This window comes from Patella vulgata, chromosome 2 (assembly GCF_932274485.2).
Source record: "Patella vulgata chromosome 2, xgPatVulg1.2, whole genome shotgun sequence".
In the NCBI taxonomy this organism is placed as follows: domain Eukaryota; kingdom Metazoa; phylum Mollusca; class Gastropoda; family Patellidae; genus Patella; species Patella vulgata.
In genome coordinates, this window is record NC_065880.2 from 68582689 (window position 1) to 68726867 (window position 144179).

Below are 144179 nucleotides of genomic sequence, written 5' to 3' on the forward strand. Positions count from 1 at the left end.
GAAAATTTCATCTTTGTTTTGTTGTTGTGTAAAAGGCGTTTCCACTGACAATTAAATTTAAAGAAAATTTCTCTTCATTTTGTGGGAAACATCAACCATTTATTGTTTTATATAAAGTGCAATAATTTTATTTATTTATTTTTATTTAAATTATTATTAATGTGTAATTGTATAGGAAATAAACAGAGAAACCATATCAATTAAGAATAGTTTTATTTAACAAGCGAAACTTAGTGAAATTTATTAGTAATCCTTTATCTCATATTATGTATAGAATATATAGATATCTTTCTACAAAAGTAAAGGAAGGTGGAGCCCATATTTAACAGTTGAACAGTTGAAAGGAAAGTAAGGAAACGATATGGGTTACGTTATTGAAATATTAAAGGAATGGATTTATTTGAGTCATTATTAGATTAATATACGGTATTTCTTATTGATAAGGTGATGATGATAGTGGCTTGGGGACTAACGTACGGTTAATTTGTCTATGAGCACGGGTTGATCGTGGTTTTTCACGTCACACGAAGGACACATACCTCGCCAGTCACCAGACTTGAACTGGGCATGAGAAATTACAAGGTTTATCTCGCGCGGTACCCTTACCACTCAACTACTATTTCCAGAAGTCTAAAGACTTACGGGTAGATGTGTGTGTGTGTGTGTGTGGGGGGGGGGGGGGTGGTTGTTGAGGCCATTTTGGTATGTCTTTGAGTCAAGTGACGTGGTTTCGATGCCTAGCTCATACATGACAAGGATTATCGCCTGTCCAATCTCTAGGGTTTCTCCGGCTCCAACGGTTTTCGCCCACTGCTAAAGACCCCAACGGACAAGCGAATTATTGAAATTAAATTTAACCGCATGCTAATTCCGAATATTAGCGAGTGGGCGTTAAACTCTCTCTCAATCTCTCGCTACACAAGCTAAAAGTCGAAAAGTATAATTCACGACAAAACGAGGGGAGCTATTATCGCTGTGTTTATTTATGTTTTTCCTATTATTGAATCGATTTTGGCTTGTATAGCGTGCTGTCGCCTTACATTATGTCCTAACTTCTACTTTTCGACTTTTGCGTTTTGCGTAAAGTAGAAATTACGAATGGTAGTTATATGCTTCCATATGATCATTATTAACTAGTTGTGTACATTATAGTTTTATATAGCAAATTTATTTCTGTACGTGTATAGTGAAGGAGCAGTCCTAATAACTTTTAAGATGTTCCCCTTCTATTATCTACAGATTTGCACAACTAATTAAATCCCTCCCTTTAATTTATCGTACTCTCGAATCGCGTACCAGCTAATATTGTATGTTAATATGTTTGGACTTTGCACGATTTAAACCTGTCTGTAGTTATTCCGTAACACATACTACACGAAGCCACGAAGGTTGTTGTTTTCCATTCCAGCAAACGTTTTTGTTATTAAAAAGAGGGGGGGGGGCTGACTGGTTAGCACGTGCGCGCTGCGCTGTATCATACGGTCTGTCATTGAGTCAACTAGCGGGGTTTCGATTCCCCGGTTGTACGTGACAAGGAGTAGGATCGCCTGTCCAACCTCGTGGGTTTTCTCCGGGTCCGCCGGTTTCCTCCCACTGCTAAAGACTCCTACGCGCAAACGAATTATTGAAATAAAATTGAACCATGTGTTGGTCCCGAAATGACCTAGTTCGTGTCAAGTGGACGTTAAACCCATCTCTCTCTCTCTCTCTCTCTCTCTCTCTCTTAAAAAGAGATTGAAAACTTCATCATTTAATGGGAAGGTCTGGGCATTTGTTTCAAGCAGTTGTGACATTTTCTTTACAGAGAGGGCAGACGTTTCTTTTTAGATCATGCTGAGATGGATAAACTATATTATAGCAATTAATGACACCGTGACTATTTATTACCCTACAAGTTAATTACGTCCGATACGTAATAATAAATCATTTGCAGGCTGTCTGAGTGTTAATCTAATGCATCTTTTAGAAACTAGTTGGAAGTGTGTAGCTAGTATTAATATGTATGCGAAACTAAGGTTATTCGATGATTTATATTGTAATGGTCTATAGTCTATATTATAGCGAAAATCGTAATATATTCACTTTCAGTACACTACCCCAATTTTATTAAGGGCGGATCCTGACAGGTCGAATGTAGAAACAGACATACTTTCACAAATGTTCAGATATATAATATACAATCTAAAAAACGGGTCAATTTCATTAACAAAAATATAAGTTATCAATCAACAATTATTACCTTTTACACAATGCATGTTGATAAATACACGCTTACCTTTGATTTATGATCGAAATGGACTTTGAGAGAATATATCACTGACTTGTCAAAGTTGTATTTTACTTCTTTTAAGTCCATTATTCATTTTCCAGAGAGAGAGAGAGAGAGAGAGAGGGAGAGGTGTTAGAAATCGTTTCAAAATAAATTTGATGACAATGTCTCGACATTAGCGCTAGGGATAGAGAGAGAGGGGGGGGGGGGGTTAATGTGCACTCGACTCAAACTAGCTCATTCCGGGGCTAACCTAAGGTTCGATTATATATTCAATAATCCGCTTCTGCGTTAGGGTCTTTTGCAGATGGAGGAAACCGAATACCCGGAGAAATCCCGCGAAGTTTTAAAGTCAACCCTATACTTTCCCTCATAATGTACTGTTTGTTTTGACCTTGTTCTTTAATACAATTACCTTTTCGGGAGAGCAATTCGGGAATGGCATATTTCAAATATACCCCAGATTGAACGAAAAGAGCTTATTAACATACATTTAAAGAAAAATAAAATTCCCAGACTGACTGAATGAAATGAAATGAAATGGGGATTAACGCCCTTCTGTTATTCCCCGACTGGGCTGATGAAAACGGAAGACTGAATGAAAGAGGTTTATTAACAAATATACATGCATTTGAAGAAAAGTAATATTCCCTGCTGAATAAATCAACACGTATATTATCCTTCCAGTAAAATTTTATATTTTGATCTTATTTTATCAGAATTATTTTTAGTCTCAGATAGATAATCTCTCTCACATACTGACCACACGTGTTTATAATTTGTTAGAAAATAAACATTAGTCTACAGTATTGTAATAATTAATGGTCTATCTATATAATCTAATTATCATCATTATCTGTGATTACTCAATATAATATCTCTCCCATCTAAGAATACACTGTCCTTATACAGTAGTGCCTTACACGCATCTTGATTGGATCACGATTTTATCTTGTCCAATCAGAAGATGTGTTAGATAATGGCACAACGGGATGCGTTGCGGTAGACGAGTTTAAATACGACGGACCAATCTTGTAATATCACAACTGACTTGTCCAGCGTAAGTATACGTATGTTAGGTTCTCTTGTGCGACCGGTTTTACAATATCTATCCTTTAACATGTCTGAAAGAACGTTAAATTAAGTTGCTTATTCTGTATTGATGGAATAGTGTATTTAAAAGGCGCGTTGAATCCAAAAATGATATGTATATAAGTACTTTTGCTGAGTATGTTTCTATGGGTCTGCTATACTTCTTCTTAGTTAATTGTATTTTACGTCCGCTTCCACCGAGGTGATATCGCAGACAAGTCTGCTATACTCTGTAGTATGTTTTATATTGAAAAATAATGTGACTTTGAAGCAGGATTACCATTTAACATTCAAATGCTATTGTCTGTAATTTATGAAATATTTTTTTTTCTTTTTTTGCAGTGAGTTGGTTGTCAGTATAATAACTTTATCTGTTTGATTAATAACAACTAATCTAAACGTCATCATGTCTTCTTACGATCCCAATGATCCCGACTTCCAATATTTGGCTGTCGACCGTAAGAAGATGATGAAGGAACAGACTCAAGCTTTCGATGGTAAAAAAGCTTGTTGGGTTCCAGATGAAAAGGACATGTTTTTGCCTGCTGAGATCACCAGTTCAAAGGGCGATGACATCACAGTAAAGATAACTACCACCAATGAAGTAATTATTCTTTTTATTCCACCGTCTAATCACTTTCATCTTAATTGAATGATCACGTGTAAAAATGATCTTAATAAGTAATCGGTAAATAGATTTTTGTCGCTCAAAAGAAATTGGAATGAGAAATAAAATCTCTCTGATCAAATGTATAGCATTATTAAATATGGTCTCGTTTTAGTCAAGAACTGTGAAGAAGGACAGTATTCAACAAATGAATCCACCTAAATATGAGAAGATCGAAGATATGGCCAATATGACCTACCTTAACGAGGCGTCAGTTTTACATAACTTGAAATCACGTTATACCGCCGGTTTAATTTATGTAAGTTATATACCTATACGAGCATATTTTAAACATAAAAAAAAACAACAAAAAAAAAAGAAATAAAAAAAACAACCCAAAAAACCCACATAATAATAAATCAATTAATTGTTTTTCATATCAAAATCACAGGAATACATTTCCATCATGATGATTTCAGAAGAATTGCTTTTTAAACCATTTTCTAAAATAAAAACAACAACCCAGTAAATGCCATTTTGAACTATTCAATTTTAATATAGTAATATAAATATTCAATTGTATTATAGTGTTATGAACTTTATTTCTTCATTGTTATTTCTTTTTAATATAGACTTACTCTGGTCTGTTCTGTGTAGCTGTGAATCCCTACCGACGTCTACCTATTTACACTATGAGTGTTATCTCTAAATATAGAGGTAAACGAAAGATGGAAATGCCTCCCCATTTATTTGCTATTGCTGATAACGCCTACCAATCTATGGTACAAGAACGTGAAAACCAATCTGTTTTAATTACGTAAGTACAAATTAAATGGTTCAGTTATTTGGTCACAGTTTATTTTTGCAAGGTGAACCTTGTTTTACGAGGCTTATTCAGTTTGTAAATGAATGGTGTTAAAAATAGAGAATGAAATTGCACATAATGTCCTTTTTTCACCAAATACGAATAGTGAGAAATATGCATAAGGGAATCATATTTTAAGATTGATTTTTATATTGATCTTTATATTGATTGCGAATTTGTATTTCGAAGCAAAAATGGTATAAACTTCTTTTTCAGTGGTGAATCTGGTGCCGGTAAAACTGAAAACACAAAGAAAGTTATTATGTACTTCGCCCAAGTTGCTGCAATGGGTCACAAACCAACTGAAGAAGAAGAAGCTAAAGACAATAAAAAGGTAATATATTTTTGATTTTAAATATACCCATTAGTTTATACGTCAAACAGACAACTTTTAAAATTCTCGGATGGATTATTTATTTATTTATCATTCTGAGAAATAGATACATTCATGTCAATGAACCCCCGCCACCCCCCACCCCCCAAAAAACCAAACCCAAACAAGAATACGAACTCCTGTTGATAAGTATAATTCATTAGATCTTTTATGAAAAGCAACTGGATAAATTGACTATGTCGACCACAACATCTATTGCCATCTATTCTACACATCTTACTGTATTTGATACACAAATTTATTTTAATTTCAGGGTACATTGGAAGACCAGATTGTACAATGTAATCCAGTACTTGAGGCTTACGGTAACGCCAAGACAACCCGTAACAACAACTCTTCTAGATTCGTAAGTATACACAAATGAAATATATTAAAATTAAGTAAATGTTTTGTATGTTTGCCCTACCTACCCAAACAAAGCATTAGCTACTTGTATTGAAACATGTTATTTACTTTCATTTTAGGGTAAATTTATCCGTATCCATTTTGGTACTCAAGGTAAAATCTCTGGAGCTGATATTGAACAATGTAAGTAGCAGTAAATTGATTATAACTTTTAAAAAGTAAACCCCAGTTCAAATAATTCTGGATTATCTATTCATTTAATTCATTTTGACAATTTTATTTACAGATTTGTTGGAGAAATCTCGAGTCACCTTCCAGCAACCTGCTGAAAGAAACTATCATATTTTCTACCAGCTTCTGTCTAATGCTATTCCAGAATATAACGGTAAGGATACTGACAGAAAAACCCCAACAAATATCTAAACTCTCCCACTCCATTAAAAAAACATAATAAACGCTTTATAATTCTAAATGTTTTAAATCTTTTTATTAACAGAGAAACTATTGGTGAACCCTGACCCAGCTTTATACTCATTTATAAACCAGGGATGTCTGACTGTTGATAATATTGATGATGTCCAGGAAATGAAAGATACTGATGTAAGTATTTTACCCGATGCAGAGAAATTAATTACAAAATAAAAATCAAAACAGATTTACAATCAGACACTCAAAAGTAAACTAATCATTTTCACCCCTGTACTTATATTGATATGTTGCTTTTACTTATATTTACAGGTTTCCTTTACTTATATTTATAGGTTGCTTTTATTTATATCTATAGGTTGTCTTTACTTATATTTATAGGTTGCTTTCGATGTTTTGGGCTTTTCCACTGAAGAGAAACATGGTGTCTTTAAATGTACTGGTGCTATTCTCCATTTTGGTGAAATGAAATTCAAACAACGAGGAGAACAGGCGGAGTCCGACGGCAATGCTGGTAGATTTTTTTTTGTTATTCTGTTTACTGTCGTTTTTAAAGTACTGAGCAAGGTTATCACGGATAAAGATTTGAAGCAAGTAATAGACATTCATATCTACCCTATCAGCTAACAATCTTCATTTTTGTGTACATTTCATCAAATTAAACTTTTCAGAGGCTGAGAAGGTAGCTTTCTTATTGGGTATCAACTCGGGAGATATGATGAAAGGTTTGATCAAACCCAAGATCAAGGTCGGCACAGAATTTGTCACCCAAGGTAGAACCAAAGTTCAGGTCGTCAACTCTGTTGGTGCTTTGGCTAAATCTCTCTACGATCGTATGTTCAAGTGGATGGTTGTTCGACTCAACAAAACTCTGGATACAAAAGCAAAAAGACAGTTCTTCATTGGTGTACTAGATATTGCTGGTTTTGAGATCTTCGATGTAAGTGAAATCTGTATTTTCTTGTTTAAATTACGAATGTATAAACCAAAAAATGAACTTAAAACAAACCATTAACATTCAGACAACAATGAAAGAATTCTGGAAATTAATTTCAGTTCAACAGCTTTGAACAGTTGTGTATCAACTACACCAATGAACGGCTACAACAGTTCTTCAACCATCACATGTTTGTACTGGAACAAGAAGAATACAAAAAGGAAGGCATTGATTGGGAATTCATTGATTTTGGAATGGATTTACAAGCTTGTGTTGATCTTATTGAAAAGGTGGGTGATAAGAAAAAAATAAACTTAAATTAAGGGCGATGGAATAAAATGGATTTTAAGGTCAAACTTCTCTGCACCGATCGAGCTAATGGCGGCGGTCGTATGCCATATAGTGTCCTATGGTAAAATTATTACACAGGCAGTGACACTTCGGCCTACTCTTATATCGAATTCGAACTATCCCGGTTTCCTCTACGTGTACGACAATGGGTACACAGGATCTCGGTATTTTGTACCATCCGAACGACTAGACACTTTCCTTGCTTGTCCCGCCCCCGTGCAGCACCACTGACAAGGGGAAACTACATTGGCAAATTCCAGGGAAATTTCTCGACAATAGCCGGGATCTAACCCTGGAGCCCCAGTTTGGCGAGCCAGTGCTTTACTGGCTGCGTGATCGCGGCTCCAATCAACAAACAAATTTTCGTTATCAATATATGTCTATATAAAAGTACTTGATAAAAAACAAAACATCTGAATACTTTTATTCACAAGTCATGGATGCCTATTATATACGTTCGTCTAGCATATCCAATGTAAATTCGTGTATATAATTAAATATTACGCATATGTATATTATTTCCAGCCTATGGGTATCTTGTCCATCCTGGAAGAAGAATGCATGTTCCCAAAAGCCGATGATAAGTCTTTCATGGATAAATTATACAGCAATCATTTGGGCAAATCACCAAACTTTGGTAAACCAGTTGGTAAGAAAGTGAAAGGTGAAGCTCACTTTGAACTTCATCATTATGCTGGTACTGTGCCATACAGTATTACTTCCTGGTTAGAAAAGAACAAGGATCCCTTAAACGAAACCATCGTAGAACTCTTGACGCACTCCAAGGAAGCTCTTGTAGCTTCGCTGTTTGCTCCTGCGGGTAAGTCATTTTAATGCTATTTATATGATATTTGATAACAACTGCTCTGGCTCAATATTTATCAAATAATATGATACTATAATATATAGTGATAAGAATAACATTTATCATTTTACACTATAGATCCTGGAGCAGCAGCTGGAGGTGCTACCAAAAAGAAGAAGAGTTCTGCTTTCCAGACAATTTCTGCTACTCACAGAGTAAGATTTTTACTTCAGTTCTTCTTCCAATAGGCGAATATATAATCTTGTTAATCTGTTAATCTCACCTAACTGTAATGATACTTTTCGATTTGCAATTTTATGTCTCTACCATAATTTTCCCTTTAAAGTTTAATTTAAAATATATTTCAGGAATCTTTGAACAAATTGATGAAGAGTTTGTATACAACACATCCTCATTTCGTGCGATGTCTTATTCCCAATGAATTCAAACAGCCAGGCGAGGTTGATCCCCATTTGGTACTTCATCAGCTCCAGTGTAATGGTGTACTGGAAGGCATCCGTATTTGCCGAAAGGGATTTCCAAACAGAATCATCCACTCCGAATTTAAACAAAGATATTCTATCTTGGCTCCCAATGCTATCCCTGACGGATTCGTTGAAGGCAAGACTGTTGCCACGAAGATTCTCCAAGCATTGGAATTGGACACTAATGAATATAAATTGGGTTCTACTAAAGTTTTCTTCAAGGCTGGTGTTTTGGGTTATCTTGAAGATCTTCGTGATGAACGATTGAGTAGTATAATTTCCATGTTCCAAGCTCACATCCGAGGTTATCTTGTAAAGAAATCATACAAGAAACTATGTGATAGAAGGTAAATTATTTGAGGATACATAGCAAGATAGTACCAAATATCGTATAAAGTACCACAGTATCGAATATATCTACAGTAGGATATTGCCAAAACTATCTTATAAAGTCCTTAGTTGACAGTACCAAATATCGTATATCATTTTATACACTAATAACGAATATCAATAATTAAAACGTATATTTGAATTTGTGAATGGAATTACATACCCTTAATTTCTCTTTAATATTCAAGATATTATTCGACTTTTATTAGAATTAATAATTATGGTTTGGTCTTTTAACAGAGTTGGTCTCTCGGTCATCCAAAGGAATATCCGAAAATGGTTGGGCATGCGCAATTGGCTCTGGTGGAAGATGTACACCAAAGTCAAGCCTCTTTTGAATGTTGCCAGAGCTGAAGATGAGATAAAGCAGAAAGAAGAAATGTTTGAAAAAACTAAAATAGAACTGGAGAAAACAGAGAAGGTTAAAAAGGAGCTTGAAGAACAGAATACAGTTTTATTACAACAGAAAAACGATATGTTCATTCAACTCCAAGCTGAACAAGATAACGTTTCTGACTGCCAGGAAAAAATAGAAAAGCTTATCCTTCAGAAGATTGACTTTGAAACTCAACTTAAAGAATTTGAAGATCGCATTCTGGACGAGGAAAATGCTGTTGGTGGTCTTCAAGATAAAAAGAAAGAACTTGAAAAGGCCAATGATGATCTAAAAAATGATATTGGCGATCTCGAAACCTCTCTGGCTAAATCTGAACAAGAAAAAATAACGAAAGATAACCAGATTAGAACTCTGAACGATGAAATTGCCCAACAAGATGAAATGATCGGTAAACTCAATAAAGATAAGAAAAATATGGATGAAGCTAACAAGAAATTGACTGAAAGTCTACAAGCTGAAGAAGATAAAGTCAACCATCTTAGTAAACTGAAGACTAAACTTGAACAAACTCTTGATGAGGTAACTTTCTTTCTTTTAACTTTTATAAATAATATGTTTTATATTCTATATATTAAAACAGCCATTTATTAATGTTGTCCGATATGTTTTGTCGATATTTTAATTTCAGTAACAGATCACTATTCCCATTAGTTCTGAATTAAAAATGTGCCTATCGTCATTTAAGTTAAAAATAAAGACAATTTCAAATGTGACTATCATCGAACAACTTTTTGTATGTTTTGTTTCCGCTTTCAGTTGGAGAATAATTTAGAACGTGAAAAGAAGGTTCGAGGAGACGTAGATAAAGTAAAAAGAAAGTTAGATCAGGATTTGAAAATGAATCAAGAATGTGTTGAAGAATTAGAAAGAATCAAAAGAGAATTGGAAGAAGGTATGAGAAAGAAGGATGTTGAAATCAATTCTCTTCACTCAAGAGTTGAAGATGAGCAGACAACTGTCAGTCAACTTCAGAAGAAAATCAAAGAACTTCAGGTAAGGGGAATAACCCAAAGTTAAATCATTAACATATTTTGTAGAGGACCACATCAATTATTTATTCGAGTAAATACAATCATTGTATATATGTATAATACCGTCACATGTGTAAAAGACTATAAATCAACATGATGTATTTGTATTCTAGCTCACGATTGAGGATCTTGAAGAAGAACTTGCTGCCGAAAAGCAAGCAAGATCAAAGGTAAGATCCCCTAAATGCATTAAACCTTTCAGAATAAAGCGTATTATTTTAATTGAGGCGTAAAATACCAAATAACTCATTTTCAAATCCTCAAATGTAGTCAAAAATAGAATTCTACTTTAATTCATATACATCCAATTCATAAACATCCAATGCGAACAAAACACTGTCATCAATGGAATGTTTACTAATTTGAAGTTCTGTCATTTTTATGGATAGGTTGAGAAACAGCGAAATGAATTGGCCCACGAGATTGAAGATATCAGTGACCGACTGGATGAAGCTGGTGGTGCCACTTCTGCTCAGATTGAAATCAACAAGAAACGTGAACAGGAATTATTAAAACTTAGAAGAGATCTTGAAGAGAGTCAGCTACAACATGATGCCCAGGTTGCTAGTCTCAGAAAGAAACAACAAGATGCTGTTAATGAATTATCTGACCAGGTTGAGCAACTACAGAAGGTTAAAAGCAAGTGAGTATTTTCTCTATAACGAAATTATGTCATTTAATAATTCTAGTAATTTAATCCAGTTACTACGCAAAGTTTCTAATAATATGGGTTACTATTAAATACAATTTATATTTTAGAGTTGAAAAGGAAAAACAACATTTGAAGTCCGAGATCGATGATTTATCTGCCCAACTTCAGCATTCAAGCAAGAATAAGGTAAGAACATTTTACTTGCAACAAAGGTGATCTATTCCTTATGACGACACTAACTTGAATTACTTGGTTGTTCCCTGTTCACTTCGCGTGTAAGTATGGCTATAAGTTATCCAAAAATGATTAATTCAATTGAGTTCGTCAAAAATAAAACCAACATATTTGTCAACGCATTAATTCTCACCACAAACAAAACTTTCAGGGTATGTCCGAAAAGATGACGAAACAGGTAGAATCACAGATATCTGAATTTAATGCTAAAATTGAAGAAGGAACCAGAACTATCACCGAACTCCAATTTAGCAAGACTAAATTCCAGCAAGAAATTACTGAAATCACTCGACAACTTGAGGAGACTGAACATCGATTTAGTCAAATCAGTAAGGAGAAGACCAGCATCCAGTCTCAGTTTGAAGAAAGCAAGCGATCGCTTGAAGATGAAATTAGAATTCGTCAGAAACTGCAGAGTGAAATCCGTAACCTTACATCAGATTACGAGTCCATCCGTGATCAGTTTGAAGAAGAACAGGATATTAAGAGTAACATCCAGAGATTGTTGTCTAAAGCCACTACAGAGGCCCAGCAATGGAGATCTAAATACGAAAGTGAAGGAATTGCCCGAAGTGAAGAACTGGAGGAATCCAGGTTTGAAATAGATTATTATCAAATAACCGTTCAATCCATGACCCAAACTTTTAAGGAAATGTGGGATATTTCTTCTAGTTCTGTTTGACTATATTTCTGTGTTTTCTTCTTCCCCTGTTATTTAATCTTATTATATAATGTATAATATTATCTTTACAGACGTAAGCTTCAATGTAAACTTGCTGATGCTGAACAAAATGTTGATGCTGCCAATATTAAGATCAATAACTTATCTTTAATCTTATTATATAATGTATAATATTATCTTTACAGACGTAAGCTTCAATGTAAACTTGCTGATGCTGAACAATATTAAGATCAATAACTTATCTTTAATCTTATTATATAATGTATAATATTATCTTTACAGACGTAAGCTTCAATGTAAACTTGCTGATGCTGAACAAAATGTTGATGCTGCCAATATTAAGATCAATAACTTAGAGAAAACCAAATACAGAATGCAGACTGAGATGGAAGATCTTATGATTGAAGTCGAGAGAGTAAGTTAATGATAATAGAAATTTAATATTGTGCAGTTCCCTTTTTATATCATTCACAGATTTTCTTTGTAGTTTAAAAAAAACAGTATACGCAAAATCGTTAATTTGATTATTTCCAGGCCAACACCAGTGCCAATATACTGGAGAAGAAACAACGTAGTTTCGATAAAACTACGTCCGAATGGCAGTCAAAATTCACTGATATACAATATGAGTTGGAGAACTCACAGAAAGAATGCCGCGGACTGTCTGCCGAGCTATTCCGAACCAAAACCAAAGATGTTGAAACTTTGGATCGTGTCGAAGCCTTGAGACGGGAAAACAAAAACTTAGCTGGTGAGTTTTTCAGTTGTAATGTTTAAGTAAATTTGTAAAATCTAGGTTTGTGTATTGGCAAAAGTCAGCATTGTGTTAAAAAATTAAGATTTTATTTTTGTGTAATTGATTTCTGTCGATCAAGCATATCAATATGATTTAATTAACTTCTTAATGATAAAAAATATCACCATATATGATGCACAAACTTGTATATCTGATCATATTCCAATTTTTTCAACAAAGATGAAATCCGTGAATTGACTGATCAACTAAGTGAAGGAGGAAGAAGTGTCCACGATGTCGAGAAAGCTAGAAGACGAATTGAAATGGAGAAGGAGGAACTTCAAGCTGCTTTGGAAGAAGCCGAAGCTACCCTTGAACAAGAAGAAGCTAAAGTCATGAGAGCTCAATTGGAAATCTCCCAGGTCCGCCAAGAAATCGAGAGGCGTGTCAATGAGAAGGAAGAAGAGTTTGAAAATACCAGGTAAATTATATCATCAGCTTAGATGACAGATATATGCTTCACTAACAAAAGTCCATTCAATATTTTTATTCAGTGTCAAACCAGAAAAATCATTATAAATAACCACTACATTCTCTTTAATAAAGTGGCTTTTATTGTATTACAGACGAAACCACCAACGAGTTATTGAATCTATGCAAGCATCCCTAGAGGCTGAAACAAAGGGTAAAATTGAAGCCATGAAAATCAAGAAGCAATTGGAACATGACATCAATGGACTGGAAATCGCCCTTGATGGTGCCAACCGAAGCCGAGTAGATATTGAGAAGACTATTAAAAGATATCAATTGCAAATAACCGTAAGTACCATTCATGACTGCAACTTAGCTGTTATATTAAGTTTGAGGCTGAAGTTCCATTTCAACAAATACAATATATTTGAAGAAATTTATATATATATATTTTTTTTGACGTTTGCAGGAAATCGAATCTCGGTGCGAGGATGAAAAGCGACAGAGAGATGAAGCACGCGAGTCCTACAGTATGGCCGAACGACGATGTGCTGTTATCAGTGGCGAAGTCGAGGAATTCAGAACAGCCCTGGAACAGGTACTCATTTAAGAATAGCTGCTTTATGTCTTCTTTGAAATTATATTGATTGGTAAGACTTACTTATAATTTAATACTTATTATTTTCTACTTGAATTATTCAGGCTGAAAGAGCTAGAAAAACAGCTGACAGTGAAATCATGGATGCTAATATCCGTGTGAGTGAGATGACTGCTCAGATGAACTCTTTTAATGGTCAAAAGAGAAAATTGGAATGCGATGTCGCCACCATGCAGTCTGATTTGCATGATATGCATTCAGAACTTCGTGCTTGTGATGATCGATGCAAAAAGGCCGTATGTGACGCTGCACGTTTAACAGAGGAATTACGAAGCGAGCGGGAACACAGTATGCAGATTGAAAAGATCCGAAAGAACTTAGAATGTACCACCAAAGATCTCCAGATACGAATTGACGAAGCTGAAGCCCAGGGCTTGAAGGGAGGAAAGCGGCTTGTGCAAAAACTTGAACAAAAAGTACGAGAACTCCAAACTGAGCTGGAAACTGAACAACAACGTCATGGTGAAACTGAAAAGAATATGAGAAAAGCTGACCGACGTCTGAAGGAGCTTCTCTTCCAATCAGATGAAGACAAGAGAATCCAGGAACATCAACAGGCATTAGTTGAAAAACTGCAGGATAAGACAAAAACTTACAAAAAGCAAATTGAAGAAGTGGTACGTATTTCGTTACTATCAATTATACAACAACCTAAATGTTTCATTATTTCGTGCTTTCATAATATGGACCGTTTAAATTTGTCTGCATTTGTATTTTCAGGAGGAAATTGCTGCTATTAACTTAGCCAAATTCCGTAAAATCCAAAGTGAATTGGAAGATGCCGAAGAGAGAGCTGACGCTGCCGAAAGTGCCTCCAATAAACTTCGCGCCAAAAGCAGGAGTTCGGTGTCCCAGACTCGTTCAAGCTCTGTATCAAGAATCACATCTGTAAAATTTTCTTAAGGTACGCAACTGTTGTAAACTAGCATTTTGATCTAACTGCAGTCTAATTTCCCACATTCTGTCAACTGATACGAATTGTTTTATTGAAGTTTGGTGCGTGATGATAAATGCTACTTCTGTGATGTCTGTTTGCTATACGTTCGTCTTCCCAAGTATTAGTATTTAGGAGAACTGAATTCTTCTGAATTGATATTTTTGTAAATGAATTATAGGAGGTTATATTTAATCATGGTTATGGGTATCTGTTTATTTGTCCCCAAACTGCTAAATTGTCGCAGCGGATGCTTAAGTCACGGACACATAACAGATACCTCGAGATATTGATGAGTTCTCAGATACCTGCTTAACTCTAGTGAGTAAAGTCGCACCGGATTAATCGATTAGAATGTTTGTACTTTATCAACTTATTTTTTTCAGGCGATTTGGCCATTATGATGTATCCATTGATTTAACTACATGGTGGTAATATTGTGTGTTCGGCTGACTTTGCTAATAAATATAAACTCAGTTTCCTTGATGTTTCGGAAGTTCGAAAGCCAATTAAACAGCGTTCGTCACTTGATAAATATTAATGTATTTATATGTAATTGTATAAATAATTCCATAATTAACTTATTCCTATTTATTGTATACATGTCGTTGTTGATATGTTAATAAAATCTGCTTTACCTTAATAAATATTATGTTTGTTTCGAACATATACGCTTTAAATAAGATGACTTCTATAATGCGGGGTCAGAAGCAAGTGTATGCATTTCTAGCGGACCAAAATTATCAGCAAGAATGTTGTCCAGAATTCTTCAAATTTACTTGAAGATTAAAGATGACTAACTCTGTATCAGTCTTTACCCATACCCTGTTCAATTATGCAATTCTCGTTGGTGAATATGTCGGACAGATGCAAGCTTTGTTTTTTCCAGCGGAGATTCCCGTAACCCTCCAATGCAACACGTGTTGAAGGCGTCGAAATAAACATGTCTGCTTGGACACAGAGAGAGAGAAATAGGGTCTAACCTCCACTCGACACAAACTAGGTTATTTCGGGGTCTTTAGCAGTGGGAGGAAACCGGAGGACCCGGAGAAAACTCACGAGGTTGAACAGGCGATCCTACTCCCTGTCACGTACAACCGGGGAATCGAAACCACGCCAGTTGACTCAATGACAGACCTTATGATACAGCGCGCACGTGCTAACCATTCGGTCCCCCCCCCCCCTAACATGTCTGGGTGTTTGCCTATGCTATAAATAGTCTTCACAATTGTCAATTCGCTCGGGTAACTAAAGAATGAAAGTACCTAAGGAAACCCAGTGATTAGATTATTTTCATACATTTGGCATTTATATTTAAACTCACTGCCCAAAAATAATATATATTCAACAAGAACTACTTCAAAGTAGAAAAAGTAAATATTTTCTTTAAGACCATACAGAATATTCAGTTTGGTAAAATAATTATCATACACTGGTAGAATTCACTATGTTGCGTTATATTCAACTAACTGGGCTAATAAAGGCGTGCAAACACCATACCGTGTAATATGAGGGGAAATTTCCCGGACAGCGGCGCTACGTAAGGGTGCAAACCAGTGTGCACACGTGGCCTCGTTTTTTTCGTACAATCTGAACTTTCTCGGCCAAAACCCGGATCAAACATGGGACCTACAGGTTAGCACCCCAATGTCTTACTTATTGAGTAAGGTCCAGATCATTTTTTTCGTACATTCTGAACTTTCTCGGCCAAAACCCGGATCAAACATGGGACCTACAGGTTAGCACCCCAATGTCTTACTTATTGAGTAAGGTCCAGATCATTCATGATCTGTTGACGAGCAAGTTAGCACCTAGAATGAAGGCGACACGTTCTGATACAAAATGAAATGAAATGGGGTTTAACTTCAGACTGTTCAACACCGAATGCGCTAATGGGGGAAATTTTGCCCGGACAGCGACACTACGGCCTACTCTTATATCGATTTCCATCTATCAAGGGGTCTTCTACGTGCACGCTGATGTGTACACGGGACCTGGGGTATTCGTCCTTGCCACACCCTCGTCCTGTACCACTGACAAACGGGAACCATACCGGAAAATCCCAATGAACATGGGAGCGCCAAGTTAGCGAATTAACGTCTTATTCACTGAGCCACAGGGGCTCCCACGTTGTGATACAAAGATTGCATCATGTAATACAAGATCTATCCAAAAACCATTTAATATTCCTAACCTGTTAGATTTGTAAAATACGTCTTATACTCCTCGCAGCTTTCCATCTGAAGCGCTTTGTCATTAAATAAAACCTACCATTGCGGCCAACAGCTTGTTCAAATTTTCTATATAGTTAGCTATATTTAAACAGATCTCAGGATGGGATGGGGTATGGGATGGGGTATGGGATGAAACACAAAACCGGCTCCGATTCAGAAATCAGAATTTATTTGTATTTCATACAATTCTTACAAGCATATAATGAAATGGGGTTTAACGTCCTACTGGGCTAATGATGACGGGCATACGCCATATATTGTGCTATGAGAGAACTTTTGCCTGGGCAGCGGCACTACGACCTAACCTGATATCGAATTCAAACTCCCAAGGGATCTTTTAGGGGCATGCCAATGTGTACACATGACCTCGGTTTTTCGTCCCATCCGAACGACTAGACAGTTGTCCTTGTCAGGCACTCCCGTGTTTGACAGTTGAGCATTATGATTATGGAGCAGTTAAGATCAGAATCTGAACTGGGGATGGGGCGCAAAAACTCAAGCGGGGCTCAAAAGCTCTAAACCCATGAAGCAAAGCGTTTCATTGTGTCCCTTTAACTTACTCTCTTCACAGCTCACATAATATAGGCTACTAAAGGCATAATTACAAGTTAATGATGTCCACAATATTCCGACAAACACCAGTTTCTTGTGGGAATTTCTAAATATCAATTCAACAGTTAATGAAATAATTTATGTGCAACACTGGAGCCAGCTTTTTGAGCCCACCGAAAACTGTTTGTATAATTACTATCGTTTCTTTCACTTTACAATTTATGAATAAAACCTTTACAACTGATAATTAAAATCTTTACAACTGATGAATAAAACCTCCAAACTAGTATGATATATAAAAATTCTACTCCATCAAGTGGGGTCGGATGATGGAATTTTAGTTCCTAAAACAAACATTGTACGTAGCCAACGATTATCAAATACAACTGATGCCATGTTATTTTTGATTCATTACTCTGATTTTATAGAGCTGCTTGATCTGAAAATACATGGCCGAGCGAAGCTAAGAGCAAATGTTATTTTCTATCTTTTAAATGTTTGCCCCCCTCCCCCAACCCCGCGCTACCTTAACTGCACTAGTAATAGTAAACAAAGGAAGAGGATTTATAAAGCAAGGAAGCAAGAATATTTTATGTATGACTGTAGTTTTAAATACGAATGCCGTGGACGCATTAGAGGATATAAGGGCGGCTATATTTAATTTAATTACTGTGTTTCTGTGGATAACTGTAGTTGGAATTCATAGCTATCTAAACTAGGCAAATAAAAAAAGACTGAACTCCCTACCACCCACCCTAAAAACCAAACACATAAATTAACAAACAAAACAACATAAAACTGGATTAAAATCGGTTGTAAATAATTTAAATTCTACGAAAGTATATGTAATTAATTTTAATGAAAGTATAATTTTCAATAATGCCCTAGACTAACATAATTATCCCGCAAAACGAAACAAAAAACAACAACAAAAACAAACACACAAATTAACAAACAAAACAACAGGTTATAATTTGTAACGGCTGAATCAGCAAGTATGTCTCAAGATTTCTCCAGACCCATAAACCAAAATAAATAAATAAAATAAAAACAAACACACAATTAACAAACAAAACACCATAAAACTCAATTAAAATCGGTTTTAAATAAGTTCAAAGTCCTACGATAATATATGTAATTAATTTTATCAAACACACTAACATAATTATCGTAGACCCCCCCCCCCCCCCCAAAAAAAAAAGAGGAAAAAAGAAAAACAAATTATAATAAAATCACACACACAAATTAACAAACAAAACAACATAAAACAGGATAAAAATCGGTTTTAAATAATTTCAAAGGGCTACGAAAGTATATACAATCAATTTTATCAAATATAATTTTCACCAACACCCCAGACTAACATAATTATTGTAAACCAAAACAAAAAAATTAACATCAAACACACAAACTAACAAAAAAATATAACATAAAACTGAATTAAAATCAGCTTTAAAGAATTTTAAAATCCTACGAAAATAATGTAATAAATTTTATCAAATATAATTTTCAAAAATGCCCTAGACTTACATAATTATCGTAAAACAAAAACAAACACACAAATTAACGAACAAAACAACATAATACCAGTTATAATTTGTCTCAGATTTCTCAAGCCCCGTTCGATCTCGGCGTTGTCGAGAAAGTTAATCATCTGGGTTTTCCGGTGTGGCTTCCACTTATCAATTATGCAGGAAAGAAGGTCTAGCAAGGAATAACGTATAGTCGTTTGGATGGGACGAAAAAACCGAGGTCCTGTGTTCACATTGGCGGGCACGTTAAACAACCCTTGGCAGTTGGAATTCGATATAAGAGTAAGCCGCAGAACCGCTGTCCGGGCAAACTTCCCTCATAACACACTGTATGGCGCATAAATGTCTTCATTAGCCCAGTCAGTTGTAGGACGTTGGGGATGCTTTTTGGTCGTGCAATTAAGCATTTAGACTGGAGTCGCAGTGGCTCTTTGCGTATGGCGATGGCTCACTAACCAGGAGGTCCGGGATTCGATCCCGGTGTTAGTAGAGAAAGTTACCCGGAATTTACAGAACGGGGAGATTTGCAACGACAGGATCTAGTCTTTCGGATGGTTGCAAAAAACTGGGGTTCCGTGTACAAATTGGTGTCCACGTAAAAGACCAAATGACTGCTGAAATTAGAGATAAAATCAGTATGCAATAGCACTAGCGCCGCTGTCCGGCAAATTTGCCTCATATGCCGGTCTTCAATAGCAGAGTCGGTGCAGAAAAGTAGAGCATTAAATACCATTACATATCATTTCCAAACATGTGGCCACACATTGAACACAAACCAATGTATCGTCTTAACTAATGTGTTTAAAATTAAACAAATTACAGTGTTGTAACAATTAATGCTATCTTTCTCTCTATATAATTATATTGTATCTAATTACTATTATTATCTATAATTACACAACATATCTACTCTTCTACATGCAATCTCCTTATACAGTAGCTGCCTTATCTGTCTTTACACTCACCTTGATTGGTTCATGATCTTATCTTGTCCAATCAGAAGATGTGTTTAATAATAACACAGTGGGGTATGTTCAGGAAGATGCGCTTATATACCGAGAAGAAATCGTGTATCTTCACAACTGACTTGTCCAGCGTAAGTACACGTATGTTCTGTTGGGTTACAAAACAGAAAATGAATCTAACGTTCGGTTTTACTGTATGTTTCCTTTACCAGGTCTGAATGAACGTTCCATTAATTTAATAACAAAATTACTTTTGATTGTTTAAAACTTTTCTACATTTTCCAATGAAATTAGATTTAGTTGTAAAAAATAATATATATTCTTTGTAGTATTCTTAAACCAGGAACTGGTCTCATAGACATTATAATCTGGTTCCATAGACTTGGTAATCTTGGTGTGACGTTCTTTAGAAAATGCCCTTAGACTTCGCCAATCAGCGTTCGATCCACATGTTTGTTCTGTGAACAAATGTTCGTCGATTGACGGACTTCAGTTTTGATATTGTACGGTCGCACCTGGTATAATTACAACTTGAATTTCAAGTAGGATTATCATTTAACCAACAAATATAATAGTTAATAATTCATAAGTAACACTGAATCTGTTTTTATTATTATTTCAGTGAGTTGGTTGTCAGTATAATATCTTAATCCTTTTGATTAATAATAACTAATCTAAACGTCATCATGTCTTCTTACGATCCCAATGATCCCGACTTCCAATATTTGGCTGTCGACCGTAAGAAGATGATGAAGGAACAGACTCAAGCTTTCGATGGTAAAAAAGCTTGTTGGGTTCCAGATGAAAAGGACATGTTTTTGCCTGCTGAGATCACCAGTTCAAAGGGCGATGACATCACAGTCAAAATAACTACCACCAATGAAGTATGTATTCATTTTATTTCAATCTCTAATCACTTTGATCTTGATTGAATGACCGCGTGTAAAACTAATCTTAATTTTTAAAATATGAGTAGATATGTATCGCTCAAATGAAACTCGAATAAAAAAATGAAATCTCACTGATCAATTATAACTTTATAATAAGATGCACTATGTAAGATAATAGTTCCAAAATAGATCATGCAAAAGGAATATATTGAAAATTTCATTCAAATTACTATATTCTGAGCGAAGTTTTGACAGGTGAAATGAAATGGGGGTTATCGTCCTACTGTTCTGCTCCAACTGGGCTAATGAAGACGGCATGCGCCATACAGTGTGCTATGAGGGAAATTTTGCCTGAGTAGAGGCACTGACCTATTCTTATATCGAATTCCAACTGCCAAGGGATCTTTTACGTGTACGCCAATGTATAAACCTCGGTTTTTCGTCCATCTGAACGATTAGACACCTGTCCTTGTCAGGCCCTCCGCCCTGCACCACTGACAAGGAGAAACCACGTCGGAAAATCCTGATGAACTTTCTCGGTCAATGCAGGTATCGAACACTTGACGTCCGGGCTAGAGAGCCACCGTCTTACCCACTTAGCCACCGTGGCTCCTTTGACAATATGTGGCAAAGACTGGTTATTATCGTAGCAACGCCACTTGTTAATCGAGAATAAGCATCGATTCACCATTTTTAAATTAAATCATTAAATGGCGACCGTATTTTAATCCGTTTAAATCTCCGCCATCCGATGAACTAGAGAGCTGTTTAGGCTTACCATGTGAATAAATGTCTAAATAATAGTTTAAATAACATTTGAAACCAAAATAAATGGGAAGATTTAGCTCTTACATAATGCACCTTAAAATATGGTTTCCTTTCAGTCAAGAACTGTGAAGAAAGACAGTATTCAACAGATGAATCCTCCTAAATATGAGAAGATCGAAGATATGGCCAATATGACCTACCTGAACGAGGCTTCAGTTTTACATAATCTTAAATCTCGTTATACGGCCGGTCTAATATATGTAAGTTCTATTTCTATTAATGTATATTATCAACCCCCCCCCCCCCCCTCCCGACAAGAAATCCCTTATACGTTTTTCACATTGAAATCAACAAAGTTTTTCTGGAATACATTTTATCAACAACCCCGAAAAACGCCATTTTGAACTATTCTATTTTGATATAGTAATATAGATATTTAATTGTATTATAGTGTTATGTTATGAATTTTATTTCTTCTTTGTTATTTCTTTTTAATATAGACTTACTCTGGTCTGTTCTGTGTAGCTGTGAATCCCTACCGACGTCTACCTATTTACACCATGAGTGTTATCTCTAAATATAGAGGTAAACGAAAGATGGAAATGCCTCCCCATTTATTTGCTATTGCTGATAACGCCTACCAATCTATGGTACAAGAACGTGAAAACCAATCTGTTTTAATTACGTAAGTAAAAATTAATATGCCCGTTATTTGCTACAGTGGATTCTTGCAAGGTGGAACACTTTCACCAGTTTGATCAGTTTTTAAATCAATCGTTTTGAAAACAAAATTGCACATAATGTCGTTAAGGACTTTTAGCCGTTAATGATTTTTAGCAAATCCGAATAGTGAAAAATATGCATTATAAATCATTTTACATTAGTTAGCCTAATTATTACGTATTATCATTTCGACACAAAACTGTTATAAATTTATATTCCAGTGGTGAATCTGGTGCTGGTAAAACTGAAAATACAAAGAAAGTTATTATGTACTTCGCTCAAGTTGCCGCAATGGGTCACAAATCAGCTGAAGAGGAAGAGGCTAATAACAGTAAAAAGGTAATATGTTTTCGACATTTTAAATAGATCAAATTTGCATCTAATTTAATTCTTTCAATAGTCAAACAGACAATTTGTATATGTTTTAAAAACTCCCGGTTGGATTATAACTCATGTAATTATAAATTATCAGATCTTTTCTGAATAAAAACGTATGGTTGAATTGACAATATCAACCAAAACAACTCTTGTCATATATTCTACATATCTGACTTTATTTTAATAGAAAACTCTATGTTAAATTTAGGGAACATTGGAAGACCAGATTGTACAATGTAATCCAGTACTTGAGGCCTACGGTAACGCCAAGACAACCCGTAACAACAACTCTTCTAGATTCGTAAGTATACACAAATGAAATATATTAAAATTAAGTATAGGTTTTGTATGTTTGCCCTACCTACGCAATCAATGCATTCGCTACTTGTACTGAAACATGTTATTTACTTTCATTTTAGGGTAAATTTATCCGTATCCATTTTGGTACTCAAGGTAAAATCTCTGGTGCTGATATTGAACAATGTAAGTAGAAGTATAGAATTATATTTAACATCACGCCCTGTAAATGTAAATTGACTATATTTTGTTTTAAAAGCTCAACTCAAACAATTATTTGATTATCTAGTCATTTAATTCATTTCAATGATTTTATTTACAGATTTGTTGGAGAAATCTCGAGTCACCTTCCAGCAACCTGCTGAAAGAAACTATCATATTTTCTACCAGCTTCTGTCTAATGCTATTCCAGAATATAATGGTGAGGATAATACCAGATAACCCAAAAATAACAAAAAACTTTACATCAAAGGAAACCCATGATTAATGTTTTATGATTTTAAACATCTTAAATCTTTTTATTAACAGAGAAACTATTGGTGAACCCTGACCCAGCTTTATACTCATTTATAAACCAGGGATGTCTGACTGTTGATAATATTGATGATGTTCAGGAAATGAAAGATACTGATGTAAGTAATTTACCTGATGAATAGAAAGTAATTTCAAATAAAAAATTAGAACAAATTTACAATCAGAAACTCAACAGTACGCTAAACATTCTCGCCCCTGTGCTTATAATTATGGGTTGCTTTTACTTATATTTATAGGTTACCTTTACTTATATTCATAGGTTGCTTTTATTTATATCTATAGGTTGTCTTTACTTATATTTATAGGTTGCTTTCGATGTTTTGGGTTTTTCCACTGAAGAGAAACATGGTGTCTTTAAATGTACTGGTGCTATTCTCCATTTTGGTGAAATGAAATTCAAACAACGAGGAGAACAGGCTGAGTCCGATGGCAATGCTGGTAAATTTTTTGGTTATTCTGTTTATTGCCGTTTTTAAAGTACTGAGCAAGTTTTTTTTTTATAAACTGAGCAAGGTTATCACGGATAAAGTTTTGAAGCAAGTAATATCTACCCTATCAGTACCAATCTACATTTTTGTGTACATTTGATCAAATTAAACGTTTCAGAGGCTGAGAAGGTAGCTTTCTTATTGGGTATCAACTCAGGAGATATGATGAAAGGTTTGATCAAACCCAAGATCAAGGTCGGCACAGAATTTGTCACCCAAGGTAGAACCAAGGTTCAAGTCGTTAATTCTGTTGGTGCCTTGGCTAAATCTCTCTACGATCGTATGTTCAAGTGGATGGTTGTTCGACTCAACAAAACTCTGGATACAAAAGCAAAAAGGCAGTTCTTTATTGGTGTACTAGATATTGCTGGTTTTGAGATCTTCGATGTAAGTAAAATCTGTATTTTCTTGTTTAAATTACTAAGGTATAAACCAAAAAATGATCTTAAAACAAACCATTTATATTCAGACAACAATAAAAGAATTCTGGAAATTAATTTCAGTTCAACAGCTTTGAACAGTTGTGTATCAACTACACCAATGAACGTCTACAACAGTTCTTCAACCATCACATGTTTGTACTGGAACAAGAAGAATACAAAAAGGAAGGCATTGATTGGGAATTCATTGATTTTGGAATGGATTTACAAGCTTGTGTTGATCTTATTGAAAAGGTGGGTGTCAAGATAAAATGAATGGTGTTTAACGTCTCAATTCTCTGCAACGATTGAGCTAATAAAGAAGGGCGTACACCATATTGGTGAAATTTTGCACAGGCAGTGGCACCACGGCCTACTCTTATATCGAATTCCAAACTACACTGGATAATCCAGAGGAACTTTCTCGCCCAACACCTGGATCTAACCCCGGAGCCGCTGGTTAGCGAACCAGTGCATTTCTCACTGCGTGATACTTGATAAAAAATTCCATCCAAGTCATGGATGCCTATTATAGACTTTCATCTATCGAATCCAATGTAAAGTCGTGTATATAAATAAATACCACGCCTATGTATATTATTTTCAGCCAATGGGTATCTTGTCCATCCTAGAGGAAGAATGCATGTTCCCAAAAGCCGATGATAAGTCTTTCATGGATAAATTATACAGCAATCATTTGGGCAAATCACCAAACTTTGGTAAACCAGTTGGTAAGAAAGTGAAAGGCGAAGCTCACTTTGAACTTCATCATTATGCTGGCACTGTACCATACAGTATTACTTCCTGGTTAGAAAAGAACAAGGATCCCTTGAACGAAACCATCGTAGAACTCTTGGTTCACTCCAAGGAAGCTCTTGTAGCTTCTCTGTTTGCTCCTGCGGGTAAGACATTTTAATGCTATTTAAATAATGTTTGTTTAATTACAGCAACTGTGACTAAATATTTATCAAATAATATAATACTATAATAAAATGCGTAATAAGAATAACATTTGTCATCTATAGATCCTGGAGCAGCAGCTGGAGGTGCTACCAAAAAGAAGAAGAGTTCTGCTTTCCAGACAATTTCTGCTACTCACAGAGTAATATTTTTACTTCAATTCTTCTTCCAATAGGCGAATATATAATCTTGTTAATCTGTTAATCTCACATAACTGTAATGATACTTTTCGATTTGCAATTTTATGTCTCTACCATAATTTTCCCTTTAAAGTTTAATTTAAAATATATTTCAGGAATCTTTGAACAAACTGATGAAGAGTTTGTATACAACACATCCCCATTTCGTGCGATGTCTTATTCCCAATGAATTCAAACAGCCAGGCGAGGTTGATCCCCATTTGGTACTTCACCAGCTCCAGTGTAATGGTGTACTGGAAGGTATCCGTATTTGCCGAAAGGGATTTCCAAACAGAATCATCCACTCCGAATTTAAACAAAGATACTCTATCTTGGCTCCCAATGCTATACCTGATGGATTCGTTGACGGCAAGACTGTTGCCACGAAGATTCTCCAGGCATTGGAATTGGACACTAATGAATATAAATTGGGTTCTACTAAAGTTTTCTTCAAGGCTGGTGTTTTGGGATATCTTGAAGATCTTCGTGATGAACGATTGAGTAGTATAATTTCCATGTTCCAAGCTCACATTCGAGGTTATCTTGTAAAGAAATCTTACAAGAAACTCTGTGATAGAAGGTAAATCTTTTAAAGCTACATAGCAAGATAGTAAGAAATATCATCTAAAATCTACAGTACCACTATACCGAATATATCTACAGTAGGACATTGCCAAATCTATGTTTTAAAATCCTTAGTTGACAGTACCAACTATCGTATATCATTTTATACACTAATAACGAATATCAATAATTAAAACGTATATTTGAATTTGTGAATGGAATTACATACCCTTAATTTCTCTTTAATATTCAAGATGTCGTTCGACTTTTATTAGAATTAATAATTATGGTTTGGTCTTTTAACAGAGTTGGTCTCTCGGTCATCCAAAGAAATATCCGAAAATGGCTGGGCATGCGCAATTGGCTCTGGTGGAAGATGTACACCAAAGTCAAGCCTCTTTTGAATGTTGCCAGAGCTGAAGACGAGATAAAGCAGAAAGAAGAAATGTTTGAAAAAACTAAAATAGAACTGGAGAAAACAGAGAAGGTTAAAAAGGAGCTTGAAGAACAGAATACAGTTTTATTACAACAGAAAAACGATATGTTCATTCAACTCCAAGCTGAACAAGATAACGTTTCTGACTGCCAGGAGAAAATAGAAAAGCTTATCCTTCAAAAGATTGACTTTGAAACTCAAATTAAAGAATTTGAAGATCGCATTCTGGACGAGGAAAATGCTGTTGGTGGTCTTCAAAATAAAACGAAAGAACTTGAAAAGGCCAATGATGATCTACAAAATGATATTGGCGATCTCGAAACCTCTTTGGCTAAATCTGAACAAGAAAAAATAACCAAAGATAACCAGATTAAAACTCTGAATGATGAAATTGCTCAACAAGATGAAATGATCGGTAAACTCAATAAAGATAAGAAAAATATGGATGAAGCTAACAAGAAATTGACTGAAAGTCTACAAGCTGAAGAAGATAAAGTCAACCATTTTAGTAAGCTGAAGACTAAACTTGAACAAACTCTTGATGAGGTAATTTTCTTTGTTTTACACTTGATAAATAATATGCTTTATATTCTATATATTAATACAGCCATTTATTAATGTTGTCCGATATATTCTTTCTATGTTTTAATTTCAGCAACGGACCACTATTCCCATGTGACTATCGTCGAATGTTTTCTATGTGTTGTTTCCAATTTCAGTTACAAATCAGGACAATTTCAAATATGACTATCATCGAACAACTTTTGGTATATTTTTGTTTCCGCTTTCAGTTGGAGAATAATCTAGAACGTGAAAAGAAGGTTCGAGGAGACGTAGATAAAGTAAAAAGAAAGTTAGAACAGGATTTGAAAATGAATCAAGAATGTGTTGAAGAATTAGAAAGAATCAAAAGAGAATTGGAAGAAGGCATGAGAAAGAAGGATGTTGAAATCAATTCTCTTCACTCAAGAGTTGAAGATGAGCAGACAACTGTCAGTCAACTTCAGAAGAAAATCAAAGAACTTCAGGTAATGGGAATAACCAAAAGTCAAATCATTAACATATTTTGTAGAGTGCCACATCAATTATTTATTCGAGTAAATACAATCATAGTACATATGTATAATATCGTCACAGTTTTAGAAAACTATAAACCAACATGATGTATTTTTATTCTAGCTCACGATTGAGGAACTTGAAGAAGAACTTGCTGCCGAAAAGCAAGCAAGGTCAAAGGTAAGATCCCATCAAAGCATTAAACTTTTCAGAATAAATCGTATTATTATATTCTAATTGAGGCGTAAGATACAACATAACTCATTTTCAAATCATCGGATGTTGTCAAAAATAGAATTCTATATCAATTCATTTGCATCCAATTTTTAAAAAACTAAAATTTTTAACTCGAACAAAACACAGTAGTCTATGGAATAGTTTATAATTTGGATTTCTGTCATTTTGATGGATAGGTTGAGAAACAGCGAAATGAATTGGCCCACGAGATTGAAGATATCAGCGACCGACTGGATGAAGCCGGTGGTGCCACTTCTGCTCAGATTGAAATCAACAAGAAACGTGAACAGGAATTATTGAAACTTAGAAGAGATCTTGAAGAGAGTCAGTTACAACATGATACCCAGATTGCTAGTCTCAGAAAGAAACAACAAGATGCTGTTAATGAATTATCTGACCAGGTCGAGCAACTACAGAAGGTTAAGAGCAAGTGAGTATCTTCTATATAACGAAATTATGTCATTTAATAATTCTAGTAATTTAATCCAGTTACTACGCAAAGTTTCTAATAATATGGGTTACTATTAAATACAATTTATATTTTAGAGTTGAAAAGGAAAGACAACATTTGAAGTCCGAGATCGATGATTTATCTGCCCAACTTCAACATTCAAGCAAGAATAAGGTCAGAATATTTTATTTTGAAATGTACATCTGTAGTTGCAACAAAATTATCTATTCATTATGACGACACAATTTATAAATTTAATTGAGTTCGTCAGATTTTTTAACGCATTAATTCTCACCATACAACAAAACTTTCAGGGCATGTCCGAAAAGATGACGAAACAGGTAGAATCACAGATATCTGAATTTAATGCCAAAATTGAAGAAGGAACCAGAACTATCACCGAACTCCAATTCAGCAAGACTAAATTCCAGCAAGAAATTACTGAAATCACTCGACAACTTGAGGAGACTGAACATCGATTTAGTCAAATCAGTAAGGAGAAGACCAGCATCCAGTCTCAGTTTGAAGAAAGTAAGCGATCGCTTGAAGATGAAATTAGAATTCGTCAGAAACTGCAGAGTGAAATCCGTAACCTTACATCAGATTACGAGTCTATCCGTGATCAGTTTGAAGAAGAACAGGATATTAAGAGTAACATCCAGAGATTGTTGTCTAAAGCCACTACAGAGGCCCAGCAATGGAGATCTAAATACGAAAGTGAGGGAATTGCTCGAAGTGAAGAACTGGAAGAATCCAGGTTTGAAATAGATTATTACCAAATATCCGTTCAATTCATGACCCAATCTTTTAGGAAATTTGGGATATTTCTTGTAGTTCTGTTTGACTATATTTCTGTGTTTTCTTCTTCCCCTGTTATTTAATCTTATTATACAATGTATAATATTTTATTTTTTACAGACGTAAGCTTCAATGTAAACTTGCTGATGCTGAACAAAATGTTGATGCTGCCAATATTAAGATCAATAACTTAGAGAAAACCAAATACAGAATGCAGACTGAGATGGAAGATCTTATGATTGAAGTCGAGAGAGTAAGTTAATGATAATAGAAATTTAATATTGTGCAGTTCCCTTTTTATATCATTCACAGATTTTCTTTGTTGTTTAAAAAAAAACAATATACGCAAAATCTTTAATATTATGCAATTTGATTATTTCCAGGCCAACACCAGTGCCAATATACTGGAGAAGAAACAACGTAGTTTCGATAAAACTACGTCTGAATGGCAGTCAAAATTCACTGATATACAATATGAGCTGGAGAACTCACAGAAAGAATGCCGCGGACTGTCTGCCGAGCTATTCCGAACAAAGGCCAAAGATGTTGAAACTTTGGATCGTGTCGAAGCCTTGAGACGGGAAAATAAAAACTTAGCTGGTGAGTTTTTCAGTTGTAATGTATAAATAAATTTCTAAAATCGAGGTTTGTGTATTGGCAAAGGCAGCATTGTGTCAAAATATTAAGATTTTTGTGTAATCGATTCCTTTCGATTAAGCATATCAAGATGATTTAAATAACTAAATGATAAAACACATTCGCCATATATGCATGCACAAAGTTCTATATCTGATCATATTCAAATTTATTCAACAAAGATGAAATCCGTGAATTGACTGATCAACTAAGTGAAGGAGGAAGAAATGTCCACGATGTCGAGAAAGCTAGAAGACGAATTGAAATGGAGAAGGAGGAACTTCAAGCTGCTTTGGAAGAAGCCGAAACTACCCTTGAACAAGAAGAAGCTAAAGTTATGAGAGCCCAACTGGAAATCTCTCAGGTCAGGCAAGAAATCGAGAGGCGTGTCAATGAGAAGGAAGAAGAGTTTGAAAATACCAGGTAAATTATATCATCAGCTTAGATGACAGAAAAGTCCATACACCACTCAATATATTTATTCAGTATTTATTCATTTGCGTGTATTGTTTTACAGACGAAACCACCAACGAGTTATTGAATCTATGCAAGCATCCCTAGAGGCTGAAACAAAGGGTAAAATTGAAGCCATGAAAATCAAGAAGCAATTGGAACATGATATCAATGGACTGGAAATCGCCCTGGATGGTGCCAACCGAAGCCGAGTAGACATTGAGAAGACTATTAAAAGATATCAATTGCAAATAACCGTAAGTACCATTCATCCCTGCAACTTGGCTGTTACATTAATAGCCAGTTGCTTATTTGGCGTTTGCAATCTTAGCTATATACTATATACTTTTTTGACGTTTGCAGGAAATCGAATCTCGATGCGAGGATGAAAAGCGACAGAGAGATGAAGCACGTGAGTCCTACAGTATGGCTGAACGACGATGTAATGTTATCAGTGGTGAAGTCGAGGAACTCAGAACAGCCCTGGAACAGGTACCCATTTAAAAATAGTTGCTTTGTTTCTTTATTGAAATTATATTGATTGGTAAGACTTACCTATAATTTAATACTTAATATTTTCTACTTGAATTCTTTAGGCTGAAAGAGCTAGAAAAACAGCTGACAGTGAAATCATGGATGCTAATATCCGCGTGAGTGAGATGACTGCTCAGATGAACTCTTTTAATGGTCAAAAGAGAAAGTTGGAATGTGATGTCGCCACCATGCAGTCTGATTTACATGATATGCATTCAGAGCTTCGTGCTTGTGATGATCGATGCAAAAAGGCCGTATGTGACGCTGCACGTTTAACAGAGGAATTACGAAGCGAACAGGAGCACAGTATGCAGATAGAAAAGATCCGAAAGAACTTAGAATGTACCACCAAAGATCTCCAGATACGAATTGACGAAGCTGAAGCTCAGGGCTTGAAGGGAGGGAAGAGACTTGTGCAGAAACTTGAACAAAAAGTAAGAGAACTCCAATCTGAGCTGGAAACTGAACAACAACGTCATGGCGAAACTGAAAAGAATATGAGAAAAGCTGATCGACGTCTCAAGGAGCTTCTCTTCCAATCAGATGAAGACAAGAGAATCCAGGAACATCAACAAGCATTGGTTGAAAAACTGCAGGATAAGACAAAAACTTACAAGAAGCAAATTGAAGAAGTGGTACGTATTTGGTTACTATCAATTATTATTATTATTATAACACATTTCAAAAGCGCACAACTGCTACATACATGTGCTCCATTGCGCTCCATGGCGCTTCACAAAGGAATAGAGTGAGACAATATTACATGTACATAAGATAACGAGATAACAATATTACATGTACATAAAATACCGAGATAACAAAGGAAATAGTTGATAACATATAAATAAAAACTGTTATTTAGATAGAATTATATGTAATTAGAAATTAAAATAGATCTGGTTAATCTATATAAAAAGTGTCACTTGGTAAAAGCCTTTTTAAAATAAGTATGTTTTTAGTTTAGTTTGAAAAGTAGTAATAACGGTGACATTGGGAATTTGAATTGGTAATTGATTCCATAACAATGGTGCTTGTACATATGAATTATAAGAGCGCTGTTTTAATAATGACGTGTCAGTAGAGATCACCGATTTCTTGTGGGTTTATAGTATTCAAATAGGGCGGGGCCACAGTGTTAAGGCATTTAAACACAAGTAACAATATTTTGTGTCCTATTCTGCATGCTACTATACAACGGCCTTATGTTTTTTTCCCTACTTTCATAATATCGAAATTAGAACACAAATGGTTGGTTTAAATTTGTCTGCGTTTGAATTTTCAGGAGGAAATTGCTGCTATTAACTTAGCTAAATTCCGTAAAATCCAAAGTGAATTGGAAGATGCTGAAGAGAGAGCTGATGCAGCCGAAAGTGTCTCCAATAAACTTCGCGCCAAAAGCAGGAGTTCGGTCTCACAGACTCGCTCAAGCTCAGTATCAAGAATCACATCTGTAAGATTTTCTTAAGGTAGGCAACTTCAGTATACAAATTAAATACATGTACTAGCATTTTGATCGATCTGTTGTCTAATTCCCACATTCTGCCAACAGATACGAATTGTTCTATTGAAGTTCAGTGAGTGGTGATATATGTACATGTAGGGGTGCTGTGATTCCGGGGGATCAGTTTGCTATATATTAGTCTTCTCAAGTATTTATTTTTTATTATAAGAGGTTATATTTAATCATTTTTATGGGTATCTGTGCCTGTCATACTACAATGGCTTTACAGTCAAACCGCCGAATTTTCGCAATGGACACATAACAGATTCATCCAGATTTAGACTTTAACAAGTAAAGTTTCATGTTTGACTTTAACGAGTAAAGACGTACCGGATTAATCAAGATGGATGTTTAATACTTTATCAACTTATTTTTTCAGGCGATTTGGCTACGACGATCTGTCCATTGGTTTAATCATATGGTGGTAAAATCGTGTGCTCGGTTGACTTTGATTATAAATATAAACGCAGTTTCCTTGATGTTTCGAAAGTTCGAAAGCCGATTAAGCAGCTTTCGTCCATTGATAAACATTAATGTATTTATATCTAATTAATTATATATAATCAATTCCAATTAACTTATTCCTATTTATTGTATACATGTCTTTGTTGAAATGATAATAAAAACTGTTTTACCTTAGTAAATATTATGTGTATGTCGAACATATACGCTGTATATAATTGCGGGGTCTGAGGCAAGTGTATTTATCACAGACAGCAATCAGTAAGAATGTTGTCGTTCTCGTTCTGAAATGGGGGGGGGGGGGCGTGCGCGTGTGATCATAAGGTCGAGTGGTGTGGTTTCGATTCCCCGCTTGTACGTGACAAGGAGTAGGATAGCTTGTCCAATCCCGTGGGTTTCATCCCACTGTTAAAGACCCCTACGCGTTAGCGAATTATTGGAATAAAATTGGACCATATGTTAGCCCCGAAATGTCGAGTGGACGTTAAACCCCATTTCTCTCTCGCTGTTCAGAAATGTTCAAAGTATATCAGCTTAGCATGCGTGCTTTACATGCAAAGCATGAATATATATATATATAATAGCCATCAAACATTTGAAAAAGTTTACGCCAAAGCAAATTCATGATGACCTGATATACAAACATTACTTGACACTGGTCCTTCGTATAGTACAGTCAAACAATTGTTCTGAATTTACAAGGGGTGGGATCAGCACTGAGGAATAACCACGGTCTGGTCACCCATGTGAAATGACCATCAATAAATGACATAATAATACAGGACGGGCGATTAACTGTTAGACATTTTAGATAATGCACAGGATATTAGCAAAACGTCATTGGAACGAACATAAGTACATAAACAAGATGTCTGTCCGTTGGGTGCTCAGAATGTTGACTAAAGAACAAAAAGGTCATACAGATTCATAGTCAACAGAGATCCACGTGCTTTCTTTGGTCATATTGTTACTGGGTTCATCACTTCGACCTATAAAGACAAAAAGTCAAAGTATGCAGTGGAATTATATGGTGGGACTCTGAGGGTGTAATCATGATAGATTATCTAAAGAAGGGTTCCACCATAAACGGTGGATATTACGCAAATGAATTGTTCAAGTTGCTTGATCAAATCAAAGAAAAGTCCCAAGGCAAACTTTGCCACTACAATGCTCCAGTTCACACCGCCCTAGTAGCAGTTAGCCCAGCACAGTACTCTGGCTTCAAAGATCTCACTCATCCAGCCTATTCCCCAAATCTAGCTTCCTCTTTGATTTCTTCCCCAAACTCAAATCAAAGTATAGTCTCACATTTTGGCATTTGATTAACATACTTAATCTCATTGTTATCACTGTGTCTTGTGAAACCGGGATAAAACTATTTCTAGGTTGGTACATTCTCTTTAAATGTCACTAGGATTATATTAAATAAATAAATACAGAAATAACAGCAACAGTGTATATTAAATTTGATATTATTATTAAATATTTTAAAATATTTTTATATGCAGCAATATTATATAATTTATGTTCATGCATATCAACAATATAATATAACAAATATACTTAAAGCACTTTTCAAATAAACAATGGCAGAATATAATATTTATAATATTAATAGTATAGAATGTTTACATGTCAAATATCAAGGGAGTAGTTTTACATCCTTAAAGAATTGGATAAATGTACAATTCTGCCCTAAAGAAAAGATCTGGATGCTGGAAGAAGAGCAATTTACATAGAATTGGATTTGGATGCAATAACTTAAGTCCCTCATACTTTAAGAAAAGTTACTGATTCCCTGTCTACAGACCAAAATAGTAGCCACTCTTGAAGTCCCGAATTATTTTCATATCCAAAATATCTGCTAAAGTTCCATAATAAAGATTATTGGTAAATATATAAATCCATGACTAGATTCACACAATTTTATATAATGCCACATGATATACAATATTTATATTAAATATATCTATACTAGCAGGATACCCGGCTTCGCTCGGGGGTCATAACTCCGAAACCGGATGTGGTAGACTAACGCCACCTGGCCTATGTTACTCCCCGGTCCGAGCTACCTCTATACCCCAAATTTCAGACTCGGGGCAGACCTAGTGTAGCCGCCAACCCCGAACAGACCGGCTTCGCTCGGGGGTCATAACTCCGAAACCGGAAGTAGTAGACTAACGCCACCTGGCCTATGTTACTCCTCGGTCCGAGCTACCTCTATACCCCAAATTTCAGACTCGGGGCAGACTTAGTGTAGCCGCCAACCCCGAACAGACCGGCTTCGCTCGGGGGTCATAACTCCGAAACCGGAAGTGGTAGACTAACGCCACCTGGCCTATGTTACTCCCCGGTCCGAGCTACCCCTATACCCCAAATTTCAGACTCGGGGCAGACCTAGTGTAGCCGCCAACCCCGAACAGACCGGCTTCGGTCAGGGGGTCATAACTCCGAAACCGGAAGTGGTAGACTAACGCCACCTGGCCTATGTTACTCCCCGGTCCGAGCTACCCCTTTACCCCAAATTTCAGCCTCGGGGCAGACCTAGTGTAGCCGCCAACCCCGAACAGACAGACAGATACCCGGCTTCGCTCGGGGGTCATAACTCCGAAACCGGAAGTGGTAGACTAACGCCACCTGGCCTATGTTACTCCCCGGTCCGAGCTACCCCTATACCCCAAATTTCAGACTCGGGGCAGACCTAGTTTAGCCGCCAACCCCGAACAGACAGACAGACAGACAAACGACAGTCACAAATATATATATAGATAGATAATTATAAGATTTTAATTTTATAATATTATCAATATTTAATGTTACTCCTACTTTAAATATGACTTATATTTATTTCATGCTTGAACTCCTATTTACATATAACCATAATTAGAGAGAGAGAGAGAGAGAGAGAGAGAGAGAGATGGGGTTTTATGTCCACCTGACACAAACTAGGTTATTTTGGGACTAATATGGCTTGTTGATAGGGGTCTTTATCAGTGAGAATAGTAGGAAAACAATCTTTGTTGCTGAAAAGAACAACTCTTACCGCTTATGACTGGAAAATTCTATTCAATTTCAAATCTAACCAGCGGCTGCCAGGCAGGATACGCCCACATTTTGCAAAAGATGGATAGAGAACAAGCTAAAAACAAACGTGATTTTTTGTACGAGGGGCAATAATCCAGAAAGTTATGGTCTGAAATGTGCAAATATCAAAAGGGACAGAGATCTTTGGGATATAAAGATATCTTCTAAGTTTCATCAAAATCGGATAAAAATTGGGACCTCAAGAGGGTCCACAACCTTCGAATTACACACTTCTAAACAATTTGCGTACAAAGAGCGGCCATTTTGTCGAGCAGTTTCAGTTCGATTTTCCCGAAATAAGAATTCAACCTTCATTATGGTGGAATGGTGATGTATTTAAACGGTTTTTAAAATCGGAAAAAAATTGTGACCTCTAGAGAATCCGCAAGCTAAAAATGCGACTTTTCGAACAATCAAAAGGAACCAAGATCTTAGTGTGTAATGGTGATATATTCACACGTTTTTTTTTAAATTGGATAAAAATAGTGACCTCTACAGGGACCACAAGCTAAAAACGTGATTTTTTGTTCAATCAAGGGCCATAATTCAGGAAGTTATGATCCGATATAGACGAATATCGAAAGGAACCAATATCTTTTGGTTATAAACATGTATTTCAAGTTTCATTGAAATCGGATTAAAATTCGTCAATAGGCAGACGAAGTGACTTATCTTCCTACCGTAACCTATTGACGATAAGTCACTTCGTCTGCCTATTGACGAATTGTGACCCTCTAGAGTGTCCACAACCTTGATTTACCAGATGTTTACACTATTTGCATACGAGGGGCGGCCTTTTTGTCCGGCAGTTTTGGCCTGATTTTCACGAAATCTGAACTCAACAAACATTACGGAGTAACAGTGATATATTTGAATGTTTTTTTTTAAATCGAATAATAATTGTGACCTCTAGAGGGACCACAAGCTGAAAACGCGATTTTGCGTACAATCAGAGGACATAATTCAGGAAGTTGCAATCCGATATGCGCGAATATTGAAAGGAACCGAGATCTGTGGGTTATAAACATTCATTTCAAGTTTCATCAAAATCAGATGAAAATTGTGACCTCCAGAGGGTCCACAACCCTGATACACAATATTTTGACACTAATTGAGAACGAGGGGGCAGCCATTTTGTCCGTCAGTTTCGGTCCGATTTTTATGAAATTCGAACTCAACCACCCTTAGGGTGTAACGGTGATATATTGTAACGTTTTTTTTTTTTAAATCGGATAAAAATTGTGACCTCTATGGGGTCCACAAGCTAAAAACGCCATTTTTCGTACAATCAGGGGCCATAATTCATTAAGTTATGGTACGATATGTGCGAATATCGAAAGGAACCGATATCTGTGGGTTATAACCATACATTAAACCAAATCGGATAAAAACTGTGACCTCTACAGTGTTCACAAGCTAAAAACATGATTTTTCGTACAATCAAGGACCATAATCCACGAAGTTATAGTCTGATACATGCCAATATCGAAAGGAACCGAGAACTTAGGGTGATAAACCTATAACATTTTAAGTTTCATTGAAATCAGATAAAAATTGTGACCTGTAGAGTGTTCACAAACAATTGTGGACGGACGGACAGGGGGGATGACAATATACGTCCAGATGAAAATTGTGGGCGTATAAAAATACTGCAATTATAAGTAATAGATATAATAATGATAAAAGTGAAGAGTGTTGTGGTCTGCAGTTGTACCTACACTACACAAACTATAGCCCATTCCTTTTAATGATCAGTCATCTGCCAAACTTGCAGTAAACATGATAGAAGCTTTTTGCCATTTTATTTATTGTGAGCTGACTAATTACTATTAGTCCAAATATTGTTTGAATTGGTTGCATTATACAACTAATTGGGAACATACATGTATGTTTTAAGCACAAATTAATACACTCTCCAAGATACATGAAATTACAGACTTGTTATAAACAGCAAACTCTCAACAGATATACACATATTCATTTACTAATAAAATATTACAATAAGAAGGACAATCGCTTTTAAACACCAAGACACATTCTTATTGAGTATTACTTTATGAGAACTGTATTTCTGATACAAATAAAACAGGACACAACATTAATAGCACTATCATTAAATAGGTAAAACTAAAAACAAGTCATTGATCAGTGTGTTATATCAAGCTGTATATAAATTTTAGAGTAAAGCGATGGTTCACTAACCTGGATGCCCGTATTTCGATCCGGTTGTTTGCAGACAATGTTCCTCTGAAATTTTTGTGTGGTTTCTCCTTGTCAGAGGGACATGATAGAGGGCCAGGCAAGGAACAATGTTTAGTTGTTTGGAATGGGCAGAAAATTTTCGGCCATGTACATGCTGGTGGGCAAAATTTTCCTTATGCATGTGTAAATGTTTCTTTCATTAGTGGAGCCTGATATATGAATTCTGGGACTGCATCTTTAAACAGTGAATACTGATATTATGTTTAGTAAGTGTTGGATCTAGACTAGGTTCAGAATGTTACAGATCCGGCTGGTAAACAATTATTAACTAAGCGATAATATCTTACATCATTCACAAGTCTATGAACATTCTGGGTAAAAGTTGGTAAATCCTGAAAACAAAAATGAATAAGATAAAACTAGATTCAAAAACATAATTTTAGATGTCAAATTTCAATTGAAATAAATCTGTCACTAAATTACATTATATGGGTAAAATATTTTAATTTTGACATTCTAGTTATGGTGAGGATTTTAACTTGATGGGTATCATGCTCAGTGCAGAATAGGCTTACTAAATGTAAGAGATGAGGGAGAAATGGCACTTAACATCTACTTGACACCAATTAAGTCATTTTGGGACTAAATATGGTACCATTTTATTTCAATAATTTGATTATGTACAGCTGTCTTTGCACAATGGATGAACCTGGATTAAGTGCACAAGGTTAGGTAGGCGATCCTACTCTATGTTTTGTATAAACCCAGAATACACAAAAGCCCTTTTGATTTACACTTTACACCCCACTCTCTTATCAATCCTATAAAAAAAAAAAGATTGAAAGCGTCTTACCTTGTCTATCTTAAAGTTATGACTTAATATTGTTTTTTGATTAACATCTAGCCCATTACAAGTGTTTAAAAAGTGAGGCAGAAATCCTGTATAAAAGCCTTCAAAGTCGACAGAAGCCATATTATACACAGTTATAACTATTTCTTCTTGTAATAAATCGTGAGATTTAACAACTAATGTCTGTATTAACACATTTAAAAACTGGGATAACATCATCTCTTTAAATATTGACTGAAAAAAATAATAATTATAAAATAATAAATTTCAAACAGGGTTGGTGAGAGAGAGACATGGAGAGATTTCAATAATTCGCTTGCTAGGGGTCTTTAGCAGTGGGAGAAAACCCACGAGAAAGTACAACTGGCGAATCGAAACCCCGCCAGTTGACTCAATGACAGACCTCAAACAGGGTTTGTACTTAGTAGTAAATATAGTTACATTTGATAAAGGGTTGTATAACCAGAAACATTATAATGAATAAACCATCTGTTATTTCAACTTAAAATCTGTTTTATACTGTTGAGCAGGGATTTTTAAATATATATAATGTATTTTCCTTCAGCAGTGTTAGGTCATCTATTTACTGCTATAAAAGAGCATAGTCAGTATACTTATACCATTGTATCTATACATCAATAACATTATGACCAGGCACAATGGCCAGTCAGTTTTAATATCAATCAGGGTAGAAGCTAATTAGTTAAGTACTTAATCTATTATTGTTTATTTATGTTACTGTCTCTAGTGATAATCCTGAATAGTATATGTTTTGATGTCAACACTTGAGCTTATCTATTTATAGTTAGAATATAAAAAGGTTAATGTACATCAATAGGCAGTCATTAGGTCACCCGACTTAGTAGCAGCTACGTCGGTCATCCACTGTGCTGTAAGTGTACATTGTATGTATTGAATTATTGTCATTTGTAAGAGATAAGTTCCAGTAATTAAAAGATTGAAGAACGATTCCAGACTTATTAGTTATTGAAGACCTAGCGGTTATATATGGTGGAGATGCCGGGTAAGATCCTAGAAACCTTTCAACAAGCCAAGCGAGTAGCCAAACCCCAACCAAAGATGGAACCAGTGATCCCAAGTAAACTAGCGGAAATACTTAAGGTAATGGATTTATATTCAGAAGCACATCTGTGGAGATGTGAAAATGGAAATAATCATTTCTCAGTTACCTTGACATGGAAAAAAACAAATGCTCAAAAGGACAACCAAAAATCTTCTAGTAGAAAGACAAGAGATATTCTTAGATGCCAGAAGTTTAAAGAAAGATGTGCCTTACTCAATAAAGAGAATGCTTCAACTCACATTAATTCTCTGACTGTAGGTCCTGTTGAAAAAGGGACGTTGAATTCAACAAAAGACAGTGAGTCCCAAACGGAGCGCAGGAATACATCTGATAAAAATATTCAAGCAAAAACAATAGTGGCTGCAGCCACAACCCAGACCGTCATGAGGGGCATATTCAAACAAAATGGGAAACATGGACAGAAACAACACCACAACCTGATATGCTAATAGATCAAATTTTACAAAAAAGAAGAAGTAATCTATATGGTGAATTTGAGTATTTAATCAAATGGATAAATAAACCACATGCAGGAAATACATGGGTCTCAGAATATGATCTAGATGAGTATGGAAGATCATTGACTGAAGTAAACAAGCATAAGATTCCAGTACCGTTTCCAAAGCCAAAATGTGACACATATGAACTTTCAAAACCAGCTACCCAGACAGACATCAGAATGTGTGAATGTGATGAAAGTGTATATCCAAATGTAAAAGATACAGAGCACTTGCTCAATTTCAAGATCCAGAAACTTTTATACAGTATTTCCAGATTGAAAAACGTATATATAGAACTAGAACATTGATTGAGTGCTTCACTGAGTGGGAATGGATAGAGAAAGTAATTAAAGAAGATCCAGAATTTTATCAGAGAATGACACATTATAGAGTTCCGGTTCCAAGGATAGGTCTTAAGTTATGGAAACAAATTGCTAGATAATTGAACTGTAACAAGCCAACAGTGAGGCTGATGTCCCCCGCCGAAATAGGAAAATAATTAGAGGACACATATAAATTTATCACAAATTATCTTTTACAAAGTATTGAACAATCAAACAGTATATCTTTACTTATAGTCTAAGCATACAATGTTTTTGATGGAATAATTATAGCATATTAAGGGGAAAACATGCTCTATGCCTACAGATCTAGAGTTTGGTTGTATCAACGGGTCTATTTTCCATCTTGCTGCAAGTTGTGCAAAGTTCACTGTTTTCTTTCTGTCATTAAATGTCAATTCATTATTGCATACTACATATTTAATTAATTTATAATAGTTTCTTTTTCAATTTGTTTTTTCCATTTATTTGTTTATTTACCTTGCCTATATTCATTGTATTGGATTGTATTGGAATTGCTCAATTGATGCTTTTATCAATACCTGGTTATAATATTATGACATGTAATGTGGCAAGTTGAGTCGGGACATGTAGGCTATAATGTAACCTAAATGTATACATAAGTGGATTTCGTTTCATTTTTTTCGAAAATATTGTACAGATAAAAGAGGAGGAATTACAGGGGTAATACATTGGAAAGCTTCTTCAAGAACTAAAGCATAAACTATATAAACGAGCTTATAAAAAGGAAAAGTTTGTATAAAGACGTTTCGTTTGCACAACTGGGTGATGATAAATCACGTTTTGTCTTTCTAGCAGACGAGACAGACGGACGAACCCATTTTAATAGTTCCCTGCTTTCTTCGAAAGGCGGGGGACAATCAAAGTAGGAGAGTTATTGTTTTCCAAAGTCTCGACCAATCAAATTGCGTATCGCTCTGCTTACCCTGAGCAGAAAATGCTCATTATCAAACTTAGTCAAGGTATTACTGTAATGAAACTATACACCAAGTTTCATCAATCTCACTTAATTAGAACTAAAGTTATCGTGTCCCAAAGCATCAACCAATCAAATTGCTTATCTCTGCTTACCCTAAGCGGAAAATGCTCATCTTCGAACTCCATCAAGGCATTGACCTAATCAACACATACACCAAGTTTGAACATTCTAGCTCAATTAGGAAGAGAGTTATCGTGCCCCAAAGTAATCAACCAATCAAATTGCTTATCTCTGCTTACCCTAAGCGGAAAATGCTCATCTTCGAACTCCATCAAGGCATTGATCTAATAAACACATACACCAAGTTTGAACATTCTAGCTCAATTAAAAGTTATCGTGTCCCAAAGCATCAACCAATCAAATTGCTTATCTCTGCTTACCCTAAGCGGAAAATGCTCATCTTCGAACTCCATCAAGGCATTGACCTAATCAACACATACACCAAGTTTGAACATTCTAGCCCAATTAGGAAGAGAGTTATCGTGTCCCAAAGCATCAACCAATCAAATTGCTTATCTCTGCTTACCCTAAGCGGAAAATGCTCATCTTCGAACTCCATCAAGGCATTGACCTAATAAACACATACACCAAGTTTGAACATTCTAGCTCAATTAGGAAGAGAGTTATTGTGTCCCAAAAAGTGTGACGGACAGACAGACGTCCTGACAGACGGACGGACAGACGGACAGACAGACGGACAGACGGACGGACAGACGGACAGACAAACGGACGAACCCATTTTAATAGTCCCCTGCTTTCTTCGAAAGGCGGGGGACAAATACATGCAAACATGAATAATAGGGAATATTCTTGTGTTTCATTGCAGCAGTAGAGGGAAAATTGAAAATAAACAGTTTATGATAGTCTCTAATATTTTGTACATAATAATTTATTTTTATGAGTGTCGAGGTCGACACATCGTGAAGGGGAGGCATATATGACCAGGTACAATGGCCAGTCAGTTTTAATATCAATCAGGGTAGAAGCTAATTAGTTAAGTACTTAATCTATTATTGTTTATTTATGTTACTGTCTCTAGTGATAATCCTGAATAGTATATGTTTTGATGTCAACACTTGAGCTTATCTATTTATAGTTAGAATATAAAAAGGTTAATGTACATCAATAGGCAGTCATTAGGTCACCCTACTTAGTAGCAGCTACGTCGGTCATCCACTGTGCTGTAAGTGTACATTGTATGTATTGAATTATTGTCATTTGTAAGAGATAAGTTCCAGTAATTAAAAGATTGAAGAACCATTCCAGACTTATTAGTTATTGAAGACCTAGCGGTTATACTATCACGTGTTTATGACAATAATATTTCTTTCTACTGCTCATACATTATGCAATAATATAGACTTTAATAATATAGAATATTATAAGAGTAAGATAATACAATAGCATGAATCACTCCCCTTTGTTTCAGTAAGCTTATTCGTGAGTTACTTTCTTTTTTAGAATTTTGTTTATAGTCGTCTTTTTAAATCAAGAAATTCCTTTGTCAATACAGGACTGTACTGCATAGCTGAAGCTAACTATCGGGCTCCAAATCGATACACTTTATTTGATAGTTATCTTAGGCCATATTAAAAAAATCGCTACAAAAATTATTTATTTTGTCAAAAGAAATGAAATGAAATGGGGTTTAACGTGCTGCTGTTCTACTCTGACTATGGGAAAAATTTTGCCCAGACAGTGGCACTATGGCCTACTCTTATATCGAATTTCAACTGCTAAGGGATTTGTACTGTGCATGCCAATGTGTACACAGAACCTTGGTTTTTCATATCATCCAAACAACTATACAGCTGTCCTTGCTGTCCTACACCACTGACAAGGGGAAACCACACTGGAAAAGCCTGATGAACTTTCTCGGCCAACACCTGGAGCGAACCCATGACCTCCAGACTAGCAAGCCAGCATCTTACTTGGGCACCGTGGCTCCCTTTTGTCAAAGGATCATGTAGCTAAACGACTGACTTATCACAAGCATCATATATATATTTCAAGGCACTTCATTTATCTCATCATGTTGTTTATAGTAATATATAATTATCTAGGATAATTTTTAATTGTCAGTAACATTTATCTCATCATGTTGTTTATATTAATGTATAATTATCTAGTATAGTTTATAATTGTCAGTAACATTTATCTCATCATGTTGTTTATAGAAATGTATAATTATCTGGTATAACTTATAACTGTCAGTTAACATTTATCTCATCATGTTGTTTATTATAATGTATAATTATCTAGTATAGTTTATAAATGTCAGTAACATTTATCTCATCATGTTGTTTATAGTAATGTATAATTATCTAGTATAGTTTATAATTGTCAGTAACATTCATCTCATCATGTTGTTTATTATAATGTATAATTATCTAGTATAGTTTATAAATGTCAGTAACATTTATCTCATCATGTCGTTTATAGTAATGTATAATTATCTAGTATAGTTTATAATTGTCAGTAACATTTATCTCATCATGTTGTTTATAGTAATGTATAATTATCTAGTATAGTTTATAATTGTCAGTAACATTTATCTCATCATGTCATATTTAGTAATAATAATTATCTAGTATAGTTTATAATTGTCAGTAACATTTATCTCATCATATTGTTTATAGTAATGTATAATTATCTAGTATAATTTATAATTGTCAGTAACATTTTTCTCATCATGTCGTTTATAGTAATGTATAATTATCTAGTATAATTTATAATTGTCAGTAACATTGTTCTCATCATGTTGTTTATAGTTATGTATAATTATCCAGTATGATTTATGATTGTCAGTAACATTTATCAGTGTTGTGTACTTGATAAATGAGTCTACGCCACATTTCTTCATTCACTCAAATCTTTTTATGGATATATTTCCATTTTTAAGTAACGCAGGATTGTCTGAGAACTAGAATATTTTTTTTATATTGCCTTATGGCAAACAATATCTGTGTTTTTATTCAGTTCTATAGATCCTTTTCTAGTCTCATCCAAAATAGTTACCTTGTTATACAGCTTCCATTTAGCATTAAGAATTTCTAGAGATTCTAAATTCTGTTTAAATATTGTTATATCTGGTTGTAAGAAAGATTGACCATAAGCCTGAAAATATATATAAACATATACGGTACTATTATAATGTGAAACAAGAACATTGTTTGTGCCTTAAATTATAATAGTGTAAATACAAATTAATGTAAATAAGGGCAAAGATTTAAACTGTCATGTTGAAAACAAGGTGTCATTATCAGTATTATATACATGTTTTAATGCCCATACCATGACATCACAATGGCTATCTTGGTGGTAGATGTTCTTTATAAATTAGTCTATATTATTCATTGCGGGCTTATTCAAAAATTCAAGTCTATAATTTGATTTTCCTAGCCATTACAAATATATACTTTCTTATAACAACTAAATTACCTGATTAAAACCCAGTCAATAATTCATAATTTCTGCTGAATTTTATAAACCATTATTATCAATGGATAGTCTGAACAGGATATTTTTATATAAGGGGGAGGGGGGCAGTTATGGCAAAGTGGTAGACAATTATTGACTAGAATGTCCCAGGTTTAAAGAACCGCTCTAACAAGCCCGACGTGGAATCTGCTGGGCTGACATGGAAAGTGTTCCAATAGGGTCTACCAGTGTACACATTGGCATGCATGTAAAAGAACAATTGGCCATTGAAGAATTGATGGATAGACCACTGTCCAGGCAAAATTCTTCTTTTCGTAACTAATAAAATGAAAATGTTAGTCTCAAAATGACATATTGTGTTGATGAGACTCTAAACCTCATTTTATTCATTCTTTCTAGTTGTTCGTATGGAATAAAACCTGAGGTCCTGTGTACACATTGGTGCACACGTAAAAAAACCTTGACAGTTGGAATTTGAAATAATAGTAGGCTGTAGCACTGGCTGCCTGGGAAAAATTTCCTTCATAGTACACTGCACGGCATATGCCTGTCTTTATATAAGCCAGAAGTTAAATCCCATTTCATATCATTTATTCATTCATTCATTCCATATATAGAAATGTAACATATCAAATCACCTGCATAATGTTAATAAATTTATCACCATTTTCTATTTCTTCTGATTGTTTTTGTAGTTTTGAGATAACAGATCCTTTAAAGAAGTAGCGCCAGTTGTTGGCAATAATTTCATGGAGTAAAGTATATAACACCAATTTTATATCTGGTGATGGCCTCTGAAATAACAAAGATTAATAATGCAATTAAAGGAAAACTCACAGATGTATTTTAGTGAATAAAACTGGAAAAAAACTATGTAGGATTGGTAAGATTTTGTCAATAGAGTTAAAATGATTGAAGAAACCAATTAGATCTGAGTAACAACATAAATATGAGGAAGATATGATAGTCCTCTCCGAACAGAAATACATGTACATCAAACATGGGTAGAATAAAACATGAGTTTATTGCATGACGTTTTGGGACGAGTGGCACTTTATCAAATGCGCGACATTATTAGGGTGCCCCACCATAAATACATATCTCCTAATATCTCCAAGTATATATATAACAAGTCTTAACTTACCACCTCACATTTATAGTCCCTAAATAAACGGTTGTGTTGTATTTAGCAAGTTATAAGCATTTCAAATAATTAAAAAAATTAGACTGAAATAGTTGTCAAGCCGCATCCATTAAATCCAGGCATTTTTTAGTGCAAAATAGATTATCTGCCCTTGATATGAAAATAGTCCCTCTTAACCAGTCTACCGACTGTTTTCCAGTTGACTGACAGGCCGGGATAATCAAAATTATTTTCTACGAAACGTTACAGAAAGCTAAATCAATAAATCTAAGTTAGAAGCATGCACGTTAGGCAATTCAATGATTGTTTTCAGAACCTTGTAAAAACGAAAGGAAGATACTACTAGTATGCTATTCTTGCCTAATGAAGGAGCTTCAGAGATACTAATTTTACTAAACCAAAAGATGGTGCTCCTAACAGTATAATTCATAATATAGCAAATTAAGAGCTGCTGTAACAACGAATCGTTATGGAGAATCGTTAACAATAGACTTTTTACGGCTTTAATAGTCAATATATGTGTTGAAAATTTCATGTGCGATGGCCATTTATAACATCATTGACAATACCGCCCAGTATTCTCACACAGCGTGACTAGCCAGAAATCAGTTCGGGACTAGTCACTAAAGCATGCACATTCGCTGTGACTGTATCTTCAGTGGGGACTATATATATATCTTCAACATTAGATTTCTTTGGAGAGAGAGAGAGAGAGAGAGAGATATTTTTGTTTTTAATCCACTCAACACAAATTATGTCATTTTGGGACTTGTCACGTACAAGCGGCGAATTGAAACTGGTACTATCAGTGGATAGATCTGATCCATACATATAGTTATAATAACTTACTGGTACTATCAGTGGATAGATCTGATCCATACATATAGTTATAATAACTTACTGGTGCTATCAGTGGATAGATCTGATCCATACATATAGTTATAATCTGTGGAAGAAATGATTTAAACTGTGAACCTGGCTCTTGGACAATTAATGACAAAATCTTCAAAAATCTGCAAAAGATAAAATTGTTACATATCCCTTTTAGAGAAAGTCAATTGACTGTGAACATCTGTTGAGGTAGAATCCACTTTTATTAGCCGTGTGGGACACACCACAAATGTGTTTATTTAACTAATTAATATAGGTAGCTTTGTACATCATATAAGCAAACATTGATTGCAAATTGCCCTCTACAAAGAATCAGCTTTTCAATGTTAAACTATATAAATTTTTGAGTTCAAAATGTGACGAGCTGGCAAATGATCAACAGCATATGTTGGCATATATATATATATATATATATATATATATAAAGTGTCTTTTATATATACCTCTCTATAACACGAAATGCTGAAGAACTTTCTTGATTAATTGTCTGTGATAAATGTTCTCTGAAATCATAAAACATACAGCATTTATATTTAGTACTACAACTACTAATTTTTATATATTGTTTTCTTAATTATCCTTTAATTCACAAATTCTTACATGACTGTTAACTTGAAATCAATCCAAGCAAATGTTGTGTAACTATAAATGCACATTTTCTTTTAGAAATTGCCATGAAATATTTGCTATTTTCCAAAGATTTCATTATAATGTGTAAGAGACTTACTTAGTAAATAGATTGATAAATGTCTGTATAACTTGTTGTGTAAAGGGTACACCCATCTGTACACGAACACCTTGAAATAATGCTAGAAAAAAACTCATTATACTCTCTACCACACCTGTAATATAAAATCATTCAATATTAATTCTTCTAATATAGGCAATTTTATTACCAGCTTTCCAAACATTCCTTCTGGCATACAGAGGTACATAAGTCATTTTATTGTTTTTTTTTTTTAAAGCTAAATCAGATCAGATTTAATTGGACACCTAATGATTTGAATATTTTAGAAATGAATTATGTACACTTGCTCAGTACAGGGCTACATGTGTTACTGGTATTCAATATTGTACAGAAGAATTGACATTTGATCAGTCCAACAGCATAAAACAATTCTTGTTACTTACACAATATTATAATTTGTATGCATCGCGAGTTTCTGATATTTTACAAGACACTGACATCAATTTCATACAGATCAGATTATAATTTTGGTCATTTGAGCGTTCACAAGGGTTTTACAAACTGAAACAAGGGCAATAACTCCAGAAGTAATTTACATAAATTATTGAAATTAGAAAGGCTTCTCTGTTTTACCAATTTAAATAATACTATAAATGAATTTCATACAGATCTGATGATATCTTTTGTACAAAGTGAAACAAGGGCCATAACTCTAGAAGACATTACCAGAAATTGCATAAATTAAATAGGCTTCTTCGTTTCACTAATTTATATAATGCATATAAAATTCATACAGATCGGATGATAACTTTTGTTCTTAAGAGTGTTCACAACGTGCAACAAAGTGAAAAAGGGCCATTACTCCAGAAGATATTAACGGAAATTGACAAAATTTAAAGCTATTATGAATGTGTTTAATCAATTTATTCTGACACTGCACCCAGTTATTTAAAAGAACTCTTTGATTTCTATACTCCCCAGCGATCAAACCTTCATTCTTCAGGTGATCGTAGCATTTTAAGGATTCCTAAATATAATAAAATGTGGAATGATCTTCCAAAAACTCTTTGAGAGTCCTCTTTCATCCTGAGCTTTAAGACTAACTTAAAAACATATTCATTTCAAAAATGTTTTTGAACTGTTTTGTTGTGAATGCGCTTAGAAACACTCATGCGTAATGAAGCGCTATTTAAATCGAACAATAATAATTTAAATGATGCATATAAATTTTAAACATATGGTATCATAGGGCCTATAGTGAAACAAAGGTCATATAACTCTAGAAGTAATTAATGAAAATTACTGAAATTCAATAGAATTCTTTGTTTCACTAATTCAACTCATGAATATAAATTCCATACAGATCGGATGATAACTTGTGTCGTTAGAGCGTTCACATTTCCATGTGGGCGTATAAAAGATCAGATGCAGACAATAACTTTATAAATTATAGGCGATTAAATCAGAAAATAGCTTATATATGATAAAAATAAACTCTGCTTAGTATAATAAATCACTATGATATATACCTGTTTGTTGTATATAAACAGGAAATATAGTTAATGTTACATGTGTTACAGATTGTAACGACTGAAAACAGATCTTCTTACTCTTTACTACTTCACCAGCTATAGCTTCTATCCAATCTTCTAACATAGATAATGTCTGTTTTATCACTGGTACAGCTATACAATAAATATAAACAATTATAATCTTCTATCATAGATAATGTCTGTTTATTCACTGGTACAGCTATTTAAATAAATATAACTCTCATAGAAAATGTCTTGTTTTATCACTGTTAAATCTATACAATAAATATAAACAATTATAATCTTCTAACATTGAAAATATCTGTTTTATCATGGGTAAAGCTATACAAAAATATAAACCCAAACTAGGGATGAAACAGTCTTCAAAGAAGAATAATATGGGCGCTTCTACTTCTTTAATCCACACTCCCTGATAGATACTATTGATATTCAATTTCAATCCATCCTTTAGAGATAAAAATTCATCTATATTTGTCAAAGTGTAAAACAACGTAATATATCATACCTTTTTCTTGTAAAATCTTGTTTTCGGCTAATGTTCTAGTATCTTTAAGTTGTAGATATTCTAAAGTTAATTGATTAACTAAGTTTTGATGTATATTAGCTCTGTTATCCCAGTCTTGTTGAGAATCAGGTATATTTAACCAGGGTAATAATAAATAATGGGACAGTGATCTATATACTAATAACTGTACCTAAAATACAATACAAACCGATTACAATATACCTAAAATACAAATAGATTACAATGAACCTAAAATACAAATAGATTACATAACATACCATACAGATGTAGGTTACACTGCACTTTAAAAACAAATATATTACAATGTACCTAAAATAATATAGCTATGTTTTATTTAAAGAGAGATTCGTAACTTGACAACGGTTGGCTGTGATTTCTAAAATAATTTAACTATTTTTATTATGTAACATGACTGACAAAAGATGTGTATAGAAAGTTTCAGTTATCTCAAATGTTATCCAGTGTATATCCCAAGACTTCTTCTTCATGGAGTTTTATCAAATGGTTACATATGATGAATGCAATTAGTTATATGTAGTGACAGGTGTTATAAATATGACACATTATGTCAACTCCATCTTGAACAATCTGATTAAAATACAGATCTATATTTCGTTTCGTTTTTTTTATATACTTTGATGGACTTCACTACATGAAGATCTGTCCGTTTCTAGTGGAAGGTCGCGTCAGGTGTCATATGAGCAGCTTTGGACCCATCCTTGGTTACCCAGTGTACTCAATCCGTTCTACTCCACTATACCCTGGGTTAATCTATGGGGGAGACACGTTTTCAAGTTATCCGCCCTTGATGATTGTGCTATTTTTATCGACCAATCCCATAAATTGTTATTTGAAAAGGAAGTTTGCAAAGGGAAGTAACTCTAATCTGACAATGTTAGGAGTTGGCCTATTCAACCAATTACATATTATGTTAATGAAGACCAGACGTTCATATAATAACGTAGGGTCATTAGTTTTATTTAGAATCCTTCGTTCGTTACCGTAATTTTATGTCCACGTGATATCGTAGACGAGTTATTGTGAATCAAATAATTAGTATAAGTTCAATAATAATAAACATAACAGAATGACATATTTCAGACAAAAAACGAATAGTAATAATAATAACAAAAGTCAAACATATAGATGTTATACACATTTGAAATCAACAACACATACTACAGATTTTGATAATACTATTAAATATAAATAAATTATAAATATATACATTATTTACATAAATCATTCAGTAAAGGGACATGAATATGGTTATCTACTGTTATAAAAACGAAGGCGAAACGATCAGTTTGTAAACTGTTTTCTTATTGGTTCGTAGACTGTAGCTACATTCTACGCCAGGACAGATAATTTGAAATCGTGGAAACCCTATGGATTAACCCAGGGTAAAGTGGAGTAGAACGGAATGAGTACACTGGGTAACCGAGGATGCTTTTGACCCTATGACATCAGACATGTGATTAACCAATTAGTGTTGATGTTTTAAGTGGGTATTTGCTTTGCTTTGTTTTTGCTGCGAATGTCTACCCATAATTCTGTGAAACAACAGACAATTTGATTGGCTAATCCCTCACATTGTAGTGAAACGAAATTTTGAACTATAAAAAAAATGAAATAGGAGATCTTTTACCACTTTCGATTTGAGTTCACATCACTAACAAATGTTGTGTTATGCAAACTGCAACTATAATCATAGGAAGAAAACCAAATAGTTTCAGAGATAAAATAGTAAAAGAGATTTTTGAAAACAAAAATCTTTAAATAGAAAAATGCAGAAAATCATTACTTACGTCTTGTGAAAGTTGAGAAAAAGAACCTTGACCAGCAGCAGTATATAATGTTGTCATACAAGGTACTTGTAGTAAAAAACATGGACGGACAGTAGTTGTTATAGATAATAACAGATGGGCGGCAGAATGCACTATTTTCTCAGGTATCTAAAGAAATGTGTCAAAATCAATATTATTAGAAATGAAATGAAATGGGGATTAACTTCCTACTGTTCTGAGCCAAACTGGGCTAATGAAAACGGACATACGCCATACAGTGTGCTGTGAGGGACATTTTGCCCGGACAGCGGCAATACGACCTACTCTTACACTGAATTCCAACTGTCAAGGGATCTTTTTACGTGCATGCCAATGTGTACACAGGATCTCAGTTTTTCACCTCATCCGAATAACTAGACAGCTGTAGTTCTATGGCCCTCCGTTCTGCATCACTGACAAGGTGAAACCACGCCAGAAAATCAGGATGAAATTTCTCGGCCAATGCATGGATCGAACAACCGAGCTCCAGGCTAGCAAGCCAGCGTCTTACCAACTTAGCCACCGTGACCTCCCAAAATTATTAGAAACATGGCACTTAAATGTGAACAGGATAAGTTGAAAATAAGCATAAGTTAAATGAGCAGACATTAAATAACCTACCTGTTTATTAATCATAGAACAGACGGATGTCAGGATTGTATTTATCACATTATAAAATGGCTGATTACGCTCTTGCAGCTTCTGTGTTTGAACGTAAAATTGAACTAACCAATGGGAGTAGGCTTTAGTGGCTGCTAGTGCTTGAGCATGTCTGAAATAGAAAGTGCAAAGAAAAAACAATGAGAGTTACATTTAAAATGGTTTTAGACCATGATAACAATAATGAAAACAAAAATTGAGAATAGGACAACTAGGGATAGGGATCAAAACATTATAAGCATGTGAAAAAAAGTTTTAATTACAAAATCAGGGCAAAAGACCTCATTAGAATATTTTTACTACCTGTTGAACCACAGTTAAAAAAAAAACCAAACTGTTCTATTTGTATAATATATACATACACTTGTATAAAATCAGGTTGTAATACTGTCTGTGCTGTAGATTCCACATCAAATAGTTTATTATTACTACCTACAGCTGATGCTGATATTAATCTATGAAATACAATATTATACACATTAATAATCATAACTCTTGTTTAAATATCTAATACATGTATACTCATTCACAAATCATATCATTATCATATCATTATTAAAGGATATTATTATGCTTTTTAGGCTGTGATGCATTTGTATAACAATAATTATAGTATTTATATTACCTCTCTACTAAGCTTTGTGATATAGATGAACGTTCGGCAAATTTTTCTCCTATAAAATGTTCGGCAAGACGACCTGATGCTTGAAATAATGAGGAGAGATCTCGTAGGGTACAGTGTAAACGTCGACATTCATTCTCTCCAGTTATAGTTAATCTTCTACCTTGGTTACCATTGGTCACAAACTGACCTAATTCAGCGTAGATTGTTACAGCTTCATTAAATGGTTCCCACTGTAATCAAAAATAGGATCATATTAGTAAGTGCAGGGGGACCACACCACAAACAAACAATTGCACTAGAAAAATCTATGGACAGGACACAAATGTACATATCAGATCAAGTGAATGGATCCGGGGCTTAGCCGTAAACATCCACTGTGCTGTAGTGATAGTGTTTAGTGCAAGATTTAGCTTGCCATAGCTTTAAGTGAAGTTCTTTTAATAAACACCATAACTGTTACTACAGTACAAAGATTACTTACAATAAGTTGAAAAGTTTCTGCTGGAAGTAGTTCAGCCACTTTAGCTACAACTTCTAAGGAATGACGTAAAAACTGTTGCCACTCAGTTTCAGACTTGAAAAAGAAAATATTTATAAGTTTTGTTACAAAAGGATGGATATGAACCTATAAATAAATTAAAATATTATCAATTTTTTATAGAATCTGGAGGTAAATATATTAGAGGGGGATATGAGACACTACTGAGGATTGTAAAAATGCTGATTTTAACTATTAAGTGTATAAATCAACTTTATCTATTTTATCATAAATTGCGCAAAATACATACATTATCATCTAAAATATCATCATCTAATTCCTCTAATTGTGATTGGTTATAACGGAACTGTAATTTCTGTAATATATGGGACACTAGTGATGTCAGAGCTGCTTTGTATCTGTCAAATATAAATACAGATATGTTATGAATAGTTTTCTAGTGGACAATGTAGTCCAAACTGCCCAAAAAAACATAAAACAGAATAAACAATAGTAGACTACATTACTTGCAACAAAATTCCACATTGGCTTTTATTCAAAAGATAAGTTGCTAGGCAACGAAACATATGCCTGTCTCTTTGAATTCGCCCAAACATTCCTAATAGGTTTTCGTAAATTTGTTCTTTAGCAGTTAATGGAAACATTTACAAAATCAAGAGTAACAACCCATTAAGTCATTATCAGAAATAATTAAAATTTGATTGGTTTCCTGTTGCTAACATTTATTATACAAATTAATATGCTTCTTCGGTTCTTCCCTCTCATGAACATAATACTGTGTATAAATTACGTGTCAAGCGTCCACAAGGTTTTCAATTTGTAATTTTTGGAAATTGTTGAAAATTACTTGTAAGTGATGGCCTGACGGACAGACATGGGTAACAACAACATATCACATATCAATGAATTTGGGCATTATCATGATGAATATACATGAACGTACCTGCCTATAACAGATTCCTCGTCAGATGACCTTTCGCCTAATTTAGTTACTAGAAAGTCTAGAAATGTATTCCATATATCTAAACAATGATAATATCCTTCATGACTTGGCTGAAATAAAATATAAATACATGTAACTCAAGTTTACCTTATAATTCATACAATTGATAATACTTTAAGAATCAGTCAAAAAAATTAACATTTACTTGTTTTTCCATCTGTTTATTTCAGGAGGTCATCTATACCTTAAGCTTATTGAGCAAGAGTACACCAAAGCACAAGAAAGTGCTATATAATATATTTCAATTTTAAAACAATACATAAAATTTGGGTTGAATTTGGGGGCTTTCTTTGAGTAGAATATATTTTGGCTGTCAAAAAATAATGTAACATAATTAATATACCACTGATTTCTCTTCTTGAATTGATCACAACTAACTTACGACTATCCATTAAAATCAATATTTACTATATATAGCAACACTAGAATACAAAATTTCATACTAACCTGTCTAAAGGTATACTTAAATAGTAGGGATAGAAACTCAAGAATAGGAAACTTGGAATTGTTTTCAAACCTTCGTAAATGCACACTAACAAATAACTGCAAAAAATCGGTAAATTTTTCTACATAACTGAAACAAAAGGTAAAGAAAGATAAAATATGTTAGAACTGATAATGTAGACTGTAAAAAATTCACGACTTAATCTACCTCATGCTACATTGATAAAGCATGATTTAATCTACCGAATGCCAGATTAGTAAATTATGACAATCTACCGAATGCCAGTTAAACATGACTTAAACTACCTCTTGCCAGATTTTTAAATCATGTATTACTTCCTGAATATCATAGTTGTACTATACAATAACCAGCGGTTGCCAGGAAAGATACGCCCACATTTTGCAAGAGATGGATAGAGAACGAGCTAAAAACAAAAGCGATATTTCGTACAATCCGGGCCCATAATCCAGAAAGTTATGGTCTGAAGTGCACAAATAGGAAAAAGGACTGAGACCTTTGGGATATAAACATATATTTTAAGTTTCATCAAAATCAGATAAAATTGTGAACTCTAGAGGGTCCACAACCTTCGTATTACATACTTTTACACAATTTGAGTCAAAGAGCGGCCATTCAGTCGGGCAGTTTTGTTTCGATTTTCCTGAAATTCGAATTCAACCTTCATTGTGGTGGAATGATGATATATTTAAACGTTTTTTAAAATCGGATAAAAAATTGTAGCCTCTGGAGAATCCGCAAGCTAAAAAACATGATTTTTTGTACAATCAGGGGCCATAATCCAGGAAGTTACAGTCTGATATGCGCAAATAGTGAAAGGAACCAAGATCTTTGGGACATAAACATATATTTTAAGTTTCATCAAAATCTGATAACAATTTTGACTTCTAGCGGGTCCACAATCTTGGTATGACATACTTTTACACTATCTGCGTACAAGGAACCACCATTCTGTCAGGCTGTTTTGGACCGATTTTCACGAAATTGGAACTCAACCATCATTAGGGTGTAACGGTGATAAATTTAAACGTTTTTTAAGATTGGATAAAAATTGTGACCTCTAGAGGGTCCACAAGATAAAAGCGTGATTTTCCGTACAACCAGGGGCCATAATCCAGGAAGTTACGGTCCGATATGTGCAACTATCAAAAGGAACCACTAACTTGGGATTATAAACATACATTTCAAGTTTCATCACAATTGGATAGAAATTGTGACTTCTAGAGTGTCCACAACCTTGATATACCATAATACGTTTACATTATTTGCGTACGAGGGGCAGCCATTTTGTCCGGCAGTTTTGGTCCGATTTTCACGAAATTCGAACACAACCAACATTACAGTGTAACGGTGATCTATTTGAACGTTTGTTTAAATCGGATAATAATTGTGACCTCTAGAAAGACCACAAGCTTAAAATGTGATTTTTCTTACAATCAAGGAGCATAATTAAGGAAGCTACGATCCAAAATGCGTGAATATCGAAAAGAACCACGATGTTTGAGTTATAAACATGTATTTCAAGTTTCATCGGATCAAAATTGTGAGATCTAGAGGGTCCACAACCTTGACATACCATAATATGTTTTTTACTATTCGCATACGAGGGGGGGCCCCATTGTCCGTCCGTTATGGTCCAATTTTCACGGAATTCGAACACAATCGACATTACAGTGTAACAGTAATTTTTTTTTTTTTTTTTTTAAATTGGATAATAATTATGACCTCTAAAAGGACCACAAGCTTAAAATATGATTTTTTGTACAATCAGTGGATATAATTCAGGGAGTTACGATCCGATAAACGCTAATATCGAAAGGAACCAAGATCTTTGGGTTATAAACATGCATTTTACGTATCATAAAAATCAGATGAAAATTATGACCTATAGAGTGTCCAAAAGCTAAAAATGTGATTTTTCGTACAATCAGGGGCCATAATCCATGAAGTTATAAGGTCCGATACATGCCAATATCGAAAGAAACCAAGATCTTTGGGAAATAGACCTATATCTCAAGTTTCGTCAAAATCAGATAAAAAATGGGACCTGTAGTGTGTCCACAAACAAATGTTATGGTCCGATACATGCCAATATCGAAAGGAACCAAGATCTTTTGGAGATAGACCTATATTTTAAGTTTCGTCAAAATCGGATAAAAATTGTGACCTGTAGTGTGTCCTCAAACAAATGTGAATGGACACACAGGCGGATGGACGGGGGCGATCACAATATACGTCCATACATTGTATGAAAATGTGGGCATATAAATAATATGCATTTTATTCATTAAAACTTTACTAGTTCATATAGTTTGGAATTTTAATAGAATTAGAGAAATTATAATTAACCATACCTTTCATCCGATTCCTCTAATCGATTACCACTAGAATTACTTGTACTATCTTTTGTTAATTTCTGTAATAACGAAAATGTCTGCTGGAACATTTGCACTAGGAAATCCTCAAATTCTTGAGGTACACAGTTTTTGGCTAACAGTTCATTGATGCAGTTCATGGCCAATACACCTAAAAACTGGGTATTACCACTAAAGGAAGAATTGGGACTCGAGGCACGAACATTTCTCACTTCACATCCAAATCCCGCAAAATGGAAGATGGTGCTTAAAAGTTGTGGTGTGATGGTTGTGGATAGAGGAATCCAACTAAAAAAGTGAGCTAAACAGTTTAAAACTAGTGAACACAATTGTTTAGATTCGTCATCTAATGGTGGTAAGGCTTCAAGTTGTACACCTCTACCAGGACTTTTAAACATACTGGACATATCTAAAAATATTAAATACATTAAATTAAAGTAAAGCACAATCAATCCAAACCAGTAGTCAAATACATATCTACCAGATGAGAAAGTTACCTAGGGCTTTCCAGCGTAATTCACTCTTGTCAATGGTATACGAAGGGTAGGGCAGGATGGCAAGAAACTGTGTCTAGTTATTAGGATGGGGGAAAAAAACCCTAATGACGTTCTGTGTACACAGTGGCTTGCACATACAGTAAAAGAATGCTTTGAATGCCCACCGTATGCCTGTCTTCATTAGCCCAGTTTTTGCAGAAAAGTAGGATATTAAACATTTCAGTTTATTTTCTTCCTCAATACAATAATCAGAAGTGATATATAGATGATAGACAGAGAAGATTTTGATAACAGTGGTGTCATTTGTCTGGTAAATAGTGTCTTAAAAACCACCCATAATAGACAAGAGTAGGATACAGCATTAATTTTAATATGCATTTATGTGAATATCTACCAGGTCACATTAATTTTATACACATTTATTTAGATTCACTTCCAGGTGGCATCAATTTAAATACCCATTTACGTTCAACTCTAATATTACAATACATGTATCTTTATGATCATTTTTTTGTCAAATACCTACCAGATCTCGATGGAGATGTTGAAAATAATAAAAGTGAAGATTTACGATGAGAAGTACTTTCACCATGTGTGGGTGAGGGTGGTGGAGTTGCTGCTACCAAGTGACGATTTTTCTCAAGAACTGATTCTAAGATACCTGTAAAATATATCTCACAAAATAATCTTCTGCACAGGACAGTACTAACCAAACTGAGAAGCTTTATCAAAATTGACTTGCCTCGTTTTCAAAGTAATATAGATATTAACAATATTTTGAAATGTTTAAAATTAAAATGTTAGTAGAGGCCACATGAATCCTCTGGAATAATCATGTTGTTATATATAAGCAAACACAATAGATAACTCACTATTTAATAGACCAAGAACAGTTGGTACTTGTAATAATAACAGTCTATGTAATTCTTCCTTTCTAGCCATACTTAAATCTTCTCTTGGTGCTGCTAGTTCTTCTGATGATGTTTGTAATAATAATACACCTAATGTTACTGTTTCTGTTTGTTGTACTAACTATATATATATAATATAAACAATATGCTATCAACATAACTATACAGACTTATTTAACAAAAACAGTGTTACCTGGAGGATATATACCATAGACAGGTATGAAATTATTATGTTCATTTGCATAAGACATATAATTACCATTGACTTGTTGGATCATTAATATAATACCAGTATATCTATAAAACAATATTCTCTATGCAAGTTCCTGCTACTAAATTATTGCTTATCCATAATACAAACCATTACATGCTTTTTTCACTATTATCCGCTTTTATTCGTATTTCAAGTAATAATAAATTAAGTATTCAAACTGCTCAAAGGAATGATGTAGCTGCTAACCTGTAGTATGCTTGGGAAAAAATCAGGATAAAAATGAGGCCAGTCAATTCTACCAATATCAACAACTAGTTTTACAAGTTTATTCCTTATGTAAGAAGGAACAATTGAGTGTTGTTCTAACAAGAAACGGTTTAAAGTATTCCTTAGTTCCATTTTATCACTACCATCAAATCCCAACCATTGTCTGTTTACTGCATTCTGAAAAATAGATGTGCATCTTCACATTATATTTAATTATAACTAAATTACAATAATGTTTTGTTGAAGATACATCATGTAAGAGTTAGATAAAGAACTGGCCGTAATTGCTATAATAGTTAAACAAAAATAGATAATGCAAAATGAATAAATTAAAAATTTCATTCAAATTACTCTATTCTGAACAAAGTTATCAATATTTGTAGTTTTGACAAGATATGTGCATTGATTGTTTATTGTCGTAAACACGGTGGTGGTTATTTGGGGCTTACTCTCACTTCTCCATTTTTAAATTAAATCATTAAATGGCTGACCCATTTTATTCTACTTAAAATCGGAGCCATCCGATGGCATTGAGAGATGATTATGGTATTGTCGTGTTAATAAATGTCTAATTAATAATTCATATAACATTTAAGGCCTAAAGACAGACCTGAAATAATGCCTCTTTATGTGGATCGTTAAAAACTTTCATTCATGAACTGCAGCCTAGTACATACCTTTTGGTTTGTTAGGCAATAATTGTATTTAAAAGACTGTTGCTAATGGTAAGTCAGTATTATAGACTGACAGTTGGTCTGCCGATAGAAAAAAATCCTTGGTGTATTCCATCTTTTATCCCATATATTCATGTTTCAAATTAAATATCCAATGTGAGTGATATCATTAATATGATCTAAATGATTATTTAAAAACAGACAAATATTTTTCTACTGTGCTCTTTATCGAAAAATATTGATATACAGTTATCTTGTATTTTTGCAATACTAACCTCAAGTAAACTCAGACAAAACATGATAACATATTCATTCTGTGTTTTTGACATAAAATATAGACAATGCTTCCACGATTCCTTTGTCTGTCCGAAGTTATTCAACAAGGCTTCTGAAATACAAACAAACATTAAATTTCAAAAATATTAAAAAGTTAAATTAAAAAAAATTTCATAGAATCAAATCACATTCTAAACCATTCCATGTAGATTATGTATAGGCTAACCTAAAATATTTTTAAAATGTTTCTGAGAAAATAGGTAGCTGCCATGCCTGAGCCAATCAAAGCTCTCAAAGACTTTGGAATATAGAAGGCCCCCATACCTTATAATTCATTGTATGCTATATAAAAGATGTATATCTAAAGACATAATCAATTTACCAATTTCTCTCTTTCTTTCATTACTTGTTCTACCATCAAAGAATTCTGTCATTAATGCTTCTAAAGCTCTTAGTGAACTTTCATCTGATGCCTGAAATCATTTCATTAATTGTCATGATTTGATATATATACATGTATCAGAATAAAAAAGTAATTAACTAGACATATTTTTAACGTTTTATGTACAGACACCATTTGCTGATTTGAGTTTTGATATTTAAATGTTAATGTCTCATCAAACCCAATTCTTTTGAGACGAAAAAATCGTAAATTTCATTTATATGGTTAGGCCTTCTTTGCATTACTTCATACTTTTCTGTGATTTCATACTTTTACGTGCACACCAATGTATGGTGGGCCACAATTTTATATCTCAACTACAAGACATTAATAGGCCTACTTAAAAATTTTCATCTCTCCGTGGGTAGTCGTAACTTTCCATCAATAAACAATCTGTGATGTCCTTTTGTTCATAGAAATACAGACTAGAATATGAGTAGAAGGTCTAAAATGATGTCACAGATTGTTTATTGATGGAAAGTTAGGACTACTCACAGAGAAACTCAGAAAGGTGGAAATTACTAAAAAATCTGACTAAAGTTGAAATTTACATGTTGCAGCAGGTAATATTGAAATTCGGGTTCGTCGAAAGGATATGTTGACATAATTACTTGCATTATTTTAAAAAAAGTTTGAAGCTTTTCCGGTGACCTTTAGGTATCCAAAATGCTTCTCAACTTAATCATATCTGATATCGTCTCTCCCCACCCTTGAGTGTTGAGGCCTTGACAGTTGTCTGAGTTGACTCAAACCCATTATTTGTGTGAGCATTTCTTGTAAACAAGCCCAAATCAATCTAATTACGTTATTTTGGGATTGGTATAAAAAAAATGACAAATTGTGCAGATATCATAATACTAAATTACCATTATTCTGTTATTTTACTAAAGATATTGTGATTTTATAGATTTAGCAAAAGTCACATTTTCTCTGAACGGCCATAATGGAAATTGAATTGTGGGATGTTTTTCTCAAAATTCTGACAGGTGCTTTTGATGCTTGTCTAACTGTTCCTATTTGTTCCATGTATCCTATCCTTTTTATTATTATAATTATAGTTAGTATACTAAGTTTGAATTGTGACCATTCTTTGAATTTATACTCTTGCGGGAGACATCTTAAAGATTGAACCACGGCCGATTTATCTCCGTTGGCTAGGCGAAATGGCGGGCCGATTTTGACCAAAGACCCAAGTCGGACAGAGTTTACGTCATTTCCGCTGTGAGGAAATGGAAACCGAAACTAGGAAGCTGTACGACAGGTGACGCGACATTTGTATTGCGATTAATATTATGCTTATAGATCTGATAGGCCAACTCCGTTGCTTGACAATCTGTAAATGTTTAACGCTGATTTGTATTTTATCGCTCTGTTTAATTTTTACTCAAAATATCTATTACCCTAAAAAAGAACAAAGTAAATATACATCATCATCAAAAACGGGGAAAACGGCCAGCAAATCTGAGTCTATAAGTACTAGTACTACAACGGCAGGAAAGGGTAGTAACGGTAAGTATAAAACCCGAAGATGCAGAAGTTCAAGAAAACTCATGACAGTCTCCTTGTGTCAGTTCTATCACAGGAGTCTGACCTTCTATCCGTATATATATGCATACACCATGTCCAACCAGACAATCTTATCTATTTTGTTTTTCTTGTTTTGATATGGTACTTTAAGGCCCCCCGAGAATATATTTTTATGTTGCCTCCGTATTATAATGTACATTGTCTTGTACCCTGTAAAAGAGTATGACTATTTATAGTTGTGACAGTCTGTTATGTTTTCATGTCTGTAGCGGTGATTTGTATAGGTTTCAGCACATAATGATAATGCATATATATATGTCTTCATATCTGAGACAGTGAAGGAGTGAAGGAAATAATGCCCACTGGACTGGGCATTTACAAATAAACACTATCTCCAGACCCTAGTTAGTCAGCACATTTTTCACAAGAATTTCATAATCGTTGTTTTAATTCACCCCAGTCGTGTCCTATCAGTTAATAAAAGTGGCAAGATAAGTAATTCTTGTTACTGTGCATGTTTTAATTTCAGATATGTTACAACGTTATAAAGCTGCAATGGTGTTAAGTGGTGCAGGTGACGCCATTGGTTACAATAGAGGTAGATGGGAATTTTGTAAGGATGGTCTTCAGATACATGAAGAGTTAAAAAAAATGGGTGGTCTTAATAAAATCAATGTTGCAGGTAAACACATTATTCTTGCAGCTTTCTGAGAACTAAACACAAACATAGTTTGTGCTGTCTCTGTGAGTCTGGTGTTTACTCAAGAGATTCTTAATAAAAAACACAACACAGTTTATATGGAAAGACAATCACTGGTTTATAAGTACAGCACGATTTTTCGACAAGTATTCTCTTATCGTTATCAAGCACAAATACTTATAAACCAGTGATTGTATTTCCATATAAACAGGCATCGATATTTCCGCGCACATGCGCACGGTGTGCGCAGGCACATTTGCTTTAAAAAAAACTTTTTTGCAGGCACATTTTTAAAGATGTAGCCATTTTTTTGCCGCCCAGCACAAAGAAAAAATCGAAGAAAGCCGCCCAGTCGTATTTAAACCCCTTCGTCCTTCTCTGTACACAAACTCGGCGCTCGAAATTTACCACAGCAATTAAACGGCAAAGCCATGGTAAAAGCGGACGTACGTAAACCATGTCTGTCAGTGTCACGGCATAATTTATTTTTGTGTGCCGTAGTAGACCCTATCATCCCAAATTAGTTTAAAGAAAGATGTATTGGTATTTTGTTTATTTAGACTTAGAAGATGTGTAGGCCTCGGTCTATTCATTTTACAATTATTCTACGGTCTTTTTGTTTATTTGCCGTAAGTAGGTCACCCAGACCAATTTACGGCACTCCAATGTTAAAGGTTTGAATGTCGTAATTGTCCAACACGTGCCTGCAAATTTTCACGATGTTTCTTATTTTATTTCTTACCTGTGTTGACCGTGGATTTGCTATGGCCCGAGAGTAGGACTAGGAGGACGATGAGAGCTTTCTCAGTTTTTACCTGACCTGATTCTCATTCCACCGTAATAATAATAATATTCGCGAGACACGTACAACAACTTTACAAACAAGTCAAATAATACAACCTGTTGTCATAATTCGTTGTAATTGTCCAACACGTGCCTGCAAATTTTCACGATGTTTCTTATTTTATTTCTTACCTGTGTTGACCGTGGATTTGCTATGGCCCGAGAGTAGGACTAGGAGGACGATGAGAGCTTTCTCAGTTTCTGCCTGACCTGATTCTCATTCCACCGTAATAATAAAAATATTCGCGAGACACGTACAACAACTTTACAAACAAGTCAAATAATACAACCTGTTGTCATAATTCGTTGTACTCAAATAAAACACAAACACTGTTTTAAGAATCGTTTTAATTTTAATCTCAAAGTAATAAAATAATATTTGAAAAAAAACCCAACAAAACAAATACCGTAAGGTCCTCAACTTATCTATCCAGAGAAACAGAGTGGGGCGGGACAATTTTATGCTCGGTCGGGTGGTGTCAAATAGTTTTTAGATCCCTGTATTATTGATGAAAATTAAGTGATTTTGGTAAAATTTAAATATATATATGGAAATATGATTTGCACTGAATACAAAAGGCAGCAGATGCTCTGAAAATACACCAAGAAGGGTTTAATTTTCATAAAAGACCACGCCCCCCCACTCCCAAAAATTTGTTTGCCTCGCTCCGCTCGCCAAATATATTTTTACACCACTCAACTTTTATAGAGCCCAGCATATAAACTGTGTTATGTTTTTAATGTGTTCAATCGCTAAATGCCACTCAAGGATTAGATTCTTAATAATCATAATTGTAACTGCTTGTAAATACTGTGCTCAGAACCAGAGATGGCACCCACACAAAAAGCATGTGGATCAATAGAAAACACTGAGCAAACAGGAGCATTGTCCAACAACGAGAACATTCATAATAAATCTCTCAAAATAGTTTGACCTTTTTAATGAGTATTATTACTTTCGGGGAAGAAGTAATAAAATATTGCGTCACATAGCTATATTCACACACTATTAAAGATACTAAATTTTTCACAACGCCTATATTAAAATTGTTGCTGTTTGTTGGTTACTACTATTTTTATATTTACAGAACAAACAGAGGGAAATAGATATAAATGGTTGGTTAGTGATGATACAGTGATGCATCTAGCTACAGCTGAAGGTACAGTCTTAATGGAAACGGTTCATCTTTAGATCCAATATAACAAAACAAACCAAGCGTAAAATAAGCAATACATAGGACTAGTATCAAAAAAAATGTCGAAAGTTGCATCACAATTTTTTGCACAGCTTTTTCAAACTTTTAATTATCTGTAATTTTGTCAATTTTGGTTTCAATACTGTCTGTTCTTGTCGGTGATTATAATAGTACCCACTTTCATTAATTGAGTAATTCATTTAAAAATGACAATATTTCATTATGAGTAAATCTAAAATATATTTTCAATTTTATATTTTTATTTCAGCTCTATATGAAAATGGTGATTTGGAAAAAACATTGCGTAATATAGGTGATAATTACAAAAAATGTATGCAGGATATGTCCGGTAGAGCACCAGGTATTAAATTATTTGTACAACGGTAATTGATTAAATACTTTCATGTTAGTCCAACATGCATAGGGAAAAGAAATTTAAGACAGTTGGTATACTTAATATGATATTAAGATTTTAGAAATCCATGTGAATCTGTGGAATAAAATTTCTCATTAAAATGCTTATTTCTCAGACTCAATTTCATTTTAACATATTGTATTTAATGAGGGCCAAAATTCACATGCTGTTCGGCAATAAATCCAGGAAATAATCATATTAAACAGCATAGACCTCATTAAGAGGCATGAGTAACTACTCGTGTAAACGCTATACTTGCCTGAAATTTAATTTGCGAAAGAAAAGCATTACTCAGGCAAAAATTTCTTGAAACTTTTCATAGAAATCTACAATTCTTTAATAAAATTTTAAAACACTCTAATTTACAGACTGTACAGTTGTTTCGTATACAATGCGACATCTCGATTTATAAAATTATCTGTTATTAAACTGCATGTCTGTTCTGCTGTTGACATCGTTTATTATCTGATTATCAGGTCTCAAATCCCTTTCATCTTCTTTTCCACATAAAATTAAATTATATAGATACAGTACATCTAATATTTCTTTGTGATGTCGGATGATTATTTTATATTGATAATTTTGTTGGTATTTTGTGCTTTCTGAATTGTTTTTGATTGGGAGTGCGTAAATAAATTTGATATTTCATTTAAAATATCTAATGTGTATTGTGTGAGTGTCTTGATAAATGGGAACATGGGCTGGGACCGGAAGTTTGTTTCACGTCACGGTTGCTAGCTATCCAGCCAGAAGATTCATCAGGTTTCGTCCGAAATTCTAAGATTTTCAAATGTGCCAAATGTGCCAAAGGGCAGAGACGTATCCCTGAAAATCTTCTTATAAAGAGGAATATGACCCCTAACAACAAGAATTTTACATTAATCACGTATAGTCCATATACTATTATTTTCTCATTCAGCCAAAATATATTTGACAAAATATTCTTTTATTATTCTTTATTAATCTAATCTAGTCACCCACATAACTACTTTTTCTTTTAAGAATTAGTATGACTAAAAGTTCAAGTATTGAATTACTAATTGCGTGAGTAATTAAGTATTCACTCGGTGTTTCTTTGTGGCAAGCACTTCAGCAAATATATTAGGAAATGAAACAGGGTTTAAGATCTTACTTTCTGCTCTGACTGGGCTAATGAAGACAGGCATACGCCAGACAGAGTACTATGAGGTAAGTTCTGCCTGGACAGCGTCACTACAGTGTACTCGTATCCGAAAGACTATACGTTTTCTCTTTTTTCCCACTCAATTTTCAGTGTTTTGTTGCTTAAATATGGAAACTGGTCTTTCAAAGAAGTGTCAAACTTGATACTACTTTAACATTTTATTTAACTACAGGTCCAACTAGTATGACTGGAGCCCAGATATGGAATCCTAATAGTGAGAAAAGACGAGTTCTTGCATTTGATCCTAGGTATGATATTCTTGTTCACAATTTTTGTAAACACTCTACACATTACATTGATCATCTGATTGTTTTGAAATTGATATATGTTGTTTACACCAGCAAGATGAAGAATCCTATTGAATTTCAATAATTTTGGTTAATTTCTTCTGGAGTTATGGCCCTTGTTTCACTTTGTTGAACCAAGTGAATGCTCTAACGACAAAAGTTATCATCCGATCTGTATGGATTTTATATGCATCATTTAAATTAGTAAGACGAGGAAGCCAATTGAATTTCAACAGTTTCCGTTAATTACATCTAGAGTTATGGCCCTTGTTTCACTTTGTAAAAACTTGTGATTGCTCTAACAACAAAAGTTATCATCCGATCTTTATGAAATATATATGCATGATTTCGGTTAGTGAAACAGAGAAGCAATTTCTGTTAATTTCTTCTAGAGAATGAAGTTGATAAAGGGTAGCCTTAATAGAGCATATAAAGGATGTGTTTATAAAATTAAATTTAATTACTTTCATTATTAAAATTTACTAAAAATGCAAGAGAAATTTACAAGTTTCGTATAAAATAATGATATAACAAGATACTTGATGTCGCAATCGATCTATATTTAATAACTTATATATCATTTTTGTCCTTTAAAACTACCAGCAGCAGGCTAAAATACATTATTTTTATCCAATCGGACCTAGGCCTTGCGAGTTTCAACTATTATCTAATTAATCCTTATGTGAAATGGACATTTATCTTTTAAGATTTATGACATTGAATTGATGGATATTTTCAGGGGTGGTGGATGTGGTGCTGCTATGAGAGCTATGTGTATAGGATTACGTTATCCAAGGTACATTTCCATTAAAAAAACAATTAAACAATGCACCAGACTAAGAATAGATAAGCAGTCAGTTTGATAGCTGGATGCTTTTCAATAATAATAATACTGTTTTGCTCCGAACTGGGCTAATGAAGACGGGCATATGCCATACAGAGTGCTATGAGGGAAATTTTTCCCGGACAGCGGCACTATGGCCTGCTCTTATATCGAATTGCAACTGTCAAGGTATCTTTTACGTGCACGCCAATGTGTACACAGGACCTCGGTTTTTCGTCCCATCCGAGCGACTAGATAGGGGGGGGGGGGGTAGATGGCCGAATGGTTAGCATGTGCGCGCTGTATCATAAGGCCTGTCATTGAGTCAACTAGCTTTGTTTCGAATCCCCGGTTGTACGTGACAAGGAGTAGGGTTGCCTGTCCAATAGGGCTGGGTAAAATATCGATATAAATCGATAGTATCGATTGGACGGCCCAGAAAAGCACTATCGATAGCGGTGGGTTACTGTCGATTATCGCTCTTCGTCTATTTTTCTTGCTTCTGAAATGTCAATGTTTTCTTTCAGTTAATCATAATACACCGCTCACTTTAATTACTATCAAGTATCAATGTAACACATAACAAAATTGTGACTGCTTATTGAACAGCCATTTTCATAAATTCACTCTCATTGAAACGTTACTTTAGTTTTGAAGAAATTATTGTTGAATATCGCTAAATCGGAGATACCCGGATGTGTAAATAAAGTTAGAGTTATTTCCCTTTGCAAGCTTCAGAATTCGTCTGCCATATTGATATTTTCGCGCACACGTACGCAATGTTTTGAATCCGAACAAGTTCATTTTGGTTGGTCCCTTAACATAATTATTTACGATATTTCTTCATTCGGAACCACGTCTGCATTATTTTAATAATTTACGTATATATACGTGATATAACAAGTTTTATTAATGTTTTCCAAATAAATCTCCTTAGACAGGAGCAGATAAACGATCTTTCGCAACTTCGTATGGTTTTGAACTTTGAACTTACACTGTATCCAGTCTTGATGACGACCGTGAAAATAAGTTTGTTTTCGATACTATCGATTATCGACCGACATTTCATTGCCGATTATCGATAGTAAAAATCACTATCGATACCCAGCCCTACTGTCCAACCTAGTGGGTTTTCTCCAGTTCCTCCGGTTTCCTCCCACTGCTAAAGACCCCTACGTGCAAGTGAATTAAACCATATGTTAGTCCCGAAATGACCTGGTTTGTGTCGAGTGGACGTTAAACTCTATTTCTCTCTCTCTCACGACTAGACAACTGTCCTTGTCAGGCCTTCCGTCCTGCATCACTGACAAGGGGGAACCACGCCAGAAAATCTGGATGAACTTTCTCAGCCAATGCAGGGATCGAACACCCGACCTCCAGGCTAGCGAGCCAGCTCTTACCCACTTAGCCACTGTGATCCCCAATGTGTAATCAATATGTGCAATCTGTTTATTTTGGGATTGAAACAGGATTGTATTGTTTATAATAATTAGCTCATAACTATTTGAAGAGCTGTGTCTGCTGGCGGGTGTGTGTTCTGTTGCCTGTGTGCACAATAACAAACATTAAGAGCTAAATCTTCCAAATGCAGGTCTTTCTTTTGGCCTCAAATGTTATATAGATAATTAATTAGACATTTATTCACATGACAAGCCCATAATCAACTCTCTAGATAATCAGAAAGGGTGTTATTTTGAATGGATTGAAATACATTGAAATTTAATAATCTTATTTAAAAAGGGATAATTTCGACTTTGTTTATTATCATAACAATTTTAGTAAGGAAAATCAAGACTATGCAGTTCTTACCTTCAACATTCATAACTTCAGTAATTTGACTGAAATGTTCAATATATTCATTTTTTATGCGTCCACATGGAATTGTGGTCGTATATTACCGTCTGTACGTCCATATATGTACGTCCACAGTTTCTTGTGAACATTCTACAGGCTACATTTATAATCTGATTGTTTTGAAATTGATATATGTTATTTACATCAGTGAGACAAAGAAGTCTATATAATTTCAATATGACCTGGAGTTATGCCCTTGTTTCACTTTGTGAACCTTGTGAACGCTTTAATGACAAACGTTATCATCCAATATCTATGAAATTGATATGCATCATTTTTATTAGTGAAAAGAAGAATCCTATTGAATTTCAGCAATTCCCATTAATTATCTCTAGACTTATGGCCCTTGTTTCACTTTGTTGAACCTTGTGAATATTCGATTAACAAAAGTTATCATCTGATCTCTATGAAATTTCATTATTTAAATTAGTAAAACAAAAATGCCTTTCGAATTTCAACAATTTCTGTTCATTACTTCCAGAGTTAAGGCCTTTGTTTCAGTTTGTAGAACCTTGTGAATGCTCAACCGATGAAAATTATAATCTGAACTGTGTGAAATTATTTTGTAAATTGCCCCAATTACCTAGAAAAAAAATGAATATGCGACAACCCTTGTTGACCACTCTAGACGATTTAACTGCTGTGGGCGCATGTTTCGTTGCCTGGCAACCTATCTTCATTATCTATTTTTAAACTATTATTTCTAGAACTGGTAGCTCTGTATTTTTATCTTGCATAATGCATCTTTAAGCTACACCATTTAAAAGTGTTAGGTGTTGGACTCTAATGACACCGTAGCTGAACTGATTGGCTCAACCTGACATCTGCTTTCATTTTGCACCATAATGTTTTGATGTTAATAAGTTACTGCATTACTGCATTCATACAAACAATTAAAATATGCAATGTTTCTCCTCTTTTGTTAAATAATTTCTTTGATATTATTTATTTGCCAAAAACTGTTTGTCCAACCACAAAGATGTATGATATCAACTTTGGCTTCCATCAAAAGAAAGCATTCATTTTAATTGAGTTTAACTATTTTTTATGTTTAATCAAAGAATGTTATTTATAGAGTAGAAGATGAAAATAATTTAATAGCTATAAGTATTGAGAGTGGTAGAATGTCACATCATCATCCAACTGGTTATCTAGGAGCTTTAGCATCAGCTTTATTTACAGCTTATAGTGTCCGAGGTTTGTATTGTAACTTTATTTAATATTCCATACTCCTCTTTCTGTGTAGTTTGCCTGAAGGGAGAAATCATTGATATATTTCAAAGATATAACAGGAGAATTCTGTGTGGAATAACTGTCTGAATCTCACAGAGGTTAGAAACATGGATTAATGTCCTACTTTTCTGCTCCATATGGGCTAATAAAAATGGGCATATGCCCTTCAGTGTGCTATTAGGAGAATTTTGTCCAGAGAGCAACCCAGTAGCATATTGTTATTTCGATTTCCAATTGTCATGGGTTCTTTACCATTGGAAAGAGTAGTTGCTGTTCATTGTCAGGCCCTTTGTGCTGCACCACTGTCAAGGAGAAACTCTTTCAGAAAATCCCAAGGATCTTTCTTGGCCAGCACTGGGATTGAACCTGAGACATCCAGATTAGCAAGCCAGCACCTTACTCACTGAGACACCACAGCTTCACCAGAAATTCCCCTTCGAATGAATAGTACAAAGAAACTTAGTAAATATTTAATTGGAAATCTATAAGTAGTGGGTAGCTGTCCCAGATTTCTCTCATGAAACTACTAATTTCGTTCTTGTGGAAGTTAATATCCGATTGAGTTTAGATTTATACACGATGAAGCCTATTGATTTTCAACGATTTCTGATAATTACTGCCAGAGTTATGGCCCTTGGTCACTTTGAAATATCTTGTAGACGCTCTAGAGCCTGCAGTTAGTATCCGATTGACTTTAAATTTATACACAGTGTTTAACATCATGGGACAAAGAAGCCTATTGATTTCCGATGATTACTGCCAAAGTTATTGCTCTTGATCACTTTGAAATATTCTGTGGGTGCTCTAGAAGCTGAAGTTAATATCTGATTAGTGTGTTGTAAATGTTTTCATTACCAACAAAAGAAAAAATGTGTGAGGATGACTTTGCTGCTGTGGGTGTATGTTTTGTTGCCTTCCAACCAGTCTTTGTAATATTAGAAATCGTCGCGGGATGGACACAGCTAACATAAATTAGAACTTGTCCATACATTTAGTCAACCATCAGACTAAGTCTAAAACTGCTATTTCGCAAACTTTTGCTGTCGGGTTTTGTGATCGAAAAGTGATAAAAACTACTACCAATAGTTATCTTAATAAAGTTTTGAATTTGCCATATGTACATCACCTATCATAATGCGAAAAACTGGTTGTGGCTCTAGTTTGAGGAACAGATCGACTCATTGTAACAGGCTTCCTCATTGTTAATTTCAGAAAAGGAATAAGTCCTGACGATCTGTCACGTATATCCTCAGCTCATTTGCAAGTAATATCCCCGAAGTTTCACATCATTTGGAAGGAACTACTGTCTAAAAAGATTTGCTCACAAGAGCAAGCTGATCAACCCTATGCAGGGATCCGCAAACGAGTGGCGTGTTGGTCTCTTATTTATTCTAACAATTTGTCAAAAGAGACTGATACCTGCATCAAATTAGACCAAAATATATATTTCTTTATTTGTACAACTTAAAAGAAATCTCTGTCACCATGTTTCAAAATGCCAGAGTAGAAATATGGTCTACCTACTAGCTTTCTCCCTATGTTAAATATAACACGTGGGGGAGAAAGAAAACATGTTTTTTTTTTCAAAGTGAATAAAAGAACCAAAATCGGTTGAAAATTTCAACCATACGTTTTAATCTCAAAGGACAAATAATTGAGCTTATTAAAACTTATTATTATAGAGACAAAAATATGTCATTTGGAAAGTATTTGAACCAAACTGGATTCATACTTCAAGAACTATCCCTATGGATAGCTCAACAATAAGATTTAGTTCTGAAGGGTTCCTTTTCTCTTTGTTTACATCAGTAAATATTTAATTACTAATAGTTAATTTATATTAGGTAAAGAATTAAAGGAATGGGGACATGGTTTAATGGAGATGTTACCTAGAGCCTTAAAATATGTTCAAGAGGCTGGTCATAGCGTAAAAGAAAATGAACTTGCTTGGTATGTTGGTTCCTTATCTTATTTCTTAATCAGGTGAACTAATTCTGTACTGAATCATTTTTTCAGTAAACATAATCCATATACATGGTAATCTATTGAAAATATTTTAATTGGAACTTTATGATGTATAATGATTATATGCTTTGAAACTATGCCTTGTAACACAGTTTTTTTAAGCCTCCTCATGCCAGAATAGTCACAAAATCCAACCATTCTTCATGAAGGGTTTTTTTTTTGCTTGTATGTGCTTAATTTGTTGTGCCTTTAAGAAATGAAATGAAATGAATTGGGATTTAACATCCAACTGTTCTGCTACGAACTGGGCTAATGAAGACGGGCATATGCCATACAGTGTGCTATGAGGGAAATTTTTCCCAGACATCGGCACTACGGCCTACTCTTATATCAAATTCCAACTGTCAAGGGGTCTTTTACGTGCACGCCAATGTGTACATGGGTCCTTGGTTTTCCGTCCCATCCGAACGACTTAGACAGTTGTCCTTGTCCTGACCTCCATCCTGCATCTGTGACAAGGGGGAACCACGCCAGGAAATCTGGATGAACTTTCTCGGCCAGTGCAGGGATCGAACACCCGACCTTCAGACTAGCGAACCAGTGTCTTACCCACTCAGCCACCGTTATCCCCTGTGCCTTTTAGCAAAATTAGATAGCTATTTTTATGCTTGGTTGATTCGGCAGTCGAGTCAACCTTGAAACAAAGTTTTAATATTTAGGAAAATATTTTGACAATTCAGAAATTAAGCACAATTCTAGAACCAAATTATAGGAAATTTTAGAAACTTATATCATTACTCATCCTCTTGTAAAAATCTACTTGTCTAGCACATCTCTGACTCATAATATTTTCTTATTTTGTAATAACATGTAGCCCTACGACAGATCTCACTACCCATGTCGGTTTCAATTCGGAATGAGTTAGATACAGTGCGTCTGCTTCAAAATAACACAGTTTGGCTTCAAATATTTGCAGGAATGAAAATAAATCATTTGGAGATCGATGGAGGAATTATCTACGGGATCGTAAGATATTAGATGGTAAAAGTGAACCAGTATTTCCTGAGAATTATGATGTGAAACAGCGAGATGAATTTTACAGATCTGTTAGTTACAGTGGTTGGGGTGGAGCTAGCGGCCATGATGCTCCTCTTATAGCGTAAGTAAATGAAATTAAAGCTTTTGGAATTTAGCTCATAATTTGATACTAACAAATCATCAACTACTAAGATCATATCTAATGAATCATTCAATAAAGTGTGGAGAATTACACAATAGACAGTTCAAGCTAGTATGTATCAGATATTTGGTTAGTTATATTAGCTTAATTATATTCTTTCATGAAGAATGAGACCCCGTTATTATGCAGTCATGATGCATTAGAGCTGTAAAAATTTCTTTAATAATCTCTCATATAATAAGGAAATATTTTGAGTGCCCACGTTCAGATTTGTCATTGATTCCATGTATAGTCATTTTTTTTAACGTTTGAAACAGTGTAATTGAACATGGTGCCCAACGAAGTTAATATATTTAGGTACGGGTTAGTACCAAATAGTTTAAATCTATGACAGTTAAGATTTGGACTAAATGAATGGGAAATTGAAAGTTTGGGGGGCGACTTGTATGTGTCTCTCTTTTGTTGACCGAGTTGAGATAATTGTCCATTAAATTAACTGAACGAGTAGGCCTGTCATCGTTTGGTTATTTGTCTTTCTTGAGTGTGTGGCTTCTTTCAACCTTTCTGGACAGGTTTGACTCTATGGTATCTGTTGTGATTGAAAGAGTAAATGTTTTTTAGTTGAGAGAATATCTTTCATCAAAGTGGTGGTAGAATCCAAGGCAAAATGGGAACTGACCGATTTAATCACAAAATTAACTATAGTTGGCAGAGAGTGAGAGAATATAAGAGATAGGGATTGGCTATTAAGACCTTGTTATCCCGAGTGTTAGTGACTAGTTTCGTTCATATTGAACTCTTGAGACTGAGTAGGGTTTCCATGATCACAAATTGGCAGGGTTACTGGGGTTTACGAATTTATTACCGGGGTTGGTAGCTGGCTTATTGGAGTTGTACGGAGATTTAGATATACATGTATTTGAATTTTCTTTGATCTGTTTTTCAGATATGACAGTATTTTATTTGCTAAAGATGACTGGACTGAATTAGCGAATCGGTATGGATATATTTTAATGCTTTCTTTTCCAACCCATTCTCTCAGTAATTTTTTGGCAACACAAATATGTATTGATATATATCTCTACATGAAAATAACGGTAGCTCCACGTTATTTAATATAAAAAATACTCATAAGTTTGGTTTATAGTAAGCTGTTGATAGGGGTTGCATGCAGGGACGGACTTACTTTACTTATGGGTATTTTAGTTCGATAGTTTTCCATATAAGATATTCACTTACTATTTACTTGAATTTTATTTTCGTTTTATAGATTCATTGTTTACTCCTTAATATCTATATCTATAAATTGCAAAGTGTATTTTTTAACAGAGCGTTCTTTCATGGTGGTGATAGTGATAGTACTGCTGTAATGGCTGCCTGCTGGTTTGGAGCTCTTTATGGTTACAAAGGTGTACCAGAATCAAATTACAAGGTAAACAGAATTGGTACAATTTAGTGCCACTAGATTTAGATGTGCTGTATATTCAGGTGAGCTTTCTGGAATCCAGTTGTTAATAATCCCATTAAAGGGAGAAATAAATACCAGATCAGTGTGCAACAAAACATAAGAAAAGTAAATATATGATACATCAGCTACATTCATGACAGTATCTACATGATGTTTGATTTTAGCATATTACTATTGGGGCCGGATATCTGATCTTGCTTAACTACTATCATTTAATGCAATTTAGAATATTTGGAACTCACAATTGGTTATCCCTAAAATGTGAGAAAATGTTTCAAGGGAAACAACTGTAATTCTTTTCATAACAGACCTCCAAATATTTCACAGTATGTGCCAGTTTCTTGTTCTGATGCTTGTATGAGTTTGGCCATTTTGGGATACACAAATTGAAAGTACCAGTTACTACAAAACCACATTAACCGCTTATATTTCCTCCCCAATATTAAGAATATCCACCCAAACCTGGCAAAATATGAAGATCAATTATTCACCTTCTACAATACCAGACCAAATAGTCAAAAATAAAAAGAAGATGAAAATGGGGAGTGGGCGAGGAATGAAGAGATACTTTAAGCAACAGGAACTTAGTTGGTAAGCCATTGATGTGATTTCTGCAATGATTAACAAATCTAATGTTCTAGGTTTGGGTGAAAACATTTCCTTGTTCTTACTCCTTTTCAGGGTCTTGAATATCAGTCCAGATTAGAAAAAGCTGGGGAAATTCTGTACAAATTATCTCACCCTGAGCCTGCAGCAGCACCAGATTCACAATTATCTTACCCTGAGCCTATGGAAACACCAGATTCACTATCATCTCAGCCTAAGACTGCAGAATCACAAGATTCACAATCTGAGCCTGTAAAAGAACCCGAATCACAATTATCTCAGCCTGAGTCTGCAGCAAAACCAGATTCACAATCTGAGCCTGTAAAAGGTTCACAGTTATAATAATATCATTTACAGTGATAATATTATCATCTACAGTTATAATATTATCATCTACCTAGAAAATTATAATATTAGGCTACACAAAATAAATGTCTTGTTTCTCGGGCAACTGACAGCTGAAACTGTAGGGGGGGAGGGCGGTTTATTTTTTTTTTTATCTCATTTCTGGCTAGAGGATGGTGCAAAATAAAATTTGCCTATTGTTGAAAATTGTTGGGGCGGGAGGGCGGCCTTGTATTTTTTTTATTTTTTTAATGAGAAAGTCATTACTTGTCTACGGTTTTGCTTTCAGTTATATATTATACATACACACTGACTGAAAGGAAAATAATTTTCCATATTTAATTCACGTAATGTAGCTTACTAATGGTAATGGTGACAACCATAATTGAAATTGGTTTAAAATAAAATCCCGTACAACTATTAATAGCCGTCCATAATAACGACAATATTTTAAAGAGTAAGCCTCTGTCAGCATGTGTATCAAAAATAATCATCACGGTAAACGACACTTCGATCTAAATCTAGTATCGCTGGTTTATAATGATTGACCTAATTCCAACCAATGGATGTCACGTGTCATCGGGATTCGTGAAATGACTGTTTCTCAGGATATTTGGTGTGTTTCTCAGCATATTCGGTGTTCTATCTGGGGTTTATATCGAATGACTATTTAAATTTAACTAACAACTCGTCAGTAAAACCATCAAATGTGTAATCCAATTATTATTTTCCGGATTATCAAAACTACCGTTAAACGTGCTAATGACCCAGATTCTGACTAAGGTATGGTGACTATCATCGTATCGTATTCGTAGCCACAAGTTATAATAATTAACCTGTTCTACGATTCATTGTTTTATAAGTAGGATTTTTTCAAACATGGACCGACTGAAGCCGGCAATAATGAGCCGATTAAGATCGAATGATTGAAATACATTGCATTGTTGTCAATGACTTTCGGTGTTTAACACGAATCAAATTCTAGTTCACAAGGGGAGGTAATTAAAATCACGTGATACAAAAATAGAGGTTCTTTCGATATCAATAAAAAAAAGACCCGTAAATGAGCGTTTACATCTGAATCAGTTTCATACATTTGAATGGATATTCACGAATGGGGCATGTAGATACATGCGGCATATTTTTTTTATGACTTGCTTATCGATGTTCGGGCGGGCGTTACATATTTTTTATTTTTCATCAAGACTAATAAATAGGCCGCACGCGCAACCAATTTTGCGTGCGGGCGGTGCCCGAGAAACAACTTATTTTATTTGTGTTGCCTTATCATCTACCAAAAAGTTACAATATTATTATCATCTACCTGGACAGTTATAATATTATTATCTACCAAGAAAGATATAATAATCTACCAAGAAAGTTATAATTTTATTATCAAACAACAAAGTTATTCTAATAGTTTAAATATATTATTTACAAATAAACACTATCTCCAGACCCTAGTTAGTCAGCACATTTTTCACAAGAATTTCATAATCGTTGTTTTAATTCACCCCAGTCGTGTCCTATCAGTTAATAAAAGTGGCAAGATAAGTAATTCTTGTTACTGTGCATGTTTTAATTTCAGATATGTTACAACGTTATAAAGCTGCAATGGTGTTAAGTGGTGCAGGTGACGCCATTGGTTACAATAGAGGTAAATGGGAATTTTGTACGAATGGTCTTCAGATACATGCAGAGTTAAAACAAATGGGTGGTCTTAATAAAATCAATGTTGCAGGTAAACACATTATTCTTGCAGCTTTCTGAGAACTAAACACAAACATAGTTTGTGCTGTCTCTGTGAGTCTGGTGTTTACTCAAGAGATTCTTAATAAAAAACACAACACAGTTTATATGGAAATACAATCACTGGTTTATAAGTATAGCACGAAGTTTCGACAAGTATTCTCTTATCGTTATCAAGCACAAATACTTATAAACCAGTGATTGTATTTCCATATAAACAGGCATCGATATTTCCGCGCACATGCGCACGGTGTGCGCAGGCACATTTGCTTTAAAAAAACTTTTTTGCAGGCACATTTTAAAGATGTAGCCATTTTTTTGCCGCCCAGCACAAAGAAAAAATCGAAGAAAGCCGCCCAGTCGTATTTAAACCCCTTCGTCCTTCTCTGTACACAAACTCGGCGCTCGAAATTTACCACAGCAATTAAACGGCAAAGCCATGGTAAAAGCGGACGTACGCAAACCATGTCTGTCAGTGTCACGCATTAATTTATTTTTGTGTGCCGTAGTAGACCCTATCATCCCAAATTAGTTTAAAGAAAGATGTATTGGTATTTTGTTTATTTAGACTTAGAAGATGTGTAGGCCCCGGTCTATTCATTTTACAATTATTCTACGGTCTTTTTGTTTATTTGCCGTAAGTAGGTCACCCAGACCAATTTACGGCACTCCAATGTTAAAGGTTTGAATGTCGTAATTGTCCAACACGTGCCTGCAAATTTTCACGATGTTTCTTATTTTATTTCTTACCTGTGTTGACCGTGGATTTGCTATGGCCCGAGAGTAGGACTAGGAGGACGATGAGAGCTTTCTCAGTTTTTGCCTGACCTGATTCTCATTCCACCGTAATAATAATAATATTCGCGAGACACGTACAACAACTTTACAAACAAGTCAAATAATACAACCTGTTGTCATAATTCGTTGTACTCAAATAAAACACAAACACTTTTTTAAGAATCGTTTTAATTTTTAATCTCAAAGTAATAAAGTAATATTTGAAAAAAAAAACAACAAAACAAATACCGTAAGGTCCTCAACTTATCTATCCAGAGAAACAGAGTGGGGCGGGACAATTTTATGCTCGGTCGGGTGGTGTCAAAAAGTTTTTAGATCCCTGTATCATTGATGAAAATTAAGTGATTTTGGTAAAATTTAAATATATATATGGAAATATGATTTGCACTGAATACAAAAGGCAGCAGATGCTCTGAAAATACACCAAGAAGGGTTTAATTTTCATAAAAGACCACGCCCCCCCCGCCAAATATATTTTTACACCACTCAACTTTTATAGAGCCCTGCATATAAACTGTGTTAGGTTTTTAATGTGTTCAATCGCTAAATGCCACTCAAGGATTAGATTCTTAATAATCATAATTGTAACTGCTTGTAAATACTGTGCTCAGAACCAGAGATGGCACCCACACAAAAAGCATGTGGATCAATAGAAAACACTGAGCAAACAGGAGCATTGTCCAACAACGAGAACATTCATAATAAATCTCTCAAAATAGTTTGACCTTTTTAATGAGTATTATTACTTTCGGGGAAGAAGTAATAAAATATTGCGTCACATAGCTATATTCACACACTATTAAAGATACTAAATTTTTCACAACACCTATATTAAAATTGTTGCTGTTTGTTGGTTACTACTATTTTTTATATTTACAGAACAAACAGAGGGAAATAGATATAAATGGTTGGTTAGTGATGATACAGTGATGCATCTAGCTACAGCTGAAGGTACAGTCTTAATGGAAACTGTTCATCTTTAGATCCAATATAACAAAAAAAACCAAGCGTAAAATAAGCAATACATAGGACTAGTATCAAAAAAATGTCGAAAGTTGCATCACAATTTTTTGCACAGCTTTTTCAAACTTTTAATTATCTGTAATTTTGTCAATTTTGGTTTCAATACTGTCTGTTCTTGTCGGTGATTATAATAGTACCCACTTTCATTAATTGAGTAATTCATTTAAAAATGACAATATTTCATTATGAGTAAATCTAAAATATATTTTCAATTTTATATTTTTATTTCAGCTCTATATGAAAATGGTGATTTGGAAAAAACATTGCGTAATATAGGTGATAATTACAAAAAATGTATGCAGGATATGTCCGGTAGAGCACCAGGTATTAAATTATTTGTACAACGGTAATTGATTAAATACTTTCATGTTAGTCCAACATGCATAGGGAAAAGAAATTTAAGACAGTTGGTATACTTAATATGATATTAAGATTTTAGAAATCCATGTGAATCTGTGGAATAAAATTTCTCATTAAAATGCTTATTTCTCAGACTCAATTTCATTTTAACATATTGTATTTAATGAGGGCCAAAATTCACATGCTGTTCGGCAATAAATCCAGGAAATAATCATATTAAACAGCATAGACCTCATTAAGAGGCATGAGTAACTACTCGTGTAAACGCTATACTTGCCTGAAATTTAATTTGCGAAAGTAAAGCATTACTCAGGCAAAAATTTCTTGAAACTTTTCATAGAAATCTACAATTCTTTAATAAAATTTTAAAACACTCTAATTTACAGACTGTACAGTTGTTTCGTGTACAATGCGACATCTCGATTTATAAAATTATCTGTTATTAAACTGCATGTCTGTTCTGCTGTTGACATCGTTTATTATCTGATTATCAGGTCTCAAATCCCTTTCATCTTCTTTTCCACATAAAATTAAATTATATAGATACATACAGTAGATCTAATATTTCTTTGTGATGTCGGATGATTATTTTATATTGATAATTTTGTTGGTATTTTGTGCGTTCTGAATTGTTTTTGATTGGGAGTGCTAAAATAATTTGATATTTCATTTAAAATATCTAATGTGTATTGTGTGAGTGTCTTGATAAATGGGAACATGGGCTGGGACCGGAAGTTTGTTTCACGTCACGGTTGCTAGCTATCCAGCCAGAAGATTCATCAGGTTTCGTCCGAAATTCTAAGATTTTCAAATGTGCCAAATGTGCCAAAGGGCAGAGACGTATCCCTGAAAATCTTCTTATAAAGAGGAATATGACCCCTAACAACAAGAATTTTACATTAATCACGTATAGTCCATATACTATTATTTTCTCATTCAGCCAAAATATATTTGACAAAATATTCTTTTATTATTCTTTATTAATCTAATCTAGTCACCCACATAACTACTTTTTCTTTTAAGAATTAGTATGACTAAAAGTTCAAGTATTGAATTACTAATTGCGTGAGTAATTAAGTATTCACTCGGTGTTTCTTTGTGGCAAGCACTTCAGCAAATATATTAGGAAATGAAACAGGGTTTAAGATCTTACTTTCTGCTCTGACTGGGCTAATGAAGACAGGCATACGCCAGACAGAGTACTATGAGGTAAGTTCTGCCTGGACAGCGTCACTACAGTGTACTCGTATCCGAAAGACTATACGTTTTCTCTTTTTTCCCACTCAATTTTCAGTGTTTTGTTGCTTAAATATGGAAACTGGTCTTTCAAAGAAGTGTCAAACTTGATACTACTTTAACATTTTATTTAACTACAGGTCCAACTAGTATGACTGGAGCCCAGATATGGAATCCTAATAGTGAGAAAAGACAAGTTCTTGCATTTGATCCTAGGTATGATATTCTTGTTCACAATTTTTGTAAACACTCTACACATTACATTGATCATCTGATTGTTTTGAAATTGATATATGTTGTTTACACCAGCAAGATGAAGAATCCTATTGAATTTCAATAATTTTGGTTAATTTCTTCTGGAGTTATGGCCCTTGTTTCACTTTGTTGAACCAAGTGAATGCTCTAACGACAAAAGTTATCATCCGATCTGTATGGATTTTATATGCATCATTTAAATTAGTAAGACGAGGAAGCCAATTGAATTTCAACAGTTTCCGTTAATTACATCTAGAGTTATGGCCCTTGTTTCACTTTGTTAAAACTTGTGATTGCTCTAACAACAAAAGTTATCATCCGATCTTTATGAAATATATATGCATGATTTCGGTTAGTGAAACAGAGAAGCAATTTCTGTTAATTTCTTCTAGAGAATGAAGTTGATAAAGGGTAGCCTTAATAGAGCATATAAAGGATGTGTTTATAAAATTAAATTTAATTACTTTCATTATTAAAATTTACTAAAAATGCAAGAGAAATTTACAAGTTTCGTATAAAATAATGATATAACAAGATACTTGATGTCGCAATCGATCTATATTTAATAACTTATATATCATTTTTGTCCTTTAAAACTACCAGCAGCAGGCTAAAATACATTATTTTTATCCAATCGGACCTAGGCCTTGCGAGTTTCAACTATTATCTAATTAATCCTTATGTGAAATGGACATTTATCTTTTAAGTTTTATGACATTGAATTGATGGATATTTTCAGGGGTGGTGGATGTGGTGCTGCTATGAGAGCTATGTGTATAGGATTACGTTATCCAAGGTACATTTCCATTAAAAAAACAATTAAACACTGCACCAGACTAAGAATAGATAAGCAGTCAGTTTGATAGCTGGATGCTTTTCAATAATAATAATACTGTTTTGCTCCGAACTGGGCTAATGAAGACGGGCATATGCCATACAGAGTGCTATGAGGGAAATTTTGCCCGGACAGCGGCACTATGGCCTGCTCTTATATCGAATTGAAACTGTCAAGGTATCTTTTACGTGCACGCCAATGTGTACACAGGACCTCGGTTTTTCGTCCCATCCGAGCGACTAGATAGGGGGGGGGGTAGATGGCCGAATGGTTAGCATGTGCGCGCTGTATCATAAGGCCTGTCATTGAGTCAACTAGCGTGGTTTCGAATCCCCGGTTGTACGTGACAAGGAGTAGGGTTGCCTGTCCAATAGGGCTGGGTAAAATATCGATATAAATCGATAGTATCGATTGGACGGCCCAGAAAAGCACTATCGATAGCGGTGGGTTACTGTCGATTATCGCTCTTCGTCTATTTTTCTTGCGTCTGAAATGTCAATGTTTTCTTTCAGTTAATCATAATACACCGCTCACTTTAATTACTATCAAGTATCAATGTAACACATAACAAAATTGTGACTGCTTATTGAACAGCCGTTTTCATAAATTCACTCTCATTGAAACGTTACTTTAGTTTTGAAGAAATTATTGTTGAATATCGCTAAATCGGAGATACCCGGATGTGTAAATAAAGTTAGAGTTATTTCCCTTTGCAAGCTTCAGAATTCGTCTGCCATATTGATATTTTCGCGCACACGTACGCAATGTTTTGAATCCGAACAAGTTCATTTTGGTTGGTCCCTTAACATAATTATTTACGATATTTCTTCATTCGGAACCACGTCTGCATTATTTTAATAATAAACAACATCAGTTTACGTATATATACGTGATATAACAAGTTTTATTAATGTTTTCCAAATAAATCTCCTTAGACAGGAGCAGATAAACGATCAATCGCAACTTCGTATGGTTTTGAATTTTGAACTTACACTGTATCCAGTCTCGATGACGATCGTGAAAATAAGTTTGTTTTCGATACTATCGATTATCGACCGACATTTCATTGCCGATTATCGATAGTAAAAATCACTATCGATACCCAGCCCTACTGTCCAACCTAGTGGGTTTTCTCCAGTTCCTCCGGTTTCCTCCCACTGCTAAAGACCCCTACGTGCAAGTGAATTAAACCATATGTTAGTCCCGAAATGACCTGGTTTGTGTCGAGTGGACGTTAAACTCTATTTCTCTCTCTCTCACGACTAGACAACTGTCCTTGTCAGGCCTTTCGTCCTGCATCACTGACAAGGGGGAACCACGCCAGAAAATCTGGATGAACTTTCTCAGCCAATGCAGGGATCGAACACCCGACCTCCAGGCTAGCGAGCCAGCTCTTACCCACTTAGCCACTGTGATCCCCAATGTGTAATCTGTTTATTTTGGGATTGAAACAGGATTGTATTGTTTATAATAATTAGCTCATAACTATTTGAAGAGCTGTGTCTGCTGGCGGGTGTATGTTCTGTTGCCTGTGTGCACAATAACAAACATTAAGAGCTAAATCTTCCAAATGCAGGTCTTTCTTTTGGCCTCAAATGTTATATAGATAATTAATTAGACATTTATTCACATGACAAGCCCATAATCAACTCTCTAGATAATCAGAAAGGGTGTTATTTTGAATGGATTGAAATACATTGAAATTTAATAATCTTATTTAAAAAGGGATAATTTCGACTTTGTTTATTATCATAACAATTTTAGTAAGGAAAATCAAGACTATGCAGTTCTTACCTTCAACATTCATAACTTAAGTAATTTGACTGAAATGTTCAATATATTCATTTTTTATGCGTCCACATGGAATTGTGGTCGTATATTACCGTCTGTACGTCCATATATGTACGTCCACAGTTTCTTGTGAACATTCTACAGGCTACATTTATAATCTGATTGTTTTGAAATTGATATATGTTATTTACATCAGTGAGACAAAGAAGTCTATATAATTTCAATATGACCTGGAGTTATGCCCTTGTTTCACTTTGTGAACCTTGTGAACGCTTTAATGACAAACGTTATCATCCAATATCTATGAAATTGATATGCATCATTTTTATTAGTGAAAAGAAGAATCCTATTGAATTTCAGCAATTCCCATTAATTATCTCTAGACTTATGGCCCTTGTTTCACTTTGTTGAACCTTGTGAATATTCGATTAACAAAAGTTATCATCTGATCTCTATGAAATTTCATTATTTAAATTAGTAAAACAAAAATGCCTTTCGAATTTCAACAATTTCTGTACATTACTTCCAGAGTTAAGGCCTTTGTTTCAGTTTGTAGAACCTTGTGAATGCTCAACCGATGAAAATTATAATCTGAACTGTGTGAAATTATTTTGTAAATTGCCCCAATTACCTAGGAAAAAAAATGAATATGCGACAACCTTTGTTGACCACTCTAGACGATTTAACTGCTGTGGGCGCATGTTTCGTTGCCTGACAACCTATCTTCATTATCTATTTTTAAACTATTATTTCTAGAACTGGTAGCTCTGTATTTTTATCTTGCATAATGCATCTTTAAGCTACACCATTTAAAAGTGTTAGGTGTTGGACTCTAATGACACCGTAGCTGAACTGATTGGCTCAACCTGACATCTGCTTTCATTTTGCACCATAATGTTTTGATGTTAATAAGTTACTGCATTACTGCATTCATACAAACAATTAAAATATGCAATGTTTCTCCTCTTTTGTTAAATAATTTCTTTGTTATTAGTTATTTGCCAAAAACTGTTTGTCCAACCACAAAGATGTATGATATCAACTTTGGCTTCCTTCAAAAGAAAGCATTCATTTTAATTGAGTTTAACTGTTTTTTTTATGTTTAATCAAAGAATGTTATTTATAGAGTAGAAGATGAAAATAATTTAATAGCTATAAGTATTGAGAGTGGTAGGATGTCACATCATCATCCAACTGGTTATCTAGGAGCTTTAGCAACAGCTTTATTTACAGCTTACAGTGTCCGAGGTTTGTATTATAACTTTATTTAATATTCCATACTCCTCTTTCTGTGTAGTTTGCCTGAAGGGAGGAATCATTGATATATTTCAAAGATATAACAAGTGAATTCTGTATGGAATAACTGTCTGAATCTCACAGAGGTTAGAAACGGGGATTAATCTCCTTCTTTTCTGCTCCATATGGGCAAATAAAAATGGGCATATGCCCTTCAGTGTGCTATTAGGAGAATTTTGACCAGACAGCAACCCAGTGGCCTATTGTTATTTCGATTTCCAACTGTCATGGGTTCTTTACCATTGGAAAGAGTTGTTGCTATTCATTGTCAGGCCCTTTGTGCTGCACCACTGTCAAGGAGAAACCCTATCAGAAAATCACAAGGATCTTTCTTGGCCAGCACTGGGATTGAACCTGAGACATCCAGATTAGCAAGCCAGCACCTTACTCACTGAGACACCACAGCTTCACCAGAAATTCCCCTTCGAATGAATAGTACAAAGAAACTTAGTAAATATTTAATTGGAAATCTATAAGTAGTGGGTAGCTGTCCCAGATTTCTCTCATGAAACTACTAATTTCGTTCTTGTGGAAGTTAATATCCGATTGAGTTTAGGTTTATACACGATGAAGCCTATTGATTTTCAACGATTTCTGATAATTACTGCCAGAGTCATGGCCCTTGGTCACTTTGAAATATCTTGTAGACGCTCTAGAGCCTGCAGTTAGTATCCGATTGACTTTAAATTTATACACAGTGTTTAACATCATGGGACAAAGAAGCCTATTGATTTCCGATGATTACTGCCAAAGTTATTGCTCTTGATCACTTTGAAATATTCTGTGGGTGCTCTAGAAGCTGAAGTTAATATCTGATTAGTGTGTTGTAAATGTTTTCATTACCAACAAAAGAAAAAATGTGTGAGGATGACTTTGCTGCTGTGGGTGTATGTTTTGTTGCCTTCCAACCAGTCTTTGTAATATTAGAAATCGTCGCGGGATGGACACAGCTAACATAAATTAGAACTTGTCCATACATTTAGTCAACCATCAGACTAAGTCTAAAACTGCTATTTCGCAAACTTTTGCTGTCGGGTTTTGTGATCGAAAAGTGATAAAAACTACTACCAATAGTTATCTTAATAAAGTTTTGAATTTGCCATATGTACATCACCTATCATAATGCGAAAAACTGGTTGTGGCTCTAGTTTGAGGACCAGATCGACTCATTGTAACAGGCTTCATCATTGTTAATTTCAGAAAAGGAATAAGTCCTGACGATCTGTCACGTATATCCTCAGCTCATTTGCAAGTAATATCCCCGAAGTTTCACATCATTTGGAAGGAACTACTGTCTAAAAAGATTTGCTCACAAGAGCAAGCTGATCAACCCTATGCAGGGATCCGCAAACGAGTGGCGTGTTGGTCTCTTATTTATTCTAACAATTTGTCAAAAGAGACTGATACCTGCATCAAATTAGACCAAAATATATATTTCTTTATTTGTACAACTTAAAAGAAATCTCTGTCACCATGTTTCAAAATGCCAGAGTAGAAATATGGTCTACCTACTAGCTTTCTCCCTATGTTAAATATAACACGTGGGGGAGAAAGAAAACATGTTTTTTTTTTCAAAGTGAATAAAAGAACCAAAATCGGTTGAAAATTTCAACCATACGTTTTAATCTCAAAGGACAAATAATTGAGCTTATTAAAACTTATTATTATAGAGACAAAAATATGTCATTTGGAAAGTATTTGAACCAAACTGGATTCATACTTCAAGAACTATCCCTATGGATAGCTCAACAATAAGATTTAGTTCTGAAGGGTTCCTTTTCTCTTTGTTTACATCAGTAAATATTTAATTACTAATAGTTAATTTATATTAGGTAAAGAATTAAAGGAATGGGGACATGGTTTAAAGGAGATGTTACCTAGAGCCTTAAAATATGTTCAAGAGGCTGGTCATAGCGTAAAAGAAAATGAACTTGCTTGGTATGTTGGTTCCTTATCTTATTTCTTAATCAGGTGAACTAATTCTGTACTGAATCATTTTTTCAGTAAACATAATCCATATACATGGTAATCTATTGAAAATATTTTAATTGGAACTTTATGATGTATAATGATTATATGCTTTGAAACTATGCCTTGTAACACAGTTTTTTTAAGCCTCCTCATGCCAGAATAGTCACAAAATCCAACCATTCTTCATGAAGGGTTTTTTTTTTGCTTGTATGTGCTTAATTTGTTGTGCCTTTAAGAAATGAAATGAAATGAATTGGGATTTAACATCCAACTGTTCTGCTACGAACTGGGCTAATGAAGACGGGCATATGCCATACAGTGTGCTATGAGGGAAATTTTTCCCAGACATCGGCACTACGGCCTACTCTTATATCAAATTCCAACTGTCAAGGGGTCTTTTACGTGCACGCCAATGTGTACATGGGTCCTTGGTTTTCCGTCCCATCCGAATGACTTAGACAGTTGTCCTTGTCCTGACCTCCATCCTGCATCTGTGACAAGGGGGAACCACGCCAGGAAATCTGGATGAACTTTCTCGGCCAGTGCAGGGATCGAACACCCGACCTTCAGACTAGCGAACCAGTGTCTTACCCACTCAGCCACTGTTATCCCCTGTGCCTTTTAGCAAAATTAGATAGCTATTTTTATGCTTGGTTGATTCGGCAGTCGAGTCAACCTTGAAACAAAGTTTTAATATTTAGGAAAATATTTTGACAATTCAGAAATTAAGCACAATTCTAGAACCAAATTATAGGAAATTTTAGAAACTTGTATCATTACTCATCCTCTTGTAAAAATCTACTTGTCTAGCACATCTCTGACTCATAATATTTTCTTATTTTGTAATAACATGTAGCCCTATGACAGATCTCACTACCCATGTCGGTTTCAATTCGGAATGAGTTAGATACAGTGCGTCTGCTTCAAAATAACACAGTTTGGCTTCAAATATTTGCAGGAATGAAAATGAATCATTTGGAGATCGATGGAGGAATTATCTACGGGAACGTAACATATTAGATGGTAAAAGTGAACCAGTATTTCCTGAGAATTATGATGTGAAAAAGCGAGATGAATTTTACAGATCTGTTAGTTACAGTGGTTGGGGTGGAGCTAGCGGCCATGATGCTCCTCTTATAGCGTAAGTAAATGAAATTAAAGCTTTTGGAATTTAGCTCATAATTTGATACTAACAAATCATCAACTACTAAGATCATATCTAATGAATCATTCAATAAAGTGTGGAGAATTACACAATAGACAGTTCAAGCTAGTATGTATCAGATATTTGGTTAGTTATATTAGCTTAATTATATTCTTTCATGAAGAATGAGACCCCGTTATTATGCAGTCATGATGCATTAGAGCTGTAAAAATTTCTTTAATAATCTCTCATATAATAAGGAAATATTTTGAGTGCCCACGTTCAGATTTGTCATTGAGTCCATGTATAGTCATTTTTTTTAACGTTTGAAACAGTGTAATTGAACATGGTGCCCAACGAAGTTAATATATTTAGGTACGGGTTAGTACCAAATAGTTTAAATCTATGACAGTTAAGATTTGGACTAAATGAATGGGAAATTGAAAGTTTGGGGGGCGACTTGTATGTGTCTCTCTTTTGTTGACCGAGTTGAGATAATTGTCCATTAAATTAACTGAACGAGTAGGCCTGTCATCGTTTGGTTATTTGTCTTTCTTGAGTGTGTGGCTTCTTTCAACCTTTCTGGACAGGTTTGACTCTATGGTATCTGTTGTGATTGAAAGAGTAAATGTTTTTTAGTTGAGAGAATATCTTTCATCAAAGTGGTGGTAGAATCCAAGGCAAAATGGGAACTGACCGATTTAATCACAAAATTAACTATAGTTGGCAGAGAGTGAGAGAATATAAGAGATAGGGATTGGCTATTAAGACCTTGTTATTCCGAGTGTTAGTGACTAGTTTCGTTCATATTGAACTCTTGATACTGAGTAGGGTTTCCATGATCACAAATTGGCAGGGTTACTGGGGTTTACGAATTTATTACCGGGGTTGGTAGCTGGCTTATTGGAGTTGTACGGAGATTTAGATATACATGTATTTGAATTTTCTTTGATCTGTTTTTCAGATATGACAGTATTTTATTTGCTAAAGATGACTGGACTGAATTAGCGAATCGGTATGGATATATTTTAATGCTTTCTTTTCCAACCCATTCTCTCAGTAATTTTTTGGCAACACAAATATGTATTGATATATATCTCTACATGAAAATAACGGTAGCTCCACGTTATTTAATATAAAAAATACTCATAAGTTTGGTTTATAGTAAGCTGTTGATAGGGGTTGCATGCAGGGACGGACTTACTTTACTTATGGGTATTTTAGTTCGATAGTTTTCCATATAAGATATTCACTTACTATTTACTTGAATTTTATTTTCGTTTTATAGATTCATTGTTTACTCCTTAATATCTATATCTATAAATTGCAAAGTGTATTTTTTAACAGAGCGTTCTTTCATGGTGGTGATAGTGATAGTACTGCTGTAATGGCTGCCTGCTGGTTTGGAGCTCTTTATGGTTACAAAGGTGTACCAGAATCAAATTACAAGGTAAACAGAATTGGTACAATTTAGTGCCACTAGATTTAGATGTGGTGTATATTCAGGTGAGCTTTCTGGAATCCAGTTGTTAATAATCCCATTACAGGGACAAATAAATACCAGATCAGTGTGCAACAAAACATAAGAAAAGTAAATATATGAAACATCAGCTACATTCATGACAGTATCTACATGATGTTTGATTTTAGCATATTACTATTGGGGCCGGATATCTGATCTTGCTTAACTACTATCATTTAATGCAATTTAGAATATTTGGAACTCACAATTGGTTATCCCTAAAATGTGAGAAAATGTTTCAAGGGAAACAACTGTAATTCTTTTCATAACAGGCCTCCAAATATTTCACAGTATGTGCCAGTTTCTTGTTCTGATGCTTGTATGAGTTTGGCCATTTTGGGATACACAAATTGAAAGTACCAGTTACTACAAAACCACATTAACCGCTTATATTTCCTCCCCAATATTAAGAATATCCACCCAAACCTGGCAAAATATGAAGATCAATTATTTACCTTCTACAATACCAGACCAAATAGTCAAAAATAAAAAGAAGATGAAAATGGGGAGTGGGCGAGGAATGAAGAGATACTTTAAGTAACAGGAACTTAGTTGGTAAGCCATTGTTGTGATTTCTGCAATGATTAACAAATCTAATGTTCTAGGTTTGGGTGAAAACATTTCCTTGATCTTACTCCTTTTCAGGGTCTTGAATATCAGTCCAGATTAGAAAAAGCTGGGGAAATTCTGTACAAATTATCTCACCCTGAGCCTGCAGCAAAACCAGATTCACAATCTGAGCCTGTAAAAGATTCACAGTTATAATAATATCATTTACAGTGATAATATTATCATCTACAGTTATAATATTATCATCTACAGTTATAATATTATCATCTACCTAGAAAATTATAATATTATCATCTACCAAAAAGTTACAATATTATTATCATCTACCTGGACAGTTATAATATTATTATCTACCAAGAAAGATATAATAATCTACCAAGAAAGTTATAATTTTATTATCAAACAACAAAGTTATTCTAATAGTATAAATATATTTATGTATGGAATATATCTAACCTAATTAGTGTAGTAATGAACCCTTATTAAAATAGTATCATCTACCAACTTAATTATTCAAATAATAGGAATATATTTATGTATAATATACATCTATTATAATAGATCTATCTGAGCCTGTAAAAGGTTCACAGTTATAATAATATCATTTACAGTGATAATATTATCATCTACAGTTATAATATTATCATCTACAGTTATAATATTATCATCTACCTAGAAAATTATAATATTATCATCTACCAAAAAGTTACAATATTATTATCATCTACCTGGACAGTTATAATATTATTATCTACCAAGAAAGTTATAATATTATTATCTACCAAGAAAGTTATAATAATCTACCAAGAAAGTTATAATTTTATTATCAAACAACAAAGTTATTCTAATAGTATAAATATATTTATGTATGGAATATATCTAACCTAATTTGTGTAGTAATGAACCCTTATTAAAATAGTATCATCTACCAACTTAATTATTCAAATAATAGGAATATATTTATGTATAATATACATCTATCTTAATTTTACTCAAAATATAGAAACCATTTACTTTTATGAAATCAAGTTGATGCAAATAAAAGGTACACCTGTGTTGTTTGTAATACACAAACACCATCGACACGATTGTCTGTACATTCAGATATAAATACAGATTCATTGTTATAATCTTTGTTTACTGTCTATTGTGTGTTTTAATAAAATATTTTAACCATTTCATTTCTTTATGGTTTATGGTAATTCCCCAAAAGCATTGATAAAAACTGGCCATATTTACAAATCCTATGCAGAGGCAGATCCTTTCTAATTCTAAACCACTCAATGAAACACGAAATAAAATGAAATGAAGTTTAATGTCCTATTGTTTTGCTCCCACTGGTCTAATGAGGACGGGCATACGCCATACAGTGTATTATGAAAGAAATTTTGCCTGAACAGCAGTGCTTTGGCCTACTCTTATATCAAATTCCAACTGCAAAGGGGTCGTTTACATGCTCGCCAATGTGTAAACGGGATCTCGTTTTTTTTGTCTGATCTGAACTACTAAACAGCGAGCCAGTCTTACTCACTTAGCCACAGTGGCAGCCTCAATAAAAAACAACCATGTGGTAGATATATTATTGCATGGATTGTGATTATTCAGATTTGTTCACAGGAATTTGGTTGGCTCTAAAGTAGTGCTTTGCAAACTTCGTTTACCAGGAATTGAACTCAGTGTAATATCACATGGATTTCGTCTTTGGTACAATGAGTATAATAGTCCTCTAAATTTCTTTGGGTGAACTACTGCAATAATAATCGATGTCCGAAAAGTACCGCACAAAGTAGAGTGGGTCCAGACAATTTGTTTTTAATCCATAGCCAATTCAGTACAAAGTAAAATTAGTATTTTATTAGATTCCGGGCTGTTTATTTTGCCAACTAGCTGAAATAATAACTTTCTTTTTATTTTACCCGAAAAGTCAGATTGCTCGAAAGTTATGGGGCTTGTATGCCTATGGGTAAAAATAACAAGGGGGTATGAACATAGCTCTTATATTTAAAACAATCGCCACATCTTTGACATAAAATATACTTCAAAGCAGCTGTCAATCAATATAATCCTGATCGGTCCGTCGTTTACAATTTATTTTGAACACTCGGACCCTTTTAAAATTTATATACAATGTATACTGTTTACGTTAGTGGGACGACAAAATGAAATGGAGTTTAACGTCCTACTTTGCTGCACCAACCGCGCTAATGAGGACAGATATACCCCATACAGTGTGATATGGGGGAGATTTTGTCAGGACAAAGGCGTATCCGATTAACCTTCATCGAATTCCAATTGTAATAATAATAATAATAATTTATTGAACTTGTATAGCGCCAAAATCCAGCTTGTAAAGCTGCTCTTTGGCACTTGTACAAAAAATATATATGATTCTGAGTACACAATGTAAAAGGATAAAATATAAAATCATAAAAATATAAAATTAAACTAATTGGTAAAACAATATAATAGGATTTAAAAAAAACCCCAGATAAAATATAGATAGAAAATCATAACAAATTAAACTATTTGGTAAAACAATATAATATGATTTACATACCCCCAGATAAAATATAGATAGAAAATCATAACAAATTAAAATTAAACTATGTGGTAAAACAAATATATAACAGTGTACAGGTAAAATATAAAACATTAAAATAATTGGTAAAAGAGATAATTACGTGAAGGCTTTTCGGAACAATTCTGTTTTTAGGTTCTTTTTTAAAAACAGCAAAACTTAAACTGGTCCTAGTTTTAAAGCGGAAATTGCAAATTTTCAAGTTATATTTTTAAAATGTATTAAAATAAAGCCTTAAAATAGATGATATCCATAAACAGTCCTACCTTGTTAAAGAATAATCCTATTAATCCTATAATTCGCTATTGCCAGCTGAGAAATTGGCAAAAATATCATTTTTAACTTCAAATTCCAACGTTGGAAAATGGCTGCCCCATGTTGTCAATAGCAAAACAGGGGAGGTAATTGTGTTGTTATTTCCTGTGTCATAGATTTTTAAGGGTTGGAAATAATGCCCATGATTGTATAATAGTGATTTGATAACCCATTGAGCAAAAGACAGAAATAATTATGTTTTGACTTTCTTAGAAAATTTGAAATTCTCGCTTTATAGGATATATCGTCCAAAGTTTCGGTGCTGCTACCGAAAAGGAGCGTTGGGAGAGGAGTGTTTTACTTTTTGGCATCTCGAGGAGATGAAGATTTGAAGAACGAAGTTGGCGTAAGGGTTTATATTGGTTTAGAAGATCTTTGAGATATACAAGCGATTCAGGACAGTTGATTGACAGATATGTAAGACACAAATTTTGAAATCGATGCGAAAAGAAACTGGGAGCCAGTAAAGTTGTTTAAGGACAGGGGTGATGGGTGAACGATAAGGTGTTAGTGAAACAATACGGGCAGCTTTATTCTGAATTAGTTTGAGAGGGTATAAGCTTTTTGCGCGAACTCCAATAAGCAATGAGTTACAATAATCGAGTCTGGATGAAATAAAGGAGTTGACAAGTAGTTTACAGGTTTCAAAATTGATATAAGGACGGATTCTACGAATGTTGTACAAGTGAAAATTGCACGATTTACAAATAGATGAGATATGGGATTTATGCCCAGTGCAGAGTCGAAATTTACACCAAGAGTTCGTACAGACGTTGACACAGGGATATTGGCATCTTCAATTTTCATAGAATTATGTGTTAACTTAAGGTTTGTATTACATTTAGGTTTAAAAAATTGTATCACTTCAGTTTTATCATCGTTCAATTTTAAAAAATTTAGTTTCATCCAGGATCTTACAAGCCTCCAACTTTGTTATGTTTTCCGCCTCGTTACTCTTATTCAGCGCGATATACATTTGTGTATCGTCGGCGTAAAGTTGGTAGACAATTTTGTGTTTTCTTATGATGTCTCCTAAGGAGAGGTGTATGCTGTGAACAAGAGTGGTCCCAGGACATAACCTTGTGGCACACTATATTTCAGTCTTTGTGGAGGAGATTTATTGTTATGGATATTTACTACTTGTTCCCGACAATCCAGATAACTGGCAAACCATGATAGTGCACTGTCTTCGATCCCGAAACGATGTTTTAATCGGAATAACAATATCGAAGTGTCTATGGTGTCGAAAGCGACACTAAAGTCAAGCATAACCAAGAAAACACAGTCTTTGTTGTCCAGCCGACTGATGATGTCATTATGGACTCGTACATTGGCAGTCTCAGTGCTGTGACACGTCTTGTAGGCAGACTGGAATGACTCATCTAAGTTATTCTGTGCAATATGGTCCTTGAATCTGGAAGCTACGACCTTCTCTATGATTTTAGATAAAAACGACAGATTAGAGACTGGGCGGTAGTTTTGAAATAAGACTGGGTCTAAATTAACCTTTTTTAGTAATGGTGTCACAAGGGCACTTTTCAGTGATGGACACACCTTTCCAGATTTCAATGAACTATTGATAATGGAGGTAATAATAGGAGAAATCGACGATGAGCATGATTTTAATAACCATGTAGAAAGTGGGCCATGGTCACAAGATTTATTTGCAGATTTTCCAAGAATTTTGGAAATTTCAGTGTCTGATGTTAGCTCAAAGTCAGTTAATACAGGTCCTGTGTATAATTCACTGTCATGGGGAGTTGCTGTGCCAGAATCCCCTAATTGAAATCTAATATTAGCTACCTTTTCACAAAAAAACGACGAAAATTGTTTTGCTAGAGATGAAAATTTGATTTGGAATAATACTGTCAGTTATTTTAAAGATTTGCTTGGGATTTCCCTTGTTCGTCTCGATTTAATTTTAACATAAGATATTTTAGCCAGTTTATTTGCTTCAGTCCTTTGGTGGTCATATATCTCCCTGTGGATTTCCAAGTGGTAAACTACTTCTTATTTGGTCGAATAGTTAGAGTTTGCTCAGGGGAGAATCGTAAAGAGATATTTGTGTTTGAATATCATGTGAATTTACAATCTGGGTTTGTAAATTTAATGACAGAATGTCTTGAATGAACCGATTTACGTCAATGTCTTTAGTTTTACGTAAAATAATGGTTTCTTTACCAGCCCTGGGCTTTGCCAATGACAACGATCCGAAAATACTATAATGATCGGAGATTGAATGATCAAGGACTTCATGGGTGCGGAGAAGATCATCATTAAATCTGGTGATAAGTATATCAAGTGTATGTCCCTTCTGGTGTGTCGGTACCCTAATGTGTTGTTGAAGATTACATGCATTCAGAAGATCGCAGAACTGGTTGGATTTTAAGTCACTGGATTTGTTTAAATGGAGGTTGAAATCCCCAACAATCAACAGTCGTCCTTTGGACGTCTGCAAGTCATGCAGAAAGTCTGAGATCTCAGTTAGGAAAGGGTCAGTGGTTATCTTGTTTTTGGTAGATACGGGAGAACGGTATATACTGATCAGATGAATCACATCGCTACCATATTTTACGCGTGTCTGAAGCACTTCAAAACTCGTGAAGTTGACACTATTGACAGCTTTAACCCCGATGGACTTCTTGTGCAAAATGGCAATTCCGCCGCTTCGTCGATTCTCACGGTTAAGAAGGACAGCGGAATAGTTTTCTGGAGCAAGTTCATTCAGATAAACCGAATCTGTGGATTTTATCCAGCTTTCAGTAATAATGAAAATGTCAAGGTTCTGATCAATTATGTATTCACATCATTCAAATGTCACGGGATCATTTACATGCATAGGACCTGGGTTTTCGTCAAATCTGAACGATTGGCACACTGTATGGTGTATGCCCGTCTTCGTTAGCCCAGTCGGAGCAAAACAGATGGACGTTAAACCCCATTTCATTTCATTTTGATAGAGAATTGGTTTCAGACGAGTTATTGCCCATACATTTAATAATCTCGCTTACGGACATGATGAACGTAATAGACTTAAAACTTTACACATACTAGTTAGTCACAGCTTTTAGAAAGAGATTTAGCATGTTGCGGACTAAATGAACAATTCCTGCTAATTTGTAAACTTTACGGATTGTGTAGGACGTGACCACAATATTAAATTTGGGCGTGTATAAATCTCACCAGATGGTTTTAAAGTCAAAAGAAGAACCACCAAGAGGGCGTTGAGTTTTCATTTTTGCCCGATTAAGTTGAGCACCCTTATCGAATTATTAGATCACTACAGCTATAAGTTCATAGTTTAAGGGAGGCAAGTCGCTAACTCAATATCATTCACAATCTTCAACATTGCAGACAAGACTTATTGGTCAGTTTAAATCCACACTGATGTTATCTTACCGTAAAAAGCTAGACTTCTGATATTCAATATTTAAGACAAAATGAAAATTTTAAAATTGGCACATGAATCGCGTGTCAGAATGCTTTCGAGCGCCATTTGTAATGAAGCTACTCGATGAACGATGCTAAACAATTCCCACAGAAGGAGAATACTACCGGTGTAGACTGAAAAACCAGACGCCAAAAAGACTGTCATTCAATTTGCACTCTTCGCGTATTTCGTGGAACATAACTGATTATACATTACAGTAAAAACAGAAACGATTGAATGTATATTAGTTGATATACATTCATATTACATTATTATACCCATTTGTGTCCGTTTCTAGGTGTCAAAGAATAGCGATTTAGCTCCATTATTCCTGTAAACCGTTTTAGCGCCAAGCAAGGTAAAGGGTTCTGTATAAATCATACGGTGTGGTCACAAGTGACGCGTTGTTTTTGCTGTAAGTGACAACTTTCATATAAAAAAAACAAAATGTTCATAAACACTAATTTGTGTCATTTACAACGTGTCAATGGACGTGAGGATTTCCATATCTACAAATTTATCATTGTTTAGAGATATGTTTTTGAAGAACCACCCTGGGATTCAAGGCTATTACTTAATTAAAAGTTTCTTTGTAGCAGAAGCCAAGATCCGCTGGTTTTACAGTTGTTTCAGACATACCATTAAAATACCCACTGCCTCCCGTAGGTTTTACGGAAATAACGGCAGTACGCTTCTATCTTTATCTAATAATGTTATTAGACACATCCTAATAATACTACTATTTCAAGTCATACTCCCACTCGAAACAAAAACAAGAGCGAAGTAAATACAATGAAATAACTGGTCATTTTGACACTAACATATTTGATTAATTTGCCGGAACAATACCTATTCACCTACTATATTAACTGTAAATTTACATTTTTTTTTATGTAAAGCTTATCATATAGCCAGTAGCAGATTTGCTGCCCGCCATATTCCTGAAGCAATGGCCCGAGATATCCCTCTCTGGCCATTGCTGGATTGACTTATGATACTTGAACTTTTAAGGGAGTGTTTCTATTCTCCCCGTTTAATCAAATCTATCCCAAATACAATAATATGACAGCCCTTCGCTTAAGGGTCTTCCCTGAAACTTCTGGCAGTGATTTAAGGTATTAAAAAACGGTGGAAGTATTGTTCGTCTCCAAACAGTATTGTTTACATTGTAACCGTTGATAGCCTCGTCTGTCACGCAATTAGTTTTTCTGCAATATTCTGCTATGCACTGATTAACTGTGCGAAAAAATTTCATGAGTCATGTAAACAATGTGGAGCTCAGTTTAAACAGGAATGTCATTGTTACGCAGTTAGGCATTGCTTGTTAATCGGACTATTGACCAGTCGTAATTTGGAACAGAAATTTGCTTTCATTACGGTAGTGCTTGAGTTGGATTAGGTCTAAACAAACGAAACACTATTTTATTATGTTTTCCTAAAATCAGTCCATAAACATGTATTCATGTCACCAGTCCACTGTCGTGACTATCAAACATTAACTATTGAAGTGCGATTTCTACTCTATCATCAAGTGTTGCGAGACATTCCGTTCCGGTCATAACCTCCCCTTTTCCGAAAATCTTGTTCATGTGATAGTCTACAGTATTTATGGAATTTTTTCAAATCCGATGTGAATCGTTGGGACGATGAACCCTAGCGATATTTAGCGATCTACGACCTTCGGTTCCGTTGTTTACCCCCCCCCCCCTTTACTTTTCGGAAAACCTTGTGAACATGATAGTGGCTACACTCTCCACTCAAACCAGTTAGTCAAACAACGGTATATTGGAGCAGTTTTAGTCCTCGGTTGTTGTTGAATGAGAATTTAAGCTTTATGGCCTAGTATTCTCGACCAAATATTAACATATAAAATCTATTGGTGTAAATGATCAATCTAAATGGGAGACTTAAACAGACTCTTTACCATAACAGGTTCCACGATGGTGCTCATTTCTCCTTCAAAATCAACTCAAATTCCGTTGATATGAAAAGATAACATATCTTAATGAGTATAGAATATGATCGGTGTTCGTTCAACACTGTAGATGTCATCTGAAGTGAATCACGTTGTTCGCAGAAGAGAGGAAGGAAAAGAGAGAGAGAGAGAGAAATGGGGTTTAACGTCCACTCGACACAAACTAGGTCATTTCGGGACTAACATATGGTTTAATTTTATATCAATAAATCGCTTGCGCGTAGGGGTCTTTAGCAGTGGGAGGAAACCGGAGGACCCGGAGTAAACCCACGAGGTTGGACAGGCGACCCTACTCCTTGCCACGTACAACCGGGGATTCGAAACCCCGCCAGTTTACTCAATGACAGGCTTTATGATACAGCGCGCACGTGCTAACCATTCGGCCATCCAACCCCCCAGAAAGGAAAAGAAAATTTCAATGAATGCATGTGTATTTATTTCCCGATTTCTCGTTATTTCTCTATCATTGCATGACACTGAACTAGTATGGTGTCCTATAGAGAAATTTAATGAACAGTGACCTATCATATCCTTTATCTATTGACTGTTATTGACTATCTTTGTATGGTTATAATTGAAAAGGATTGCATCTGTAAACACAAAAATCATCACGTAATCTTATAAATAATAAACCAAGTCAGCAGACACAATGTAAATGTAGAAAGTTTCGGTTTCTCCTTTGGGCATCAATAGATTGCATTTGGCTAAGAAATGCCATTAAGCTGTTATTCGTCTGAATAGCTGTGTAATCATGGAATATTTATGAATGACATAAGTTCAATTCAGTTTTGTTCTAGAATATCAACACCAACTAGAATTCACGGTTTTTATGCCCACCTAATAAATGTGTAACACCTGGAACTATTAGAAACCTAAAAGTCGCAGCGTGGTAATGGTTTCATTGTGTTTGATGTTTTCAAGATATTCAAGGGCACTTTGTCAATCTTTCTGTAAATCTTCCCCAGGAAATAGATTACTTTGAGAAAGTCCGACAAGGAGTAGGGTCACCTGTCCAACCTCGTAGGTTTTCTCCGGGTCCTCTGGTTTCCTCCCACTGCTAAAGAACCCTGCTCGAATTATGGAAATAGAATTGAAACCATATGTTAGTCCCGAAATGACCTAGTTTGTGTCGAGTGGACGTTAAACCCCATCTCTCTCTCCCTCTCTCTCTCTCTCTCTCTCTTGGGAAAGTCATATTTAAATATCTAGACTTTGTAGGCCTACCTAATATGTTAATAGTATGATGTAAATGGATCTTGGGTGAAGTTTTCAGTGAGAGAAATTGGGCTTAACGTCCATGCGACACAAACTAGGTCATTTTGGGACCAACATATGGTTCAGTTTTATTTCAATAGGGATCTTTAGCAGTGGGAGGGAACCGGGGGACCTGGAGAAAACCCACGAGGTTTGACAGGCGACGCTACTCCTTGTCACGTACAACCGGGGAATCGACTTCTTTCCTTTATCAATTTACATCGTAAATCTATTGTCAATAAATTTCTTATATATTTTCTCTTCCAGCTGTTGGGTTGTAAATTGTCGTGAGCATCCCGACTGCCATTCTCGCCGAAAGCTTACGCTATGCTACTGTGTACGATGTTCCGAGGCCGAGGGCTTGTCGGTATGGCTATAAGCTTGATACTTAACAAAGACCCCATCTTCTAGGAGTGCCCGAGATCCTTCCCACATGTCACCAAGCCTATCGTTTCACACATGAATTTTGATTAAGTTTGAATAATTCGTGGCTATCTCATCTAAAGCAGATTGGTAGCACGTACAACCGTATCTTATTTTGGAATGTTTATATACTTGTCCTGTGGTGTAAATGTAATGTATACTTGTCCCGTGGTGTAAATGTAAAGCAATTTTTTTTTAAAAAATGAGATATAATGGCCATTTTGACGTTTCCATGGCCACTCTAACCCAGAGAGCAGCGTTTCCGCCTACTTTCCATCGAACTCCAACTGTCAAAGGTTCTTCTACATGCACTATGTGAGTGTAGGCGCTACTCCACTCTAGGATTCGAGTCTAATCGACCCTGAATATTCTCGCCGAGTGTCCAATACCCTCGTCGCTTACCTACCGCCGTCGCATTAATAAACGATGCCAAAGTGCACGGCGATGTTTAAAGTTTTGCTGCTTTGCTTTTGGACATATAGGTCTACATGTATATTGTACAACATGTTAGGCAATTTTGATCATATACTGATCACGTATTGATTAACTTATTCGTTTCGTTTTATTCTGTTCACCCGGGTGTGGTGAATTACATAATAGCAACCGCTTTCCAGGTTGTTATTCAAAATAAAAATCCTTAGGGCGGGTAAAGAAGGTTTTATTTCGAATAACAACCGTGCACATATAAAGATTGTCACCAAGTATCAACCCTTGTTTACCCTTCAAGGCATTGGAGGCTAATATTTTACCTCAATATCGACCCCTAATGACTCTATGTACAGAAGGTTGACACGTGGAAAAGGTCCCTTTAAAACATCGATACTTACTATGGAAGACAGCCTGGAGGTGTATAAAATACAGATAACACTACGACAATGGAACACAGGCTATGCGAGTGTCATATAATTTTATTTCATAATAAATAGCTTGAATACGTTTTCCCTGCTATCCACATTGTTGGTATATTTTATTTAATATCATTTCATTTCTCAATAAACTGGAAACACTCTATTAAATCTAAAGCATTGAAATTCCCCTGATAAAAATCGGCTTTCTTTTTATCTAATTGCTGTCCAAATGACATTGGCATTTTTCAAAATTGGATAAGGAAAATCCATTACAATAAACTTAATTTTACTCAGACAACACAGATGGTATACATTTCTTTTATTGCTACTTCACAGATTCTTTAATTGGCAAGTTTTCCTATGTAGACACGGGTTGAATGGAATTAGTCTCTCTTATCACAGGAAAAAAATCACCATACAAAAACTTCTGTATCAGATCTAGACGATCGTCCATTTCTGAACAACTTAGCAAAATGACCTTTCTAAAAGTCTGCTGGATTTAAAAAAATAAATATCTGTATTCTGGCTTGGGTTTTGATTCCGCTCTAAATGCGTCCAGTACTATTGTATTTGTGTAACTCTTATGCTCAAAATTTGTGTTACTATATTCTAAATTTAAGTAGAATATATACCAATAGTGTGTTACTCTGTATTCCATAATTATGTTAACTATGTGTATTCTAAATTTGGTCAGCTTTGGCCTGATAGCTAGAAATTGTGACGTATGTCGTACTGTGCGAATTATTCTTATTATTTGTGAAATACGCGTTAACTGTCCGTGGAAAGGTTTTGTCATTTGAAGGTTTGATTTGATTTGTCTGAGCTGTTATATAGTGTACTGTTTGTTTTATGTTTACTGACAAATTAGACTGCATCGTCAATTAATGTGGTTCAAATTTCAAAGTTATACCTAAGGCCCCGAGTGAGTATGGCGCTTGCTCACTAAACTGCGGATTTTCAAGCCCGGTTTGCCATTGTGAGTAGTTCTTGAAGGACGCGTCTATTCATTTGGATTAGACGAAAACCTGAGGTCCAATCTTGTACTCATTGGCTTGCAAGTAAAAGAAGCCTTGACAGAAATCGAAGAAAGGTGGTTGGAAACTTTCATAACATGGCGTATGCCCGTCTTCATTAGCCCAATCGTTACAGATAATTTCGTCAATTCTTTTTATGAAATCATTTTAATTTCGGATATGATTTCTAGAACGTGCATATCTATAATATACCTTTCCTTGGGTGTCAATGTGGACGCTATTGATAAAAGAAACGTTCTAGTTGGTCCTTGTCAATGATTTGTTGGACCGGGATAAGTAACACCCAAATAACTACCAAGTCTGTGGAAATAAATCCACGGCTGAAAGGGAAACCAACAGAAAGACGGACATGGGTTAGGTTCATACTTCAGTTGAGTTAACTCCAGCAGTATTAAACTGACATGTCAATCTGATTAAAACACAGATCCTATTTCGTTTCGTTTTTATAGTTCAAAATTTTGTTTTACTTGTCTTTACTACACTTGGATCTGGAAGAATTGTTATTTAACTTGTGTTCTGAATGGTGTCAGGGATAACCCAATGAAACGGTATGTCACGGCGAGGTTAAGGCGTGTTTTGCACGGAACTGTGGGTAATCTACTAGTAACATCAATGCTGATTGGTTAATCAAATGTCTGACATCATAGGGTCATAAGTCGGTCTTTTGACCCCTGACTTGACCTATCGCTATAACTTGTCAGATATTCATGTAGTGTAGGCCATCGAAAGTATTAATAAAATTGGTCAGCTATTAAGTTATTGGTAATCTATACGACGTTCCAACTTAATTGCTGTTGAAATATATCGAACCCTGGAGAGGAAATGATGAATAGATGGTGCAATATATAATTTATTTGGGGAAAATCTCTGAGCTCTCTATAAAACATAACTCACTGTTAGTAAAGAGTAATCCATCTTTCCTGGTCTATGGACCACGATAGGAGTTCGATATTTCTCCAGACCAAACCAATAATATAAGTTGATATAATTGGATAGAACTGTTCGCCTTATCAAAAATATCAAAAACTTCGACCGTTTCTTTTCCCTCTTGGTTGCGCTTCAATATGAATGTACCTAAAATCGTTATCAGGCATGATTTATCCAGCACAATAGGTTACATTCTAATCATTGAGCTGTGTTTTTTTTCCACCGTCTACGTGTACATCTATTACAACAGACCTTTAATACAGTACAGCACACAAAGATCAAAGTGTATTCCGTACAAGACAACATACTATTTGGTTGCAACTTAAGAGCTTGGTGCATTAAGAGGATATTCTTGTCTAATACAATACTCCAATGGATTTTTAAATATGCAGCTCTGTACGGCAGTGTACGATAGCATTATTTTTTTTTAAAAAAAATAATATTAAAGCAGATTTATGTTTAACCACGCGTTCTTGGTATGAACTTCGACTCTTGTGAATTTTACTTAAACTCTATATGGCCCGATAATTTTGTTTATTAACTTTCCGCAAACAAAATCTCTGGATGTTAATGATCAATCTAGATAGTAGACTTGAACAAACAGACACTTTACAATATCAGGTTTCACCATGGTAATCATTTCTCCTTCAATATCAACTCAAATTCCGTTGAAATGAAAAGATAACATATCTTAATGAGGATAGAATATGATCGGTGATCGTTCAACACTGTAGATGTCATCTGAAGTGAATCACGTTGTTCGCAGAAGAGAGGAAGGAAAAGAAAATTTCAATGAATGCATGTGTATTTATTTCCCGATTTCTCGTTATGAGATGTCTATCATTGCATGACACTGAACTAGAATGGTGTCCTATAGAGAAATTTAATGAACAGTGACCTATCATATCCTTTATCTATTGATTGTTATTGACTATCTTTGTATGGTTATAATTGAAAAGGATTGCATCTGTAAACACAAAAATCATCACGTAATCTTATAATAAACCAAGTCAGCAGACACAATGTAAATGTAGAAAGTTCCGGTTTCTTCTCTAGGCATCAATAGATTGCCTTTGGCTAAGAAACGTCTTAACATTAAGCTGTTATTCGTTTAAATAGCTGTTTGATCTTTGAATGTTTATGAATGACATACGTTACAATTTAATTACTTTCTAGAATACCAAGAGGCAATAGAAATCTGAAATTGTGTTATTTCAGTTCTTGGGTTTTTAACATTTGTAACTCTTCGAATAGTCACAGCGTTGCAATCATTTCTATGTGTGGTTTGTTTTCATTTTGTACAAGTGCAAAACGCCAATCTTTCTGAAAATCTTCATCTTAAAGGTAAAAAAGCAGGACAGTGCAATCTTCATTGGTTTTCAATATTTAACGTTTGGCCGCCGCGAATTAAAATCCATGTATGTAGTTTGTTTTATGTCTCAGTTCTTTACCTGCCTTCATCTTGCTACAATATTCCATTTCCGGAAACCATAAGGTTGATATGGAATTAGACATAGACAATACCCCATTTCTGAACAATGCATATAGTACAAAGATCTTTTACAAAGTCTGTTGGAGTGAAGGTCGTAAGTGACCAAGCGTGCACTGAAACTTGTTTAATAATCACGATCATTTCTTACTTATTTTTCATACACTTTTCGCTTACGACTCAAAACATAATACAGCTGAGGCTATAATATTTTTTTATAAAAGAAAATGTCACGATACTGGTGTTTACTAGGGCCTATGTGCTCAGGTCAATTTCGAACAATATGTCTCTTTAGCAAAATATCATTCTCATATATAACGGAAATGATTTAGTTAGAGTGGAAGGTTGTCATAATCGACGCCTTTATTGTAAAGCTATGAAGATGTTGACATTATTATAGTGCAGCTGAAAACACTAAAACATTCTCATTTCAACTCCACAACTTAAACCTTACTAACTAAATATCTAATACACCAACCAACACCATTACTGGTCGAGTTATATCTTGCGGAGACTATAATCAACAACTTTGAACGGGGTTGACCTGGACATCAAGGATAGCTAATCTAGATTACAGTCAGTTATACATCTTAATCTTCAATGCTGGTGATAGTAATTGTTCAATGTATGACCGTTTCACGTTCTGGCTTGCGGACAAAATACAAGATAATTTCATTTGCCATTCCAATAAACTCTTCAGAGCATCAGCCAACAGAGAAGATAGGCCATTATTAGTACAAATTCTGGTTAATTCAAGCATAGGCATTGCCTTAATGAAATTATGATCCAAATAAAATAAGGGTCCATTTACATTTATCCATTTTGGGGGTGTGGTATAGGGTGGGGGATGATTTATCAATCTGCAGACCAATATACATTCAGCTGAATTCTGCACCCAGCCTGTGAACATTCGACATTTTCGCTACGAGAAACATTTTAACTTTTAACTTAAAAATATTCCCTAATTGTCCCATGTCGATATTTACGAACTGAAAAAAAAGAATAAATGATGGTAGCTCATTAAAACTGAATGTTAATGCTGGCGCTAATTGCGTCTACCTTTTAGTAAATGTGTCGGTTCGATCATTATAGCAACCAAGACTGGCTCTAGTCCTGGAGTTTATTATTCCTGACTTAAAGTACAAGTTAAAGGGATACTGTCATGATGCCATTATGGCGTCAGTCGGTTAATGTCAGACAATAGGATAGTAAATGATTATGACTGGCCCCCGAATCCATTCACTTGATTTGTTATTTGTTGTTTATTTCTTGAAATGTCTTTGTAGTTTGTCTTATCCGCGGGTTTGTCTAATCGCTTTTTCTTTGCGTGTAATGTGGTTCTCCTGCACTTACTATTATTATTGTACTAACAACAAACAAGCAGATGATGCACATCTATTGCACTGCAAATTTAATTTTAAAATATAAATATTATTTAAAAAAAATTTGTTTTGTTTAATATGAACACTCGGCGCTCATTCTGTCGTGGAAACGCCTTTATTAGTTAATGTGGAAAGCTAGTAGGCGGCCAGTTTACAAAATATATATACAGAGAATATTATGTAAGTTTAAGATATCAACATATATTCTGCTGGCTGGAGTATGTGCATGTAAAGGATGAACACTATTTCATTCTTGTATCAAAAAAAGGATATGAAATATCGCTTCTACTTAGATTAATATATTTAAATATATTAAAAAAAATCCTTAGAATTTATATACGATTTTATATTATTGATGTTGGATTAATCAACTGCAATTATATTTGACTGGTTATCAGATGTTTATATAACCCTTTTTGATGAAGTTAGTACCGTTTTCCCTTTAATCTATTCCATTGAAAGCTATTGAAGGTTGTTGCCTGGCAAAACTATATTTATTTTGTTTTTGTCTGGAGTCTAAATCGCATTGTTCAGTTTAAATTTTATTCTTTTAAGAAAAAGACTACACCAATATTCGAGACAATATATATAAAGTCTCTATAGCTGTTTAAGTAAAGCGTTAGATCCTAATTATAAAATTGTCTTTGCATGTATCCATGATAAAATGTATACAAAGCAAAGCAAGCTGAATAAATCTGAAGCATTTTATTTGCAGACGGGATTCCACACATTTTTGTTTTATTATAGGCTCATGATGGCGTAATTTAATCTTAAAAAATAAACAACCAAAAACATTATCATTAATTCACTGACGTATCGATGGTGTCACTAAGAATAGCGTGGTGAATTGTGTTATCAAAATTATTATTTATTGGAATGGATAAAGTCGATATTATTAGAAACTCCAAAATGTACAATTTATGCGTGTACAAATGTCGACATACACCGTCATTATTATGAATGGTTAGTTAAATTCAAGTTCCATATTACATTCATATTCATTCAAAAATACGAATGGGTACAAGAACAATACATTAGTAGTTCATCTTTATGGCGTTATACGCGTTATTCAAGTACTTTTTGAAGCAGAAGCCATTTTTAAAAGCAAATCACCAGCTCAACCATAATTAAAGAATAACAAAACGAAATCTGTGTTCGATAAAAGAAAGCATCGTGGAATACAGACATAAAAGAATTGCAAGAGAATTGAATTTAACTGCAGGGAAAATGTCATTCCACGCCCAGCAGTTGAACTGAATTTCGATTAACAAAGAACTGTAGGGAACATGCTTTGGTTCTAAATTCAATCTGATAGAAATTGGTCAAAATCAATTCATTATTTCCTTATAGTGGTTTTGGTAGGTTGTAAATTGGATCTGATTTCTAACAAATAAGTGGCTGTGTAGAATTTCAAATACAGTAGAAACTTACATGACCCCACAGTAAGATGGAGCTGTGTGTGACTTAAACTTTCTGATTATATATTTTAAGATGGAAAATCATTGCTCTGTTGAACAGAGATAGAATAATTTTTCCCGGACATAAATCGAGGATTATCTTGTGGCCTTTATTGGTCATTCTTGCCTCGTACGCGGTACCCTTGTTTTTATTGATTTCATTTAATTTCATTCGATATTATTTAGAGAAATAATGATTTGAACTGAAAACAACAGATTGCAACCCCCGACAATCTCCCTTAACCCTTCAAAACAAATAGCTTATAAGTAATATAAGTTTTCTTTTTTCTGTGGTTAAAGTGTTTAATATCCCCACAAACCTTGTCATTCCTTACATCCACATCCAGTAGGATGTGAACAGAATCTACCCAGACAACATAGGATGAACTTATAGAGATGTCAAAGTCTATGTCAATACACAAAGCTAGTTTATGAGCTATCTGAAGAAACCTACGAGTAAAATATTAGATAATGAATAAGATATGGGCAATATAAACGTCTGCTGGGCTTGATGATATGTTGTAAATAAGATAATAAAATCTCTCCAGACGCTCATTCTATCAGGAAATCACTGGACAGATGTAGTAAAATCATAACTAGGGAATATAGAGGCTTTAGATCATGGAAATGGAACCCCGACAAAGTGTTGTAAACTTAACCTTGGATCATGTAAATATAATTATGATTAATCTGGCTCATACATTTCAATGATGGTGAATCTACGTCTCATGGCAGATAATCTGAATAGACATTGAGGAACAACCGTGGAATATAATTACATAAATACAGATTGATTGCCTACTATAAATACCCCCCCCCCCCCCCCACAATAAAAAGTCAACAAAAAGTAACCACCCACCTAAAACAAACTGATACAATTTACACGATATTCTGATTGCTGATTATAAAGACAGTCTTGGGGAACAACGACAAGTTCCTAAATGGGGTGAAAGATTGTTTATGCGATCAGTATTATTAATAATTTCTCTGAAAACACCGTTGTGTCGATCTAATTAAAGTAGATCGTTTATTTTGTTCCGACTTGAATATAGTGTTGGTCTAAGATCTATTTCCTTGTTAGTTCTAATTATATTTTCTCTTTGAAGTCTTATTCGGGCGGCTGTGGTGTGATTGTTTAGCTAAATGAAGTGTGTGATTGTTTAGTTGAATGGCGAGTCTCATCAGGTAAGCTATAAAATGTACACCTTTAAAAAGGTGTTGTTAAACCATAATTTAAATATAAATAACATTTCTATTAAAGATGAAAAAGTATATGGCCTAATTTTGATAGACTGGCCTTTGTCGCACACATAATATGGGATAGAGTAGCGAAGTTTAAAGTCTGAACAAGCATAGCCCAATCTACATACTTTTCTAAATTTGATTGGAATCCGCTAAATAGTTCTAGTGAATTAGTGTACGAAAATGTCCAGATGTCTTATTTATATGTCCTCGTCGCGTTTCGCCCTCATGGGACTAATTAATATCATTTGAATAAATGAGAATCATCACTACACAAGAAATATATAAATCAAATTTGGTTGGAATTCACCATGTTGTTTTTTTAATAAAAAAAAGGATTATTCTAAGTCGAATATCTTCTGGAATGTGGTACCACACAGGCATATAGGGGGTCTGAGAAGACATTTTTGACCCTTGGCATGATATTCTATGTAGTAGACATGATATGTGTTGATAAGTATCACTCATGAAACATATTATGAACTAAATTTGTTTACAGAAGGTCAACCAGATAATCTATTTGAACAAATGACCAATGAAGGAGCACGACGTATAGTCCTTTTTTTAAAGAAAATCCATGACAGACGCAAAAAATTGTGAAAATATTTAAATTTGCCCATTTAATGTTCTCTGCCCCGCCCTTATGACACCAACTAACTTCAGCTTAACGAATCGGAACAAACACCATCCTTGCTGCATGTCAACAAAATTTAGTTGAAATTCATTGAACCGTTTTGAAGAGGAAGTCGCAAATATGCATTACAACGGGGTACCGATTTCAACAACACACCTACCATATTTGGTTTCAATCCATCAAGTGGTGTGGTATGGGACGAAGATGGAAATGTGTGAACCAGTCTAAGTTCCTCCGCAAGTGGATCTGTCGCTGGATCTCCAATACTGATTTTCCAAATAGTTTCAAATTATTCCCAGCGAAGTCTTCTTTAATCCAATTTGTCATTTATCTTATAAAATACTCAGTTGTCCCATTATTGACATTTTATAAGATTACGTTACGGAAACTAAAGTTTTAGTATAGTATAAGCTGATGCTTGAATATAGATTAAAACCTCCCCACGGCTGTAAAGTCTTCCTTAATGCAATTACTTAAAATATTTATCTTATAAAATACTCCGTTGTCCCATTATTGATAATGTTACTGAAACTTAAATTTCAATATAGTATAAGCTGAAACTCGAATATAGATTGAAACCTTCCCATGGTTGTAGCATTGAGTAAAATAACAGATAATAAAATACTGTTTATCCTAACTTATAAACAAATCTAATTTTATTGTGTGTAATCTGATGTGCATTCGATTCCAATTGGACGCAGAGCTTTCTATTTTCCCTACATAGGCGTATAACGATTGTAATTTAAATCTTTTTTTTCATGCACCAGTTCATCCCATTAAATTCTCTTCTGGCAGTAAGAATGTAACTATATTCTGATCAATTTCCAATAAAAAAAAGATTGAAGAGGAAACTTGCGTCACTGATGGATAAAAACAATTTGTGTAAGTGCACAATATCTGTGTGGATTTCCTACATGGCTTTTGCTGTATTCGCTGGGTTTTAGTCAACCGTTAAGTTGAGATTATTGCGCGGAAATGCCCCTCGGGTCTCAGTCATCTGCAACGATAACTTACATCATTTATCAAGATGAATTTCCGTTAATAGACTACTGATCTGTAAAGCCCTTTTAAGGTTTAAAGTCTCGACTAATAATCGAAGCAATCAATCCTAAAATATTTCGCTATTTTGTCAAGTCGGTGTGGGGCATTATCTCTGCTCATACGTGTATTTATCACAATGTACTGCACAATAGGTTGTCTGCTACGGTATCTCCAATACGATATCACTTAAAATATATTTTGAAAGCCTAAAAGGAATGGGATTGCGTTATGAATTAATACCCCGGTCTACTCATTTGTCGGACACCCTTTAACCTGTCAGGCGACTTCGCGTTTTCGTCCATGCGAACGAATATGCTCTTTATACCTTGCGATGCCCTCCGTCAGTGGTTCACTTCTGATAAGTGGAAGCCAGGCTGGAAAATATCAAGGAACTTTCTCGTTTAACACCGGGATCGAACAAGGGACTATCTGTTTAATCAACCAGCACCATACTCATGAAGTCACCAGTCTCCGATTTGTATGAGATTTTCAATTTATAACCCAATAACACATTCTACAGTAGATGTCGCTTACATGAATGGTGTCCAAATAGAACCTCGAGATATGAACACTAGATTCAACCAAATATTATTATATACCTGGAAAATACTCGATTTCTGTTAAACGTTTGTATTTAAACTGTACTAGATAAAATATATCGAATACACATTTATTCTCATCATGAAAATTTCTAACCCTCTAATATGGTCTTGACGATTAGCCCGAATCACCTTATACAATTTTTAACCCCCTGTAAAGAATACGGTCTTGATGATTAGCCCGAATCACGTTATAACGGTTGGATCGTTCTTTTTTTATTCATTGAATGCGCCGATGTTTAATTTGCATTATCACTGGAAATCGACAAGCCCCTATTGAAATTTGATAAATGAGTTTTCAAAAATTGCAGGAAAAGAATTCTCTAAAGCACGGATTGCAAAGAATATTCAACTGATGTTTTCCGACAGAATGATCACGATATAGATGAATAGCAGTACACCGATTCCTGGCATTGATACAATAATGAGCTCTGTCCACCAATTAAGTAATTTTCTTCAGTGGTAAATTAATCCTGCACCATACAAAGCTGGCTAGGTTATCAAAAGTTACTATAGATAATGATGTTTATTCAATTTGCGTTCATGGAAATCGACAAGATTTGTGAGAGTAATTAAACGCTAAAAGCAGTTTCATTTAAATGGGGTTATTTTGTACTAAACGATAGCGACATATTGGTTACTAGCGAAACAAGAGCCTATTACCCTATTATTTCTTAATGATTGTGACTGAGATAATAGTCCTTGCATTCTGTTATCAGTTAGGTGACTACTTTATATCGACGGATCTCCTGATAAAGTCCATGAACCAACTGTTCAATTGTTTTGGAATTTGGGAATTACTATATTATGAAAAGTATCCTTCCGGTACCCATTGATATTTGGTAAGATTGGATACACATTTTGTTTTCGATATTACTAAAAGCCAAGTTTGTGCATTTTTTATAACTGAAACGGAATCTCAAAACTGTTTTTATGGACCAGATTAATGGTAAATTAAAGTACAAAGAATAAAGTAATTGATCTAATATCTAATTACTAGTTTCCTTTTCTCAAGTTTCGCTAGTTTATCTGACATTCAAAATCATTAACAATTCAATCTATAATTAAAGAAGTTATAACCAGCAGCATTTTGTCAATATAAAATAAGAATTATTAGTTAAAAAGATACCGTTATCTACACTGATGTTACCTTACGCAAAAACCCAACAATGATGCATAAGGAATGGGTGATACGGGGGGATAGGTTACGAAGTTGTTACATTTGAATTTCCGCCTATTCTCCGTCTAATTCTGTTTGTCTGAAGGGCAATTCCTTATGTTTTAAATCAAATTGATGAGTTGTTTTTTTTTAATGTTAAATCCTCCAGCATATTTGGTTCTCTGGTTATCTTATTTTCAAGAGTTCGAGAAACTTAAAGATACATTATGTAAGATTTAGATTAGGAGCTGGTCATTCTTACTATAATAGTTCGAAAATAAATAATGCAAAACGAATTTATTGAAAAATGCATTCAAATTACTCCATTGCGAGCGAAGATATTAGCTTTTGGAGGTTTGACCAGATGTGTGCATTAATTGCAACCACCTCACTGGTTGCTCGAAGCTTAGCCTCGCTTCATCATTTTTAAATTAAATCAAAGTATGGCTGAACCGTTCTAATCTACTTAATATTGGAGATATCCTATGACATCGAGAGTTGATTATGGTTTTGTCATGTTAATAAGAGTCTAATTAATAGTTTACATAACATTTCAGGCCTTAAGAAAGACCTGCAAATAGGCAGATTTAGCTCTTGCATAATGTATGTTTAAGAGATGATAAAATAATTAAGAAATTACCACGATCATGTTAATCGGGGAACAACCTGTTTGGTTTTAAGTAGAGTTCATTTTTCTTATTATTTAGAAAATATCCACAACATATCAGAATGGATTCGAATATGGTGTTTAAAATCAAACACAATCAAATCAACAGTAGTTTTAAATTATAACATTTTGGTCCAAAAGTAATGAAATCGGTTAATTCTAATGTAAGTTATAGACATTGATTTACGCCGTCATTGTTATGTGTCTTAGACAAATAAAGTAATAATTTAAAATTGTGTATATATTTGATCTTTAATATACATGTGAACGATCGGGCTTGATGTTCCACATTCAGGATAACTGATAACTGTATGGAAATGAAAGAAAATGGGATTTAACGTCCAACTTTTCTGCTCCGACTGACTAATGAAGAGGGGCATAAGCCATACAGTTTGCTATCAGGGAAATTTTGCCCAGACAGCGGCACTATGACTTAACTCTTTATCGAATTCCAACACGCCAATGTGAACACGAGAATTCTGGTTTTTCGTCCCATCCGAACAACATACATTGTCCCTTGCCAGTTCCTCTGTCCTGCACCACTGATACGGGGGACCCAAGCCGGGATACAACACGGGACCTCCAGTTTAGCGAGCCAACGTCTTACTCATTGAGCCATAGCGGCTCCGATAACTGTATGGGTATGCATTATCTATTCATATGAGACGATGATTATCTCAATATAAATCAAAGAAATTAAAATATTTTATTCATGTGACAATATGGGTTCATATTCTTTATTATAAATCATTTTGTCATGCGTACACCGAGAAGATATAATAGGATCCCAAAGAGAAAAAAAAGACGAATGGAAAACAATGAAATAATTTAAGTAAAGAGAAAAATCGTTATTTTATTGTATGCTCTTTATATAAAGTTTGCTTCATCATGGAGAATAACTTCATTGGTTCTGAAAGAACAGCAAACATTCAACTATAAGACTGTAGTAAGATTTGTGATTAGCGAGAAGACGAACGTGTACGGTTCAATCCAAGTTTGGTATTGTCTGAATGTGTTCAGCTTCGATTGTCCTCGCGGTTAATTCGCGCCGTTCGTCCTGCCTCATAAACCGTATTGGACGGGTCGTTAAGAATCGAGAGATGAATTTTTTCTCTATTTCCGCTACGTGTACACGGCACTGTGTCGTCTCAGTATAGTGATGAATGGGTTATGAAGCTGGACGAGGCCAAACTTTCTGTGAAAAATGAAGCGACGGGAGATGATATCATCCAATTATAATTGACAGTGACGAGTGAAGATTAGCATTACCATTATACCCCGTGTTGTCTATCATTATTACAGATGAAGAATTGACTTTTCTATAATTTGTGGAGTGACGGGGATTGGTGAGAACGTCATTTATATACTATAGTGTGATATTAAATATATTTGCACGGCGTTTCTTAAGGAATCCCACGTTCCAAGATATCTCTTTATATAGACATGTGTGGGACTGGAGGCTTTCAGTAGCTTCCGTATACCTTAAGGTTAACCTTAATCGAACAACTTCTGTATTTGGGAACAATGCTTGATAGTGTACCAGGTCTTTAAGAGTGATATCGAGTGTTGGTTGGCTTTATGTCACAAATGGAAATATATTAAGCAGCCGGTTTAAGAATTCCATAGAAAGCTTATAGCTAGGCCTGTGGATAAAAGATCGGGAGGTTTTAATCCACCACAAAGAGAAAACCGCTTCCACTGTTTCGAAAACGACAAACTATTATCCCGAGATAAAGTTCATGCGAAAAAAAAAACTAAGACTGGTTCAGTTTAGATTAATAGAAGGCTCGGGAACTCATGAATTATATAATGTTACAAAATGTCAAGTTGAGTGTGTCAGTACGTAATATTCCCCTGTCACAGGATGTCAAACGTTATCATCTATTGCATCTAAACACATTTTACGAAGCATAATTTTAAAATTGATTTTCTAGCAATCATTCCATCTTAATAGATATCTCGGGCAATTTTACTTTATTTTTATCTAACAAATAAATAATTAACATGGTTAGAAGCGTCAATCTGTAGTTTGAATTGATGTATGTATGTGTATATTTATGTATGTATATTGTATTTTATGATATATTACTTTCCGAATACCTTTCAGGAGTTAAGATATTAATAAAGCTTGATAGTAAAGTTTGTTAGGTAAATTGCTTTTATCGGTTAATTCAATAGTTTGTACTCAGTTCTCTCGGTTTTGTTTTTTTGCGTTAAGAAATTTAAATTCATATCACGAAAGCGAAAGTTTATTGGCTGTAACACTTCATGACTGAAATTCATTTACTTGCCTTTCATCAATCATTGAGGAACTCAAACAGATAAAAGCTGTGAATAACTAATATATCTTTATAGCCACTTAGCAATATTTTATTGAAGGGCGTCAAAAATTGTGTAAAGCCTTCATTATACGTGTATGCGACGTGTCGCTGGTCGGTTGTGATTATTGATTGCTTATAAAGGCTTTATTTATTATTTTCAATTTCAGGATTCCGGTGTTTTGGGAATATTTGCGGCGTATAATCAATATGGATAATGCGATTTGCATGTGAAAAACCATTGAGTTGTGTTCAGGTATTTTGTCTCGTGGTTTGTCCTATTAGCTTTTGAAAGACAGATGGTTGTTGTTGCATAGCAATGTGGAATTACATCATTACCGGGTAAAAAAACTGACGCTACAAGAAGTGGGGAAAATCTACTTATGTCAATCACAAAGGCGGGCTAAACCCACTCCATCATCCGCTTTTCTAGATAGAAACCCGAATTAAGAACCAACAGACATGAACAATATACGACGAAAAAACTTTGCCATGTCTTTTATCGGCTAATTGAACGTTATCATCTTTCATATTATTAAATAGCTGGCATCTTACTGCCAATAAATTTCACTTACTTAGTGCCGCATTCTCGTATAATACTAGACTCATAATCTTCGCCACAGTTTAGAAAAAGGTGTGGGACAATTCTAAGATGGATTTTGTATAGCTTAAACGAGTGACACTATATGCAGGAAGCTACCCTAAAAAACAAATGATAGACATCTATAATATTTGGGATTTAGAAGCGGACATTGAATAAGCCTAATTTACACAAATTATCTACGTAGTTCTAGGTATTTATGGAGAATTTACACAATCTCTCATCACGAAATGTTAACTAAAGAAGTGCGTGATAAGATACATTATTAAATTGTGATCAACAGCGTCATCACTCACCCTCGGTGAAATGCACAGATGAACCCACAATCAAGCGCTTATTAGGTTGTGAAAGATAAAGAAATTGATCCCTTTCCTTGTTTGTCGTTTCCTCGAGATACTAAATCTCAGTCATGCTCTCGCAATCCTTCGGGTACAGACACAAATCTTTAGAAATTAGATTGTATCCGTCCAAAATTCATTTTACCAATTGTGTCGAGACGACGGGTAATCATAATATAACAGCCGAGCCTATAATGGAGGCTTTCTGTGAGAAAGTGCTAGAAAAGGGAGAATATCCTCGACTGCAGGTGACAGAAAAAGATGGACAGTATTTTACCCTAAATAATACAAGACTTCATTTGTTTAAAAGATTACAGGATATGGGTTATTGTTCTAAAGTGACTGTTGAAAAAATACCATTAAGTGAAATACCTTGTGGTATTCGGGAGATGATGATCGTTACCCAGGAAACAACATTTAAACCGAAGCAACACGGTAGGTACATTGGGCCAATTAATTAGTTGCGTTTCCTATTAATCAACGCCATCTTGTAAATACCTTACAGATCCGGATATGATAGGTATCACCCGTTTTGACCCGATTCCGTGTGCATGAAAGTAGGTACTATTTTATAACAGACGTGAATTTATTGATATCCTTGCTTTATTTTCTCTTTCATGTCTTTCATTTGACATATAAAAATAAAAACTGTGTATGCCATTACGACGGTCCTTCACTGACAAAAATGTCAAGGTTGTAGGTATCTTATTTTGTAACTTAAAGAATAAAGTACTGATCAAAAACGAGTACTGGGTCAACCCGATATCCCGGGTGTGATTCCAGAGGGATTGGAAAACAACACTACGGCTTTTTAAGCCGTATTCTGTATTGGCGTTTGGATTGTTAGTTCGTTTAGATGGGGAGAAAGTGGAGAATTATGATTATAGTAGCGATTTTAAGATCAAATGAAACCGAGAGCTTCACGTCCCTTTGACGTCTATATTACAGGCAGATGGTAATCTTTGGTATATGATATGTCTTTCTCTCTCTTTTGTCCTCTTGTCTTTAGCCTATTTATCTTTAATTTATAAAGCCAATACAACTAGACGCTGTATTTCGTTTTTGTCTTATTGACCTAATTACATTTGATTGAATTGTTTAGTCTCGGTGCTATTTATATAATTTATTGCTAATGCTATCGTTTATTCAGTGACTATTAATCTATAAATCTCATATATACTTTCATTTCCTAAGGTTTCTGTAATCTCATTTATAATACTAAGGCGCATCCAATTTAAAATGCTAATATTCAACGAAGATGAATTCAGTATTCTGGGCAGTACAAATAAATTCGTATAATTAAAAGTGTGTATTTCGTACGTTAAAATGTGTCCTTTTTAAATGGTCTTTTCTGGAAACACGGTTCTTCTGATTCATCCAAGTTAATATACATTATTGGAAGGATAAGGAATCTCTTGGAAACTACAATTGAATCTCTAATAAACATATTAGTCCAAAACTGGTTAAGTTCCATTCAGTATTTACAAAAATGTGATGAATTGAAAGATTTGTCAACGATATGAACGGGATGTAGTCAAAACCCAATGCCAACTATGGACCTGAGGTCTATGATCGCCGGGGTATTGAACCAGCTTCCAATATATGAGTGAGGGAGTGGGTATTGGGGGGCATATGAGATTAATAGATATGGTAGTCTGTAGGGTACCCCCCACCTGAGGGCCTAAAGCTGGGTCTGAAATAGTTTACTTTCAGTTACCATTTGAACCGACTACAATGGCGTGTTTACTATGCATCACCTGCGCAAATAACATACATTGTCCTCTGGCGTATTCCCCACCAGACTCCCTCCATCTCCGTCTCCGAAATGTTAAATAATCAATTTTAGTTCAGTTTGACATGAATTAAGCAATGCAAATATTGGTATTTTCTGAAAAATGCAAATGGCACCTATAGACGATATAAGAACTTTTACCACACTATAAACATTTGCTGTACCTTTACATAACGTCACGCTAAAGCAAAATTGTCTTTTAAAAGAAATGAAAATAAATACGGTAGACATGATTAAAAGTTTGAATTGGTTATATTTTAAACATCAGTGAGTGTCTGGTTAGAAATATTAAAATAAGACATCCTAATTAACGCGACGCTTTAATTTCTATAGACCTGACAAATTAACTGTGGTAAAAATAAAAGATCCAAGAACGAAATGAAATTGATGACAAAGATAATTTTTGAAACTTTAACCCGTGCCTACTGAATACTGTTCCATTGTTAACGAACAAATATCAATGTCAAAAACTGGCACTGTCGCAGATTGATTAATCTTGTGTTATATAATATAAAACAAAAACAATCAAAAAAACAAATTGGCAAAAAAAACCCTTCAAGCCTTTCAGACCTCTAAACATGCCAAGAGAAAAAAAAACTGTAATACAATTTAGCAGTCCCGATTTCCGTTCTGGTTGTCAGTCCGTTTCCGTATTAGCTTTTCACACTATAACACTTTGACGCCGGTGTGCGAATGTTTTTCTCCTTAAAGATTACGGGTCAGTATGCTATTACTTGAACTTCGTATATAATATATAGAACTACACCAAGAAAAACTTACTACTCTCTAGATCCGTTTGTGATTCGAATAATGGAACTAAAACGATGTGTAAATATGTCACGCAAGCAGATATGAAGTCTCTCTAAGTCTGGGTATGCTTTCTTTTGGACGTCAATATACAGTCTCTGTCATACTTTTAATATCAATATTGTAAATTAAGGACCAAGAAAAAGAATAACAAGAAAAAATAATTTGGCTCTTATGAAGTGTTAACAATATGTCTAATTACGTGATGTTGCCATCAGTAATTTCTAGAATATCTGTTTTTCTGTGTCGTTAATGTCTCCTGATTTCTCTACAGCTTACAAGCTTATTATTTAGTTCGAACATATTACTGTTTTGCTTGGTTACTCATTGTAAACGATTTTAATATTACGTTCTATTTGTCCAGATCAAAACTTGATGTCCCAGTTGATATCAATCTTAATTTAACATTTCCTGAAGAATGATTTAATGTATATCAACGTGGGTTTGATTAATAGCGACACATAACGTGAATTTATATAATATAAAGTTCATTCCCAGAAATGATTCTTGATTTCCCCGAACCTTTGAAGCATTAGTGTAATTCCCCATGGCCTATACAAACCACGAAACCAAAATGACTGACTTCTGTTGTTACATTATGCCACAACTTCGCACTTGCACAAACCAATCACTGCATCTATGCGTATTCACCATTTAATTTGAATTGTATAAAAAACGTTTTTGTCTTTTTATTTGTCGTAAAGTCGATGACTTGTAAGTCAATTGCGTGCTCGCCATTTTGTTTTTACCTTAAACGTGTAATAGCGCGTCTACCGATCGTTACACGTAATGTTAAATATAGTTATGTAATGGATTATAAGCTAAAATATACTAAATGTAATGAAATGTAAGCTAAATATCCTAAATGTAGTTATGTAATGGACTAATGGAGTATAAGCTAAATTAATATCCTAAATGTAGGTATGCAACGGAGTACGAGCTAAAATATCCGAAATGTAGTTATGCAATGGAGTGTTAAGCTAAAGTATCCTGAATGTAGTTATGTAAGCTAAATATCCTAAATGTAGTTATGTAATGGAGTATAAGCTAAATATCCTAAATGTAGTTATGTAATGGAGTATAAGCTAAAATATCCTAAATGTAGTTGTAATGGAGTATAAACTAAAATATCCTAAATGCAGTTATGCAATGGAACATAAAACCTCTAAAAGTCGGTTCTGAAATCAGCTTTGACCCACCTACGTTTCCGAAACAAAGTTGCCCAGCCATTTTGTTCGACATTTACGGTACACGAAATATACCGCTTGACTTTTACGGTACCACAATCAACCATTTCGGGTGACAACCTTCTAAGTGGAAACCCTGGACCCGAATTCAATCTAGCTAGAAGCTTTCTTTTTCTTCAAAATTAGAAGGTCCACTTTGCTCTCAAAAGCTGTTTTGTTTCAGTTTGAAATAATCAGAACATATCGGAGAAAAGACAGATTAATTTGATTCGGGGGCCATATTTAGTACCAACTGATCCAAGAAAACCACAGGATTTAATTTAATGTTAACATATAAAAAAAATATAATGGGAAATATTATCCTCGTATCAACGTTAAAGACGTTCAATTTCTGCTATCCTCTAGAAGGAGGAGTTAGTTCGTTCGTTTTTTGAGACTTATCGCCCGCTTCCACCTAGAGTGATATCGCAGTCAAGACAAGGAAGAGTCCGTTTTAGCTTTTATATATGGATTGCTATATATGTCTACCAAACTGTATGATATTTGTACTCAAGAGTAGGCTGTTTTGTTGTTTCTGCATAATTCTAATGAACTGTTATGTATCTAAAAACCAATATAACACCATAATACCCAAATATGTGCCTGGTTCAAATTATTATTCTTGGTAAATGAGGGTAATTAATATAATTATATATTAATTACATATATCCTGAGGGAGTCCAGAATCAGATCCATTTATAGAGAGTCCTTTCCGGTCAGAATAACTTGAGCGGAAGAAAAATGAGCATCAATCATTTAGTATGACTGTTAGTACTAGGGATAACAAGAGACTGACAACTATATTTAGTAAGACTAATAGTCTAACATACTTTAGACGGACAATAAACCCAGTCTTCTTAATAACTATATGAAATCATTCTGTGATACATCGGAAATGGGTAATTGATCGACGGATTAAAATTATGCCTAGAAAAGTTATTTGAAGAGTTATTAAGTCTGCCAATTGGATTAGACGTCTAGGAGGTGTATTGGTTTGGGGATTTTTCAATGAAGTGCAAGATGCCGAAACTACCGATTGATATTGAAACTTCCACATGTCTGTTGTATAGCTGAAAGCAATAATTATACCCAATTGTTTGCCGAGAAAAATATATTTAACCTTTTGAAAAAATACGAAAATCGCCAAAAAAGGATGACGTCACAATGAACATTATTTACACATTTTCTTAATATCCTGATATATTTAATATGCCAAATTATGAAGATCTTGTGTCGCGTTTCAAGCTGGTTCTTTTAGATTCTCAAACAGGGTTCCGCCGTTGATTTGTTGGTTTTATGTATTTTTAAACAGAGAGGACGACCTCATATATGTAATGTATATTGTACAATATTAATTATATTACCAAGGTAATTATATTGACTCATCAAAAAGTCATAAAAGAAACAAAGAGATATGGTGTTATATAAGTAACAGCAACAACCCCATCGATTCTTACATTCGTAATGATTTCTTTTCACGAACAATGAATTACAGAAATCACAGCTACGTGTTTGTTGACAATAACCACGTTCTCAGCATAGACGTGTTTCCTTTCAGAGTTATTGAATAATGACAACGTCGACGGGGTACAATTTCTTCTTTGAGCTATTAAAACTTCTACAAATAGAAGGAAAGAAACCAAACTAGTTTGTTTAAAAAGCAGGAAACAATGAATACAATTATATTAAGATCTATTCAATAGCGTCTGGTTTCCTTTGTGACCCTGAAAATGTCTAAATCGCAATGATAAATGAGTGACTTCGAAACAAATATTTAGAGTCGTTTGGATCCTCATCATTAGTCATCATTCATTCTTCACTAAGTCAAGGTGAAATAGTCCTACATTTCATTTTGAGATGTGTTCTACCTTGACCACAGGACGGGTCTTGCAACAAGTGACATTTGACGATATTTCAATTGTTTCAAATCAGCGGAATTAATACGTTATTAGAATATAATGAATAGAATCCTCAACTTAATTTCACTTAGTACATGCGCATGCAGTTGCATTTTTGGTGGTCACGTGGTTTAAGACCTATTACCATGACAAAACAACACTGATAGAAACTGCTGAGAAACACAATAATAGACCAACGACCAAACTAGCATATCCTTGAAATAATAATAGTAATTTGGCATTTTACCATTATATATCGTAATGTAGTGTCACTGGATGTTCTAATCCGAGTTAGAAACAAATGTAGATTTTGAAAATGATTATCTTCGGCTTCGACCGGCTTCTGAATTCCAATTCCAGTTAGCTATAACTAATGGTGGGAGTCGTGCACGAGGTTGGTTTGATTGTGCTTATCCTTTATATTATACTTGATAGAATGTCTCAGTTGAGTTCAAAGGCTTCTAGAGGTTATTTTGTGTTATGTGATTCCTACGGATAATTTGTTAAAATATACAAATGGACATACTGGAACACATAATCAATCACACAACTGGAAAATACGCGCGATAAACCATGAACAGGACACGAGAACATTGAAAGCTATCAGAAAATTATAAAGTATATTAAAGTTACTTTAAAAAGTTATCGGCAGAGTAGCGTCCAAATAGCTAACAAAACATCACTGAAAATGAAGAGTATCTCGATTACCAAGTTGTAAAACAGCTCCTATGTGACTGCTGAATGTTCGCGAGAAGACCTAGACGTTTGATTTTGGTCCCCGGTGTAACGATTCTGACATTCCTGACATTTGATTTAATGTATATCAACGTGGCGTTTGATTAATAACGATACATAAAGTGAATTCATATAATATAAATTGCATTCCCAGAAATGATTCTTGATTTCCCCAAACCTTTGAAACATTAGTGCAATTCCTGATGGCCTATACAAACCACAAAACCAAAATGACTGCCGACGGATGTCTCTTGTTACGTATGCCACAACTTGGCACTTGCACAAACCAGTCACTTTATCTATGCGTATTCACCATTTAATCTGAATTGTATGAGAAACGTTTTTTGTCTTCATTTGTCGTAAAGTCGATGACTTGCTTGTCAATTGTGTGCTCTCCATTTTTTTTTACCTCAAGGGTGTAATAGCGCCAGTCTACCGATTGTTACACGTAATCATCAAACTTGAAAGACTTGGAGTGATTTTTTTCACTTCACTCAAATTGCCAGTTGAACTCCTTACTAGGAATAATTTCGTCCTGAAACTAATTTCAATTTTCCACGCCGATCTGCTTTATAAAACACCTTCCTTCTATCTCACGCCACTTCAATAGTATTGAAGAAAAAACAAGGTGCCATTTTACAAGCTTGAAATCAACTCACGTTTGATTTAGTTTTTAATTCTAGGCAATTAAATGAACTATCGAAAGCGCGTTGCGTCAATCTGCATTGTAAGGTTCATCCATGCCAATTATAGATGTTTAGACGGATAACAGACTGTTTCGCAACGATAAAATGGGTCTCCAATTTTTCAACTGTCCGCATGATAGACAGGCACTAAGCAACACAACTGTTTTGGCAACTCTAGATTAAAAAACAGCATTTAGGATTTAAAGGGGATCCATCATAACATATTTTGTCGATAAAATGGACGCTTTATTTAAATCCGCAATCCCACTTGCTTTCATATGACAATGTAATACTTTTCAATACTTTTTATAGACGTGGATGTATGTCTCCCGTCTGTACGTCCATCATCAATTTGTACACACGATCTTCAGGTCAGTGTTGGTTTTGTTTTTTTCAGAACTGGGATTGTTAGGCTAGTCATAATCGCGGTTTACATTAATTATTTAAGCGTCTCGGGAACTGTTTTGGGAACGGAAGTGTTAAATTCTATGTAGTGTAAACGGGTCGGATAGAAGCGTTCCGTTCTGAAAACGGTTTCAACTGGATCTCCTCAATTCTTCGTTATTTCTATTTTCGCATTTCTCAATAACATGAATAAAATATAAACGAGTGGGCCATATCGGTGCCATTTTCCTGAATTTTATCGCGGCTCTCTCTCTTGGGTTAGGTTAAGTATCTTTAATGTGTTAATAAAGCAGGATTGTTTCAACGCTTTGACTTGAAAGACAAATAAAAAAACATTGATAATGACAAAGGATGCCTGGATGACGTTTCAATGAATCTTGACATCTCCGCTTTTATGAAATCAAACGGAGGTCAAATAGCCTGGGATTGTAAATCAATTGCAAGAAATTTATGGTTTTGTGTGTTGCGATCTGACATTGTCTAGCACTTCAATGAATAATTTAGTAATAATTTAATTATAATGTATTCAAAACAGATTTAACAGAGACGTTAATTTAGAACGCATACTGGAATATAGCAATTTCTGGGATTTATCTTTTTCCTTATCAAATCAAAGTATTTGGGTTAATATTGGTTATTCGTGATGGTGTGGTTACTTAATGACGCTCGTCCAGTTCCCGTCATTGTTGTTTAAAAAGATGTACGTAGAACATTCCCGTTGGTCATGGAGACCGGTAAGGGCATTTAACTCTCGACTAGAATCTCGCAGGTTTGAATTCCGGTGTGCCCCGAGAAGCCTGGTTCACACTATTCAAGGATAGTGTCTTCGGAGTTGACAATTGTTGCTATTTTGTTCCGATGGGGCGAAAATCCTAGGCTCACCAGCGTTAACTTTGGCGTGGACGTAAAAGAGCCACTGACACTTAGATTTGGATAAAGAGTAATTGGAAATGCCCTGACCAGATAAATTCCCCTTACCATTGCATACGTGAACGCAGAAAAAATACGTTAGTCTCAAATGATCAAAGTACTGTATTGACGGAATATTGCATTTTGTTTATGATATTTTCCGAAACGAAAAAAGGGATTAATTTCTAGTTAGTTGTAATGTGTACAACTGAATGTCTGTGTTTTGGCTCAAATAGCGCCCCCTCCCGTCTTCATTAGCCTAGACGGGGCAGAAAAGTAAGACGTTTAAACACATTTCATTTGAAATAGTGTAGTCAACCTACTTGCAACGTCTATATTCTGCCAATTCATTTAGTCTATGTTATGTTTTAATTAGGCCTAAGAAACTAGCTGACTGTTGGAAAAATTAATTATAAATAATTCAAGATATTTTTTTTAAAACCTATCTTATTCATTTATTTTCTTTTTTCTTTTGGAAGATAACTACATTTGATTGATTAGTTTTATCCTAGAACTAACATTTACAACAAACATTGAAATAATTAAACCACAATAGTAGGTGGCTGTAAAACAAATTCCAGTTTATCATGGGCTTTCTCCACACATTAGATTGTGGCAACCAAAGATAGTTACAGTTAGGGTTTCATTTCCCATTTTATACCACAGAGAAATATGATTGATTAACAATAAAATATACCAATTTCATACACATTAATATGCTAAGTATGAAACAGAAGACAGAGAAATGTATGTATTTGGAATTTTAAAAACGTATATCAAAAGGAAAACAATAGGAAACATAGAGCGTGTACTGTCGAGCGCAATATGTTTATTTTCTCTTTTAAATATCGTCCAATGTTTATAAAGTTCAATCGTCTGGATCTTCTAGCCCAATGCAATTTCATTATTCATTCTTAATTCGGCATTGCAATAAAGTTGCCGGGTCACAATAGAATATATTTGAATCATACGAGCGTAAAATCTCAATAGATATGTAAGATAAAAGGAAAGAGAGGAAAATTGCTCTTTGGAGAGTTGTAACTGCATGCTATGATTTTATATAGAATGCATGTAAAAGTTCAATTTCATTAAGATTGATAAAAGACCGGTGGGGAAAACAGAGACATTTCCTTTCAGTAAAATCTATCGACATAAGATGAAATGTATCGGAAGCTGTAGAAATAATGGCGAGTTATTTATTGCTATTTTTACTGAAGGGTAAAATGTTTTGAACGGAAGGGGTTAAAACTAATGTCACATAATGCCAGAAATTTTCATGTTACCGAATCCATCAACTCCACTTAGCTAATTTGATTGGTGCATTGTCTGTTGTGTTGTTTTTATCAATTGATTGTTTGAATACGTAACATTACATGCATCCCATAAATAGCTTATATGTCGACTCAAAGACGACTTCGCCTCTGAATGATTTATGTCATACAATTTTGTTTTCATATAAATATCGGAAACATTATAAATAATATATTGGCCTTTTTGTTTTGAAAACAAGAAGTGCCGGTCAATAAAACCTCAATTAAATCTGTCGCATTACATAAAGCCTGAAATAGATATTAATCTATAGCTCCTAAAATAATGTACGTGTACATTTAATTTAATTCCATCCATAAAATGAGATTTGAAATATAGCAGTCATTGGTGGCAACCAGAACTGGTCTTGTGCTGTTTGACCGATTTCACTCGGGGGGGGGGGGGGGCACAAAGGTAACCACCAATTCTTGCATTCCGTTCTTGCCCTTTAGTAATCTAATAACGCCCTCTGAGACCAACTCATTACAATTAAAGATCGCTTTACTAACTTGACTTGGGCCTCGACTGTGCGATTAGGTGAATTGGGACAGGTAATAGATACTAAATATTACTTGATTTAATGACGTGGCATAGTCTTGATTCAATGAAACATAGCTTCCTATCAGACATATAGCTATGAGAATTCAAAAGAATTATAAAACTCCAGCATTGTCTCAAATAATGTCACTAACTAAAATAGCGATTTTTAGATCACGGGCTATAATGACAATTTGACACTTCTTGAAGTATTCGTCATTATTTACATTAGTCACAGGTTATTTGTGTTCTTTTGCAGATTTGTTCTTGCCGTTCAGGGTATAGATAAACGAGTATCACAGTGAGAAAAGATATAACATTCATCGCACCAGGATCTTCTAATAGACATACATCACTAATCTGTCCATAAAACGCAACAGGGCGTACGGTCATTTTCACCCAACGTAGTGCAGGAAAATTCCAGATCAGTTAAATCAATGATAATATAAAATGAAATGAAATGAAATGAGATTTAACGTCCTACTTTTCTGCACCGACTGGGCTAATGAAGACGGGAGTGATAATATAAATATGTTTACTTTTCAGGCAGTAAAAGGTGTGGTTATTTACCAGTAGATCAGAAAGATCAAGATAGAAAATCAGATAGTGATTTATCCAGTGAAGATGATTTGGATGATGATGACTCAGATTTAGACAGTGATTTGGGTAAGCTATTCTTGTTTTCATCCGCTGTTAAATAGTTGAAAAAAAACCCACAACAAATGGTGGTCGGGTGAAGTAGGGTGATATATGTCGAGGTCAGATGAACTCATTCATTTTAGATTCATTGGTTTAATAATTTTACAAGCGAATCGTGATCATTCTACTTATTTGGCGTAAAACGCTAAATGAGTAGCACCACAGTTCAAGCAACAATTTACTAGTTCTAATGTGTAAATTACACACAGTTTATGATTAATATGTTTTAAAATCTAACATGACTTTAGCTCGTCATAGTGAATTCAAATGCAAATATTTATGTAAAATGTGTCATCTTATGACATCTCTGTCTTAGCTTACCCTGCTCGTGCAAAGCTTTCATATACGTCTACCAGCCGTAGCAAAAATACTGATCTGAATGTTAGGAAGGAATGAGATTTAACATCCAGGGCAGCAACGCCCCCACACCTCTCCTGGCATCGATTATTTTACGCGCATGACAGCGTGTACACGGGTAGGCGTCGATTTTTCGTCCCTGGCACACATTTATTGTCAGCCCCACAGGTGTCACCACAGAGAACTAGAAGATTCTTTTCATCCCACGATAGGATTCGAACATTGAACATTTAAGTTAAGAGACAAGTTCCCCACTGCTAGACCACTGCGATCCTCTAATAATGGGAAGATAGCAATGGCTAAATGTAAAGTTCATGACAAAACTAGTGCATACATGTAAATTGATTATTGTTTATGACACATTGTGCTGTTAGAATCATTGTTCTTGTAATACATATTATCAACATTCAATATTTTACATTTACATTAGCTTCCAGTGTCTTTGTATTGCATCCTCAATATTAGCTGGTATTATCCGGATAAACAGGATAAGACGATCATAAAATTTCCTATAATCGTCGAAAAAAATGATAACCTTTGGGGAATTCGTTTTATCGACTTGGTTGCTTCAATAATTCTCTTCACGAGTATCCCACATGCAAGTATCTTTCAAGTTCCTCAAGATGTCGAAACAATCAGTTGGTAAATTGTCATTGTTCTAAATGATACCTTATTTTTTATCAGTAGTCGTGAATTGTCAGTTGTCTTGGGATGCGTTCTGTCATCTATCATTAGTTCACTGCCTGGAAGCTTTACTACTGTGATAACTGGCTTATTTTATTTTTATTTTATTTTTCTAAATCTATAACTTGTGTTTGATTTTGTATCACAATTTCAACCACAGTATATGTTTTAGGGGTAAGTTTACACTGGATTAATAAATACAGGAAAACTAGCTTTTAAAGCCTAGAGAACAATTTGAATTATCATTAATGAAAATATTTTATCTAAAGACAAAGTATCGTGGCAAGGCAAATATTTTAAACGCCATTTTCCAAGAAACTATAAATATTAAAGAGTTACTCTCTGTCTGATTCTGTGGTAGAAACTTTGTTTTCACATTCTGCAATATATACATCAATCTAGTTTTAACTAAAATTTATTACATTTCCTAACTCCTTGTGCCAATGCCAATTCAATGGCTTTAAAATTAAAAAAATAAAATATTTCCGGGTATCCTCACTGTCCCGAAATGGACACGAGATGGACACCCGATACAGTAAATGTACAAATTCGGCTCTGATCGTAAAAATATCGGGTCATTCGTGAGGGCATCTTAAGCCATCGTATAAATGCATGTGGAGTTTTGCAGGCTCCGGCAGCAACGTCGTGAGCGCTGGCAAAAACTTTGGCGTGCCAAAAAAAAAAAAAAAAAAAAAATGTCGAAAGACCTTGCGAAGGTTCATTTTCGTGTTGAATTCGTGTGTTCATTTTGCCCTTTATGAGGGCATCGTGAGGACATCTTGTCATCTTCGTCTTTACTTCGTCAGATCGTCGGTGCCATTGGGCATTTTCTCCTCGAAGTAAACAAGAATTCACTCGATTGTCTTAGAAAGGCAACACTACGTGAAGCCCTCGCAATACCGTCGTGTAGCCATCGTACGACATCGAGATGGGACCACGGTGTCGGCGAAGAAAGCCGAATTTGAGTAGTTTAAGCGTTTCCCATGTGTCATGGTAACGTGAACATATAAGATAGGTTGCCAGGCAACAAAACATAAGCCCACATCAGCTAAGTCGTACGCTCAGTAATCAAGGACTGTCGCACATTTTTTTTTTCTTTTCGTCAGTAATGAAAACAGTTACAACACACTAGAATCAGATTAAGAGTAACACCCTATTAAGTAACTATCATAAATCATTAGACTTTGTTTCGATTGTTTGTCGATTTAAAGTCAATCGGATATTTACTATAGCCTCTAGAGCTTCCGCAATTATTTTCAAAGTGTTCAAGAGTCATAACTCTGGCAGTAATTATCGAAAATCATTGAATATGAACTGACTTCTTCGTCTCGTGACCTTAAAGTAGCAAGGTCTCTAACTCAGTATTATCCAAAGTCTTCGACATTGAACACACGAATTATTTATTAATTTAAATCAAGATTGATGTTATGGTCTTACCGGAAAAAGATGGACTTCTGATATCCAATATTTAAGATGAGATATACGTCTTACCCTTGGTGCACGAATTGTGTACCATAATGCGTTTGAGCGCCATTTGTAACAAGGGACTCGAAGAGCGCGGCTAGATATATTTCACAAGTCATGTCAAACGGTGACGACATATTCTTATCTGGAGAGCATGCGCAATAAATACTATCGGTGTAGACTGGAATGACCAAAAGCTAGTGATTGCCATTCGATTGAGACTTCTGGCGTATTTACAGTAAAAACAGAAACAATTAAATGTAAATCAGTTTATATACATTCATATTACATTATTATATGTGATGCGACCCATAAGTCTCAATTATTAGCGATTTAGCTCCTTTAAACACCGTGCATAAATTTAAAGTCTATCGGATAGTAACTTCAACCTCTAGAGAGTCCACAAGATTTTTTAAAGAGCCACAAGATTTTCAAAATGATCAAGGGCCATAAACCTGACAGTAATTATCGGAAATCGTTGAAAATCAATGGGCTTCTTTGTCTCATGACCGTAAACAATGTAAACGAAATAAAGACGAACTTGACAAGATGCCCTCAAGATGGCCTTATGAAGAGCAAAATGGAAACACGAATTAAACACGAAAATGAACCTTATCTCGAGCGCTGGATTTCATTATCTCGAGCGATGGACTTAACTATCTTAGTATCTCTGGCGCTCAGCCACCGTAAATTCTACACTAGAGCATTTTCGAATTAAAGAATACATCCATGAATATTGATTTGGCTTGTACGAAAAAGATGACGGAATTTTTATGTTATTTATAAAAAACAAATAAAGATGGTTTTGTGAAATCAATAGCAACAAATGTAAAAATTAAATTGACATAACTAAAATTAGAATTTTACGGATATTTATTTAAATAGATGTACTTTAACCCTTATTTTTTTGCATACCAGCAGGTGTAGTAGTAGGTTCATACTGTGAACTTACTTTACCCACCGTATCGTAAAAGAATAAAAGTTGATTAAAGGCGTTATAGAATAGGGTGAATTTATTTTGCCTTTAGGTTTTCTATCTGTATTTGTCATCCCTCTGTCCGTAAATTTCAATCAATTTGACGGAATGTTTATTGTCTATGACTGGAAGCTAAAACCGATCACTCTTGCCATCAGTCTGAGATTATGTTCAACGGTTAAATGGGATTATGTAGCAGCAGTGCCCTCATTTTATCCCTTGATACCAGTCTAACAATACACCATTTGTTTGTGAAATGGGTTTAATTGTGCTTGGAGAGTTGTTCAATTGATATGGAGAATGGCACCTTTAGTTACTTGAATATTCATTGATGTGTCATTCGTTGATGGAAAACATAAATTCGGATTGCATCTGATATCGACCTTCCAATTTTGGGGGTTTGGTGTCATACAGTAATGGATAGATAGACGTTGGATTAAAGGGGAAGACCAACGATTTTCAACAAGGTTTCCATAAACCTTAAATATATATTGATAAATAATCCCCTCTGTAGCACAAGCAAAAACGTTTTTGTAAGCGAGAAATTAATTTTTATTAAAACAGGAAGTGACATAGTTGGTTCAACACGCTGACTGGGCTCTATAGTAAGCATACAGATTTGGCATAAGTTTACTGCTGTATTGTGTTCACGCGTCGTCCTTTGGCCGAAAATCGGATCAAATGGGCTGTTTATTAGGATATCATGAACACGAATTTATGGGTTTTTTAACGTTTAGTACACAAAGCCGTGGCGTAAATTCACTCATACTAAACTGTACGCTGTGCCTCAATTCACTCCACATGGCTAATTGTTTATATCACGTGGTTTGATTGACAGCTTGCAAGTGACGTGTGTTTCGTCTGCTTCGATGTTTTTTGTGCTTGCTGACAGCGTTTTGCAACATAAACAGATCAAAATTATGGGCATCCTAATAAACAACCGATTTGATCAGATTTTTGGCCAAAGGACGACGCGTGAACACAATACAGCAGTAAACTTGTGTCAAATCTGTATGCTTACTATAGAGCCCAGTCAGCATGTTGAACCAAGTATGTCACTTCCGGTTTTAATAAAAATAATTTCTCGCTTATTAAATCTTTTTTGTTTGTGTTACAGAGGGGATTATTTATCAATATATATTTAAGATTTATGGAAACCTTGTTGAAAATCGTTGGTCTTCCCCTTTAATGCAAGTCACAAATAGGTGGTGAAGATCTAGTTTGAGCATTTTCGCAAAAGTAAATCCACAAGTATTTCCCCTGACTTAGGAGATTGTTGATTCATTCTGTGTGTGAAAGGCGATAGACATACAATACTGCTTTAGCTTTATTTTTGGGTTTTCACGATAGGGAGTGAGATGTTTAAGTTTGATTTTTACATCGCATTGTAGTGAGTTTTAAAGGAGCCAAATTGAGTATTAACCGGTATGTTATTTGGATTAGTGATGGAACTAGCTACGTACGTTTAAATGTTTGCTTCGAAGGATTAAGCAGATATTGGTTTGTTCGCTAAACTTTAGGTTTTTTTGTTTTTCTTTATTGTGTCAACACACAGGAACACCACCAAATTCTTTATCTGCCAACAATGGCTGTATCTATAGAGGTGAAAATTTGACCCGAGACAAACTTTCCCCGCCCCTCTCTCCCCAACAACAAACATTTTAATTTACTGAAGATCAAAGAGAGAGTGTCATATTAAGGTTTATTTTCTATTTGATAAACTTGTCCACGATCTTTATGTATCAGATTCAATTGGGTGTTCTATTATTTTCTCGGTTGAGGTTTTTCATACCCTAACATGCAAATTATTAATACCCAAATAGAAGTTATGTGCGTCGTTATATTAAATTACAGTGAAATCGTAAAAGCATTGATTGTAAATTACAACGATTTTTCTGTCATTATTTTCCTCTAGTATAAACTCTTCTCATTTAGTGTGACGGTATGCACATCAATCTAGAAGAGGCAGCCTCTAATTTCTAAATGTAAATAGATTATTAATATTGATTTCTGTCTTATTTTATAAAAATTACCTTTTAATGTTTAAAGGTCCATTTTCCATAGAAATATGAATACATGAGCGACTAGCCTCTTGATATATAAAAACGAAATGGGGTTTTAACATCCTACTTTTCTGTACCCTCTGGGCTATTGAAGACGGGACCCTCCTGATACACCGTACACAGTTTGTGATTATGTGTTATCTTAATGGCAATAATATCTTATGACTTCAAGAAGAGTCCAAATATTATCTTGGAATATCCTACTTAAAAGACCAATACATTTGACGGGCTTGGAACTTAAATATAGAACAAATATAAACGAAAATGATTATGTTCTCCTCCGTATCACCAATTTGATTTATTGTAAATCGTTAATGTAACGTCTTATAATAAGCACAATTGTATGAATGATCCGAAAGTCCAAATATTTAAGTCCGTGGAGTATTCCCCTTGCTTAAAGTTTGACCACTAAAGACTGCATGGAAATTGAAATGATATATCAAGCACAAGGAGTGATGCTAGCTAGATATTACGAAAATGTTTAACGACCCGATTTGAAAAACGCTGGTGCTCCGATTAGTGTCAAGTTTACAGCTGGTTGATAAATGTTTGGAAAGATGTAATATTTTGGAACCAGATTTACACAATTTCAGTAATGCCTCTTTAAACATACAGCAAGAGCTTAATCTGCCTAATGCAGGCCTTTCTTTAGGCCTGAAATGTTTTCTAAATTATTAATTGGACATTAATTAACTTATCTAGGCCATAATCAACTCTCGAGGGCACGGGATTTCTCCGATATTAAATAGATTAGAACAGTTCAGCCATATTTTGATTTAAGCTAAAAATGGAGGAGCGAGACTTAGCTTCGAACAACCAGTACGGTGGTTGAAATTATTGCACACGTCTTGTCAAACTTTCAAAGGCTAATATATTCGCCCGCATTAGAGTAATTTGAATGAAATTTTCAATATATTCATTTTACATTATCTATTTTTGAACTATTATAGCAAGAATGGCTAGCTCTTTATCTAAATCTTACATAATGTATCTTTAAGTAGTTCCATAGCTTCCACCAATTGTTTAAAGAGTCATTAATGGTATCATTATTTAATTACTGGAGGGAGGTTATTTTAGACAAACCTATTCTTCACATATTCAAATATTACAGTATGCACACATAACATATGTAACGCTTTGGTTCGAATGTAATTCTGAACATCAATTTAAACAATGTACATAGATGCCAAAATAGGGTTGTCAAAGGAATATCCAACGTGTACGTAGTATTAAGCTGACTTCAGTCGAACTCGGAACCATGCCCTCATTTGGTCAGTTAGATTTGATAAATATTTATATGATCATATAGTTAGAGTGACAATTATAGAGGATAAGAACAAGATATAAGTGAAATTGTCATTGTCTACTTATGGCGTGCAATTCCGTTTTTACTTATATAGAAAATTTCACGATGATAAATAAACACAATATGTGTTTGCTGTAGTTAGAAACTTGAAAAATCGCGAGAATAGTAGTGATTTTTATTGTCTCTTGATGTGGCAATGATTCTGTTAAACCATTTTTACACAATTGAGTATCTTAAAGGTCGCTTGTCGACAATGTCGAGGCTAATTGCCATGGAACACTTCATGACTACAGTCCAATATCCATACCAGTATTTCATTATAAGACAGACGTAAGAGATGGTCATTAACCTCTATTTACTAGTATACTTCCAGTTAGTACACCGCATTTCATTTATTGGCGATAAGGTATCTAAATACCAATTTCTACTAATGTATCGCCTCTAGCAGTCTTTAGTGTTATCAAATCATCTATTAAATGAAAGAAACCTATGGGAAACATCGAATGACATTGTCCAAAAGTGAAAACATAGGAATTTGTCGATGTCACACCATTTTCAGACAAATCCATCATATTGCATACTGTTTTTCTTTCTTTTTTTAAAAGCATTCTTGTGAATAGAGTCATCTTTCCAGTGTTTCATAGGATATTTTTACTGATCGATTGACGTTACATGTTTCTAAGGTTCTATTTCGAAAAGCTGTAGTCTTGCACTAAGAAAATAATTACCAGATCAATTTCTTCCAAGTAATGAGAAGGAGAAAAAACAATGTAAAGAAACGTACGGATTCGTGTAATATAATAGTAAGTTAATGAAGGCTGGTTTTTCAATGAAGTAAACGTCTGGATTGTTTTTACAGTAAAAAAGAAATTTCTCGTTAGAGTTTACAAAATGAATATAAAACTTTCTGTTCCGAGAAAGGGAGTGGGGTTTAACGTCAACTCCACACAAACTAAATCATTTCGGGACTAATATATAGTACAATTACTGACAGACCTTAATATGATCTAGAGGGCACGCGATACATAAGCCACTCATCATCCCCGCACCAACCAGCCACCCCATCCCACTTTCTATTCAGTTTGTCTATTCCAAATTCCACAACCGTTACATTTAGATAAACCGAGTCTTTATTGGGGTTGTCCTTACAGCTTCGAAAACCTTACTCTAAAACAAGAAGCACAATCTGAACATTTCCTTCTAAATAATAGAGAGAAAGAGAGAGAGAGAGAGAGAGAGAGATTTGACGATATAAATCAATCAGAAATCACAGTTCAACACCCATTGAGTTGTCGGCAAAGTGCAAAGTACAATAATCAAGGAAATATATATTATAACCGTGCAGGTTATAGTATAATTTAAATCTTGAATATTTAAGATAATGCATTATTAATTTTAAAAGTGAAAGCCCTCAGATTGAATTTATTTAAACTCTCGGGACAATAACTTTTCTATTCCTTTAAAACATTAATTGTATGTGTGCTATTAAAAGGTGACTAGCCAAGGGTGAAATGTTATGTAATCCTAATGACATGTTAATTTATTATAATCCCTTATTGTTTATAAAACTGTTATAGATAGAAAGTAACTGACAATATGGCCTACCTGGTGAACATGCCAATCGTATGATTAATCTATTAATTGTTTTATTTACCATTGTTTTATTTCTTATATTGTACATTATTACATCAATGCTTATTTATGTCAACACTTGATCTAGCCAAGTGATTAGAAGTAATTCCATATAAATATGTGATTGTACTTGATACGTCAGTCATTTAGGTCTATCCGACTTAGTAGCATAAGGTACTAGTCGGTTATCCGCGGTCCTGTAAGTGTATGTGGATAATTGTTATTATAAGTTTCCAGTATTAAAGATTTGAAGAACCATTCCAGACTCTTGTAATATCTGACGGACCTCACGGTCACAATATTATAAAACTAAATAGACAGGACTCTAATCTTTCTAAAGTTGGTATTAGGTTGTGTTCTAATCGATTGTTGTCTACGAGAAAATAAACTACGGTCGTCTATCGTAGATGGTTTGTGTATACTTTTGATAAAATCAACTCGATTGAATACAAAGACTTAGTTATTGACGCAGTAAACACGTTAACCTTCTTCGTAGATTAAAATGCCAAAGTGCGAACCTCGGCTATATAAAATTCACCACTGGAATCTTCCCAACTGTGGGATTTTCTATTGTCCTATTTGAAGCAATTGCCATTGTGACCTTCTTCTCTAAACTAATGTCAATTATCACTATTTCACCACGGGGACTATAAATTCTTCTTTAATGTCTAGTGATTGGACTGTTTTCTTCGTTCTCAAAGAAAATGGCTGTATGCAACCTTGTAACCCCGTGTTCATCCGGCTATTGGTTAACAGCTGAGAGTATGTAGAAACGATTGACACATAACTCAATTTAAACAATTTACTATATATTTACTAACATCCAAATCAAACTGTTGAACATAATGTAGACCTAATGCGTTACATCGTCGTGTATGATTTAAATATCATACTCAACATGGATAGGCGTACTGGACTATTTGTTTGGGCGGGAGGCGGGAGTGGCGGCATTGGTATTTTGCCCGACTGTCATCAGACACCGGTGGTAGCCGAATTTACACGTTTTGTCCACAGGATATGAATTTTGATAATACTGAATCGGAATATTAGTCATTACTATTTGGTGACAATCCGTAAAAAGAGCCCCCCCCCACCCACACTTTGAAATACGCGGATGGAAAATCAATTAAAGGTACAAAAATTCAGATAGTTTTATAGTTTTATAAAAATTACTCCTTGTCACGTACAACCGGGAAATCGAAACCACGCCAGCTGACTCAATGAAAGACCCTATGATACAGCGTGCACGCGCTAACCATTCGGTCCCCCCCCCAACTTTAATATAAAGACCCTTGTTATTATGCAATCATTAAGAACATACGATTATAATAAAAACGTGGATGTGTTATACGAAACAGTTAACATAATTATTATTACTTTATTTATCGAAGGCACATATAGATGGTGGTGTGAAATTAATCAAAACCTGAACTAATCATAACTTAAGTTAGATTTGATCGATCTGAATAACTATATGATCATGATCGTGTATGACTATATACACTATATTTGGACTTTATTCTGGAACTTTATGGCTGTAACGCAGTTTTCAATATAGATGGTTGAATTTGTAGCTGTAGTGTTGAAGAACGAGCAAATTCATATGAGGGGGGCAGTAGGTCTAATGCTTTTATTACAAACTTTCCGATAACTTTACTGGAAAATATTAAATCATTCAATATTTCATTACGTGGGTAGGTTATGCTAATGCTGAAGCTCTTTTATTTTGAATTAATAATATATATTTTTTAGATGAAAGTAGTGATGATGACGATGATGATGAAGATGAAGATGAGAGGGAGGGTGAAGGAGAAGAGGGTGGAAGTTGTCCAGAAAGTTTAGAAGAGCCGTCGGTAGAGGAAGAGGAAAGACTACTGTGATAGTAAAGAATGAGACAGAGTAGTATTATACCGCTTAGATCTACTACCAAGTGTTTATATGTATAAAATATTTTATATTTGTAAATTTTGAACAGGTCAATATCTTTTTCCACTCAAGTGCTAGATTTAATATAACTTTGTTTCATTGGCATTCTTATAAATACATTTAGTGAGTATCTTGTCCTGGCAGAATCCATTTACAAAAGCAGGAAAATTCTTTGAAGGGCAATTCAACCAAACGATTATGTCTATTTTATACAATTATCATCATTATTTATTTATTATATCTGACGTGTGTCATACTTTGATCAATTCTTCTTAGAGTAAAATCTTGTGATCTTTTTTATATTTAAATGACCGAAACGGTTAGATTGTTCAGAGCTCACAAACGGAATTAAATAACGTCTTCTATAAGAAAACAAAAGATTGAATGATGTGAATTAAGGACTAGGGCCGTCAATGAATGATGGGATGAAGGCAATGTTGTGAGATGTAAAGTATTGTTAAAATATAAAAGGAAAATCGTCTCCTGTTTGTTGATGTTATTTTTTAGACTAACCGACTGGCATAATTATCTTAACTGAACCGACTGGTCTGTCTTAAATGAACCGACTGGTTTATCTTAAATAAACCGACTGGTTTATCTTAAATTAATCGACTAGTCTATCTTAAATTAATCGAATGGTCTATCTTAAATTAACCGAATGGTCTATCTTAAATTAACCCACAGGCCTATCTTAAATTAACCCACAGGTCTATCTTAAATTAACTCACTGGTCTATCTTAAATTAACCGACTGGTCTATCTTAAATTAACTCTCTTCTCTCTTATAATTAACCGACTGATCTATTTCAAATTAACCCTCTGACCCATCTTAAATAAAGCATCTGGTCTCTCTTAAATTAACCACCTGTTCTATCTATCTTAAATTAACCGACTGGTCTATTTCAAATTTACTCTCTGATCTATCTTAAATTAACCCACTGTTCTATCTTAAATTAGCCCTCTGATCCATCTTAAATATTAACGGGAGTTTTGATCTTATAGTTAGTCATCTGACATATTTTTTCATTTAAAATTCCCGAGACATAAACAGTAAGTTAGAAGATTAAAACAAAAAATATTAGTTAGTAGCCGGCGGTCCAATTAAAATTATAACAAAACTTCGTTCCATTTTATTTTTCGGTTGTTTGTTTCAATATTTCTTTATAGGGTGTGTTCGATAATGCGTGGTAAGAAAATTCAGTGAAATTATTCTAAAACATTTCTCTCCTAACTTTGATTGACCGTTTAATTAATATCAAAGTTACTATCCTTTGTTGTAAAAGAACTTGTCTCATACATGTCTTCAGATGTTTATGCGGGGGACAACCGTAAAAAAAACCCTTAAAGGAAAATAACGTCTAGTTTAAATTAGATTCGTTAGAGTACACTTACAATCGCTTAACGTTGGCGGTATAAAGGAAACGTGCACCAATGCACACTTCAAATAGTTCTTTGGTTGGGTAAAAATCAAAATGTTGATCTCATTAAATTTGATGTGTTTTGCAAAGTGTGTATATGTCTACTTTTAAAATAAGCACAGATAAAGCCAATGTTGAAGTATAACTGATTTTGTGTTCGAAAGTCGACAGCTTAATCCACTTACGAGAATAATTTTTGAAAACCTGGTTTCCACTCAATATTTCGAAACAAGTTTCATATATCTTGTCCCATCACTAATCGAAATAACAGATAAGATCAAGCCATTTAGTACTTTTTTTTATCTGAATAAAACAGCTTAACTTCCTTTTAATCAATTGTTCTTTGGTTTTACCATACAGTCCTTATGTGAACTATTTGGTATAAATATTTTAACAGTTTTTATTAGGTTATGCTTGCTTCTCCAGATACATAATTAATATAACAATACGTATTGCGCTTTTGTCAATAAAGGTTATATTAACGTATTAACGTTTAATTCTCTTGGGAATAATCACGTTCCATGAGATGCTTTCAATTTATCAAATTAATATTTGAAAGTTTTTAATGTAATTCCCTTGAATGAGCAAAAACAAAATCTCATTATTGATTTCCTAGATGAACATTGTTTTGTTTTTGCATGTAAAGGTAAAGATGTATTTTATGTAATAAAAGTCCATACGATATCCAAATTTTCTTATCTAGTTTTTCTTAACTATAGCTCGCTAAATTCAAGCGTTGGAGCATCTTCATGACTACTATTCGCTGACGATTAACTCATTCATTCAAGTTGAAATGTAGATTTACCCTTTGAATCCCACTGTGATCTGTCTTTGGTTGCCAATTGTCTTGTTCCATTGAATTTTAGTATCGGAAACTATGCTGTTTTATAATACACTCAAACACCAGAATCAAGACTTCTAGGAATCGAGCCCGGTGTTAGTCGAGAAAAATTCCTCCGGAATGGAGGGCATGACCGGGAGAGAAAGTCTACTCGTTTGCGTAAACGTAAAATAACTATTAGAGACTTCTGGCAAACGTGAATTCCTGGCCCGTATTACCTATCCGTGTCGATTTTGCTTATGACGTCATCAATGCATGTGTATTTCTCATACGTGATACGGCACACGGATACGGCAGTACGTATCAAACTGCTTTCATATGTTGTGCCATATAGCTTGTTTATGAATCTATGTGTATCCTAGAACACAAAGTTGTATATTTGACGTGATTTTAATAATGATTAAGACTGGAATTTAATCATTATTTTTGTTGAGTTTTTCTCGGAATTTTCATATTCTGTCTGTCTGCTTTCTGTTTCATCTACGTGCTCGGGAGGTGGCACCTTGCAAATCAGTAAATGATGTGATTCTATGGTAAAGGGGTATAAACTTTGGAAATGATACTTTATGGAAACCGAAAAATTACTGTCGAGTCGAAGCCGAAGATTTTTTTTTAATAAGATTCAACATTAAATTTTTTTTTAATAGCTCAACGACTGTCGGGCGACTTTACTCCCTCCATGAATTTTTAGGCTAGACATTAGACTAAGGCTGATGGTGATCTTGGTAGATCATGCTGTATTAGAACTAAGCTCAGCTCAGCTACTCATATGTACGTTGAGGGAAAATCTGCCAAAACTCTAAAGCTACAATGACGTATCGTCACGTGATACGGATGGGAAAAAATCTGCTTGCCAAAAGTCTCTGTACTGTCACGCCGCTGTCCGGAAAAACATTTCCGTCATAGCACATTGTGTTAGTCCGGTGGTTTCAGATCAAAACATATAACGGCTATCTGATTATTAAGTGTTTAATTTAATATGGTATATGCATGAACTAATTGAAACTTATATGGAAGGAGCCAACTTGCGCTTTCCTTAAAGTCTCCATGCGTCATTTGCATTTTTTCGGCAATGAAATGTTGTTTAACGTCCTACATTTCTACACTGATAGGACTAATGAAGACAGTGAGGGAAATTTTGTCTGGACAACAGGCACTACTGCCTACTCTTATTTCGGGGGTTTCGTACCATTCGAACGACTAGACACCGTTGCCAATATCATAATTTTCAAGGAATTACCAATTCACCAAATGACGTTCAAAGACTTTAATTAAAGAACGTTTAGTGACGTCACCAATGATATCATATTTTCAATATGGCGCCCGCATACTTGAAAATGGGGTGATGGTTTTAGTCAATCCGCCAGGTATGTTTACTTTGTGTGTAGAAATTAATTATTGGAGTGTTTTTTTTTTGATAACCTTTACAACTGACAATGCCTTGATCTAGTTCCGCCAGTGATGTCATGAAGACAGTCTTAATTCGGTGTTGGGTTTGAGGCGTATAGACGGGGTCCACTAGAAATATAATTAATCAAATTAAGCCATTATTGACCATCGCACGCAGGAGAGTTTTTTTGACTGTCATTTTGGACTACAATATTAACTCCGCTCACTAGGAACTGAGAACAGATATGTTGTAACTTTGTCTAATATAGGTCACATTTGAATATATTCCAATATACCCCAGTGTCTATGGTAAATAATTAAGTTGTATGTAAGTAAGGTATATTGTAATTTCGTGATTTTATAGTTAGTCTAGACTAGTATATATGTGGAGAGAGCGACACATCGCGTGTTATTGTTGTATGTTTGTTTCTGTGAATTATTAACGCTTCTTATAGTATCTTAATTTACCTGGAGAGGAAGCCAACGTCATAATAAATAGCCTAGATACCACAAAAGCCACAGGACCGGATAAAATTAGTACGTACATTCTAGAATATATCTCAAAAGAAATCCGTTATCCTCTCTGCCAACATGCCAAGATGCATTATGTAAGATTTTGGAAAAGAGCTGACAGTTATCGCTATAAATGCTTAAAATAGATAATGAAACAGGATTATATTGAAAACTTCCATCAAATTAATTTATTCTGAGCGAAGTTATGACTGATTGATGAATAGCGCAGTCTCGATTTTCATTGCTACCGTTGTTACGATAATGAAACAAACTCTCGGTTATCCATTTTTAAATTTAAATAATTAAATGGCAATCGTGTTTCAATCAGTTCAAAATCACAACAATCCAATGGTTTAGAGATTTGAGTACGGGCTTCTCATGTGAATAAATGCCTAATTAATAATTTATATAAAGGCTAAAAGAAAGACCTGCAAAAGACCGATAAAGCCCTTACATAAGGCATTTTTAAATTATGATTAGATTTACACACCGTACTAAAAACCTGGAAATGTGTTAATGTAGCTGGTATATGCAAAAAAAAAGACAAACCAAACGGTTGTAATAATCACAGACCTATCTCTCTTCTAAACATATCATCAATAATTTTGTCTTTAACTTCCTAAAAGTTAATGTCATACTAACATCAGTCAACGGCCACTTTCTTGCTTGTGATTCTAATATAAAATATTGCAAATAATTGAAACTTTTTCTGGCCAGCCATCGATCAACACCACTATACCCGAATAGTCTTCTGTGACATCAACAAGACTATTGTCATAGTCTGTCATAAGCTAGATGGCCTGGCGCCTGGTACGTTCGGGCATTTTTATGCGCGAACTCTTAGTTTTTTTTTTACTGGCGTGCGCACAGGTACTATTTCTTTTTCTTTTACAAGTACCCAAATCGGGGATTTCGTGCGGAGGTAGTTCGGAGGTAAACAGTCTGTGAAGTACAACATTTGCCACTCTACCTGTGTATCGCTAATTATAAACCGAATGTGTGAAGACAGTTCATAAATATCACTCAAAAATTTTTCAGTACAAACTCAGTTGATTCACGCTCGATTTGCTACTAAACAAACCCATCGGTTTATTTTCTCAACAGTGTGACCCGAAGTGACCGCGGATTTATTGACCTTGTATGAACTTATCCATAGCTATATCCTTACACCGAGAGAAATTATGTAGTCTCGGTGAAAAGAACCATGGTCATCTGGTAGAAAATTACTTTTGTATTTTTTGGAACGGAAAACAGTGTTTTTAGAAGCAAACTAACCTGCCGCACGTGAGGAAGTCATTATACTAATAATAAAAGGCGAGACCTCTTTTTGCGGCGCAGGCTTATCACTGAGTAGTAAACCGTCCAAAAACAATAATATAGGAAGCCTAGTGACAAGTGTAGTACTGTAAGTAGGCTATAGACTATAGGTTTGAGTCGAGATTGCTCGCTTTCAGTTTACTCTGTTTTTGCGATAACCAATTATGTGAGAAATACCATACTGACATTCGGTTTTTAAAAGTTGTACGCGAACTAAATGCGTTTGTTAGATACTGACAGAGCAGCCCCGAGTCGAACAATCGCCGCCCGAGCTGTCTTCGTCAGCTAGTTTCACAATATCGTGCAATAGGTGTATTAATGTGATTTTTAGGTTTAACCCCGCAAACAATGCCAAAATAGTGTTTTCACTGCTTACAGAAAACTGAAATTTAAAAAAAAAAATTTTTATGAGGGTGACCCTCCCACACACTCCCTATCGAGCTGCTGCTCGGTCTGCGCAGCCTCATGCCTGGCACATACTGTCAACATTGTATATTTTTCCGTTTCCGCCCTTCCCCCCCACAATATATATTTCACGGCTACGTTGCGACGGTACCAGCAT

General features: G+C 34.6%; 3 protein-coding genes, 1 long non-coding RNA gene and 1 pseudogene across 6 annotated transcripts; 4 read left to right on the forward strand and 1 right to left on the reverse strand.

The window, feature by feature from the left end:
- Positions 1-3767: 3767 nt before the first annotated feature.
- LOC126812579 (myosin heavy chain, striated muscle-like) lies at positions 3768-12153 on the forward strand (annotated as a pseudogene).
- An 8577-nt stretch (positions 12154-20730) lies between these two features.
- LOC130010932 (myosin heavy chain, striated muscle-like) lies at positions 20731-27482 on the forward strand. Its single transcript, XM_056099191.1, has 13 exons — positions 20731-20928; positions 21819-21962; positions 22203-22387; positions 22647-22764; positions 23012-23104; positions 23223-23286; positions 23423-23521; positions 23629-23732; positions 23940-24072; positions 24241-24509; positions 24626-24802; positions 25149-25260; positions 27472-27482. The coding sequence occupies exons 1-13, from the start codon at positions 20731-20733 to the stop codon at positions 27480-27482; spliced, it is 1707 nt and encodes a 568-aa protein (XP_055955166.1).
- Positions 27483-34291: 6809 nt separating this feature from the next.
- Positions 34292-61794, reverse strand: LOC126812578 (exportin-6). Its single transcript, XM_056098897.1, has 24 exons — positions 61711-61794; positions 60785-60875; positions 60402-60514; positions 59432-59629; positions 58933-59092; positions 58587-58721; positions 57543-57972; positions 55173-55299; positions 54666-54775; positions 54012-54120; positions 53705-53797; positions 53224-53453; positions 52961-53053; positions 52560-52710; positions 51921-52067; positions 50092-50281; positions 49563-49718; positions 48073-48187; positions 47789-47848; positions 47356-47467; positions 45949-46104; positions 44888-44986; positions 38948-39178; positions 34292-38486 (listed from the first exon to the last, which is right to left on the reverse strand). The coding sequence occupies exons 1-24, from the start codon at positions 61711-61713 to the stop codon at positions 38385-38387; spliced, it is 3411 nt and encodes a 1136-aa protein (XP_055954872.1). The 5' UTR covers positions 61714-61794; the 3' UTR covers positions 34292-38384.
- A 280-nt stretch (positions 61795-62074) lies between these two features.
- Positions 62075-92197, forward strand: LOC126812574 (ADP-ribosylhydrolase ARH1). 3 transcript variants are annotated; one of them, XM_056098729.1, is made up of 23 exons: positions 62075-62353; positions 62901-63053; positions 65003-65074; positions 65379-65471; positions 66881-66956; positions 67735-67791; positions 70748-70869; positions 72750-72855; positions 73847-74029; positions 74997-75047; positions 75380-75482; positions 76200-76452; positions 78058-78210; positions 79896-79967; positions 80271-80363; positions 81776-81851; positions 82630-82686; positions 85643-85764; positions 87645-87750; positions 88742-88924; positions 89892-89942; positions 90275-90377; positions 91095-92197. In XM_056098729.1, the coding sequence occupies exons 1-23, from the start codon at positions 62137-62139 to the stop codon at positions 91212-91214; spliced, it is 2622 nt and encodes an 873-aa protein (XP_055954704.1). In that variant the 5' UTR covers positions 62075-62136; the 3' UTR covers positions 91215-92197. The 3 variants fall into 3 exon arrangements, with proteins under 3 accessions (XP_055954704.1, XP_055954706.1, XP_055954705.1); XM_056098731.1 differs by lacking the exons at positions 78058-78210; positions 79896-79967; positions 80271-80363; ... (5 more) ...; positions 89892-89942; positions 90275-90377 and having other exon boundaries at positions 76200-76521; positions 91291-92197; XM_056098730.1 differs by lacking the exons at positions 78058-78210; positions 79896-79967; positions 80271-80363; ... (6 more) ...; positions 90275-90377; positions 91095-92197 and adding an exon at positions 77754-77879 and having other exon boundaries at positions 76200-76537.
- A 32745-nt stretch (positions 92198-124942) lies between these two features.
- LOC126812538 (uncharacterized) lies at positions 124943-137985 on the forward strand. Its single transcript, XR_007675983.2, has 3 exons — positions 124943-125013; positions 127580-127699; positions 137967-137985. It is a non-coding gene; the product is annotated as an uncharacterized LOC126812538 (long non-coding RNA).
- The last annotated feature ends 6194 nt before the right edge of the window (positions 137986-144179 follow it).

Coding starts and splice junctions, on each gene's coding strand:
- LOC126812578 (XM_056098897.1), bottom strand. Junction 54,776..55,172: donor TTAAGTATACCTTTAGACAG/GTTAGTATGAAA, acceptor ATTTTATTTCAG/CCAAGTCATGAAGGATATTA. Junction 44,987..45,948: donor AATTTATTAACATTATGCAG/GTGATTTGATAT, acceptor ATATATTTTCAG/GCTTATGGTCAATCTTTCTT.
- LOC130010932 (XM_056099191.1), top strand. CDS start 20,731: ATGTCTTCTTACGATCCCAATGATCCCGACTTCCAATATTTGGCTGTC. Junction 22,765..23,011: donor AGGCTAATAACAGTAAAAAG/GTAATATGTTTT, acceptor TGTTAAATTTAG/GGAACATTGGAAGACCAGAT. Junction 23,522..23,628: donor TGCTATTCCAGAATATAATG/GTGAGGATAATA, acceptor TTTTATTAACAG/AGAAACTATTGGTGAACCCT.
- LOC126812574 (XM_056098729.1), top strand. CDS start 62,137: ATGCTTATAGATCTGATAGGCCAACTCCGTTGCTTGACAATCTGTAAA. Junction 65,075..65,378: donor GCATCTAGCTACAGCTGAAG/GTACAGTCTTAA, acceptor TTTTTATTTCAG/CTCTATATGAAAATGGTGAT. Junction 82,687..85,642: donor ATAGGATTACGTTATCCAAG/GTACATTTCCAT, acceptor TGTTATTTATAG/AGTAGAAGATGAAAATAATT.